This window comes from Xiphophorus couchianus, chromosome 18 (genome assembly GCF_001444195.1).
Source record: "Xiphophorus couchianus chromosome 18, X_couchianus-1.0, whole genome shotgun sequence".
NCBI lineage: Eukaryota > Metazoa > Chordata > Actinopteri > Cyprinodontiformes > Poeciliidae > Xiphophorus > Xiphophorus couchianus.
The window spans coordinates 9,284,739-9,414,932 of record NC_040245.1 but is presented as its reverse complement, the minus strand read 5'-3'; the positions used below and the strand labels follow the sequence as shown (position 1 = coordinate 9,414,932).

Below are 130,194 nucleotides of genomic sequence, written 5' to 3'. Positions count from 1 at the left end.
CCCTGTATAAACGTTTATGTACATTATTTTTTCAGTATACTAAGTTCAAATTGAATCTTATTTGAAACATTAACCGGGACCTAAATATATTTCTAATTTTATGTCAGGATTATGGAAGTATCTGCTAGCATTGTGAAGTGAATATTTTTTGTCGCAGAATTTCTCAATCCAAATATTTCTGTTCCAGCTTGAATATCTTCAAGGAGTCATTTTACAGTCTTTATTTTGGGAGAAAAGTGTCTCTGAATTGCCATTAGAAGTTTTCAATCTTAAAAGAAGTCTCAAAAGACATTTCTTCTTTTATATGGAGATAACCTACCTGTTATTCCACTCGAGCCTCTGTCATCAAAGCTGTCTTTCTTCTCCTCCCATCCCGGTCTCTCTATCCTCTTCTCCATCACTTTCTCTGGCCTGTCAATTTATTAAATAGGCTGAGGCACCGCAGCATTGATGTTGATTTCATACATGTCACGCGACACAATTACTTTAATAGTACCATGAATAGATTTCATGGAGAGATGGTTGGATTTGTTTGAGAGGCAGTTTAGAGACAAAAGGAGGCTGTCATCTCTCTTTGGCCTTCAGCTCCAGAGCTCCTATTAGCAGATGCGACATTTTGACAGTCCTGCCACGAATAAAGAGATGATGTCTTTACAACTTTTTTCTTCCAAAGTCTTTTCTTACCGCATTTTAGTTCATGTTTTATTGTATACTTTTATTTAAAAAATGTTTAGGCACCGTGTATGTGCTGTAACAAGTGAAAAATCATAAGAATGAGCATGAATGAATGAAGATGGACAGGTGTGAAACAGTTTCTTCAAATCTGCAGAAAATCCAAGTACAGACTGATTTATTGTTTGCTCAGACTGCTGTGATTTAAGGTGATCCTGGAGCTGCGGAGGTCGAGGTGTTCTTTTTCTAGCACATTATTCTGGCGCGTAGCAATTATCTATCTTGCTCTTTGCTCTGTTTTTAAATGTGGTAGCAGCGTAAACTTGCTGTGCTGCTGCCTGGCTGTCCGTCAGGATGTTGTTAACGGGGAGGATGGAGGTGTTTTCTTTTGCTTTCACTACCCGCCGTGGCAACCAGAACCGGGTTTCTGCGCTTCAGGGAGTTTCACAGTGGACTGTTTTTCTTGGACACTATAGTGCCCACTCTGGAGCTGGAGAACGTCTGTGTGAGGATAAAGAAAGAAAAAGAAACAAGCTCTGCTGTGCTGACAGGATTAGAACAGTTGACACATGTAGCCCTACGCTTCTACTGCAATCACTCGCTCATTCACCCTTTATTTCCAAAATGATAAGCAGGGGACAAGTTGTGGCGATTAGAAAATTAGGAATTTTTCTCCCTTTGTTCAACATATTACAACTACAGTATATGGCTTAAGAGAGTGTAGATCCCTACAAGAAAGGAAGAAGCATACAGTGTTTCTGTAGCATTTATTATAGTTTTGTAATATCTACTGTACTAAACCTTCAAACAACTAAATCTGTCTTTTGATTTCATTTGATGGCTTTTTCACATCTGTTCTTGAAAACAGGTTTCAAACTAATTAAAGTCATGCTGGTTCTATAACGAATGACTATGCATGTGTCTGCAGGTGACAAAGGTTAGTGTCTGTCCTCATTTTAGTTCCCCTTTAATCACTCTCTTGTCCCGGAGAGCCGTTCACCTCTAACCGTTAACTCCAGCTGGGACAGTGAGCAGAAACGGGCTGGACTGAATTCCCATGATGTATGTTCCCATGTATGTTAATCTAGGATGTGGTCGAGATATTTTTTTAAAGCAATCTGTCTGTTTTTGAAAAGAATTAGCTTTGCGTGCATTAAAGTGGTAGTTTAGCATTTCTTTTACAGGGGTTTGGTGGGGAGGTTATAGCTAATGCCTTACCTGAATGAATAACTTTTGATTTCGTCACTTTGTGTGAAAAAGTAAATAAAAATAGAACCCTCTCCCTCCCCCCCAAAAAAACAAACTAGAAAAATTAAAAAGAACCAACAACCATTCAGAATTGGAATCCTTTGGGACAGAGTTCAAATTTAAAAAATAGCTTTTAGCTGAATATACATGCTTACTTATACAAATAGTAGTAACACCTGATGTTAGTACTAACCATGTGTGGATGGACACCATGGTTTAAATGCTCCACCTATTAATTTCTACTGGAAAAAATATTTGCAGGTGTTTTAATATTTAAAACGGTAGCTAAATTAATAAACACCAGGAGTGGTAACTAGCATGTCCAGAATGAGCTGAATGTTGTTAAAATGTAGTTATATTATGAGAAAAAAACACAATACTTTGAATCCATTTAAGCCTTCAAGAAAATATAATTTGCATAATTCTTTAAGTAAATAAAATATAGTTATTAGCAATGCAGTAAAATGTCATACAAATTAAATGAGTTCACATGTTAAATGAAATCCAAGAAGGAAGAGGCAGTGCAGTCACGGAGTAGGGAGTCTTTGGCGTTGGTTGGAATATTTGTCTCTCCAGTGACCCCACTCTCATCCGTCATGGTTGGTAAACAGACCTCTGACACGCACTGACACTCCACCAGGACCCTGATCATCCCCAACGTGCTGAGATACGGGTGGGCTTCTGTGGAAAAACAGACTGTCCCCTCAAACGCTGATATTGGATGTTTATGCTCAATATTGATATCGCTTTGGTGGATTTGACTTTATGTCATGTTATGCAAAGAAAGGGAGTTAAGGTGGAGGCGTGAAAAAGAAGCCACAATTGTCAGAATAACACGCATGCATGAATGAAAAGATAAACGCACACTTCCTCCTCAGTGTGGGGTCAGTGTGGGGTGTGAGGTGACTGGCAGTTTGTTGTCACATTCATGACAACAGCAAAGGGGGTTTTCCACCACCTGGCTTAAATTAGCACAGATATATACGTCCTCAGAGGAGGGGGGAAAAAAAACACAGCCGGTGAGCAAGTCTGCATGCCACAGAGCAGTGGCAGCACAGAGGTTGCGCTCAGCAGTCGTGGAGCAGTCCGGTGCGTGACATGCATGATTAAATGAGCAAAGCATCTGCTCTCCTTCTTGGCCTCTTGCAATAACAAAAGCTGATTTGAAAATCCGTTGCCTGAGGCAGAGGTTCACGGCTCATATGTAGCTCAATGCGCCGGAGCTCCGCGCCCTGGACACTCCTCAAGTGCTCCTCAGCGAGGAATATAAGGAAAATCAGCCATCTATATGTTCTACTGTAAAAATTCGTTGTTCAGCTCCTTTTGCTGATTTCTATATTTAGAAGATTTGGGAAGCATTTTTTTTTTCCTAGTCTTCCGACTTTGTCCATTTTTTGCAATGAGGTGAAGCCTTCAAATAATGTATAGTTTGTTGCTTTATTTTGTACCTGGGTTTTGGGCTTTTGTCATTTAATGTCCTCATAGCAATCAGCTGAAAGCAGACCCGGAGGTGGGACTGTTTAGTCAGCTGCTGTTTTTACAGTAAAGTTAACCGGAGTCATATTTCTGTTCTTGCAGGGCGAAAACAATCCCAAAGACTCATTTCCTGGGATTTGGCTGTAATAACAAAGCAAAATGTAAAAAAAAAAAAAAATCTTTAAATTGAACACAAAAGCCACTCAATTATTGTGTAGCTGTCTTTTGTTGACAAACAAAGACATGATGCCATAGGAAAACATTGTTCAGGCATCGCCATGCTATGCATTCATCAGTGTAGTGTACACAATGTTATCGACACGTAAGCCAGGCAGACATGAATTTGTTGGAAATCAAACAGAATTGATGAAACTGTGACTCTGAAAATCTGTCCTAATAATAAAACGCCTGAATCTCACTATGACATATAGATGCATCATTATCTGTACACCTGGGGACACATGTAGAGAACTGAAATATTATTCCCAGATGATCAGTTTAGAAATGAATGAAAGAAATTAATAACGTAAAATAATAAAATACTAACATCACAGACAAAGTTACATACCTAGTGCTCACAAAACAGAACACTGTGAATTCCACACACTTGATCCCATTAAACACACATTCGGAGAGGGAATGCATCAAAAGCAACACACACACTTTAAAGAAGTGACAGGACTTGATATTCCCTTGAAATCTCTTTTATTATTTCTCTTACTTGGATTCATGCCGCACATTTCTAATACTCCAGCATATATAGTAACATAAGGAACAGTCTTACAGTAGCTTTAGGTTTAATCCTCTGCAGGACTTTGGACTGTGACAACTCCACATCCCCCTTCTGTTTTAGTGCGGCAAGATTTGTGCATATTTAAAGCAGCGTGTCACACACAGGCACAGACTAAACAAAGGCAGCTCATGTTTCATGCATATCTCTGCTCCATTTGCATGCGCTTTCTCATTGAGGTCAGACAGTCAAATGATGGTAGCAAAGGGACAGAGATTTATAGCCAACCACATGTTTGTATGTGCGTGTCTGTGTGTTTGTTTACATCGTCCTGCCAGCTCCCAGCTCGGCGGCCGCGCGTTGCACCAACACATTTAGTGGAATGCCCCAGTCTGGCCTGATAAACGCCTGAGTAAATAGAAAGGCAGGGGTAAAAGGAAGTGTTAGAGTGAAGATAAAACATAAAGCAAATCATTGGTTCTTCTCCCTGCTTACCCAGTCCTATTTTTACAATAAAGCTTGAGTAGATTTGTTTTTAGTCAATCCGTTGAGCTGCTTTTTTTGTCTTTACTCATTCCACACTAAAGAAAACGGTTGGTGATGAATGCAGATCTTGTAAACCAGTCAGCTGACTTCACATAAGTAAAAAAATATTTCTCATGTCTTCCTTTGAAAATTGATGAGCTGTACATTCCACCATCAAATCAGCTATTCCAAATCAGTTTAATGATACCTCAGTGGTGAACGTTACAGCGGAAAGAATACATTTAAAGTGCACATTTTTCGACACTTTAAATAGAAGTAACATTTAAATTACTGGATTAATACTTAGGTTGATTTCTTGTTTTTTCTCTGGGCTAAGTTAGACGTCAGGAGCTTTACAGCAGGAACTTTACTCCAGAGATGGCTTCTTCCCAGCAGGTTCCAAACTAGCTTAATGCCCCCCCACCTGAGCTTTCTCACCCTCTCCAGTCTTTAAATCATGGCTCGTTATCAAGCCGTTATCCTCCTAATCCTTATCCACTCTAATAAACACCCCTCTCAATGCTTAGTCTGTCTGTCCATGAAACTACAGTGGTGTTAAAAAGTATTTCTCTCTTACATATTTCTTCTATTTTTGCTTTTTTATCACTTAAAGGTTTCAGCTGATTACGCAGTTTTCACTGGTGGTTCATAGTTTCTAAAAGTAGAATGGGTGGCAGATCTTTTTGTTATCAGGCTCGTCTCCTGTGGAACTAGTTCCCAGTTTTTGTCTGTGAGGGGAGACACTCTGCCTACTTTTGAGACGAGGCTTAAAACTTTCCTTTTTGATAAAGCTTATAGTTGTAGCGGCTTAGGTTATCCTGAGCTACCTCTGTAGTCTGTTGGAGATCACATTTACCACTTCTCTCCACTCTACCATATTTTCTTCATAACTTATACATTTGGCCCCGTGGTTTTGTTTAGCTTTGTCCCTCTGGTAGAGAGCACCACTGGCTGAGCTGCTGCTGCCAGTAACTCAATATTCTGACTTGACTGTGTTTGTATGTTTCACTCCAAAATACAGTAAATCAAGGAACTATTCCTGTAATTGGTTCATTTTGGTCATGGACTGTTTTTCACTTCATAGATTTTTCTACTGGCTCAGAGCTTATCTGCTAACTGGGTTTCTTTCTTAGTTACTGAAAGAGCTGCTGCTACATAGAAGGTACTCCTGGTTCAGTGTTTCTGTGCTTTTTTTTTATCTGTATGCTCTGTTTTCTCAGTCACCCAGTTGGTGGCGGCAGATGGCTGCTCACACTGAGCCAGGTTTTGCTGGAGGGTTTGTGCTTTTAAAATTTTTCTTTCTACTTTTGCTACTTTTGTATGAGGGACTTTGAATTCATTTATATGACTAGATTTAATTGTAGATAAATTGGACATGCTTTTTTGTGAAGTGTTGCTTTTATTTGTCCTCCTGGATGAGTGATTGATGTGCTTTTAGAATAATTATGGTAGATCAGCCACTTCTGTGAAAGTTCACCACTGTTCTCTGTCAAACAATTGAGCTCACCCTCTCCTTTCCCAGTATGTTGGACAGTATGTTGAATTGAATATAAAATGAAGAAAAACAAAATTAAATACAAAATAAGGACAAAATACAGATTTTATCAAACCTGAGAAATGTCCAACAACTTGTGCTATTTCTCACATTTTGGTCATGCAGCAGAAACCAGATACATGTAAAAATTTTGCAGCTATTATATTTCTGATATTTACACTAAACCTATAAATTGAAACTGCTAAACTGATCTTGACGGTTTTAAGTTGACAAGGATATGCTTCATGCATGTCACTGTAACACTTGAATTCACTTAATAAACATCCATTTATTAAACAGAGAGGGATGCTAATGAGAGCTCAGGAAGACAATGAAAGAGCAAACATTGACTGTCTAAGATAAAAGGGTTCTCAAAGAGTGGGAACTAGGAGGATGGACCAGTAGTGTCACTCTCACCTCCAAAACCACGGTTCGAATACACTGTCCTGCCTGTCGTTATCTCCACATGAAGAGGGGATGGGTGGTCTGGGAAAAGGAGGGGAGGGCAATAAAGCACAGAGATCTTGTTGACAGGTAGTTGCGCGATGGGCCAGACTCTGTCTGACAGGGCTGCCACAGAAGTGCTGTTGACGTGTCTTGTTCTTTGAAGAGACAGCTGGACTCCCATGTTGTAGTCGTCAGTCCAGGAAGTAAGTGAGCATCTCTCGTGGTGCCACGGCACGCTACAGGAACTTCTTGACAAGAATGTATAACATTGCCTTCCTTTGGATCGACTCAGCAATGCCTGGATCACAGTTGGGGAAATAACATGCCAAGAAATGTTTCCCCAACTGTCAAAGGAGGACAAAGCTAGGATACATGTTATGAGAAAACATTACCATCTGGAGCCCAATCTTTGATCCTGCATTCATGTTCCAAACATCTGCTTTGAGACCGCTGTTTGGTAGGGGACACATTTTTTATTAGCATTAGCATACTCTATGTTCTTAAGACTACAACTCCTTCAATGCTGAACATTTTTTAATCCTAAAGCTGTTTCTGCACTGCTGCTCACAGTCTTGGTTCTTTCTGAACGTCTGTCTGCCTTGTTTCTGCGCAGGCCGACCTTGATGGCATGGCTGGCTGGCTCCTGCTGCAGTGACAAAGAGTCAGAGGTTTTCTTTGGGTCCGGGCACTGAAACCTAATCGGGGTTCCATATTAGCAGGCAATGAGTGAAACAGTCATCAGTAGCGTTTCAGGGAAGCAGTGGAGCTTTAACACTTACTGTAACGCCCAGCACTGCTTCCTGCCCTGGATTACACTGAGGCCTTGGGCATACAGTAGATGACAACACAAGTGAATGCTGAGACTTTGTTTTTCCCCACTGTTCTTTCAATTTCCCACCCACTCAAATTCACACAGAGCTTATCCAAACTAAGGTGAACTTCCTGCTCACATAGACCTACACACACAATGATACTCAAGCAATTTCGTATTCCAATTAATAGATACTTGCTATAATTTGTTTGTTAGTGTTGTTAATGGACAAGCAGCAGAAAACCTAAAGTATTAGCGCTCAGTTCAACACATGCACAAACACAAGCCTGCTGATGGAGAGCCCCTGCTATGTGCTGGCCTTGTTTTAGTCATTACTGTGAGGAAGGTGTAATGGTAGCCCACAGACACGCACACATACACAAACACACCCACACAGCCAAAACCCTCTCAGTGTATACAGACACATTTAGCCTGTCGCTGTACATGGTCATAGCGACGGTGCTTTAAATTTTCCACATATGGTCATGTTGCAACCATACACTTTATTATACTTATAGTTTTTTATGTAATAGGTCAACTCCATATGGAACAATTTTGAAACTGAAGGAAAAAGTATAGTATGTATAGTTTTTCATTAATTCTACCAATAAAAAATAAGAAAAGTGCAGCGTGCATATGAGTTCAGCCTCCACTGGTGGTGTCAGCAACATGCTGTGGGGAAGCGATGGCCTAGTGAAAATCCAAGTTAAAAAAATTATTGAGATTTTGTGGAAATACTTTGTAATTTGTGTTCACAGACACTGTTTGTCCAATCTGGCTCAGCTTGAGCTAATTTTCATACAATGGGCAAAGATTTTAGTCTCTAGAAGTGCAATTGGTGGAGATGTTCCCAAAAACTTGCAGCTGGAATTGCAGCCAAATGTGGTTCATACTAATACATGTCATACTTGCTTGGTTGCTACACAATCCTGAAAGCTCTGGAATAAAAATAATTACATTGATGATTTAAATATTTTCCAGGCCTGGATAAGTCCACAAAGAAAAAAAAAGAGAATATGGAAAAATATTAGTACTTTCAGACTTTATTTCTATGTCATCATAAAGACTGATCCACCCATTAATCAGTTGGTTCCTTCACCAGTCAATATATCAATCCGTCCGTCTGTCTATCCATTCATCCATCCATGGCCAAATAGAAAAAAAATCTTCAACTCCTTTTGAATTTATGAAAAATGGCTCCAATTCCAATTGAAAAAATTAGAAATGTGACTCTGGAAAATACTTTCTTAAATCTGGAAAATCCCTTAAAATCTTAGTAAACCGTGTGGATGTCTTTTCCAGACCCTGTTGGATTGATGCATTTGGAATTTTACTCTCTTTCTTTTTCTCTAGCCAGTGTGTCAGAAGCAAACACACACACGCACATGCACACGTAGACCACCTGTCAAACAGCTAGTCCTATCTGTTATCAGCATGTCTTGGCCTGTCATACCAGCCTGTCGTCTGCAGCCCGTGTCCCAGAATGCTGACAGATAAGCAGCGTGTGTATTTCTGTGTGCATGTGGCTGAGTGTGTGCCAGTCAAGCGTCAGTGTGCACTTTTTAAAACTCATCCACCTTTAAGGGGTTCCCACGTTCTGCTGGGTTAATCTCAGGCCCTCTCCTTCTGATCCGACCAACCGGACAGCTATCTCTGTGCAGACAACACACACATAGTTAGACATCCCCACCACTGTCAGGCACCTGCAAACACAACCGCATGCTTCCAAATCAGATCACGAAGACACACGCTAAGATGACACAGTGTAGACATAGTTGTAGCAGAGAGACAAGATGCTAAACCATGACATCAGTTTGCTGCAGTACTTGATGGCAATAACTGAGCATGAAATAAGGCTCTGCCAGTGAAACGATTACTTATCAAAGGGCATACTGGTTTTATTTCATTATTCCTTTTTTCACTGCATGCTTTTTGATGTTGCTTTAAGTTCATGAAAATACAGAGAACACTCTGCTTTACATAATCCCAAAAATGTATTCAATTCCAACTATACAGAAGTATTCTGTTCTAAAGCCTTCCATGTTAAAAAAAGAGAAGTGAATAACTGAAGAGGGAGTGGTCAAAAATGTCTTTTCATTCATTCTTAGTCCTGATAATTAAAGCAGATTATATCAAAAATTAAAATGGCCACAAGTTTTTTTCCCTTTTAAATTATTGATTTTAGATTTTTTTATTTATTTAAAAAGGTGTTTGTCAATGCCAGACAAAGGCAGAATTATCAATGTACATTCAGTCAGATTAAAAAGCTGTGACAGTACCCTAAGAAAGCTTTCTAGAATAAACTGAAGGAAAGAAGAAGTTTCTCCACAACAATGTGAGAGACTTTGTGTTATTTGTGTCATTTGTGCTATGCAATGAAACATGTACATTCCTTGAATTAAAAGAAGCTTGTGTCTCTCTCAGGCACAAAAATGATGAGGCACTCTGGCTAATTGTCAGGAAATTCAATTAACCACATGCAAAGTTGGTTAGCTACGACCTGAATATATTGTTGGATAAAAAAGAAACTTCCCTTGTTTTTAACTGGACTCAATTGTAATTTATAACAAGCTTAGCAAGAAATTAGAATAATTCTGAAGAATAAAACAATAAGCAGTTTAGTGCTGGTTGCAAAAGCAAAGTAATTATTTGAAAATCTTTAACTACAGGTAGTCAGATCCTGCTTCTCGCTTATTAGAAGCCAGGGAAACTGTTACTCAGATCCCTATTCCCTGATGTCACTGAGCAGAAGAAATCTCATTATCTACCCAATCTTTTGCCCCTTTTTCACAGGCTCTTCTGTGGCTGGCTCTAGTCAACCTTGCCCACTTTACAAGCATTTTCCCTACCATTTTTCCCAGTCGTGACTCTGTACTTGTTGCAGGGCCTGTGGAAACATGACAATTTTGGAGATGAGTGGAACAAAGCGGGGTGGGGTGGAGCAGCCAAAATAGAGCCAGTGGAATCTAAATACAACTATTACATATGAATAAAGCCTTGTTTTTCTTCAAAGCACTATTCTCCAGACAACAAATATATATTACAGTGCAGAACCTGAGGGAGGAGGCAGAGCTGCACAATTTTTCCACATTATTTATGCTGTAACGACTAGTGACAGAGGTAACAAATAAGTAAAAGAAAAACATATTTTACCTAATGCAGCTTTAGTGGAGTTGGTTTCAAAACCCTTTTGTATATTTTTATACAACATTTTGCCTCACTTTTAGCATAGCCTGCACCTCACTTTTAATTGTTACTGAGCAGTTCTAATAGCTTTCCAAGTGCACCTTGTTACCTTACGAGCAGAGCTTGTAACGGGCAGAGAGAATCAGCAACAAAAAGAATCCACCAGTAAAATAAAGAGGATATATTTAATGTGTGTATGACAGAAAAGGTTACACATCCAGAAACAAGGAGGTACTCATTACTACTTGTTATAAGTGCCATAATATTCTTGTTCATTTTATAAAATGTTATTTAATAAAGACAGGCAGTGTGTGCTACTCTTAAAGGAGATACACAAAATGGTTTTGGAATTATTTAATTAAATTATCTCAAAGCACTTTTAATGAGTTAGCTAGACCTGATTTAATTTAACATCTCTACCTACAAAGCCTGATGAAAGAGAGTGGTTTTAGATTGATGGCATGTAAAGATGCATTATGCATTTTGAAAAGACGGTCATAATCTCCTAACACAATTTTCTGTGCTTTTCAGAGTTCAATTTGTTAAATAGTTTGTACAAACTATGTATTCCACGTGACTATGGATCACAATTATGCTATAATTAGTGCTGGTCTGTCATAATTATCTTTTGAAACACACAAAGCATGAATACTTTTGCAAGGCACTGTCAAATATATTGTGTTTATATGGATTTGAGTAGAATCAGAATATGAAGAATGCATCATACTGATGATGTAATATTGATGGGTAACACAGATTTGGCAGTCCAGGGGAATCACACACTGGTGTTTCAGCACACACAGTCACACTCCAACAGGGAGCCAGCAGAAGTGGAGGAGAAGGCTTCATGGTACTCTGAGGTGGGTGGTACTCCTCAGTGACTCTCAGTAATAAAAGTCCAGCTTGATTTGAAAAGGCTCCATTGTGGCTTCATTCTGTTTCTCCATGAGGGGAGCATTCCTACCAAATTGGACAAAAGAATTTTAATGGGGCGGCTAATGGACTGTGATTAGATAGGAGAGAGAGAAATAGGTGGACCTTGCCGGGAGTGGCCAGGATGGGGGTGGGAATGCTACGACGATGGGGATGGTGAAGGGTTGGGGGGTTTTGGGTTTCATCTATTCAGAGAGGGAAGGGGCGATGGGCCAGAAGATTATCCCATTTACCTGCAACCTTTAAGGGGGAACTGGAGAGAGGGCACAGAGAGCTTCATTGCAGAGTTTAGGTTGTGAGGGGGACACAGGGGACACCACTCCAAAGGTATATTGGAACATATAGTGGTGGGATGGATGGGAGCCCACCTGCTTTTAGCTGTGAGTGGATTCAGTGTTGTTGAAGTGGCTTAATGCAACACTTACTCTTTTTGGTGCAGGTCCGTGCAGCAGGTATTACACCGGGAGATGGTAAAAACAAAATTCCTTTCAGAGTCTTATTTTCTCTGATCTGGTAAAAATGTATTTTCTGGTCAATGTTTTTTTTTTCTTTCTCTCTTTTTTTTTAAGCAAATCTCTAAACAGTTACTGTAATCTTCCTGAAGGAGATCTCTGTGCTTTAACCTTCTTCAGCTTCTCTTTTGGATTAGCATGATCGTCAGAACTGTCAACTTATGTCACTCTCCATTAAATCCTAGCTGGTGACATTTTTACATTGCGATTAATATAAAATAAGCATGATCCAAGTAGCTTTACATGATCACATAAACTAATTACACCAGCATAGACAGTGGAGTAATCAGATTTAGTCACACAACACTGTTAGCCCATTTTAAATTTCTTTGCAGAGATGGCATTGAATCATGGTATGCTGGAATTCACTGAGCTCCTGAGAGACCCATTATTTCAAAACATATTTGAAGAAGTGGTCTGCATGCCTATTTGGTGGATTATACACATCTAAGGCCGCAAAAGTAGATAGAGAACAAATCTGTTTTTGAATTAATGTGAAAGACCTAGAATAAGAGGTAAGTTCCACATCAAATATAATGGTGGCAGCAAAATACGAAGAACTCCAGCTTTAAAAAACCTAGAGCAAAGAACGAAATATTTTGTCATAAGCTGGGAAACTAACATTTTGTTATCTGTAGGTATTAGCTCTTTTAGAGATGGCCAGAAACAAAAATACACACATGAAACTGAATCTCCACTATTTGTCCTGTGCAACTAGCATAGCAAGTGTAGCACAGTTAGCTGCTAAAGGAAGTTAGAAACACAGCAGTTTGAGTTTTTGCAAATTTTTCACACAGAGAAGCCATATTTGAAGCTTGGGATAACCAGTAGTATTTTGCTGACATAAAACATCCTCTTAGTATTAACTCCCAAGCCAGAAACACACTTGGACTGCTGTGTAGGCAGTCTGAAGATCACTGATAACAAAGTCAAGTATTGTTATTATGGCCTGATTTTACCTTTGTGCTCTGACTGTTTTACTGGCTGACTTTGACCCTCTCATTAGCTCCTCTGTATTTACAAAGACAGAGCACTTCATGACATCTTCAGTTAAATTCTAAAATTGCTACAATTTGTTTCCAGTTTACTTTTTGAATAAATTAGAGTGAGGGATAAAATAATTTAGTCATTAAATATGTATAATTTCATTCCTTTACCTTAGTTCCCTTTTTTCCTTTCCCAGATGAAAAGACAATGTGAGCTGCATTGTCTGTGAATAAACTGACTTTCTTGTTTCAGAGTAACAGTTGCGTCTGCATCTGCTTTTCCCCAATTCCTCCTGAGTGAAATGACTTAAGATATCCTGCCGTCACAACAGCACACACAGCACCGCAGACAGAAAACACACACTCTGCTCTTACCGCCATGCAGATAAAGCTCAGTGCTTTACCTAAACACACACATAGATGCACTGTCATTCCTTTTCAAATTGGATAGAGACACTGCCATGCGATATTTACATAAGTAATAACAGTCGGCTGCTTCGGAGGCTGGCAGCTGCTATCTCGCAGCACAGAGTCGGTAATTGCTATTTTGGCAAAGAGGCTACTTGTGTGTGTGTGGCAAAGCATGACAGTGTATGTGCATGCAGGCATCAGCAGAATGCACAGTCAGTGTTGAATTTGTCAGGAATTTTTACTTATGTGTATGCACATGTTTGCTTTCTCACCAAATAGCTTCTTTTTCTTCTTCTTCTTGATTTGCAGCCCATGCCTGAATGACTGTTTGTGTTATTTTGTGTCCAGTGGGAGACAGCGGGATGCCTGTGTAGGCTGCGGCTCCACAGTCAGATGTTTGGCGCTGGCTTAGCGCAGCTTGTTATCAGCACATGCTATCCCATGCTGGAAGTGAGCTGCTGTGTGTTTTAGATGGATGGTGTGCTGGCTCCCTTGTTTGTTCTTTTTTATGTGCGTGTTTGAATATTCTTATTCCACACAAATAAGTGTGCAGCTGTTAGTAGCATGGGATGACTTTGTCTCTTAGTAAATACATTTATTTAAACATACTTATAGGCTTTTTTTTATCATATTGGGTGTTTTTCAGCAGGAATTCCACCTTAATTATATATATTTTTCTTTTTTTATTTCCAATCACAGAAGAACCATTTCTTTATCCAGAACACCCATTTACTGATGTCACCAACTATGCATGTACGTGTATCATGCACAACTTAAGTCACGGCACAAACTTCTATATATTTAAGTGACAGGCCAGCATAGAGTATTAGTGTGAAACAGCTTCAGAATTTTACAAGTTGTTTTGGAATTAAATAATTTGTGGCATATAATATTGTCATGTTTCAACAAACAATGGTGTGTTCAGGGTAGTGGTGTTATGCATGCACATGGTATCATCTAAATAGAGCTCCTTCTTCCATGTTTTCTTTGCCTCCTACAGATGCACTGCCTACCACAAGCTGTTACTTTGTTAGTGGAAATGGAACCCCCGCCCCCTTTTTTTGTATATGAAGAAATGTTTTTGATTGATCTAATCAAAGTTAAAAACTAGAGATGGACCAAAATGTCCCTTAAATGGAATACAAACCCCAGAAGACTTGATGATGTATTTGTGGAAAGTTGGTTTTGGTTGAATACAAACATACACCACACTTTTCAGATTAAATAGAAAGCATGTTCCTTTCCCCCTTCACAATAATTAATCATAAAATCACAATAAAATACATTACAATTTCTGGTTGAAACATTTCAGTAATTTGACAGGACACTGAATATGTGAGTAATCCTCCGTGCTCTGACAGCATCCCCTCCTTTGCACAATTCGATAAGCTCTTGTAAGTGTCACTGTGCAACGACGGAATGCCATAGCAACCAGTCCACCTTTCTGTGATTACCACGCTCAGCTCTACCTCACACTCCCCTGCTATCATTGCACATCATCTAAAAACAGCCAGCGCCTTTGTGGACCAGCAGCATGAGACTGACAGAGACATATTCAATATTAAGATCTGTGTATATCTGTGCAGGGTTAGATATACTCCTGCAGGGTGATTTTAGAGTTAATGGTGCGCAGTTGCAATGTTTTGCATTTTCTCGAAACATTCAAAGAGGATATGAGGAGAACATGAGCAGTAAAAGCAGATAAGCCACTGAGAAATCCTAGCAAGCTATAAATCCATAAACTAGTTATGATTCAACAAACTTTGTTTTTCTAACCATTGGTAGTTATCTTACAACACTCATATTGCCTTTGGACAAACCGTTCAGTAAAATTATGTACCATGCAGCTAAAAGCTAAAACCTAGATTTCTTTTTTAATAAATTGATTATAGGGCAATTTCAAAACTCTTAACTCACACCTCTTGAGGTTGTTCATATTGGCATTTTCTGTGTTTTGGATGATTCTGCTGTTGCAGAAGCCCCACAGTCAGAGCTTGCATAGACTTTGTTGCTTGCTCCGTGTATTTGTCCTTTATTTTTATCTGCACATTTTTCAGAATGTCAATTCTGAAAAATTCAACATATTCTTTTTTTTTTTTTACTGTTTCTTTGTTTTGATTGTTAGAGAACTTCAGCTGGAAGTTACATTTATGGCAATATAGCTGGGCCAATGCCCACTCCAGAACTTGTCTTTCAAACATTTTTAAGAGCAATTCTTTTGTTAACTACATCTTCATAATTACATGACAAATGGAGACAAATGGTTGTCTGAAAGTGTTTTGCTGCGTTCTTGTAGTCTAATTGTCTCACTGATGGTTGACATCAGTTCATCTACAGAAAACGAGGCAGCTGTTTGAAGGAGCTCATAGCTGCACATTTTTTCTTAAAGTTTTGAAATGTATAACACTTAGTCTTATGTAATGATACCAGTGTGGAACCTACAACAATAAAAAGCTAACAATTACGGGAAAGTGGAAGATTTAAGACCCCTTAGTGAGCTTAAACATCTGCATGAAGATTCTTTTGTTACTGCTTAATTAAATAACGTCAGTGTGATTTTCAAGTGGTACAATAGTTATTGTTGGGTTGTGTTGTTCTTGTTTTCGCCATCTTAATTACATCTTTTTAATTCTCTTTGTCCTCATTTATTGTCTTCTTAATTTGCTGAAATTCCAATAAAGCTGTTCCGATGAATATGTTTTTCTGCTTTAGTTGTCAAAAAGCAAAATTAGTCTGGAATCTTGACTGAAATCTAACTGACACAGTTTTTTTGGAACACTTAGAGATGATTGTGCCAAGAAGAATTCTCCATAAAATCAAGAAAATTATGAACAGCCCTGAACATCTTCTTCATGAGGTTGTCATCCAACAAAATAGAGTCTTCAGTTAGAGGCTTCATCAGATGCGCTCTTATACAGACTGCTACAGAAAATGGTTTCAGCTGAGCCATAATCATCATTGTTCAAAAACAACTTTTTGAAAGATAGAAAGTATTATGACATCAACTTCCCCCTGAAATAAGTTTCAAAGGATTCTAAAGTTAATGTTCCTCTTTCATAAAAATTCAAACATATCAGCTGACAAAATTGTCTCTCAGGAATACAATATCTCTTTCGTTATTTTGGTCATAGATACCTATGAGGTGAACAGAGATGATTGTTATAAGTGACAGAATGAATTTAGCCATTCCTCTGTCCCTCTGTACTGCACCTGCAAGACCATCTGGTCTTCATTCCTGCCTGCAGCAGGCTCAGCATAGTAACAACAAAACCACGGTGTAGAAATGACGTTGCACAATCTGTCGGTTTCAAATATCACCAGTTTTACCTGAAAGGTTTGGTTTGTTACAGCTTTTGTTCAATTCCAACCAAGGCGCTGTCCAATAACTCCGGAGAGAGCTGCAATCAGTTCAAGTTTGTTATGTAAAATACAAGCACTTCTCTGAAGAGGAACACTCATTTGAACGCATTAATGCGCAACACTGATTGTAATTTTCACCAAGATCTTTGAAGACTGAGTTACAATTTCAAATCCATCCCACCACAAACACACACCCACGGATGGAGAGTAATTTTTGGATTTCAATTAAAAATATATATATTTATGGTTTTCCAAAAACAAACAAACAAATGCCATTCTGAAGAATTTACTTTAACCAAACAAGTAATTCTTTAAAAATTCTCACATGGCTGTCAGTTTCAACTAATTGTGTGTACTTCCGCTTTGTGTAACAATATGCAGATTTATGAATCCAACCAATTACAGGCTGTGCTGTAAGTGTCACCATGTAGCATGAGTCAATCACCAGATTGAGCTGCTGGCCTGCTATCAATTTTACATGTTACTGGACGGAGCTAAATGATGGAGCTCAATTTGCCTGTTTTACTGCTGAAAACGGAAAAAGAGGCAATTCATTTTCTTCAAGGAATGGGTAACGTGATTTTAAATCGGTAGAAAATGTAATCTGTCTCTAATAACTGTAGTATGATCAAGGATGTTATTTACTTAAGAATATATTAAAGCATGAACCATAGTTCTTCACTGTACATCTTTATTTTATACAGCTATGTGTAGTCTGAGGCATCCAAATGTCAAGTTTCAGATCTAACTTGGCAGAAAGGTACTACTGGTCTGAATGAACAAAGATCACATGTGGAGTTTCTGATAGCTCCGTTGTTGAGCCACTTTCACTGCAAATGTTTACAGAAGTCAGATAATGATGATACTAAACTTAATAGTTTCATCACTGCATGATTACAACCCCTTACAGCCACTATGCAAGATATGAAATACTGGATTGGTCAAAATTTCCCGCAGCCAATTGCAGAAATACAGAAGTCATTGTTTTTGACTTAACTAGAACCAATGAAGCTAAAAGCCACAGCGCAGACCAGAAACCACGGTGACTCAGAGCAAAGCCTGAAGTCTTTTACCAAATCAGTCTACATCAGATAAAAACATTGTCAAAATGAAAGGTTTCCTGACAAATCATGATAAAGTAAAACTAGAACATAGTGTTATTATAAGTAGGGTATATCACTGAAACTTTGTCTTTATTGGTGTCTAATGTCAACCCTACAAATTCCCAAAAAAGGAATTATGTCACAAGTCACTGCACTAGATTCCTGTTTTTGCAATATATTACAAAGTTAACTGTGAGGTATGATGTATCTCAACTACCATCACTCCACCAGGTAATTGTGATAATTCTATTTTAATGTACTTTTTGCCTTGCATATAATCTATTTTTTGTATTTTTCTGGAAATCACCTTAAACTTCCTAGATATGTAAATGTTGCAATCCAAATAAACTTGCTTTGCCTTGTTTCCTTTGTAATACTCACTGTCTACTTTTTCTGCCCTCCAGCAGAAACAGTAGACAGTGAGCAGTTCAGCAGTTGTCTTTTCTTAACACAGGAATAGAAAGCATGCACTTTCAGCATTTTAAATATCACAGTTACATTTAGCAGGTGCACATTTAACAGGATGTTCTCTAACCCCTACGTAGGCTTCATCTTCTTGTCTTTCTCTAAATGTGATGCATAAGAGCTCCTGACCCGAAACCGTTAAATGACTCAGACACCTAAATTATCCCCCCTGCAGTGCTCATTCCCTTTTGAAGCTCCTAAATGTAATTTCGGTGCAGTTCTTCACATATAAAGTTGAAGGTGATTTGTTGCTGATGTTGGGACTTTAAGCTCTGACTGCACTGCCATGCACATCTAAACGTAAAAGCAGAATAATGTGACGGGAACTATAGTTTCTTGGATTATGATCCAGCCCCGTAAAGCCCGAAAATGTTTCAACAACAAAACAGAAAGAGGGTATTCATGGTATTATAAACAAGACACAGCAAGTTGTAAAGCGCATACCTCGGTCACACCTTGGAAGTAGGGATTTCTATGAAATGTGCTTTTCAGTTCCACCCAGCATTTATTTAAGCCTTTCTTGTGAAAGGAATGGGACTCAGACATGCTCTGATCAGAGAGGTTATATTGGAGCAGAAATGCTCTGTAGGAACACATATATCCTGCTGTCACTTCACAAACCACTGGCATTTCTCACAACAACGATTCAGGACTGGAACATGAAGGGTAGCAAATAACACAGCGGCCTCAACAGCGGTCCACTTTAAAAACCCTCAGGTAAATTTGAAATGACACAAAGGATATCCTGCTGTTCGCTTGCTTTTCCACATCCACATAGAGAGCCTCCACCTGCTGAGCTAGTCTGCCGGACCTGCCGTGTGCTATTGATTGAAACACTGCTGCCAGGGAGTAAGGACCTGGGTTGCAGGGCAACGAATAGGTCACCAAACAGTGAGCAACCTGGCATGGGACTTGAAGTGGATATTGCATGCTGGATAGAAAGATGAATTTCAGAAGAGTTCTTTATCAGATGTTGTTTGTTCATTTATTTCAACCTGAAATTTGTCAGTATGCAGAAATGTTCACTGCTCATTTTACCAAACGTTTTCAGCCAGTGACAGTCCACAATCAAGCTAAGGATATGTTCAAATGGTGATTTAATATGCAATGAGCTCTGCAAAGGATGTCTAACTATATTTAAAATGCCATCTTAAATCTCTAAAAGTAATAACTCACCATGCAAATTATCTATTCCAGATACTTACAAGTGTACGAACTCTAGACGCTCCGACAAATATTTGTGAAAGACTGGGTCACTATCACATGCTTAATGAATCCCAATAAGTTACCACATACATTATGCTACCACCTATGCAAGAAATCCGGTTGGGAATGTCCTCGCAACCAAATATTCCACAGTCAGCTGTTATTGGTATTGTAATAAAACTGAAGTAATTGGGAACGTCTCAGCCATAAAGTAGTAGGCCACATGCAATCACAAAGTGGAGTCAGCAGATGCTGAGGGGCAAAATCCACAGAGGTCACTAACTTTTTGCAAAGTCGTTGGCTGCAACCCACCAAACTTCCTGTGACCTTCAGATTATCTCAAGGACAGTGTTGAGAGCTTAATGGAATTGATATTCATTATCGAGCTGCTACATCAATCCCTTAAAGCTGCCAGGAGAATGACACTTGCGTACGTGTATTAGGTCAATTGTTCAGCTTAGTGCAGAAAAGATTATAAAGTGGGCCTGATATAGGTTAGTTCTTGTGATTAGTTCTTTATTTGGACAATATAACACAACTATTTACAACAGATCCACAAAGAAATAAACAAAATCTGCAGGTGATATGAGAAAACCCAAAGAGCTTATTATAAATCTCACCACAGGTAACTAAAAATGTCAGCTGCATAAACTCAAACTGACACATTAGAAGTGAAAATACAAGGATATAACAATCAGAAGATGATTGTTACACAAGCTAACTGAATAAAAAAAGCAAAAAAAGTATAGAAAATAATATTTGTGTTACATTTACTTCTTTCAGTAAACATTAAGTATAAAGAGACAGCTTTCATCTTAATAGGCTGAATTGCTTTGGGTTGAAGAAATATCTGCTAATTTCTGAGGAAACATGAAACATGTTATTTAAAACTCACCTGAATGGAAATTTTGAAGCTTAGTAAACTGTCCAGTTGCTTGCTTTTAGAAATGTTCAAATTAAAATGATAGTTTGCTCTTAAAAAAAGACCAAAACTAAAGCTGGAGACAAAGAAACTTAAGGATCTGATGCATAGTGGCTGCTTTTGTTCACGTTTCTTTGTTTAACTGTGAATAGGATTGCTACCAAGGTCTTACTCAAAGCTACCTGGATTAAAACACAAAGAAAATAGATACAAACATGGCATTGTCTCCGTTGGCTGTTTGGAAAATATGGTGGAGTTGTGATCCTTGTGAGTGTTGAAATTGTGAAACAGTTGGTGCTGGAGACCTAGAACAGATGTGCTTACGGAGTGTACATGATGATGTCATGTATCCATGTATCTGTGTAAGCAATAATTCCAGCTCACTGGACTTTTTTTTAATCTCACTCCTGACATTTTGGCGCAGAGCGACGCTCCTGCTACTTCTTTGATCTTTTCATCCCTTTTCACTTCTGAACTCTTGACTCCCACTCACTTGGACCTCTGGGGACTCTCAGTCCCTGATTGGAGGGCCCCAAGGAACACTGCATGAGGCTGGGGATTTGAAGGTGTTGGGAAGGGCCAGTTGCCTAGGGGGTTAGTGAACAGCAGGAGGAATCAAAGAGACCGCAGCTGGAACAAATGCCCAAACAGTAGTTAGGTGTAGAAAATAACAGGGGGTGGGGAACCCAACAACCAATGGTGCACTCCTGGATGATGAATGATAGTCAGGTTGAAGCTGATAATTCAATTTAATTTCCACTTAATGTTGGTTCAATTCCAAAGCGTAGTCAGAGGCCACAGAGGGTTCTTGTTTTGTTGCAACAAAAGCAGAACAATTAAGGGATGAGTTATGAAAATATTGATTGGAAAAAACATGATTGTTACCATTATTTTGTATCTCATCTAGTTCTTTTGTTCTTCAGCTTTATGTCATCCTTTATGTTTTAGGTTTAGACATAATTTATGTTTTTCAGTTTTTCTGACCTTGTGTACAGTAAATGTACTCTCCAGGGTCCCCAAGGTCTGTATTCAGACAAACACGTGCACCCAGATTTTTGTGACCGTGCTGACAGTGTCCAACTAGAGCAACAGTAAGACCCCTTAGTGAGCTTAAACATCCCTTAAAGGTGGCGCCATATAGGCAAGGAAAAAGGAAATAAAAGTGTATCAAACATTGAGGAAAGGAAGTGAAACAACAATGATGCTTGTTTTAAAATAACACGGTGTCTAAGCAGACTTTTACTGTCTTAAACAAGTCCAATCCTAAAAAAAAAAAACATTGGGATTTTTATCAAGGCCATTTTGTGGTTATTCACAAAGAACCCGATGACTAATAACATAAACAGAGGTTCGCCATCAGTGGGTTTCTTGGAAAAAAAAAAGCATACTTGGAACTGAATAAAGCATTCGAGTAATTACATGACATAAAGGTAGAGTGATTTAAAAATCCAAGCTAATATAGTAATTCAAGTGAACAGTACGTTATTATTCTTACATTGTTTTACTTTTCTATCTGGTGGTCACTCTGAGCAAACAATTTATGTGTTCCATTCTCATTACTGGTTTCAAACAGAAAGATCATTGGTTACCACTGTTTCTGTTTTATGTAATTTCCAGCTTCAGTATAAGTGAGAATAATAGTAATATCTAATATCACATGAAGACAGCTTAAAGGGTCGCTGGCGTTGTTTTAAGACAGTGGGTGACTTAGAAGAGCTTGATTGCTCTCCGACTAGCTGCTAACTACAGACCATCTGGATATGTACTGGATAAATGAAGATGACAAAGAGCAGCTAAAATAACAGCTCCTACAACCTTCTACCTGAACCTTACATCAAAACCCAGAAAGTATCCCTTTAGATCCAAGATCTAAATCTTCACAAACAAAGCTGATAAATTCCAAGCATATGATTTGCAGATCAGACTGGCAAATGACTGCCCCTTTGCGTGTGAGTGTGTGTGTATGAGATTCAAGCTAAAGCTTTGGAGTCGGTGCAGATGATTGGCACACAATGCAGATGTGTGGGCAGCAGATGCCATCTGGAGAAAGAGGAGTGGGTTTGCAATAGGAGGGAGACGGGGGGAGGCAGATGCCCCTCCAGAAAGAAAGAAAAAGCCGATGGTTTGACAGAGGAATAAAGGAAACGATGGGAGTGTAATCAATCAAAAAGACTCTGACTCAAATAACGGGAGACAAGAGACACCACCCTCCCACTGCCGCCCTGTTCCGACCACCATCGCCGGCTGTCATCACCAGTTGAGGGTTTGCTACCATTGATTGAACCAGATCAAAAGCCTCCCTTCGGTTGCCTCCTCTGGTTGTTTAGGTTGCCAGGCTCGCCTTCATGGCGAAATGCGAGTGGAAATTCTTACTATCTGCACGTGGTTGTTAACAGCTGAGGTTTTGGGTGAGTTTTGACTGATTCCATTGAAGCACCAGATGTTTTGCTTGCCTCATTAAAAAGTGGGCAGTCTCCGAAGAACCTTTCACCCAACAAAGACATGACATCACCGCCCCAGAAGACACACACCTCTATTGATTAATCCTCATACTTAGATTAAACACTGTATATAAGGTGTGTCTGTGAAAAGCAAACAGAGCCACATTTTAATACATTTCAGTTAAGGTTACTTTATTTGGATGGCTTGAATTCCCTCTGTATGGACTTGAGCTTGGTATAAAAGTAACAAAAGAGATGAGCAATAGAGAGCTTGTGATCTGACAAGTATGCAACTGTCTTGTAGAAGTAGGTGAATTTTGAAGAAATTTTACCACATAGCTGTACAGTGGAAGGAAAATGCATAGTTTTCCAAATGTTTCACTTAAAAACAGTTTTGTATTAAAGTACATTCAACTTCATTTCATCTGACATCCTGAAAAAAATTCATTGGTTAGAATTTCTATATAAAAAAGTCACTTAATTATTTTAATTTAATCTTGATATGAGTCCATCTGTTCGGTGAAGGCGTCTGTGGTTTCTTAGAGAATGATAGTGAACAAAGCATCATGAAGACCAAGGAAAACAGCAGATAAGTCAGGGTGAACTTGTAGAAAAGTTTAAAGCATGTTGTAAAACAATATCCAAACTTTGAACACCTCACACACAACTACAAACCTACAAAGACATGGATATCAACCAAAGTTGACATCTGGGCAAGCATAAAATGAATGGCAACAGCAATCAAGATGATCGCTGTAGCTCTGGAGGAGCTGCAGACACACTGTTGAAGGGGACGAATCTGTTTACAGGACAACTGTAAAGTGATCAGTCGACAAATCTGCCCCTGAAGGAAAAGTGGTAAGAAAATGTCAAGAAAACTTCCATTCTCAAGCTTAATGTTCTCTGTATTGGAAATCTAACACTACACATGTCCATGCACTCACCATTCCCAAGCAGAAACAAGGTGTTGGCAGCATCATGGTGTGGGGATGCGTTTCCTCTGCAGAGACTGGGAAGACAGTCAGAGTTTTTGGGAAGATGGATTCAGATATGTACAGCATAATCCTGAAAGAAAATTTGTGTGCAGAATACTTTAAGATTTTTAAAAATGTGCCGACTTTCACAATGGCTGGAATATGTCAAAAGGAGAAGAAAAAATCCAGATGACTGAATATTTGTGCATGGTGCAGTAAATGCTTCTGTCTACAGATACAATTTTCCAACTCAGACACATTCAAAGTTTTATATGACTATAATCACAGGAAGAGAGATTAAATTTTGTTTTGACTGTCCATCTTCACAGGAAATAAGCAGCCAAGCAACTGATATGGATACAATAATTTGCCCAAGGATAGTCAGGTGTGGCGCATGTTTCCCTGCTGAATCACCATGTCTGTAATCTATAAAAGGCCACATTCCAATTTAGCCGAGACACAATATTCAGGAGGTGCCAGTTGTGGTTTGCAGATCCTTCCTGTGCTCACCGGCAGCTGTGTGTGCTGATGCGGAACGCCCTGACCTGCCCACACAGAGGCAATCTCCTCTGCAGATCATTGAGAGGTTGCCTGCCAACGACAGCAACGTGCCCTTCTCATGGGAGCGACGGCCGACCTGTGTAGGAGGACATAAAAGTGAGAGAGCACCCTGCACTAACCTCAGCCCTGGACACAGCTGGCTTCTCCGCAAACATGAACAAAGTGGTCTTTGTTAGACGGAAAAGGCAGCGGTACCATCATTGCCTGCACACTATAACACCAGGTTGGCTTTAAAACTGTAATGGCGAGGGGAATTAAGGAATTAGGTCATTGATAGACAGAGATCAAAAAGTCAAAGGCTCAAAGAAAATGTACTTACTGCCACACTAATTTAATAAAATAAAAAATGTGCTATGAAAAACTGCTTTGTGATTTATGTAAATTTAACCAATAAATATTAGCAGCTAAAAACTTCTCTTTTTTTGCCAAATCCCAACAAATTATTTTAATTTAAAAGTCTTGAACTGAAACAAATAAAATAAATTTGCTAAAATAAATTTTTGTGAATTGTTAAGAATATTTTGCTCCTATTATGAAAAGAAAGATAAAATATAAGAGTTAGTTTGTGAAGAACAAAGCATAAAACTGAAAATATAGAAGCCGGGTGTGGCGTTAATGAGCTGTGACTTCCTCAGGGTGAAGCAGCTCAGGTTGCTAGCAACTTTAATGTTAGCATGACGGCTAAACTAGCCAAAGCTGAATAAAGATGGAAATTTTACTCCAGAAGCAGAAACTTTCTTAACCAAAAATGTTTTAGTAGTCTTTAACTTTTACTAAGTTGTTGTAGATTTTTTGGCTATAACATTATGACCACCTGCCGAATAGCGTATTGGTCTCCATTTTGCTGCCATCATGGTTGAGAATAGATTTCATTTGACCGCTAAAGGCTTGCTATGGTATCCATAAACAAGATACTAGCATCAAATCTTTTAAGTCCTGTTTGTTGTAAGTTTGGGCCTCCATGCATAGGCCAGATCCCACAGATGCCTGATTGGATGCCTCATTATCCTGCTAAAGGAGGCCACAAACATCAAGATATACTATTACTACTAAAGGGTTCACATGATGAAGAGCAGATAGCAACACCTCTAACATCACTACTTTGTTGTGTGCCATCATAAAAACATTAAATGAAATCACGCAAAATGTCAGGAAGAGGATTGTGGACCTCCATCTTTGTGTACAGTTTCTGGATGCTTGAAGGCGTCATCTCATCAAACAGTTATGCCCATGAAGGTGCATGGTGCCAGTCAAGAAGGGGGTCGGATTCTGTATCTCAGCAATGAAATTTTGGTTCCTAGGTTTTTCACTTTCTTCAGAATTAGTACTTTAGCATTTGGTCTTATTTTTGATATTTTAGCAGAACTGCTAAAAGACAATGTTTATCTGATAATCAAAAGTAGATCAAACTCGTGTAAGAAAGAAAGAAAGTTTTACAAGATGAAATTCTGGGATTATTTATGTCACTCAAATTACACTTAATCTTGTGAAAAGCTGTGGCCCAAAATCACAAAAAATGCTGGATTTTAGCTTTATAAAGAAATATAACAGTTGTCTACTTGAAAACAAAGATTGATGTTTAAAAGAAATCATACTCATCTCCAGGTTAACCAGACACAGTCCTGCCAGACCACAATTCAGCAGTAAGCCCTGGCTATGTTAACAACAATGGAAAAAAATTGACATGTGATATTCTGGGTATGCTTACATAGCATTAGCCTTGGAAATTCTTGAAATTGTGCCCCACATTATTTAATAAAATCTTGTTTATGGGGGTTTGTTGCATGTGGAAAACAACAGAAAACTGACTAACAATAAAGTTTCAAGTGTTGCCTTTAAATTGTATGACTTGATCTTCTCATTTATTTTTGCTATTTACCAAATAAAATAATTATTTTAATTATTATTTAATTATTTTATTAACATCCTAAAACAGGAAAAATATTTTCACAATTTAATGGCATAGTGTAAGAAAGAAATATGTTTCTTTATGTAAGGAAATGTTACCTAGATTTTATATACCGTCCACTATTAGACACCAGGATAACACAATCAACTATCAGAGGTTGTGTTGTTATATCAATACATTCACTCGTTGCACTACCAGTTTAAACATATCTCTATACTGTTTTCTGTTGACATACTGGAACATCTAATCCAAATGTTTAGGTAGAATTTGTTACCAAAACTAAACAGCTTATGTTTCTAATTTTCTATTAAGGTTTTTATTTACCACTTTACAACGTGACATTAAGAAATTCATATTTTTTAAAAATTTTTATTTAGATATGTTGCAGAATATTTGACGTCTTCTGCAATGTACTTTTCTTTATAGTGTACAAAAAGACAAAAGGACAATAATCCATACAAGTTTGCCACCGATCTCAGAGCAGCTCGTGTCAATTTTTACAAAGTGCATTACCATGTAATGCAAGGGAAGGTCACGCTCCTGCTTGTTCTTTAATCCAATTCCGGAGCCAGAACAGGTGTCGATGTGTCCGCTAGGTGGCGACCTCGGGCTGATGAAGCTCACCTCGGACTGCAGACATGCAGGATCAGCACAGTCTGACTGTTGATAAGCGCAGAGGACAAGAAGAGACGCACTCCTCCTCACCCATGAACCGACTGCTTTATTTGTAGCTTTGATTGCTCATGTAAAGTAAGAGATGAGCTGGTGTTCCCAAGCAGAATAAAACTAATTAAACTGCTTACAGTTTATTATTTGATTCCAATTGGCAACTCACAAATCACGTTTTACAAGAAAATACCCTGCAGCACCCCTCTGTGAGGGGGTTGATGACACTTGAATAGGGGGGCAGTTAATGATTATTTGCACCCCGCTTCCTTGTCCCTGAAGTTTCCTCCTTGAATTGTCGGAGTGCGCGTCCGAGCGCACAGACACGCCTCCAGCCTGTGGATCGCTCGGTGCGTCTCTTTCCTGCTGTCCGCTTCAAACCCATATTCCGCTGGGGAAAGTCAGAGGACGAGAGAGGTAGAGTGGGAGAGTGTGTGTGTGCGTATGAGAGAGAAAGAGAGAGAGAGGGAGCGAGAGAGCGGGACCAGAGAGAAGAGAAACGCGAGAAAAAGAAGAGAGGAAAAAAGCCGAGCCGCGTTGCAAATGGCACTCATGGCAGGGATTTTGTTCACGGTCACCGTTCTTATTTCTGGGATTTCTACTCTCGGTTCATCGGCACGGATATACCCACCAAATGAAGGTAAGAAGACTACAGCAGACTTTAGACTTCATCCACCCTCCCTGCTCCGCACCGTCCCTGTGCTTGTGTTTGCGCAGCGGAGACCTCTCACTCCGTGGCCCCTCGTTGCGTTTGCACGGGGGCCCCTCAAAGAGTTTAACAAAGGAAAACACAGCGACGATCACTTTTTTTCCCTTCAAGATTCGGCGCGTAAGGGATGTCCAAATGCGCATTGCTCGTTTTCGTCTCGGCTGCATGGAGACCCTGTGTGCATGAACAAATCTCGCTTGTGGTCCCGACGCATGCTGTTTAGTCAAGAAGACGAACAAAAACTGAGCCGAGCTCTAGACAACATGCGCTCAAATGTAAGCGTAAGCGTGTAAATAAAAATTTGATTAAATAAAAATTCAGGACAAAAACTCCGGAATGAGACTAGCAACGCAGCTCCGGACCCAGCAGTGTGAAAGCTCATCGCTCTCTCTGTCACTTTGTGTTTTGATGGAAGACGGCGACAAATTCAAAAAGTTGATTTGCTCGACTCTGCGCGTGTAAGATATGTACCGAAATTTAGGGGGAGAAAGAAAATAAATAAATAAATAAATAAATAAATAAATAAATAAATATATATAAATCAAGAGGTTAAATAAAACGATGGAATAATGCAAAAATGTTTACACCAAAAGAGCAGAGGGTTTGGGGGTTAACTTTCTACTGATCGGCCTGGACAGCATTCTCTTCGCGCAGCGTCTTTTCTTTGCAGAATATTTTTCTAATTGTGTACAGAGAGCGGGATTTGAAATAAAGTAATCTGGTAGCAACACCCTGTGTGTTCCCATCGGAGGAGCAAATCTGCATTGGACTCACACAGACGCACTCATTTACACTTATTTTAGTTTCGTACATGAGAAATATTTAACATTTTGACATAAACTTTTGTTTCCATAGATTTAATTTCTGTTACTACATGAAATTTGTATATTATATTGAATGAAATTAGCTTTTCAGTGCAGGAGATAAGACATTTTACGCACACTACTTGCTGCCGTTCTGTCTAGAAAACTCATTGCCATTAACGCTCTGTTGAGCTATTATGTTATGTTTTATCTCAGTTTTAATTTTAGACTCTTCATGTCTGCATTTGGAACATCTCCAAGCTTAAATGAAACGCGTTAAAAACAATAAAAAAAAAAAACAATTTGAGACCCATACACCAAACGCTATAAATCATTCTCAACGAAAATCAATCAGCGGCCATCACAGCAGGGGAATTACGCAGAACACGACATACCCACGGACAACAAATTTAATTTTAATTCCCTGCCCGCAATGATATTTCTCATGTGCGGATATTTTTCAGTTTGACTGTTATTTGGTTAAAAATTAGGAAGCCATTTTTCTTGCTATGCTGATGTTGTGTGGACAGTCTGAGACTTACATGCTTGAACGTCTCCTATTCTTGTTTTCCAGTCACGTTATTGGACTCCAGGGCCGTACAGGGGGAGCTGGGATGGGTCGCCAACCCGACAGAAGGAGGGGTATGTAGCAAAAAAACTGCTCCACCGAGAGAAGATATCCATTATTTGCAGGAGGTTTGGGAGAGGCGGGTGTGATAAATAAACAGTCCTCCCTGATAAGAGTTTTTTTTTTTCCTGGTGAAACCATTCCAGGAATATCTGGGTTGGATATTTAGTTTGTCATTTGTCTAACCTGTCAAGGTATTTATTCTTGGGGTGAGGAGGCACAGGGCTTTTGAGATTTTCATATATGATAACCTTGAGTAAAAATGCCACAATATTAAAACTAAAAAAATTATTGAAAACAAATAAGACTCAAAAATATAGCAGGATCTTTTAGCAGAAAAGTGTCAGTTATCCAAGCTACTGCATAAATAATCAAATATTAATGTCAGTTAAAGCAAATATATATTTGGTTTTTTTTTTACATAAACTTGAGGAAAACTTTGGAAATCATGTCCCATAACCAGGGACTACATTTAGAAGTAATCAGGTTTTATCTAGTCATTCTGTCTATCAGAGTAACACAAGTCTAACAATCTGATATTTAGTGATAATTTAGTCAGGCTATCTGCACTGGTAGCCAGCCTACAGTATGATTTTAGTTATTTACTTATAGTAACTTTACCTTATTAAGAGTTCTGGATGGGGTTTCTTTATCGTCCACTACATGAGGATATTCATGTTTCTTGTAGGTGAGGGAAAATATAGGTGCCATATTTCAGCTAGCTGACTGGCTGTGCACAGCAACAGGTGGAAGTGGGGCAATTCTGTGTTACCCAATGCTCCAGGCAGCCATAATAAAACTCCCTCTGGCACTTTTTCTGGCATCTCATTAAACAGACTTCAGTGACGGTAAATTTGAGTGGATTTGAAAATGTAACTTTTAAACCTTGGCATACTTTGAGATGGTAACTAGGCCATGCTTTGCAGTGAGATCATTTCATTCAAGGTAAACCAAAAATTTTGATCAAATAAAATGTGATACTTTATTTTACATGTGGAGACACTTCAGAACACCTGGAGGGTCCCATGAGTTTCCAGAGTCTGTTTCAAGAACCCACACAAACCCCCCACCTCCAATGCCAGAAACCCCTGTTTCCCTTTCTGCTTGCTCCCCTTGCCTCTAACCACTCCGTAATGGTCAGATGCAGGGGCTGATACTGCAGCGGGCGTCAGGTTTCCTGAATAGACGTTGGATTGAATCGGTCTTTGTGGAGAAACTTTATATCCCTGTCCACCATTCAGTTGAGGAGGGAGGGAAAGAGGAAGAGAGAAAGAGAGGGGGGAACTTGGCAGCTTAGAGAGGGTCCTCTGGAACTGATGAATAAGGCGGAAAGTGCCGTGGGCTTCAGCCCCAACAAACCAGAGAGGAAAAGGGTCGACTAAATGTGTGATACCACACTCTACCTGCCTCTAATATTAGATATCAGAGCACAAATAAAATTTGGACACCTCCTGCAGCTCTACAATGGGTACATTTTGATAATGTGTTTAATATCCTCAAGAACCTGAATGAATAGTGGCTTTCATTAGACAAGAATGTTTCGCTACTGAATTTTAGTTGAATTGCACAAATAAAAAGAGAAACACAAGTGAACCTTTTAAAGTTTTTTTTTTTTTTAAACTATACCATTTACAACAATTTGGTCGGTTATTGAATCTAAAATCATTGACACAGATGTTAGATGCTATGCTTTTGACCCTGCACAAACAATTCTGTGCTGCGCTCGGGTCCTGCTATCGGCCATTTTATCACAAACCATTGATTGACAGGGTCCTGGCAGCTCCTGCGAACCTGCATTCACTCTCTCATTATGACCAATTGATCTCATTCTGCCTTTTTCCTGCTATCAGGGAAAGGGGCAGCCTTATCTCAGCGGCGCTAGATTTTCACTACAAAAGGGGAAGGGTGGGAGGGTGTGGGATGCAAAGGGAGGGAACAGAGTGGAATAGAACAGCAGGGAATGATAGACATTTTCTCAAATCATACAGCTGCAGCTGTATTTAGTATTATCCCTTCCACCTCCTGGGAAATAAGGTTTTAATCCGGAGTGTTTACGATTAGCCATTGAGTCATATCTGCCAGCATCGCCCATATCTCCCATCATCCCGGTTCTATTCGTTTTTGTATGGTTTTCCAAATAGCTAGATTTACGCCAGCCAAAGGCTCGTCTGCTTCTGTTTACAGTCCGGCTCAGTCAAAGACTCTTTTTAAACTCACAGTTAAAAAACTTGAGGGAAGCATAGTGCTTTGAGCCTCTCAAGATGAGGTCCATATTTGCTCAACAGTGCTCTGTTGAGAGGGGGAACTATATCGTAAGTAAAACAAACACTACCCTTTGGCAAAAATAAGCCAAATCGCACAGGGTAAAATAATCCATGCACCTCACATCAGTACCTCCCTTCTCTTTATGAGTTCATGCTAACCTCAGTGAACATATGCGTCTCGGTCTACAGGTCTCTCTTGATTATAGAGACACAAAGCAGGCCAGGGCCCATTAGATCGTTAGCACTTGTTCAAAGACTTTCTGGATCTGTGCAATGCGGTGATGGCATTCTTTCCTTTATAACTACTCTAATGTTCTTAAACATCCACACAATGTTTGTGTGTGAGCTGGAAATGGATTTCTTTCTATATCACTCCCTAAGTAATTGTACTGAAGATCATTGAGGCATAAACCTCCTTACACACTCTTTCTTTCTGATACTTCAGTAAAGGCAGTGAATAAAAGTGGATTTGTGATTCCATATTAAGGTCTAACAAGTCTATTAAATGTAATTCATAAAACATGCATTAAGTTAAGCAGTCAGCTCAAATATTGACTAAAACAGTCAAATGCTCCTTTGAGGTTACATTACCTCAGTCATGTTAAGCATTGCACAGCCCGTTATGATTATGAGATGTTTTTCAGATGTCCTTAAACCTTAACAGGTTTTTTTGTACTACTTTTTTCATTATTGTTTGTGGCATACAACTTAAGCTGTAAGATCCATCAAGTCTAATTTCATTCTTGTTACATTTTTTTTCTCTCGGCCTTTCCCCAGTGGGAGGAAGTAAGCATTATGGACGAAAAGAACATCCCCATCCGTACATACCAGGTGTGCAATGTCATGGAGCCAAATCAGAACAACTGGCTCCGTACTGACTGGATCCCCCGTGGAGGTGCCCAGCGTGTCTACATCGAGATCAAGTTCACCCTGCGGGACTGCAACAGCTTGCCGGGGGTCATGGGAACCTGCAAGGAAACCTTCAATCTTTACTACTACGAGTCCAACAATGACAAGGAGCGCTACATCCGGGAGAACCAGTTCACCAAGATAGACACCATTGCTGCAGATGAGAGCTTCACTCAGGTGGATATTGGGGATCGCATCATGAAGCTGAACACGGAGGTCCGGGATGTGGGTGCCCTGACACGGAAGGGTTTCTATTTGGCATTCCAGGATGTTGGAGCGTGCATTGCCCTTGTTTCTGTTAGGGTTTTCTACAAGAAATGCCCATTATCCGTGCGAAACCTAGCCCAGTTTCCTGATACTATCACTGGTGCCGATACGTCATCGCTGGTGGAAGTTCGTGGCTCATGTGTGGATAATTCAGAAGAAAAGGAAGTTCCTAAGATGTACTGCGGAGCTGATGGAGAGTGGTTGGTGCCCATAGGGAACTGCCTGTGCAACCCTGGATATGAGGAACGCAATTCAGAATGCCAAGGTAAAAAGCTGCCATTTATTTTTTTCTTTCTTACTGTTTTCTTTTGCCTAATTCTAAATGTTTACATCAAACTAACCCCTCAAATCCTGACCACACTCATCCTTTAGTAATGCTCCCTTCCCCCCACCTGTAATTCTTTGTTTTTATCCCCTTTGTTTTCTCTCTTTGTCCTGTGCTTTCCTTTCTCAATTTACCCACCTAGCACTCTGCTGGAAATTTTTATCTCCTCGCTCACTTGCTTTCTCCAGGCTTTTCATGGTGTTCTTGTGTGATAGAAGTAATGATGACTGTAAGTGGAGTAATTAGCAGGCCCACTGGGAGGTGTTGTGCAAAGGGATGTATCCCAGGAGAATTGGTGAAACTGGGAGTGTAGCTTAGAGCTCCAACTGGTTCACACTACTGCTGTGTCTTTCACCCCACCTGTTCTTTCTCTTGCTCCCAATGGAGCCCAAAGCTTGAAAAGGAAATAGACAGCTTTGGGAAGAGTGGGAAAGAGTGAAATAGGCTTTACGATTCCAAGCATGTTTGGGAGGAGTGAAAATGCTGCGGTGAGACTGGGCTGAGATGCCAGTGTTTGTTTTGAAGGACTATCCTTTTTGGACAATTATTCTAAAATCAGATTGTTGTGATTCTAAACCTGGCCCTTGAGCAAAGATTAAAACGTAATTTTAGAGTTCCCTCTTCTAGTTTCTTTTTCATTTCTGTAATTTCTTAATAGACAGTCTGCTGTCTGTTTTATTATGCCCAGTGTAAAGTGAAGCACATGTGGCACAGCACCATTTTTGTGGATCATGTTGAGTGTTTTACCAATCTGACCCAGGGTTGTAAGTCGTCCTGTAGGGCGTATGCCAGTTTTGCTTCACTGCTTTATTGGTAGACACCTCCAACAAGCCCATCACCATCACATACAAAAAGCAGTGAGCTGCAGCAGCGAGGGGTCAGAGGCTGGGCACGGGTGATTAACAGGAGGGACGGACCACTACACCTCTCCTAATTTACGAGGGAGCCTTTATCTTGGAGAACTAATTGCATGACAAACAGGTCTGGTGATTTAGGGATGCCAGTGGCTACTTGGGGGTAGGGACGGGTAAAAGGGTTCAAGTAGTCACAGATGGGGCGTGTGGGTTCTTTTTGTATATATGACCAAAAAAGGTTTCCCTGTTACTGGTTTCAGACGATTCCCACCAGGTTTTCTTTCCTGAAGTAACGAGATCAAAACATGGTTAGTTGCATAGCTGACATAATGCTTTTTTGGCACACTGTAATGCAGTTTATGATCATACCACCTAAATATTTGGAAAAAGAAATGTCTTTGATCATATTCACTTAATTCTATCTTATACTGGCTTTAGAAATTGAAGTATTGTCCTTATCAGAGTAATTCCTGTTGAGAAAAGTAGCTGCTACAGAAAGCTGTATGTATACGCAACCATAGATTTTATGGGACTAATGCAGTCTTGTTATATTTTGACAGCTCTATTCTGACACTGCTTGTTTTTAAGCCAATGTATCCATTTAGGTCACATATCACTGCAGCTCCTTGATTGTGTTTAAGTTAACAATGCCAGCCAATCCATTACCTTTTAGCTTCAGTTACAATGTTTATATTTTAACATTTCACTTGCAGTCGTACTCTGGGTGACATGTCTCGAGTACAGACTGAGCAAATGAACTCTACTGACTCCAGGGTTAAAAGGTGCTACTCACTATTGGTTCTCAAGTGCACTGATGAGCTGGTTAATATTCCCACAAGTGACAGTCTCTATGGGAGAATGGCTCCACATCTTGAAGGACATGTTGACCAAGAAACTCTGACAGAAGCTAGTTTTGGGGGCAGGGTGGTTTTCAAAGACAACCTGAGGGTTTTATTTTTCTCTGTGTGTTTTGTGATTTGAAACAATTTTAACTAAACAGTGTGTCAGTCTGTACTTAGACTAGATAGTTGTGCACCCTCATACTCAAAGGTGTTTTGTGCTTCACATGGTATCGTTGTTAGAAGGTGTGCATTTGTAGGCTTGTGTGTCTTTTCTCTTCCTGTGTATGCGTGAGGTTACAAGGGCACCTTGGCCCCTGGTTCCCAGCCTAAGATGAATGGAATCTCCTCCATCATTGTTTGGGTGACAGGAGAGCCGACTGAGGAGGGTGATGTTTGGGGAGAAAAGGGAGCCGAGGGGGAGCTTATGGGGCACAGAAGACTTGCATTCTCCTCCCCTGGTTGAGGTCAGAGGTTGCCCCCTTCTGCATCCATCTTACTGCTCTGTCTGACAGGGTTGTGGATCCAGGATTGATTAAGACATCAGGATTTTGACAGCTGTGTCGGTAGAGTTTGTATGTGAGTCTATACTCAACATAGACCTGGGTGAGTATGGTGTACCCCCAGGGCCAAGGCAAGAGGGACAACCAAGAGAAATTGAGGGCCAAGGGCCCCCCTGATCTAAGGAGAGGGCTCTGTCTGTTTGTGTTCGAGATCCATTTCTCTGTTAACTATGCCCCTCACCCTCACTACCCTCATCCCACCCCATATGTTCTGTAGGGATGATGAAGGTCATGGAAGACTCTCGCTCCTCATCTGGTGAGGAGCGTCTTTACTGTTGAAGGTGCCGCAGTGTAGATGAGGTATTTGGAGGACGACATTAGTAAGGATTCTGTAGGCCATTATACAAACATAATTATTGCCTCTACAGCATTATTGACACTGAAAGAAAAACTTTCTTCCAATAGCCACACACAGCAGGCATGTGTGCTTTCATTAAAATCAGTGGATTTGAAGTTATGATTTATTTGCCTTCATGTTGTATAGGTTTGTGTATGTTGAGGATGCAGCCTTGTTGAGGCGTCAGCAGTTTCATGTGACACTGCAGATTGCTTGCTCGCTGAGCTGTGAACAGGTTTCCTGCATCTCAGTCAACACACAGCATGTCTTTTGTTTCCTTTGTGAGATTCTTGTTGACAATTGCATTCCCTTCCCCTTCAGTATGTGTACTTGATTTTTTTTTGTAGGATTTTGCAACATGTTTGGGAAAATTAGTCCCATGGACAACACTGTCATGTTTGTATGACTAATTGCGCTCACAAGACGTCACCATACATAATTCTCATTTTCATGAGAACAAGACCAAGATATTTTACTGCTGTTTTTGTGGAAACAAAATATTAAAGGTTTTTCATTTTCACAAAAAGAGCAAAGATGATATAAATCGCAAACTGTCTTTTAAAATTTTTCTTTGATCAGTTTACAATTCTTCAGTCCAGGTCGGACCAGTTTATTTATTGTGGTTTCATGTTAGTCTTTATCTATGGTTATGCTTAGAAGAGAAAAAAAACAAACGTAAATGCAATTTTTTAAAACAAATGAAATCAATGTTTTATGTATTTCATATTCTATTTCATTCAGGTATTTTAGATTGGAACTGTAGATGAACAAATGTCCTCCCAACTGTTTAAAAACTGTAAAATTAAAACAAATTTTTGGGACCAGTTGGAAGCTTTAAGATTAACACTAACTTTAGCATAGTTAGAGGCTAATGATTACCCAGTCATGGTATTCTTACACTGTCCACTATGGTGACCATATTTTGATTTCCAAAAATAGAGGACACTTTGACCAGTCATGACACACTTCTATTACACTTGGTCTACTTTCTTGTTGACATGCTACACATCTTCTCTAATTTGGGCATATTTCTGTAGAGCACCTTTGAAATCACGAGAAAATATAACAAACTATTTGAAAACCCACCAAGTAGAAGCTCAAGAAGTATTTGGAGAGCAAAGTTGATTAGTTTTACAGAACTGCTTAAAAGCCTGCATGCCTGAGTCAGACCTTTTAACGTACATTTTTGATTGATTTAATGCAGTAAAAAAAAATATATGGTGGGGAATATTGCTTCAATTGATCCTGGAGGCTGGACATGGCTTTTACCTATAGTCAATTTACTGAAGAATAATCCAAACCTAAACTTTAGCCAAGCATTGCTCTAGATGTCAGATTCAAGTTTAAAATATTATTTGTGCTTTTTCTTTTACACTTAGAGTGTTGATCACTCAAACATAATTAATGCAATTCTTTTACATTAAAGATTGCTGTAGCTTTTTTCTGACTAGAGGTACCTTGATGTTAATTAATGCAAATCTTACATGAATACCACACTTCACTTTCTAGATCCATTATGTCACCATTCAATATTTTACTTGTATTACCTGCATGAGTGGATCAAAGCTTAAACAGACTGGGAAGTCAGTTTGGGTTGGGATTTTTTCTTCACCTGATGTTCCCCTGCTCCCTTCCCTTTAATCCTGCATTATTCCCAGCTGTCTCTGTTGAGCTGGAAGCCCTCAGTGGTCCTGGATTAAGAGGTTTTAGGGATGAAATTTCTCTGCTCATTGTGAGTGTGTATCTGGGTCTCCCATTCTCTCTCTCCCTCTGTTGACAGTTTTAAATATGCGCTTGGGAGCATCATTCTAAATTCACCACGTAATTCTATTTAGCCAGCCGGTCCCCGATGGCTTTAAATACACAGACTCACTCTCCCTCTCCCATTTCATCCCATGTCCCCCCCCCCTCTTCCTCTGCATATGCACAAATTAGGTATTTGCATCTTCTTTTACGCCGGCTTAGTCGCTTGCTTGTTCTCTTTCTCTTCCATGTCATCCGTCTCCTTAAATTTCCCTTTGCTTCAGTGATCCGTTATCTGCATTTATCTTTCTTTTACATCTCTTCCTCTTTTTATACTCCTTTATTTTTTTCTCCCGAGCCCCTGTTAGTAATTTTCACCCATTGACACTGTCTTTATTCTCGCGCCTTCCCTTTTTTTCCCCTCCCTCTGCGCCGGCCGTCGAGGTGGTTAGAGTTTGTCAGCCTGTCTGTGGTGGCGGCAGCAGGAAGTGGGCTGAATAATGAGATTATACCTTCAGCGGTAGGGGGGGGGAGCAGCACACTGAACATCATCACCCGTCATTCTTCTCTCAGACGTGCATTCACAAGTGACACTTGTGAGTGCTCACTCTAACTCCAATTATAAATGCTCAGTCTCATGAGGAGAAAGAGGGAAATCAATGTGCCTGCTCACACTCATGCACGGCCTTATGCTTGAATATCCTGCCATGCACATGTGCAAAATGACATGGTAAGCAGTAAACTCAAGAGTACACAAACACATATGTACAGCAGATGCATGCACAGTCAGAGGCAAGCTGAGTGCAGGAGGATAGAGGTGAATGTACTCATCACTCTCTCTGCCACCAGAGACGCTCATTTTGTTCTGCTGAATAGAGGCAAGGAATCTATTACCAACTGAAAGCAGGATAGAACAACAGGTACAGACAGAGAGGACAGAATATCCCATGAGGTTTTCCCCCCACTCCCCCTGAAATAATTATTTAAGCCATTTTTAATACTTTGTTCTCCTAAATGTTGAAGCTAAAATCCCCTGAATGCACAAATCTTCTCTTTAGTAGCTGGAGGAGGGGCTGCTGGTGGTAATTCAGACATCATTAGCTGAGGTGCTGAAAAGTTTTTCCTGCTCGGCCGGCCGTCCCGCCTCAGTATTTGTTCCCTTTGCAGTTCTCGGCACTCAACACCCTTCTCTAGCCCCAAATCACCTCCCCACCCTCCCCAGTCGTGCCCCTCTTCAGGGCAGGAAGCCATCAGTGATAGAACGTGTTCCGCGCTGATAGTGCCGAGCATACCGCAGCACGTGTGTATTACCGCAGTGCTGCAAAAGAAACAAAAAAACTGCTTCTACTTATGTATTCCCTAATGACTTTTTAACCTCTCATTTATTAGAACCAAAAAAACTCAAAACCTTGCTTTGGATTCTTTTTTATTTTTTATTTAACCACCCGTCCTCTGCTGCGGGAAAGTGCAAATATATGTAATATGTCAAACTTATGTTTTAAATAAAGAACACTGGCCTGAGCTGCAGTTTAGAAATGATCCTTGGATATTAATATAGATGGCATCATTTTCAGCAAAGTGCTTTACTGGCAGATTCTAAATAAATCTTACACAGTGAATTGAAAGGAAGCGGTTCAACATTAAATATAACTGACTAATAAAAGAGAGCCCATCGTTTAGAACCACTCAGTCAGATCAGAAAGTCTGTTTACAGAGGTGTTTTCTGACGTTTTTAGAATAGATTGAAATCATATATGGAGTGAGTTTGCACAGTGTTTTTCTTGTCATATTTGTTTCTCCAAACACCTTTTATGCCGGAGCCACATCCACCGACAGAACTTCACAAACACTCATTTATACGCACAATTTGCACAATTTGACAGGCAACATGGGTTTTAGTGCCTTGCCTGAGGGCATGTTGTCATGTAGCAGGGGAAAAAGCGGTACTCAAACTCATAACTTTCTTTTTGCTAAACAGCTACTCAACGCTAAAACAATAAGGTGCATACAGATGCCTTTGTGCTTTGCATTTAGCTTCATGGTACAATTAATTAATTTATTTATTTATTATTTATTTAAACAACCACATAGTTTAAATTTCTAAATCAGGCAATTTTACACTGCAAAATTGGAAAAATAGACTCAAAATAATTACTTGTTTATCAAATTTACGTGCATCGCCCAAACTTGCACAACCACCCAAACAAACTCACCAAAATAAAATATATTTTCTAGTTTTATTATGCTTTTGTTTAGTCAAAGCACCTTATGCACAATGGAGATAAATAATATAAAGCAAAATATTTATTTATTCATTATTTTTAAAAGAAGCATGTCATAATTTTATATTACCTATCATCTGAGAGTGATATTTCAAAAAAAAAGTTTTAAATTTATTTCATTTCAAAAATTAAATAAATAAATAATAGCACAGTAAAACATTTATTAATCTGGATAGATAATCAGAAAGTATTCAGCAGGTACTTGTCATTTAGCCCTTCAATCCTTCATTGTTCCTCTTTTAATTTCTTATGCCTACCTCTTCAGTGTACTCTGACATCTGAAGCGACTTTTATTTTTTTAGATATAATTTGAAAGGCATGGCTCAGCAGAAAGCATCCAAATCTTTTGTTCATTTTGTATGTTGGGTGCTTAACAGTGCATAGATTCATAAAGTCACAACTTAAATACTTATTATAGTGTCACAAACCTGCTGATAAAATGTCAATGTGGTGTCTGTACACAATTTAGATCACCTTTGAAGTTGTGCAAACTTAAACGTACTTATAGAACAATAAGTAAACAATTTCCCTGCCAGCGTCCTCTCTGTTTGTACGGAGGAGCTAGCACGGCTGTCAGATGGCATCAGCGCCATATGTGGCATAGAAGTGAAAAAAATTGACAAACATTTCTGCTCTCCTCTCCTCCTCTCTCCTCTGCACTCATCCTTCTGAAAAGCATCCTCTCTTTGAAGCCTGCGTTGGGAAGAGGGAGCGATTAAAGCAGTCAGCAAGCAAATTAGCATGTCAAAAGGCCCTGAATCAATACCCCAGCTCTCTACCAACACGACCCCCTCCGTCTCCCTCTAACCATCCCTACTATTCTCCCCATTCCTCTGACTGCTTCCCCTGCTTCCCCCTCCATTTTCTCCCGCACTCCTGCGTGCTCTCGCTCTTGTTCCTTTGCCCCTTCTCTTTTCTGCTGATCTCAATTGAAAATCTTCCTCCCCGCTCTCTCAGCTGGCAGACGGCTGAGCGAGAGGAGGCCGAGTTTGTAAAGGGAGATGGACGGATGTATAGGCAGAGAAAGACGGGTAGGGAGGGAGAAGTGGACAGGCATCGAGTGGGCATGGGTTGGACGGCTCTGGAGAGAGGGAGCCTGTGAAAGCGGGGAAAAAAAAGGGCCCCTGCCACCCTCTTTATGCCGACAGACAGGCAGAACGGACCTCTCTCGCCAAGAGGAGTAGAGGAGATGGAGATGAGGAGGCAGGGAGAGAGAGAAAAATGGAGACAAAAAACATGGGGGGAAGTGAAGTGGAAAGAGATTTAGTTCCAGTCTGGCAACTGTGCTTTTTCTGCACTTCATCCATCGGTTCACCATTGCACAGAAATCCTTTTGATCCGGGGCAATGTGCTGCTGTAGGTGTGTGAGCCATTATCTGTCCCGTATTTGTTCTTTGCATCTGTCTCAACAGGCATATCACATGCTGTATCAAAAACCTCTATTAATGTCCTGATCTGGTTGCACGATCTGAACCTGGAGACAAAGCGGCCCACCGGCTCCTCAGGTGGACGAACCGCTCTCTGCTCGCTTTCTGACAATGGGAAGCTGATTGCAAACACCTTGAAAATGTTTTATCTCTCCCTGCCTCTTTCTCCCACTGATTTCTATCTTAAGCTCCCTCAGTCCCGCCGGGCCAATAGTAGGTGGTCTTTTCTTCTATTTCCCCCGTCATCCTGTTCTCTCGGGGCACAGGGTTCAGTGGCCAAATCAAAGAGCTTCTCTGCAGCAATCAGTTAAGGGTTATGACTAAAAAGGCTTGCAATAAAGAGCCGCTGTGCAATCTGATGGGCCCTGAGACTGGACACAGTGCCCATGTAAATGAGCTGAGATCCCCTCTTTCTAATCATGGTGGTGGAGGAAACCGAACACCGCTTTATGCTCTCCAGAATCACACGCACTCGCATCAAAATATGTCAAAATAAATCTCAGTACACATACAGAGGTAGATGCAAGCAAAACAGTTGCTTATGCAATTCTGAGTTTTTTAATCAGCTATACTAGGAAAGATGCACCACTTCTGTCAATACAGATATTAAATGATTCTGACCATATAAGAACACTATTCAGCATATTCCAAATACTTGTTTCTAGTGACTGGTCCTTAATATGTGTATATTATAAGAGCAGAGGTGAAGTCACATCATGTGTAAGCGAGACACTGTAAAACAGGGTTTACAAATATTTGAAAATAAATACATAATTTCAGAGCTACCATGTCTTTAGCTCATTCTAGCATGGCTAGCATTACTAAAACTGAGGTTTTAGTTCTATAACCTTACTCAGATTACCAAGAAATTCCCAACATTTCCAAATGCAGCATACTCCAAGACAGGCAGAAGTTTAATTATCCTTCCTAGTAATTGCTGAAAGACTTTTTCTCTCTCGCACTCTCACAGCCTGAATGAGCTGCACAGATGTTAAGATGTGTAAAAACAATCTAATTTAGCTCCGTGACCCATAACTCCTTAATGCACTGTCATCTCCAGGATAGCAAGATGCATTGAGCATGGTGTGAAGGTCAGAGGTGATGCTCTGACGGGAATTTATATATATATATATATATAGACATATATATATATATATATATATATATTGAGAGAGAGAGAGAGTATAGAGAGAGAGATTAAGTTGCCTCTGTGATGTACTCTCAGAATTTTTGACCCACCTATTTTGTTTTTATAAATACCCACCCTCTCCCTAAACAACATAAATCAAACGTTTCTTCAAGGAAATAAGCCAGTATTTTTCTTTTCTTGTGTTCATATAAAAATCTTTGGTCTCAGCCCAGAACTCTGAGATCAGCTGGCTGCCCTCCTGTGAATTGTCTGCACCTCAAAATACAATCTTGTTTGTGTATCAAGCACACTGTGGGGTTTCTTGTGAGGTGCAACCTCCCTGTGGGAGAGCCAAAATGTAATTTGAGGATGTGGAGGTCTTGCAGCGCTGGGAGACCTGAAGCTGCAGCGCTCCAGCCAGAGGCAGAGGTGCATCCATGCCAGGGCATGTCTCTGGGATTAAAAAATCTTGATCCGTTTTGATCCCAAGCCTGTTGCAGAATACTGCTGGAAGGGCGGGGAGAAGAAAATGAGACATGTTTCTCTTGAAGCTTCACTCCAAGGTGGTATATCAGAGGAAGAAAGAAACATGAGTGGATAGAAAACCGAAGGAAGAATATGATAGAGATTGAGAGAAGTTTATTTGATGACCTAGTGTGTATACGTGACAGAAACAGTGTGTGTACAATAGAGAAGAAAGGATGATGAATCAATTGCTGCCTTCTGGCTCTGATAAATGGCTGGAGATATAAAAGGTGAAGTGGGGGGTTATGGGTACAGAGTGATGCGGCTCTTTGAACAAGCACGGTGTGGTCAAAGCTCGACCTCCAGCAGCTGCGGTTGATATCAGAGCCAATATTGCTGGTGTTTGTAGTTGAGCTGTTTCACCTGACACTGAAATGATTTCAGTAGGAATGGGGGCACCTTTGAAAAGACCTTTTTTTATTGAACCACAGCCTGATACCCAACAACTCTTCTGTTTAACAGAAGAAAATACCTCCAGCAAACAACTTTGATTTTGTGAGGTGTAAGACCTGTTTTTGTGGTCATACATTATTGAAAAGAGTTAGGCAATACTATACAGTTATGAGCAAATTTCTGACAAGCCTGGAGGCTTAAGTTGGCTTCAGTTGCTGGTGAAGATCCCAAAATATTGAGCATCACCCTACAGAGCCTTACAAAACTATTCATACCTACTAAACCTTTCCACTCTGTGGTTTTAACCTTGCCCAGGTTAAAACCTCAAACTTCATTGGGGTTTTAATCTACTTTAACCAACACCAAGTAGTGCGTAACTGTTCAAGGAAAATGATGCACAATTTCAACACAAATAAATGAACATTTCAAGACATCTATAAAGGGAGGTATGCACTTGTATTCAGACCCATTTACTATAACATCCATGAATAAAATAAAATCCATTGCAACCTTTAGAAGAAGAAGTTTGTTGTAACTCGGGAGGAGCTGCAGAGCTCAGGTGAGAAATCAGTTGATAGCTATATTCTGCTTTTCAAAAACTCGGGCCTTTTGGAAAAGTGGCAAAAAAATGTTATGGAAACAAAACTACACAAAAACTCGTTTGAAGTTTTTACAAACCAAATAGGAATCATTTATAGTGACCCGTTTACATAACAAAAGATAAGAAGGATTAGTTTTTCATGACCTTGGAGGGAAGAAATATTCCAACATAACACAGCATTCAGCTTCAGTTCTATCCAAACACATGATGTTCATTTTACACTCACACTGATTGGTCTCTCCTCTAATCACTCTGCCTATGCATCTTTCGTCACATCAAAGCTACGTCCTAAAACATATTAGCATAGCAATCCTGTCTATGCAGCCATTAACCCGAGACATGCTGTAACCCCCCGCCCCCCACCCTCACCCCACTGCAAGGCCGGGTTCAAGCTGCCTGTGGTTAGAGAAGGCTACGCATTCAAACTATGAAACATTTATACATGCTGATTTGTCCGATTGGCCTAGGAATGCACACATTTATAGTGCCTAAGCATGCCATGCTAACATGAGGCCAAATCACTTTTAGTCACAGGTCCCCTTTAAAGCCATTGCACTTCCATATAGCAATGACCTCAGTCTTGTTTGGAACAAGAAAAAAATTAGGGAAAGTAACTTGAAGGGGGCAACACCAGGATAAAGTAAAGGCCAATGCTTTGACACCTACATTGGAGACCATCGCTGACCTGACATGAAGAGCTACTGACCCGAGAAAGTTTTATGTGCCTGTGTGTACACGCACACACACAGCAGTCACAGCACTAGTGCTAGTCTCAGACTCTCACACACACATGCACGCACAATAGAAGGTGTTTTGAGGCCCCAGACAGGCTGTCGTCTGGGAGCTGCCTGTAGATTACCTAAACAAACAAACTAAAAATAATCTTTTCAGCCGTGAATCGACCCTTTCCGAGCCCTCCTCACGTACATCCAGAAAAACCGCAAGAGGCTAATGGCAAACTTGCCCTTGAGACTACTGACAACTAGGCAATTAAAGTTTTGCATGTGCTTCTATATGCTTAAGCACTGACAGATGTGTGTATCACATAGTGTAGGTCACATGTGACTGTGAGGTGTGTTTATAATCTGACTCACTACAGGGGATTGGATAGGATTACGTCTGAGCTTAATGTAAATTTACTGTTGTGGGAAAGTTTTCATAATGGAAAATTCTGATCATTTGAAAAACAGACAGATTTGCACAGGTTTACATATAGATTTAGAATGTGGTAATGACATCAGACAGAAGTAATTTTCCATGGTATAAAAGCCACCTGAAGGAAAACAGGTAAGACATTTAGTTGAATTACTGGTAGCACATATTTACCCTAAATGACCAGATTATGATGTTAAGAGAGTCCCATCTTAGAACCGTTATTCCCCAAAAAATTAACAAAAATGCCATCTGTCATCCAGTTCACTTTGCATAAAAAAAATCTTTGGTAATAAAAACTTGCACAGTTCTTTGAAAAGCTGATCTTTGAACATTTGTACATGTTGTCATGGTACAACTTCAAGGTTTTTTATAGGAAATATCTATAATAATAAAACAAGAGTGACATTTTAACTCCCAAGAGCCAGCTTCTGTTGCCAAGAATCAAACTGCCAATATTCCTCCCTCGAGCCACCGCCTACTTTATATAGCACCTGACCTCTTTGAGGGATGCATCAGGAGTTCACTAGTGTACACCACCTCACTGAACACACCATCCATGTGGAAAAATGTTATGGTGGCAGCATTATGCTGTCAGAATGGTCTTCTTCAACAGGCAGCTAAGCCCAAGTTAGGAAGGTGAATGAGGCTAAATACAGGGTAATCCTGGAAGAAAATCTGTTAGAGGCTGCAAAATCTTCCAGTACCTTTAAAGATACAGACAGATCTGCAATGGAATGACTGAGATCAAAATATATTTGTGTGTTAGTATGACCCAGTAAAAGATCAGACTCTAACTCAACTATTAATCTATGCCAAGATCTAAACTTTGCTGTCGACAGTTTTTCTCCATCTAATCTGACTCAATTTAGTCAATGGAGAACAGCCAAAATAATCACCTTCTAAAGGTGTAAAAGACTTAAGCAGCCAATTGCAGTGAGTGGTGGTTCTACAAAGTAAGGACTCAGATAAAAATCATGTATTCTCTTCATGTTACAGTTTTGTGTTACATCACAGAACATTCCAAATAAAGCACTCAGTTTGTGGCTGTAGACAGAGAAAAGACTCAAAGGGTATGAATATTTTTATAAGACATTTAATATGCTATTAATATATGATTCTGCTTTCTAAATTATTACTTCTAGTAGTGATCACAAAGAACAATTTAATCAATGTAGATCAATTGTAAAGTTGCAAAAATAATAGGACGCTGGGCGTGGCGTAGGGGATAGCACGACCCATGTTTGGAGGCCTTGAGTCCTCGACGCGGCCGTCGCGGGTCCGACTCCCAAACCCGATGATATTTGCCGCATGTCTTCCCCCTTTCCTGTCAGCCTACTTTCATATAAGGGACACTAGAGCCCACAAAAGACCCCCTGGAGGGGTAAAAATAAATGAATAAATAAGAGGAGGCTTACAGATGCAATTGCGGTAAAATAAATGAATAACACTGTTTAGCCAGCATGTTCTGCACTGATTTGTTATCGATTTGCATTAAAGAAAGACACGTGTTTCATACTTGTTTACAGAATTGGATGTGAGGCCCCTTTCAATCTGTTTCCTTATCGCTTCCTCTTCCTTTTCACCTATTCTTAATGTGTGCTTGTTGTATTCTCCTCACACATCCTCCATTTTCCTTTCCCATTCTCAACGGCTCTCCAAGAGCAGAATGGTTTAACTCTCCCGATTGTTTGCCAGTGTGTGCCGGCACAGGAACATTAGCATTCTCCCTTCCCCTCTCATGCTCCTGCCTATTTTTCTGTTATCATTTTGGTAATAGAATCTAAATGAAGCTCTTTTCATTCTAAATAATGTCAGGAAAAGATGCTAAAAACACACATATGCAAATGTGCACTGTCCAACATGACACTCCATCCTTTGGAGACCTTGACAAAATTGGTTTGACACAAAACATGACTGTTTGTTTATTGAGCATTGTCCCCTCTGTGCTGCTGTCCCCTTCATCAACCTGCTCTCAGAAAAACACGCCTGTTTAGTGGATGTGCGTGTGTCTGTTTATTTGCATGCATGGGTGGTGCTGCGGAGTGCCTCCGAAGCGCAGAGGGCTTTTGAAGGGCTTTTTGTTCAGACCTGACTGTGTGCAGGTGTGTAGAGGTTTGTACGCCTCTGTTTGTGGATGAGGTATAATTTCTGGTCTTGTTTGCCTTGAATCATGGTCAATTATCCACCTTCTGTGTGGATCTTAGGTCACAAAAGGCCCTCAATCTTTTGGCGTCGTGCCCAGCTTTTGGTGGTGCCACCTCTGGCACAAAGGCTGCGTCTGAGCTGCACAAACCCAACATGTCCAAGTCCAGCAGGATTTCATCAAGGAAAGATATTATTTTCCCCTGCTCTCATTTTAAGCTGTTTGTCTTCTTTGCTCACTTTACCCTCTGTGATTATGCTTTCCTTCGTGGGCCTTTCTTTAGTGTTTGATCCATTTCCTCACATTCACCTTCAGAAGCTTGTCCCTTATTTTTTAAGGAGTGGCGGTGTACGTTCTGAAGAGGCTGGGTGGAATACATTAGATTTTCATGATATAACCATTGTGCTGATATTCCTTTTTAAAGCCAGGCTGGAGAAATTAAAGAGGAAGTTAAGGCCTACGTGTCAATATGAACAAGGTGACCTTGCTGAACAGGAAGTCTGGAGAACAATATTTAATTTTTTTCCACTTATGCAACACAAGGATTAACAATAAAGTGGTCCTACGTTGCAATTTTAGTGAACAGGACAATATTGAAGAAGAAATGGCATATGGAACCTTAAAATATTAATTTAGTGTACCCTTGCTCATATTTTTAATAAAAAAGTCTCATATTCCCATTGCTTTCAACCTTTAGAACTTCTGGTGGAAAATAAAATGGATGTTCTCAAGATTTGATTATAGCATGGGATTAATATAATAGCAATAATTGTTCTGTATGTCTTCCATTCAAATACCAACATGTTAACTAGCAAACGTTGTTAGGGATTGTGAATGGTACATACCAACTGAAGCACAAATAAAAAGCTGAGTTCTCTGTCTTATGATGACCATTTTGGATTATTCATTTCAAATAGGTGAAAAGCATCCAAATTTGATTTACTGTAATTTTTTTTTTTTTTTGCTACTTAGAACTTAAAAAGTTGGACATTTGGTTACCATTGCCAAGCATAACGAAACCAAAACGTTTCAATCAATCACCCACCACCACTAAATAGTTATCAGTTTGTTGTCATGGCATACCAATCACCTTGAGACAATTAGATAATTTTGGTAGTTGGAAAACTTGTGTACAATCTAAGTTTTATTATGTTATACACATTATTTAAACTTTGTGAACCCCTACCTGTATGGAGTTTAGCTCTTGTACCTAATTTTTAGATCTGGGTAAAAAGCCAAGCGATCAGCACAAGATTGTCATTAGGTATACCCTGTTTTGTTCTCAGGGCTTAGCTTGGTGATAATTTTGATTGTCACAATGTGTTTTACTCATCTGGGGCCTTGGCTGATGCTCCTGTCTGCTGGATACATATATTTTAATGAGGGCTACATTTCTGGTAGCACTCAGTTGATGGATTGGTGCTGCTAATATACAGTTATAAATCATCCAACATTTGACAGACAAACTGCTGCCAAGTCTCGTTCCCCCGGTATTAGCGACCACTACCAAAGCCGCAGTGATTGTCAGCAATGTTGGCTCTTGTCTTCTTAATGTTGTTAGCCCTGTTGGCTTTTGTTTAAATCCTTCATTACCACTAGTAAGGATGTCAACCTAGATGTGACCATCCGACTTTACTATTTGCATGTTAAAGGATGATACAGCTAGTGTAGGACCTTATCCCCCAATCCAGGTCAAGGTCAAGATGTGTGTCGAGTATTCGTCATCAATCATGGTGATCAGTTTCGCTGGCCGTGTGTCCCTCATCCATCATGCTGATGTGTTTTGCTTGCCGCGTGGCTCTGCGTTGCTGTCGGGGCCGGAGGTAATTAATAACGTAGAGTGACAGAATTAATGAGTTAACCTGCTCCACTCTCCTGCTGTTCCAGTGACAGATGCTAACGGTCAGTTCCTAGTGATCCTGTGCTTATATACCAGCCGCTCAGGTGACTTGATGTCTAAGCTTTTTCATTGTCTGCATTCAGCACAGTCGGAACATGCAGCTTGTGACTGAAATGGGCAAGAAGATAAAGCACTGAAAAAATACAAATGGTTTCTAACAGGAGCCTCACAATTATCATCAATCTACAGGAAAAACAAAGAAGCCATACTGCATAGAGATGGTTGACTCTTCAAGGTCCAGAGACGCATTGAGATTGAAGCAGAGACTCTCCTTTGCCTCAAGGCCTGAAAGTTGATCGCTTGGTTTTTCAAAGAGCTGCTTTGTGGGGATGCCTCTGACTGCTCTTCTAAAGAGTGCTTACTGTCTGTTTTGACTAAAAAAAGGGTCTGACTTTTCATCACTTAAGGAAGATAAAGTGAAACCATGAAAGCAGTGAAAATGCCATCGATTGAACTTAATTCTCTTCTTCTGATTGAAAGAGCAGCTGTCTGTCTGGAAAGGCCTAACTATTGTGTTCTATGTGCTGGGTGTTACATTCCAATAGCTTTGAACCACTATTGTGGTCTGCTCTCATAGTTTCACTCCCCAGTGCATCGGATACTTTGTTGTGTAGGCTGCAGTATAGCTTGCCTATCGGGCTTTATATGTGGGTCGCACAAGGTGGGCTGCAGCGTGTGGGTAGATGTGGTCTTATTTGGCTGCAATATCGGGAACATGTATGCCTGTTCAAAGCCTGTTGTGTGGGTTGTTGCCACTCTGAAGAAAACTTCAGTTGGCATACATGTGGGTTGCGATCGTAGCATCAGTAGCTTTTTTAAACACTCTTATTTTTGTCGATGGTTGTGTTGATTGCTTTGTTGTGAACAGATTTTCCTGCCCCCATACATACACTGCAACCAATTCAGCCAGAGGAATCCCCACCACACTTGCAAAACTACTCATTAGCTCCCTCCCCTCCCCTCCCTTGTCATCCCTCTCCTCTAAACGGGCTTTAGCTTGGAGACAACAGGAATGAGGATTGGGCAGGAGAAAGACTGACAAAAGAGGGGGAAAGACTAAAGCCAGAGAAGAGGACTGAATGAGAGAATGATCTGCAGGGAGAGAATAGAGGAAGAATACGATGCCCCTGTCTATGAGGGATTCCATTTTTTTCCAGCGTTTCCAGAATAGAACAGTAAGTCACCAGTGTCTTTGTCTGCCTTTGATCTCTGAGCTCGAGGATTTGGCACCTGACAAACCCCTTTCTGTCTGAAAGGAGGCCTGCCGAGAGAATGCCAAGGAGAGCGGGAGAAAGAGATAGAAGGCGGAGGGAGAGTCAGAAAAAAATACTAAAGAAGAGCTAGAGAGTGACAGGGGCAAAAAGGGAAACAGTATCGAAGACGGTGTGGAAAAATTGGTTTCGACTTTTGCAAGCTTTACAAAAAGGATACGATGAGGGATCTTATCCCATCTCCCTTAAAAACTAAACACACGTGTTCAAGTGTGTCTGTATTTGCGGCTGAGTGAGGGTTTGCCATGGCTGGCCCGGACAGTGATAAATCCAGAGAGTCTTAAGGGGGAATCTCAGACCACCCACTGCTGTGGTTTCTCCCCTTAGACACACTCTCATGCTCCTAATAAGAAGCAAATTCCCCAGCTTTACTTGGATATCGACCTCTTTTTTTCCTCTGTCATTCCTTTCTTTAGGGCAGTTGGTGCTATAAACAAGTCCTCATGTTTTTCAGACATATGCTCTAAAACTCCAATGTTTGAGAGTGCAGATGAAGATGCCAGCACATCTCTGTGGGTCTGGATTTTCACAGAAAATTTTGGGATGGCCTGTGGGCACTCTGAAGACAACCTGGGATGGCTTAATAATTGACATGCAAGTGTCTTATGAATTGTGCATAGTTGGAGGTACCCCAATCTTAGGTGGTTTCTTAGGCTTTAAAGATACTCTGCAATAAAGACCATGAAGTTTGGGACTCAATTAACTCTCCCTCCAGCTTTTAGCATCAAACACAACCAGTTGACCCCACTCTAAACTCCAGACACTTTCCTGGTCAGCGAACAAGTGCCTATCCCTAATGCAACTTTGCATTTTGTCACTTGAGGTGGTCAAAACCGCTTAAAACAACACCCAAAATCCTGCTGTTCTTCTGTCTCCAGAGGTTTGAGAGATTCCCTCAAAGATACAGAGATAACTGAACGCACCTCCTGACTAATCTGTACTCTCTTTGTTTGTGAAACTGTGAAGAAAAGAAGAGGCTTCACTCACCCCTGCAGGCTGCAGTCAATGAGGCCGTAGCTTAGCGTTAGTGAGTGAAGCGGCAGGGATTTAGCCCTGATTGAGTGAATGGAAACCGACAAAGAATGACTCAGCAGGTATCAGCTAGCCCCACTCGGTTGACGTTCTGGTACGCTAATCCAGCTGCTCCAGAGCAGAGTCTGCGAGGCAAAGAGTTTATTACGTTTACAATAGAGGGATTTTCCGGTATTTTAGTGGGCTTATGGAGGGTTTCCTCAGCTGTTTGTATATGTGAATGTGTTGGCTGCTTGGTGGAATGAGAGTTTTTCTTGGACTTTCTCATTGCTGTGGTGCACGTTTGCTGATTTAATTTCTAGTGTGGTTAACACATGGGGGAGTTACTTGAATTTATGTAGAAACCTCTGATGTATTTATGGCTGCGGTGTGGAAACCATCAGAAACATACTTTGAGATCTGGATTGGTTGTGAGCCATTTCAACTAAAGGGGTACAGACAAACACTGTTATGGCATAACATTATGACCAGTAAAAGGTGAATTGAATACCTCAGAGTATGTAACCTTTTGGTAGGTTTACTTAAATTAGGCAACTAGAAAACATTTTGTCCTCAATTTGCTCTTAAAGCAGGAAGAATAAGTGTAAGGATTTATATGAGCATCACAAATGCTACATGGTGATGGCAAGACTTCTGAGTCCAAGTAGCTCCAAAACTACCATTAGTATCTAACAAAAGTTGTTCAAGGAAGAAACAGTGGTGAACCAGCAGCAAGATGCAGACTAGTTAGGATGACCATTTAAAAGCTCAAACAATGGGCATGTGAGCATCAGAACTGGGCAGTGTAACAGTTAAGGAAGGCTCAAGAATGGTTTTAGAAGCACACCAATGATGCTTAAGTATTTATTTCCCCTCCACATTCCCCAGATCATAATCAAATCAAGTATTTGTGCAACAGGCCACCAAGGAAGGCGAATGCACAAAAGTCATGTCACTTTACTTTTGTGCAGAGGATCTGGACACTGGGCTATTGTGAAATGATTGCTTGCTGGAGGTGTTGGCACTGTTGAAGTTTTAAGCAATTGGTTCTGTTTTTATCCAACTGCTAATGTTTGGCTATGATGTATGTAGTGCACCATCTCAATGAAGCTCACCAGAAGGATAGTTTGCTGGGAACAACTATCCTCAAAATGCAAAGACAGAAGTGCGGAGCCAAACAGGATGGCTTAATGCTGATAAAATTTTTCAAAGCTGCCAAACTACAACCATGAACAGACTACAATTCTAAAACAATACAGAAAATAGGCATCATTATTCATAACAACTCCTCTTGTTTGTTGATTGGCCTGGTTGAAATTCAATGAGAGAAATCCAATTCATTGGGAGAAATCCCAGACGGAACAGGGAGATGAAAATCAAGTGGAATTGCATAGAAAGTCAATGGCCAGGTTGGGTCAGGGCTAAACAGTGACCAACTCAATATCAGTCAGGTGATTATAAAGTTATTCTGGATCATTGTAAGTGTATAAGTTAATAACCGAAATGTAACATGAATTCATTGGTTCTTTATGCTCCATGATAAGATGGGTACTAACACACACATCGCACCAGTTTTAACATAACACTACCAACACCCCAGCTACCATACCATTACTCTCCAATTGACAAGAACATGCCAACCTCCCTGAATGACAGCTTATTTGGTCCAATCAGTGTTGCCACTGTCTGCGAAGCGCCTCTTCCAGAATTGCTCCTTTGTCCTCCTCTTCTGGTTCAGCGCTCAGGGGGTGAAATATAACCCTGCCAGGTTTCCCCCGGCCATTACAGAAACAGATAGACAAAGGAGAAACTCCTTGAAAGACGAGACCTCCAATCAAACTGTCGCTCAAAAGAAAGCCAAGCACTGTCACCAAAAGTAGGAAAAGTGTCACTTTGGTTACCGTTTTAGATTGAGGTGTATGTAGGTGTGTATTTGGACTCCAGCTGAATAAAAGCAGCCCTGTGAGAGTGACAGAACCCCTACTGTGCCAAGTGTGGTGGCATTTGCTTGTTAAGTTGTCTGAAATGCCACAGTCTTGTGTTCCATTGCAGTGCCAAGTCTTGCTGTAGCTTCGTTTAGGGTTGTGCAAGAGCGTCAAAAGATGGTTATTTGAGCTTCTATTTTCTGTCAGAGAATATTGCAACCAATACCGCAGTTCTCTTGTTTTCTGATACCAGAATAGAGATTAATGAGAAAGGTGAAACGAGAGAGAGGAAAAAAATTGTTAAATTGACAGAAAATGGCAAAGATCAGTATGTTCCCTACATGTCCTTCATTGGAAAACAGCTTCTGTCAGCCTCTCAGATTACATAGAGCAAAAACAATTATGTCCTCTTTTACGGTGAAATGTCAAATGCAGCAACTGACAGATGGCTTCATTAAAGGATTTATTGCATTCTAGGTGATTTTTCTTACCCATTTGTGCTTCTTGCTTTGGGTATTCATATCCCCAATATTCTTTTTGTATTTATCTTTTATATAAAGAAAACTCAAATGTTCGCTGAACATTTTGCATGCTGATGCAGATCACATTTAACCCAAGCTTCCTTTCCTCCTTGTTATCTTCCAGCCTGTAAAATCGGTTACTACCGTGCTCTGGCCACTGATGGCTCCTGCTCCAAGTGTCCGCTCCACAGTTACTCCGTGAGGGAGGGCTCCACCTCTTGTGCCTGTGACAAGGGATTCTTCCGCTCGGAAACAGACCCAGCATCAATGCCCTGCACCCGTAAGTACACCTGTATTCCATAATTTTACATTTCTTTATTACAGCTTAGAACATCTTTCTAGCATGCACTGCTAAGCTGTATTATCAACCTTACCCTTTCATAGAAAAGCAGCCCGTTGCACACACACACTAATCATCCTGCACAAACATTAAACCAGCTGCTGATGCTTTAATAGGTGTCTACTGGATACAGGTGGCACATAATGATCAGTCATGGTGACATGAAGAACTAATTATGGCATAAACTGTTACACCTCACTGTTAAAGAGCAGTGGACAGTGAAAACACTAGAGGTTGAATGTTTCCAGGAGGTGGTAAAAATAAAGTTGGTGAAACAGTCAGATGGGGCAGTAAATGTGCTAAAAACGAAATACACGAGGAAAGAAATATGCTCAGTGTGACATTTCTTATTATGTGTTCATTTTTCTCTTGGTTTTTAAAAGTTTGTAACTGTAACAGAACAAATTGTGAAAATCTTCTTAATAAACAAGTCCCTAGTTTTTTTGGGGGAAAAATGCAAGCTATATGCTTTTAAAATCCGGGGCATTTTATTATTTATTAATTATGAGCAAAAGGTGAATAAAATACCACAATTTCATGGTATCCAGGGATGTACACAAAATGTAAGAAACTGTATAGCATTGCTTTTACATTTAGATTTTTATTTTCATTTTGATACTTAAGCAACATAATCAGAAATGTAGTTTAAACACTCTTAAGTGAGCAGTACTAACTTATCTGCTTTTGCTGTTCTTTTCTTTATTGATTAACACATTTATAACAAGACTATTAACTCGTTAATTAGTGAGGCTATCAATTGGGAAAGAGCCTTAAAAGCAATGTTTCCTGGATTAAACCGTAACGTGGTGTTCCTCTAATAATGTCTTTTGAAGTGAAAGGATATCTAAGCAGCAGGATTAGTGTTTCTTGTAAAGTAGGGAAAAGTGCAGTAGTCATCTTTTGGCCACTTGACTGGAAATGTGCAGCAGCAGGAGGGGGAGGGGCAGAGCTATGCCACTCTGTGTTCCCAGTTGTGAGAGAAAACTCTTTTGCATTTTTTCTGGTTTCTCATTAAAAGGCCTTTCAACCACAGAAACTCTATGTTGAAAAACATATTTGGACTGAAGAAGAAAAGCATAAAGAAGTCTTAGGCATAGTGAAATAACACTGATGTTTGTTTTTTATTGTTTAATCACACATATGATGAGCCAGCTACACTAATAAACATAGGTGATTCTCAGAATGATAACCTCTAAATAACTTCAGACTGTAATGAGAATGTAAAGTTCTATGCTATTCCTGATATATTAAATTGCACTGTTATTCAAGCAATATACCCAATTTGGTTAGCAGACGAATGATTTATGGTTGGTATTTGTCTCTAAACCTATTAAAGCTGTTTCTTGTTTCCTGTTGAAATAGGCCACTTTACAGCAGGCAATATTGTTTTCAACAGCTAAAGCTCCTTCTGGACATTCAGCTTCCTGTAATAGAAATAAGGACGTGCTGTTTATAAATTCCCTAAAGAAAACCTGAGTTGTTCTCATTTTAAGTATCTGCTCTGAAAATGATGTTTTTACTTACAGATGTTAACCTGAGATTCTGTTTAGTTCTTTGATGTATTAGACATAGACTATTTTATTCTCCACCCTGGTAAAGATGTGTTGTTGCAGCAGCATAATATCACACACTAAAATGTTTAGGAAAATCCTAACTTTGATTTGAGTAGATTTATTCAGTGGTTAATATTACATATTATGAAAAAAATCATATTGGCATTCCTTTTAATCCCATTTTGCAACATGCCCATTAGTTAGAACATAGAGAGAGAGCATCTGTTTTGGTTTGGCTATATGTTTTGGATACTTACCCTTATGAAACATCAAATGATGGCCCACTTTTCAGAATGCTCTTTAAAATGTCCTGTTTTTTACTTTTTAAAAAGCTGTTTTTATTAAACTTAAGAAAAATTTAAGAAAAATCGTCAACACAGATCCTCCTCTATACTTAGCAGTGGACATAAAGGTGCTTTTTCTCACATTTATACATTCCACTTGGAGTGTTATTTCTCTAATCTGACTAAAGTACACAGTTCCAGTTAAAGTCCTATTGGAGTTCAGAAAACGAGTGACAGTTTTTTTTTTTTAAATCAGGTTATCACATTCAGCAGATAGGGTCTGATGTTTGTTGGGTGAGTTCTTACCTCCCTGTACTTGCCATCACCGCTTCAGGTGGTGGCAAGATAAATAAGGGTCCTCATTGAGCCGAGTGACCAGCAGCTGCATTTTGTAATACAATAATAACACCTCAGTGTAACAGAAAATCATGTATTACTATTTTAAGGTTCCTAAAAGCTCTGATTAACCTAAAACAAATCAACCACTAGTTTAAAAGGATTGTTAAAAGGGATTAAATGTTGAATTTCTTTATAACTCAGTTGGAGATTATTCTATCAGAAGCATTTAATGCATTTTATAATTTTTTTTATCATGGGCTGTCTGTGTGCACTGAATAGACAGTGCAATATATAAATTCTAAATTTTCTCACTATTTTTACTACAATACTGGCTTCGTTTAAATGGACGAGCTGGGAGGTCATCCTCATTGTCTTGTTAGTCAGGGTGCAATCTCGCGGTGACTGCTGCAAGCAACAGCTGTCGAAGCTTATTACTTGGCTGATTTCATAAGACCCAGCATCATCACCTCCGCGACATTCCTAACTCGGCGAATAGGAACTGAACATTAGCCCGGCTCCCAGAGCGACCTTTGCCGCTCCCCGTCGGCCGGTCAACATTTGATCTCTGAACTTTCACCCTGTCTGTCGACTGCTATTTTTTTTTCTTTCCTCTGCGTTTTTTTTTTTCCTCTAACTTTTAACCCACATGATGGAGCTCTGTAATTACGACTGTCACTCACGCAGCATCCATCGGGATCTTGTTTTCATTCGGTTTCTCTTTCTCTCAAAATCTACTCAGAGTCACGAACAGAGCAGAAAAAAAAATCTATTGAAATGATCTCCCAGTTTGGTTTGCTGAAGGTCAGCCTGGAACATGAACCAGCATCTCTGGTAAATGGGAAACACATATTTGTATGTGTGTGTGTGGGAGGGGTGCGTGTGTGTGAGGGAGGTTTGGGGGGCAGACTGAAAATGCTTTTCACAGGTCTTGGTTCTCAGTTTATCACTGGAAGACGACTGTTAAAGTTGGATGTCGTGTAATTCTCTTATAGTGAGATTGTTTGTGTTACCTCAGCTGTACTCTAGCTGTTAACACCCGTGTTGCTCCTCTTCGTGTCGGCTGTGACTGTTGTTTTGATAGGCCGGTAATGGCCGCTGTATGTGATCACAATTGTCTTCCAGATCACATATGAATCTTCCTCCAGTTCTTTAAATCCCACTCTTTAGCCTGACCTGCGAAATGGCTGGCATGATGAAAAAAATTACATGACCAAATAGAACAGTGGAGCCTTTCTGTGGCAATTACGTTGACTTGCTCTGGTGTTCTTGTTTTATTTTTGTTCTTTTGGTTCATCGTGACTCAGCATTTTAGATAATTGTTTTGCTTCTTGTTTTATTTTAGCTAAAACACATCAGGGTTTAAAAGAATCTGGTGAAAGTTCAATTGCTCTTTGAACCCTTAAACCTGTCCGTAATTGTCATGTTCCAGCCACCTTCTACATGTTTTATTGGTAATTTATGTGATAGATATAAACAGGAACGCTACATGTCCGGTGTAGATTTGCTTTAAGCTTTCCTGAGCCAGCATTTTCTATATTAACCTTTTGCTGCAGTCTCTGCATTTTCAAGAAGCTAAAATCTGTGGAGTACATGTCCAGTAGTTTCTACGTTGACAAATTCTCCACACCTGAGCAAGATTTGATTGTTTTACTGATACTCTTGCACTGCCTGTTCATTTTGGTGGATGGCATTGTTTCTCATGGACGAAAAAATGCGAAAAACATTTTAAATGCATGTCAATCTATCCATTTCAGATAGCAACATTAAAGTCATTAAAATAGTGGGAAAATGGTCATTCCTGGTGATCAACTGCAGCTGAGTGAGCAAACATGTGCTACACAATAGTAATAATGACCAGAGAAGGACGTCCCCAAGAGCTAGCTGCTCGACCGTGTTCAGGTTAAATGGAGGGATTTTTTTTCTGTTTCGGGATTCTTTGAAACCCTGATGTGTTTCTCGGATTTTTCCTAAGTTTTCTTAGTCGCTGCTTTGTAGAGTAAGAGGGAGGAGTGGAGAGGGGAATGAACATAAACTGGAAGGACTCAAGGGAGGCGGGAGGAGTGGGCGCTGAATGAACCCCAGCCGGATTGTAATAGCGGGGTCGATGCTCCGGCCAATTTAGCCGACTCTCTAACTCAGCCCTGCTCAACACTCAACACATGCAATACTAACAATTACTGATAAAGAGAAACAGAAAGACAGAGAGCTGCAAGAAGGCGATGCTGTTGAGAGGATAGGCGTTTGTAGAAAGGATTTTAGATTGGAAGGGCAATTGAAAAAACATGACAAAGAAAAATCAAACACGTTAACCAGCCCATAAACGAGAAGGAAAATGCGTTTTTGGGATAAAACTTTCCGAACATTTAGAGAAGGTTTTGGAAGCACAGTGGCCCAGTTCTCTCTCCCAGGATTAATTACCGGGTGTCAGTCACAGCCGACGGCTCTCCCACGCTCCCACTGGTGCATTCACAGAGAGCGACAGGTACTGCCAAAGGTGCTGTGTCTGTGGGCATGTGTGTGCGTGCGTATAGGTGTGTATAAAATAAAATTAGAAATTCTGACATGGTGTTTAAGACTTTATAGAGTCATGAAAGTTACACAACAGTGTTGTCATGTTTGCCATGGCAACAAACAATCTCTGTGATATGAATAAACACATCCCTACCAGTTTGTTCCCTGATTATAAGTTCTAAGCTTCTTTAGTGATACGTTTCCACAGTGAGTATTAGTTAAACACAGAGCTCTGAAAAACACATTAGGGCAGTGGGACAGTTTCTGTTGGAAACATCGTATGGACGCCTCATGTTTAACTTGTTCTCATTGTCTGAGGCGCTTATGGGGGAAATGAGGTGAAAGAGTAACAGAGGGAAGGAGAGTCAGGAGCAGCAGACAAAAAGGGGTCGCTTTGTCACAGTTTTTAATGGGAATTTATTAATAGATTTTCATTGTAGGCTGCAGTTGTGAGAGGGGAAATTGAATGTTGCTAATATTAACGGTCTACATCCTTCCAGCTTGTGCACCCAGACAGGCCGCTCTTCTCGGTCTATTTCCTGTTCCTCATTGCTGTAATCCTTCCATTCAGAGCTGCTCCTTTCAAGTTGTTAAGGCTCATTTCTTCTTTTTAGATGAACAGACAGTGTTTGTCTTCTCCTTCTGTGCGTTTTCATCTCATTCTTCTCAGCTTTTCGCTCCATATTGCACGTTTACCAGAAACACATTCACAAAATGTTGACATGATAGACGACTAACATCCGTACATCTAGAGAATATTCTCTAAAAGTACATTTCTCAGATGTTGCTTCATGGATGAAGGCTTTCTCCTTTCATGCAGCAAAACTTCATCATTAACGTCATCGATGGTTATTCTTCTTTGATCAAGTTCACTTCTTTTTCCAGTCATGCTTTTGTGAAGAGTTAAAGCGTCTTTTGTAATTTCATGAGACAGTTCAAATGTACAGTTTTTACTTTTAGACGGTGTCTTTACGTGCTCATCTAAACTTTGTGTCATTTGTTCTTTGTGAAATAGCTCAAGTTCAGTCAGATTGCATTTACAATTCCAGGATGTGAAGACCTTTACGAGATCTGTGGCCATAGGCCTATAAAGGCTAATTGAATATCTGCAACACTTAAATCAATAACTGTAGAAACCACCTAAGGGTTCCGTAATTTAAAAGTAATTGATAAATGTTATTTATTTTTGTCTAAGAAAAAGATTCAACTTGGGTAACTAATGCAGCCTACAGAGTGAATACAGGAACTGAACTGTAAACCCATACCAGCTGGGGTTCCTCCTAAATTTCAGTGTTCCTCCCTGGAGGTTTGGAACCAAGTAGATGGTGGCAAATTATATCAAAATCTAGAAGGAACTCACCTTCTTTTACACCTTAACCTGCCTAATTTCTGCACACTTTGCATTTTGTCTCATTTCCAGTTTTCTTTATATATAGCAGGGTTAAATAGATTTACTACTTAATGCTTATCCCAGGTTTCTACCTCTGCTGAACGAGAATGTTGTTTTTCTAAAAATAAAACAAGCCACTGTTTTCAGTGACTGAATGCGAGTGTGAACTCTTCTCCTTACAAAGGAGCTCCTCTTCCTGCACTTCCTGTCCTCTCCTCCGCTGCCGGTGTCTCTGTGAAATCACTCATCGCCGCTCTGCTCCTCCAAAAATAACACTGATAATTAATTTCCGCTGTGAAACGATTCATCAGCGTACTGACTAGCTTTCATATTTCACCCCGCATCGATCTCGAGCTCACTCGCGTGCGCTTCATTGGTTAAAGGGAGCGCGAGTCAGCCAGGGAAAACAGAGGCAGAGGCAGACGGAGAAAGGCAGAGTTAAGTCAATTACTGCTGTTTGATAGTGTTATGAACAAAACAAAAAAACAAAAAACAAACGCATTACTCACAACAGAGCTGACATGTAAAGTGGAAGTGATGAGCTGGAGAGTTTGCATCACTTAGAAACACTAGCTGTTTTTACGAGGCTCAAACCGCACATAGACATTCATTATAGTAGCAACTTTGACTTTGTCTAAGGTCATGGAGCAGGAGCAAAACCAAATAAATCCCAGGCACTCGCCACCTTCAGCTTTTGGATCTGAACGGGGCTCTGCTGCCCTATTGGATTTCAGTTAACATTCTAAACTAACTGAGGGGAAATTGGATCTTCTCCAGCTGTAATGGACAGGACATTAAAAGGGAATTCAAGAAGCCTGAGCTCCCATTAAAGGGACAACCCTGTCAATTATGCATTTACATCTCGGCCATATGTATATGTGTGGAGAGAATTGACTGACAAACCCAGAGGGGAATGAGATCTCTGAAGTCTTTACTGAAAGATATAACTGTTTTAATCTTCTAATCTCATCCACTGTTGATTCACAAGTTATTATTCTCTCCCGCTGTTGCCAATGTGATTTCTATCCCTCCCCAGGCCCTCCGACCGCACCCCTCCACCTCATCTCAAATGTGAACGAGACCTCCGTAAACCTGGAATGGAGCCCTCCTCGGAGCTCTGGGGGCCGCCAGGACCTGACGTACAACGTTGTGTGTAAGCGCTGCGGGCCCGACGGCCGCCGCTGCCAGCCCTGCGGCAACGGCGTTCACTTCAGCCCTCAGCAGCTGAGCCTGAAGGGGACCAGGGTGTCCATCAACGAGCTGCAGGCGCACACCAACTACACCTTCGAGGTGTGGGCAGTGAACGGCGTCTCCCCTCAGAGCCCAGGGCCGGAGCAGGCGGTGTCTGTGACCGTCACCACCAACCAGGCTGGTAAGAGGAGCAATGATTGGCTGATTGTGGGTGACACAACACATAAAGTGTGCCTGGTTTCTGTTAAACCAGAAACCAGTTTGCAAAAAGGTGATTGTGATTGCTAGGGTTTATTAAAAGTATGGTTTTCCTATGGAAAAAATTATGTCTTATTTAGCAATATTAAAAAATATTCCTTTGTAAAGATAGAAATGAGTAATCAGGGATTTAACTCTTCATTCATGTATAACACCTTTCAAATTAGTACCTCTGGTAAAAATGTGCAAAACCTTCTATTAAAAACTAGTATTGTTTTTATTTCAACACAAAGAATATTTGTAATAATAAATAATTTTTTATTATTTATCAATTAATTAATTTTTTTTACAAAGTGAGTGATAAATTAAGAGTAACTAAAACATTTTTATTTTTTAATTTTAAGTTGATCAGTGTTGAGGAGCTTTTATTTGTAATCCAAAACTTCCTGCTTCCCTGAAGAATAAATAGAATGTTATTTAGTGGGTAATGGTTCAGCGGCACTCTGCAAAATGGGAAAGACAAGAGAACAAACCAATTTAAGTAAGGCAGCCGACTGCTGGTCTTCAGATGCTATGAATTGACTACAAGATAATAGTGCGCCTTTCCAAAAGTATTCATATCTCTTGATGTTTATTCACATTTTGTGATGTTGCAACTGCAAACTTCACTGAATTATATGTGAAAGTCTGACATGAAGCACCATGTAATTGTTAGGTGGAAATATAATGATTGAGTTGGTTTTCACCAATTTTACAAAAAATTAAATAAAAAAAGTTTGGAATACATTTGTTCTCAGCCCAACCTGAAGCATTGCTATGTGGAATGTCCTCCAACTTTTCCTGCCATCACTCAAGCAAATGTTTTGGAGTGCAGTGGACCCTCGCCTGTTCAAGGATTTTAGTAAGGAAGGTAGCTCCTAGTAATTTGTGGGAAACCCATTTTTTGTTTGTTTGTATTTTTATATTCACGAAAAAGCTCTGTTAATATTCAAAAGTAAAATGCAAGCTGAAATAACCAGGCACAACGCTGCATTGCACGCAATTGGGTGGCGTGTGCAAAGCAGCCAATCCAGGACCGCCATTTATTTTTCTTGCACACAGCCTAACTTTTGGTTGTCTGTTGAAAAGGAAGGAACGTATGATACATGGCCTTTCCTGGTTATCATAAAAAAAACACATGTTGCTTATTGATGGTTCCTTATTTTAAACAAGGCCATTAGTTCAGCTTTGTTCCTAGCAGGGACGCAGCGTTGGCTCGCTCTGCAGCCATCCCTGCCAAGTCATTGGTTGTTTCCATGGGCCACGGTGGCCACCGCTGAGCGAGCAATGTTGCCTGCCTGGCCACACCTATGAAAATTTTCTGGCTTTGCCACAAGTTCCTACGCAAAAAAAAAACCCAGCAGTTTTATTACCAACATGATGTTCTCTCACTTGACAACGTTTTGTAATTTATGTAGGTCTGCTTCATGCAAACCTCAAAATCCACAGAGCTTTTTTTGGCTTTTCTGTGTGCGAGTGTGTTATAGAATTGAGAAGCTGTCAGAGTCTTACTTATTTTTACTTTTGCTTTCATGGTGACGATCTACATGTGAAAATGTGTTTACTAAAGTGGTGAGTAGCTTCGGCAGCACCCGGTTTATTACTGTGGGCTGATAGACTAAGCAGTTGGAAATTATTTTCTGCAGTATTTGACTGGAGTTTTGCATAATTAGGCTTCAGAAACCTAGGCTGAAGATAGGGGCACTGGGCTACCTTTAGCTGTGGTGTTAATGAATTAGATGACTTCTATTGATCTGTAGGATTCATTACAAATGTTGGTGTATTTGTGTAAATGTTTCTAATTATTCCTGTAGAATAAAGCTATGAATACAGAGCTAGAGGAGTCCTTCAGCCTGAGGATGCATTCAGAGCCTTCTGTTGTTTTGTCATTTAGTCATTCTGTTACCTGTTGTTGTGCAAATGGATTTTTACAGCCTTTGATCTTTCCTCTTTGTCTCCATTGCCAACCATTACCTTGGCTTGCTTTACTACTCTGCTCTTGGGTGGCAAACACAGGGCCTTTTTGTGTCTTTTTTATTTCTAATTTCCCTCCATGGGAAAAGTGAACGCCTCCAATAGAGCCTGGTTCAACAATTTAAGGACACAGTGGCTTGATTTATCAGATGGGATCCAGAAGACAGCATTGAATGGATGTGCAGCTTGTGGGAAGAGCAGCGATTCCTGCCAGACAAGCATATGTGGGAGCCGTAATGGAGCGTACCCTAGAGTCCAGGGTCGAATGCACTTACTAGCATGTCAGTTTGGTCACACGGATTCTCCGTTGTGCCAAAGCTCCTAAATGAGCTCTTTCAGACATGAATTCATACAAAGACACAGCAACACACAAAAACACACACCGAGCAGAGTCCCCCTGAGGTTGCTGGAGGCTAATCTCCTGACTCGAAGCTGTAAGATATGGATGATGTTGCCTTTGGCTCCTCGCTTGTGCATATTTCACAAGAGTTCGAAGCTGCAGCTGGAAGCTCTGTCTGTGTGTTTGGTGTGTATTTGTTGAAAGGTGGACGTGCAACATCGAAATTTAGAGCCAACCCAACTTACAGAAGAAACATGCGACTGGGCCTAGGGGCCCCATAAGCTCTTAAATTTATGTAGAACAAGTCTGCAAACGCAGCAGTTGTATAAAACCTTGAAGGTTGTTTAAAACAGAGGTTATAACAATTAAACACCTTCATAGTTGTTGATACTTGTTGGCAAAGTGAGATCTGTTTTCAAAATGCTTTTAGCATGTGTGTTCCTAGGCTAACTCGCTATAGCTATGTTTGAGACTCTTATTTTGAAGTAAAAAGGGAAGTCATTCTTGAGTTGTCCTGTTCAGCTGACAAAGTTGGCTAATGGAGATATTCCCTAACAACATTCAGTGATAAAAGAGTGAAAGACAGAATATAAAAATCCTTTGTTAGAGGACAGTATCGCCAAAGGATCGTTTCATAGTTTGAAAATATTTCATCATTTCGAGTTCAAACTCTAAAGTAATTCTTTATAACACAGTTTGAGATTCACCCAAAAAAAATTCTTTAGAAAATATGCAAATTGAGTTTTTACAAAGCAGAAAATCCATAGAATTAAAGATGCATGTACCAGTATCTATAGAGTAGTCAAACCTAAGTTAGAATGTTTTGCACAAACTACATTCCTTTAAAAACACATTGTGATTTAAATTCTAATTCAAAAATACTTTATTGATCTGAAAGCAAAATTAAATCATTTCTGTAACTGTTATTTTGCATTTGCATATTCATGTGGGTAGTGAAAACACCTTTAACATAACAGCTAATTCTTTTGGTCTGTATAACATCATCCCAACAATGTTATTAATGATACTTCAGTTTTTGTATTTTTTTAATTGATTTATTTATTTTTGTACATACTGTAGCCACATGCAGATCAACAAAACAAAATATTAAACTTTGTCTGCGTTCGTTCCGATGGGCTTAGCTGGAAGTGTGCCCCTGAAAGAATTTCAGCCTAGGGCCTCATGCTGCCTTGGCTCAGTCGTGTCTCTATTGCTAACGATGAACAATGTCTCCATCCATGTGCATCTTGTAATTTATGTGCACATAAAAGTGAAGGGCTCAAGACTGATTGGATTTCTTCCTCCTACTGCTCAGTAGGGGCTTTGGTAGTTCTGGTTTCAGCCTCTGTAATCCACCCAGTGATCTGCTGCCCCTCTCACCCAATTGGCTTTGCCTCATCCAGACATTGTGGATCACAGTTATTATGATAGATTTATTGGGATTTATATGTGCTGTGAAGACACCCACGCCACCGCCTTCCTATAAAGGTTTAGGTTTCAGCTGGAAAAGAAAAAGCTTGGAAAGAGTGGGCTCTCCTGTGGGTTTGCAGAACGGTGGACTGGAAGAAGGTGCAGCCAATCTAGTCAAATGGAGTCGTAGATCTGTGATCAAGCTTGGATTTGTGTTGGAGGAGGTCAGATTCCGTGTGTCGCCATGAACAATTCCACTGTTGTAAATCAAACAGGACGTAACCCTTTGACTCAGACTGCATGGAGAACGGGAGGGGCCAAGGGGTTGTCTGCGCTTTGAACTGACCCCTGGCTGTAAATGAACGTTTTCTCCTGCTTTATGGGATGAAGCACTCTATGTGTGAGAAAAAAAGGAAAAGAAAGAGTGAGAGAGAGACATGTTTATGTCTTAATGCAAAATACTTGGCAGGCTGAGGTGCCTAAAAGTGAATTAGTACATGTGTGTGTGGGCAAGTCTTTCGGCCCACATGGACGAGAGTTTCCATCTCCACAAATGCACCGGACAGACGTACATGTGGAAATGTGTTTTGGGAGGTGAAAGCAGACTCTATTTGTGCAGGATCGGAGCAAAGGGGAGGGGAAACGCTGTAAGCAGGAGCAGGCTTCTTTGCTTGCTAAAAAACGGCTCCCTGCGTGACTATTTCTCTTCGTTGGCAGTGAAATTGAGCGACTCGAATCTGGCGACCGGGCTCCAATCTGGCGGCCACATGTACAGCTTTGGCTGTGTGTGTCTTTTCATGTTGAACTGCTGTTATTGCAAATGCTCGGGTTCACCGCAGTTGCTCCGAGCAGGGCAAATACTTTGCATCAAACACAACTGCAAAGACAAACTCGTTCACGTAACAAGCCAAGACAAAACCTCAAAACCATAAAAAAAAGGACAGCTTTTCCTTCAGATTCCTTTGGGAAGGTGTTCACACAAATCACACCCTGACTCAATGCACCTCTGTCAGGATTTTAGTCATTATTTTACGTACATGGGTGGTCTGTATGAGTAATGATGCCCTTCTTTTTGTTGCAGGTGTGTGTGTGTGTGGGTGTTTGTCTGTAGTGCTAGTGTTCCATCCTGAAATGAGATGTGAATATTCATTACGTCTAAGACTTATTATTAAACTGCCTCAGTTTGCCCACGCTTCCAGGAGGCAGTAACAAATTGCAGCTTTGGCCCACATATGTAAATTCACCTACTGGGTGCTTTAAAGTCTTATGCGGTCCTTCCGAGACACAGTCACAGGTAAAATATTTATTTAAATTCACAGTCCTTGTCAGATGTTTACAAACATTGGGTTTTTTAAGGTTTGATAATGTGTTGGAAGGATATAACTTCAATGAATAAAAAACAAGAATTTGGTTTTATTGTGAGATTTCTAAAATCTACACAGGTTAGAAGTTTAACATAGATATATGAATCCTCAATAATATTTGGCTCAACGTCTCTTAAAACGATGCAGAGAAACCATACAGACACATTTTGTAGCTATTAATAAGGTTCTGGCATTGATGTGGCTCGCAATTTCAGCTATTGCTTTAACAGAAAGAGCACAGTCCAACCTAAGTTGCTAGTTTACTGACAGGGAGTCTACTTTTAGTCACAGTCCATAAATACTCAATAAAATAAATGTCACGGACATTACTGAAGCTTAATGTTTCCCTGCTTTATTTATTCCACAGCCAGTTCATGTTTAAACTGTGGGGTAATTTTCATGTGTGAATACTCAACTGTGTCCCGGTCTCAGGTTTCTAGCTGATGAATTGATCTGAAGTTGAAAAATGAAGATGTTGTTTTCATTATTCCATCCATTTTGTGGACATCACCAGTACCACTGGCAGAAAAAACCCCACAACATGACATTGCCACTACCATTCCTGACAGGTGGTAGAGCGTCCCCAGATTTGGATGCCTCACCTCGACTAATCCAAAGATACTTCTTGTCGCTGGGGTCAGAAAGTTCAGTCTTTGTCTCCTGTGATCATGAAACCTTATTCTGGAAAGGATTTGCCTCGTCAATATGAGCAGCTGCAAATTTATGGCGAGCATAAAGGTGCTGAATTTGGATCTGGATCTAGCATCTCAGTCCATGCTGATGGTAAAAAAAGCTTTGCTGTTGACAGTGATGATTGCGTTCTTACAATTTCCAGTTCATGGCTCCCTTGCCTTAATAATTCTTTAGGTGATCCTGAACTTCCTGTCATCTAAGAGTAACATTTTGGGTTAGATGAGACTTAGACACAAATGAGTGTTTCAGGAGGACCATGATCTCAGGCAGATGTTGGAAGACTTGCATTATGATTCCCCAAGTCTTCTCAAAGCCCCGACCTTAACCCTGTTAAATATTTGTAGAGTAATTGTTTGAAAAGTTGGGGTTGTGCCAGAAGAACAGTCTGTTTCAATGAACCCCAATTGTGCTATGCAGCGTGGACAAATATCCAGTTAGATTTAGGCCAGAAGCATAGCTACGAAAAGTGTGTGGAAGTATGTTTGTAGGAATCAATATTTAAGTAGGTTTCTGTATATTTGAGCATAATTTTGATCCTGTCTGAATTTTAGAACATTTTAAATATGTTAAAACTTGTGCAACCAATTCTAGTTTGGAACATTTCTAAGGTTGTATAATCTATTAAAAGGCCAAAACTAATGTGACATTTATATCCGTTTTGACCATAATTGTGTCTATGTCGATGTTTTGTACAAGACTTCACAATAATTCAAATCTGACTTTATGTCACTTTCCTTTTCTGACATCTATTTGTCTAATTTATCTCAACATGCTATAAAACTTAACCTTGATAGATTATTTTGTTTGCATCTGATCTGCAAAGTCAGATGAGGAGCCTGGAAGGGAAACCACTCAGGAAATCACTCATCTTTATCTTCACATTGGTCAGGGGAAAAATAAAAAGTGCAACAAGAGCAGCGGAACACGATTACGTCGCCATATCTGTCATCTTTGGAGGAAAGATTGATGCTGGGATGATCTTTGGGGAATTAAGCCCCCCGACCTCTCAGGTGTTTCCTTTCTGATTCAGTGGATTCTCGGTCAGCCCCATGAGGGCCTTTAAATTGCCTCTCGCTGCCGGGTAAGATTGATTGGGAGGGATACAAATGGCCGCCATCTAATTGTTTAACAGAGACGCCACACATTAGGCCAACAGGATGACAGAACCTTGGGTTAATCCTTTTACCAAGTGATGTCTGCAATTCCATCCCTCTCCATCTCCATCAAGACACCCACCCACCTCAAACCGTCTGCCCGACCCCGTCCCTCCTCCTGCTGCTGCTTCTTCAGCTCAATGAAACCCAATCCATGGCTGGTGCTTGATTTCCAGGCCCGTTTGAACTCAATCCCTGACTAAAAGCAGGGGGTTTGTTAGGCTTAGCTTGAAGGTTCTCCTCCCTGGAGTCCCCAGTCAAAGTGATGAGAATGTATATAGTGTCATAGATAATCCAATCATAATCGGTGGATCGGGGTCTCCTCATTAATCATCCCACTGTAATTTCTTAAAAGGCAGATGGTCTGGAATGAGTAAGGTTACAGTAATCGCAAAGGGGCAGAGGTCGAAGATTCCCCCTGTTTGGACCCTGAAGAACAGATGTCCGACATGAGGTTACCTGGGAGTTTGTGGACATGTTTTTGTTTTAGCTGCTGTGGAAAATAAATTAGCTTTCCTCGAAAGTGCTGGAGACGTTTTCTTCTTTTTCTCACTGCAGATCATCTATCATTCCTTCTTGTCTGATTCCAACTGAGTCCTTAAGAGTTTCTCTTGCTTTCAAGACCATCTCTCCCATAGCCCTAAATCCCCCTTTGTATCAATGAGAGTGTGCATAACCCAATTTTGGCCCTGTCACACTTCCTGAAGATAAAGGTTTGATTTGTGTGCCGATGATGCGCCGAGGGGAGGGAACAAGTGTAGGCCGTAATCTGTGCTTTAACCTTCACGTGTTAAAGGCATCTATGCGCAGACAGTGCTGCTGTTTGAAATATGGCCTCATTATCAGCTGCAGCAGAAAGAGCTTAAGATAAGATCACACACTGGAGCTTTAATGAAAACCAATTGATTTTCTCTGTTTAAAGCCAAGAAAAAAACATGAAGGTGTTGAGCTCATTTAACTTTATTCAATCTCTTTGTAGCTGTGCAGGTTTTCTCAGGGTGACCTGGCAATCTGCAATGAATGAAGTTAGGAAAAGTGTCTTAGGCAGTTTCATTGAATCACACCATTAGATCAGAAATACACTCCATCTTTGGCATTTCATGTGTTGCACATCCAATTTTAAATGTAAGTCAAGTTCAGAGACGCATTAAAACAATTGCATCATTGTCTGGCCCTGAACTTTGACTTTCTCAGCAGGAGAAATGGTAAGATTAAAAAGTGTTGTGCAAACTAGACTTAAAGGGATAGATAAGACTTTTTTGAATGTGTTTCTGTCAATTTATCATCTGTAATAAATTCCTTATCTGTAGTAAGAACATGTCACGGAGAGATTGTTGAAAAGTTAAGAAATCCGTTGCTGATTTTAGAAATTTAAAACTCAAGTGAAAATTTTTATATCCATAGGACACACCACAATATTAACCGATGGTAAATGTTTACACTTTCTTAGGAAACTGTTGTCAAGGCTGTTGCAGTTTTATCAGTCAAAAACCAACCATGCTAATGTGGTAAAGCTAATTTGATGGACGCTAAAGGCTGTATCAAACTGCCTGATCATCTGTGACTCATCAATCTACTCTAAATCTGCCATCTACTCTAAACAGTGGGGCAAATTGATTTCTCGTCAGGCTGTCATTTGTGCGGCGGTGTCAATGATAGAACATTTCTGTGTTTCTGTTGTTCTCATTCTGTAGCCAGGGGAGACATTTTCATGAGCTCTCAAACAGGTGATGCAATTTACGTCCTACACTGATGTGTGCAAACGCAAAGACCGCTAAGCAGAAATAGCAACAAACTTAACTATAATTTCTTGCGAAAGCTGTAATGGCCACTATAGAATATTTTCACGTTGACTTGTTTTAAATTGCTGATTATACAAATCTCTCTGATTATTGGTGTCGTGGGATAATTCCAAAACAACTTAAAGAGACTTAGAGTCTTTTCAGACTTAGAGTGGCCTGACAAGTAGCAGCTTATGAGGTAGCTCAACACAGCTGGCTGCCTCAGCCAACATTACCTTTTTTTGTAGGAACTTGGACTCTCGTTGGTCAAGAAAACACTGACATATTAAGCATGTTTTCACATATGAGGTGTTTAGTTTATATAAAATAAACTCTGGTTCCCATATCCTCTTATTTCAGTTTGTTTATGTATTAGGGGGCAGACCGAAATAGCCGTGCTGAGACCGTTTGCAGCAGGTGGTCTTGGTACGTTTCCAGACAGACTCTAGAGCCCTTTGTTTATGTTTGATTCAGCACAGCTACCAGGCGTACACGGTCAGGAAAATCCAAATGCTTTCCCAAAGCCAAGTATGTGTTGTATTTTGTCGTACAGTAAACAAACTAATAAACAAAGCATATTTTTTGTAAGGAATAAAAATCCATTAGGTTTACTTGTCCAACCATTTTTTCATTAAATAGTGAGAGAACCAAACTAATGACACAATGAAGTTCCTTGTGTTTTCTATGAACTCAGAGCACATGTGTCCTGCCACCACAGACACATCTTACCAGTAAACAGGTTGCATATTCTATATATTTTGTTTTTTTCACATATAGAATGTGTAAAAAAAAACTAAATATTTTTTTTTACATATTCTACATATGTAAAATAATATACATATGTACTTTTATTTATTTATTTTTTTACATATTTAACAGGTTATTATTTACTATTTAAACATTAACAACCTCATCAACTGACTAGAACAAAAGTAAATAAACTACAGACCATGGCAAACGCACAAAACAACGTTTGTGTTTTAGTGTAAAAATCTAGTAATAGAGTTGTATCCCTCAAAAATTTACATTTCATATGAGATGTTTTAAATTGCTAAAATCATCCAGCTGTAATCTGGCAAACTGTTAGCATGATAAACACCGATTTAGATTGCTTTTGAACTGTAATAAATGGAACATTGACCAACATACTGGATGTGTTTTGATTACTTTTAACACTGGCACTTGACAAAATCCAATACTTGTTACGGGTTTTCACAATATTTGACTATGTGATGTGTTTGTACTGTTTTTATATTTTCATGATGTAAAGCACTTTGAATTGCCTTGTTGCTGAATTGTGCTACACAAATAAACTTGATTGATATATTTTCTACTACTTCTGTCTTTGCTAAACTAGTCAAAAGCAGCAAACTATACTTTCTTTTTCTCTTTCTTTAATCAGCCCCTTCTCCAGTAACTTCCATCCAAGCAAAGGATATCACCAGACACACCATCTCACTGGCCTGGCAGCCACCAGAGAGGTCCAATGGTGTCATCCTGGAGTATGAGGTCAAGTATTACGAAAAGGTAAGTGGTGCTATGAGAGAATTTTCACACATCGAAGTTTCAAAAAAGCAACTTTTGAGTAACTGACTGTCTCTTTGTCATCCTCAGGACCAGAACGAAAGAAGCTATCGCATCATAAAAACATCATCCAGAAGCACAGACATCAAGGGCCTCACCCCCCTCACCTCTTATGTGTTTCATGTGCGTGCTCGGACTGCCGCCGGCTACGGTGAATTTAGCGGACCCTTTGAGTTCATGACTAACTCCGGTGAGTCTCATAACAGCGCAGCCTCTCCTCAACTTGTCTTGATGACATCACTGTCATAGAGCAGAACAGGCAGGGCACCATGCCAGTTGCCACATAATTTTATGAACAATCTCACATTGATAGCATCTTTTATGAGGTTTTCTCCTCATCATTTCAGTGATTAATCATAATCTGTTGTCTATTAAACATAAATTATGTTGCTCCCCAGAACCTGACTGGCAACTTATGTCTCAGCGTCTGAGCCAGCCACGGTTCAGACTGGAGGTTTTAAGATAGAAGAACCTAGTAACCTTTTTGCCTGCTACAGTTCAGAACTTGGCATCTGCTTCTCAAATTGCACCGAGCTGGCTTCTGTCACCCATTACAGTGTCCCACAGTACAGCCACATAACTGGTTAGTCACAGAAAGTTATTTAGAATTTTTAAGATTCCAGTCTGTAGATTATCACTTAACGGAGAGCATTAGATGTTGATGCTCTGAATATAACTTAAGCTCTTTAGCATTTTGTATCTATTTATACAATGTTTTCTCAGTCTAGCTGCTATGAAACTATTACAGAAAATGCATGGGTGTTGAAAACATAGCCATCATTCTGTTGGAGATTTTCTGCTGGGCTAAACTGAACTTAGGTTAGACTCTGCAATACTTTTGTAAACTGAGGAGTCTGTTGGACTCCTGGAGGATTTGCCTCTTTGTCAGTTATTACCCAAATTTCATTCCCACACGTTGCCATATTGTCACTTCCACATCACTTAAACAGCCAATCTCTGATGTTTAGGCAAATTTCTGCCTAAACATCAGAGATTGGCCCTGATGTTTAGGCAGGGCAAATCTCTGTCTTGGAGTAAGTCATTTTTTATTGATGTATCTGTTGATTTTATTATGCTCTAAATCAGCACTTGAAGTGGTTACATTTGCTTGCACTTCTCTGTACAACTATAAAATCAGTTTGACTTTGCTGCTGTTTTATCAAAGTGAGCCTTTTATTTCAGTAACTCTGCATACTCAATCCAACCAAATAACTGTCTATTTCCTAACATTCACCGTCACCTTGTAAAATTCATTGCATGTACATTAAATTAAAGTGACAGAGGTGCACTAAAGACCCAGGTGTCCTCTTTGTGATGCAGAGGCACAGCGGCACATGATAATGACACGGTCAAGCACACATCCTAATGGGCCATCATTGTCTCCCAATGAAGCATGCGGAGCGGCCAATTTTGTGGGGAGGACTGTAAAATGGATGCATGGGGAACAAACACTGTGCTGGATAGGGGAGCGACAGGGGAGGATGTAGGAGGAGATCAGTTACTTTGACAAACACACAATGCACAGCAGCTCTTTGATGCATTGCAGCTCGGCCAAGCATAATGATGTTGACTTTTCTCTTTGTCTCCCTCTAACATTCCTCACTTTCTACTTCTCTTTTCTTTCCCTTCTTCCACTCCCTTCAAATCCTTTTTGCCACAGTCCCAGCTCCCATTATAGGCGACGGGGCAAACTCCACCGTGTTACTGGTGTCTGTGGTGGGCAGCGTGGTCCTTCTGATTATCCTCATCAGCGCTTTCATCATCAGCCGAAGGTGAGCGTCTTCCCTTCTTCCCCTCCACTATCCCTTCTGCTTTCTGTCTCTTCCTCATTCCCTGCAGCTGAGGGATGTCTTCCTCAGGGGTCGGAAAAAGCAGCTGTCAGGAAAGTCATTCACAAATATGCGCACATCCACACCGCCAGGCAGCTTGTACAACTGGCTCACATCAGATGAGTGATGACTTGCCACACCGGAGTCGTGATTGACAGCTCCGACAGCTGAAGAGATGCAATCAGCGACCCCTCACTCCCTGTCTCCTGCATCCATCCCCCACTTCTCTCCTTCCTTGTTGTTCTCCCCTCCCCTCCCTCTATCTCCCTTCTAGCTGTGGTAATCACGGCTGCTGGTTATTTTCCCCTGCTGCGGTTTTCTTTCCGCCAGGCAAAAAAAAAATAAGAATGAGAGAGAGACATATAGAAGTAAGAAAGAAAAAGAAAGAGCAACAGGAGGGACAATGAGATAAGCGGGCAATGAAAAGTAGAAGCTAGAATACAGAGAGAGTTAGATGGAGAGGCATCAGGTGGATTTGCAGTGACCCAATCTCAGAGTGTTAACCAGGCAGCAGGACAAAGCGCCATCACACAGATGGGATTACATGCAGATGGGCTGTCTCACCTCAGGGTGTTAACCACACTCCCATCGTGTGTGTGTTTGCGTATTGAAGGTGTAAATGTGTGTATTCTTATGCAGGAATAAAAAAAAAAAAAAGTTTTGCATGTGTGACTATAGAGAGGAAATATAAATGTCGTGTGTTGATCCCTGCCTTTGTGTGGCCTAATATGGACACTAGATCATTGCTTGCATGAGTGTGTTGGTGTTGAGAATGATGATGAGTGAAAGGGGCAGTTGGTTGTGCATGCGTGTGTGTGTCCTCTTTTTTTCCATGCGATTGCCTCTCTCTCTCCAGCCGAGCAGGTGGTTGTCTCGGCCCTTTTTTATATGCATGCGATGGCCGCTGTCATTGTGCTGCTGCGGCCAGCCTGTGATTGTAGGGAGGGACTGCAATCACGTTGCCGTTTACCATCATTGCACAACCATTGCTCTAGGACAAAACACATGTGGTCATTTCCACCACTGACCTGTACATCAATATGAACACAGATGTCAGGCTTCCTGAGGGAATTTTAGAGCATTTTTGTGTAAGGATTAATTCATAGTTTTTCTCTTTGTCCTCCCTTTTTCAAGTCCATCAAGCGGTTCCATCTTTAATGTTCTTCAAGATCAGTTCCAGCTGAATATCACTATCAATCCTGTTAAAAAAAAAAAAGTACACCTTTTAATAACGATGCTCTGTCTGGTAACCCGAACAGGACAACTGACTGGTTGCTAAAAATCCAACTTTCACTTATTGGTAAATGCAAGAAGGTAACCTCAGTACTGTTTAGTGAGGTACTGAATACAGAAGACTGAAAGATAGGTATTTTCATTATCAGTATGGTGTTCAAAAGTACCGTCATAGGAAGCAAAAAGATTTAAGCTAGGTTTATAGTTGGCACATTGAACAGGGCACAAGGGGTGCCTGCCAAATGGGCCGTCCCCTCCCCTGGCCTCGCTTGCTGTTGCGGCACCGGGTTGGGCACCTCTGAACTTAAAAGCACGACTATAACTCAGCCTTTAAAAGCCATATCTTGACTTCATTCAGACTGCAAGAGAGTCAGACTTTGACAGATAATAGGATGGTTAAGCAGAGCATAGCAAATAGCTCTGTTTTCTCCTTTCAAACTTTGAACCTCTGTTATTTATGAAACATGCAGGACTGGAAAAGTCTGTAGCCTGTAGTCTGAATGTTATGGCAAACATCTAAGTTATTCAGGGTGCATCACAAAATGCTCCCTTCTTTGCTCTTAATATAAACACACTGGAAAAGCTAAAAAAAAAAAACCCATCTATTTTAATGCTAGTTTTATACCTACATACATTATTATTTAGGTCAAAGATTTACAAAAATGGTGATTGAAAATCTGTTACATATTCTAATTGCTACATCTCTAACAATAATAGAAAATTTTTATATGTTACCAATATGCATTTACTTTGTCACTTCTGTGTGTTTTTCAAGTTGTCAACACATATTTTAACCACTGCATAAATTAATTTGATCTAACAAAAAAATTTTAAAATAATAATAACAATATTGACTTTCTTTGCTAATAAAAAAACCCTGCAAGGTTTATGTTAAATAATAAAGAGATTCATGTAAGGCTTAAACCTACAGTCATATTCAATACATTTCAAAATATGTTACGGTGAGGCTTGTCTGTCAGATTAAAAATGCCTTTTGAAAATAACCTTTAAGCAGATGTTAAATTTAGTTTACATTGAGCTCAAAATCCTGTATTAAAACGTTTTATTGGTCTGATGTAATATTATAATTTATTGTTTTGATTTGCCAGAAAATCATCAGAAATAGCAGAAAGAAAGGCTTCAAAACATCCGTCTTTATATAATTTATTTATATATTGTGCTTCGCTTAATGAATGGATTTATTGAAATACATTCTATTTCTTTGAATATAGATCTGTATTGTTTATGGTATTCTCAACCTAGGGTAAAAATGCTATGGTTTACAATATTTAGGCAAAGGTTTAAAACAAATAATCTTTTGTTTCCAATAATCAAATTAAGGGCAACATTTGGCCTAAATTTTTTTAAATTGGAAAATAAAATAAATAAAATTAGATTTACCTCATGCTCACTTGAGTGTTTATGTTGTGTAGCAAACGTCAGAAATACTGCTAGGCATTCTACCTTGCTTTACAGTTTTTTCCAGGCTAACTGAGACACACATTGACTTTTAGTCTGACTGTAACTCTGAATATGAGATATTTTGTGACATATTTGGAAAAGCTAACATGACTGATTGTCCTGTTTTTTGTCCCCAGAAGGAGTAAATACAGCAAGGCCAAGCAGGACTCTGACGAAGAGAAGCACTTACACCAAGGTAACTCATAGTTTGCCGTCCACCTACGCACTCCGTAATTGAAAACCATTAGTGCTGTCAGGTGTGCCCATGTGCATGCACTCTAAACCACAAACGAGTCCCATAAAATGGGGAGAAAAACAAACTATTTGGAAGTTAATGTACTTGCTTGCTAACATGTTTCAAACACCTCATTATCAAGTCATCAGCGTTGTTATTTGCATGCCAGAAGAATTTCAAGTTAATGAGCTCCATCTTCATCAGAGTCCGCCACTATGACATGAAAAGCAATAGAGTCACAGTGTGAAGTGAGGTATGGAGGGAAGTGAGGAGGAGGAGAGGATCCAGAGAGGAAGGCAGTGTAGCCTGCAGCGTGATGGAAATAAAGAACAGATGGAGGGCGGAGAGCAGAGTTGCCTAAATGAATGAACCTCACCCTTTCTTTTTCTGTTTTTGCTTCTTTCCCTTCCATCCTTTCTTTTCTCAGAAGTCAGGATATATGTTGACCCCTTTACCTATGAGGACCCAAATCAAGCCGTCCGCGAGTTTGCCAAAGAGATTGACGCTTCCTGTATCAAGATCGAGAAAGTTATTGGTATCGGTAAGTAAAAAAGCTTTGTTTGGACTCTTTAAATGCTTTCAGACTTCACTTTATTTTTAGAGCAATATTAAAACAATGCTAGAAGACATTTGTTATACCTTAAGAGAAGTCACGAGGCAGAAAAAAAATCAACACAAGCTAAATATTCTCTGTGCTATTCCTGTGGCCAGAGAAAAGTCATCCAATGACAAAATAATAAAGCGAAAGAATCAATATCCATTTCCTCTTCTTTTTCTGCTCCAATGGATAAGAGAAGGAGGAGGCCAAAAGGGGATTAAAAAGACCCTGATCAATGTTAAAAGTGGAACCCTTCAAACCTGCAGACACACACACGTACACATAGACACAAACACTTTTTGATTTGATTCATAGTATCTGAATCAGAATGTTCATTTATCATTGCGCCACATCTTGAATGCAGCCTGTGTGTTCTCAGGAGAATTTGGTGAAGTCTGCAGCGGTCGCTTGAAAATGCCTGGCAAGAGGGAGATCTGCGTGGCCATAAAGACGCTGAAAGCCGGCTACACTGACAAGCAGAGAAGAGACTTCCTTTCTGAGGCCAGCATCATGGGCCAGTTTGACCACCCCAACATCATTCACCTGGAGGGTGTGGTCACCAAATGTACGTTCAGTATGTGGCTGTTTCGTTCTTTTAGCATTAAAATAGGACTCAGATGGGTGGGAGGGATTGTAATGAAACTCAGCTCCCACACTCCCAACATTTGCACACACAGTTACTGTTATATCATTATTAGAGGCATAGAAAGGTCATAACAACAATAACAATAAATCATAATAAATTACATATTTCAGAGAAGGTGATCATGGGGACATTTGATATTTGATATTTGACAGTATGTATATTATGTATAATAATACATATAATTGAGTATATGCAAGTCTTAGTAGCCTTTTAAATTCTTCACATTTAGTTTTTTACAAGCTCAAATGTAAAAGCTAACTGAGCACGGTGATGTCGTCCATCAAATCCAACAGGCTGGGCAAGAATAACATTAATTAGAGAGGCAGCCATTGTTGAGATGAAGCAGAAGAAGCCCTGATAGGAGTTTGCTAAAAACCCATGTAGAAAACGCAGCAAACATGGAAGAAAGTCCTCTGATCAGATTAGACCAAAATTAAACGTTTTGGCCTACATGCAAAATGCTATGTGTGGCAGAACACCAACGCTACACCTCACTTTGAAAACTGGATCCTCACCATGACACTTGATGTTGGCAGAATCATGGATTTCTTTAGTAGGGACACAGAAGCTAGTCAGAAGTGATGCTAAGATGGATGGCGCAAAGTACAGGACAATCCTGGCAGAAAACCAGTTAGTAGTCCCAGAAGACTTTCAGCACAACAAGCAGCCAGAGATATAGAGGGATTGTTTAGATCCAATTTGGTTTAGATCAAAATTCAACTAAGAATCTGTGACAACTCTTGAAAATGTCCCCAAATGTTTTCTGTCCAATCTTTCTAAGATTGAGCTACTTAGCACAAAAGAAAAAAATCCTCTAGCAGCAGAGCTGGTACATACCCTCAAAGCAGGCGTAATTGCAAGAAAAGGTGGTTCTACAAATTGTTGGCATAGGGGGTTAAACACAATTCATCTCTTCAAACTATGCATCATTTTCCTTCCACTGTTTTGGCAGCATTTTATGTTGTTGTTTTGTACTGATTTATGTTGGTTTATCAAATGAAGGCCCACTAAAATACATTGTTGTTTGTGGTTTAACATGATAAATGTGAGGGGAAAAAATACAGAGGTGTGAACACTTTCGGAAGACACAATATATGTGTGCTGTATGGTAGAGGTAGGTTTTGTCCAGATGGATTGGGTCCTGCCTTGGGGTGGGGGAGGCAGTGTTAGAGGTAGCTGGGCATTAGGATGGGGGTGTGTTGGGGGGCTAATGGGTCCAGGAACAGGCCCTTCAGCACAGCTCCAGACTCATTAATCATGGTGTCAGCTGTAAATGTGTTTGGGGTTAGGGAGTGATACCCTATCCCTTCTCTATCTGCTTCTGCATGGTCACAGAACACCGGCCAAATTTCTCTCCCTCTGCCCTTGGCACTCTCCTCCTCTCTCTACTTCCCCATCAACCCCCCATCCCCTTTCACACCTTCGCTTCATGGTATTTGTGAAGCAATAGGTGAGTGCATGTGCAAGCATGTAGGAAAGTCTTTTTGGCGGTTACCATAGCTGATGGCTGGCCTGGCGTAGATGGATGAAGTGTCTGAATGCTTTGCGACACAACAGCCCAGCCATATCTTAGCTAGATAACACTGTCTCTACTCCTGTCATACTCGCTCGCCTTCACACACGCACAGCAATAGTGACATGCACGAACACAAGCACACCCTTTGTCCTGCTGGAGCTAAAAGTGCACAGTGGCACAGGCTGAATTGCTTATCACCTATCACACCGCTCACCACGCAGAATGACCTCTCAGACCCAGACAAAGGGAGAAAGACAAAGTAAAGAGGAATAAGAGGAAGGAGAAGAAACTGCAGAGGAGTGGTGGCTAAGAAAGTTGCAAACAGTTGCAGAGAGGAATAGGCAGGGAAGTAGTTAGGAGCTGAGAAAAGAGAGAATGCAGGAGTGGACAGTGGTCGAACTACTGAACCGGCTGAGAGATGAAGAAGAAACAGATGATTTGCATGGCAGTGACAAAGGCCGACACAAACACCAAGGCAAATAGAACATCCGATAACTCCCACTCTCTCCACCCATACTTTTGAGAGCTTGATACAAGGTTTGGGCAAATGAGTCCTTCACACTTGAGAGTGTCAGTGGAATCTATTAAAAATCCATTATTTGAATTGCATTCCACTCTCCATTACAATCAAGTTAAAAGGAATTCTCAATTTGGCCTCAGTTTGCTGGCATGTCCAACTGAGCCAATTAAGGCTTATTAATAATGGAAGAACTCCAAATAGGCACTAACCTCCATAAATGTGCAAAGATCTGTCACTGAAGACTGCTGGCTGCAGTCCACCATCCTGAAGCATGTGTATACTTAGTGTTTCTATCATGTCAGTGTGTAATTAAAATCTAGCCTCCATTAGAGCTTGAAATCAGATGTGATATGTTTCAAGGCTAATTTACATAAAGTTGGAGAATGCTAATTTCCAACCGATCTGCTCTTAAAAGCAGATTGTGGTGAGGTGCAGGCGTTACAGAGCCAGCAACTCCCCCAGCACTGCACCCCCTGTTGCGTTTTCACCAAACTCCACGGTTTTGTTGGCAGGTGATAATCGGCCCTCTGATGCAGCCCCTCGCCCAGAGTTCATTGCCAAAGGCGGCAGGGCGTACTCAGTAAACAAGGAATTAGCATGCAAATGGGCTGGAGGGAAGAGGGCGGGGCTGGGAAGGCGAGAGTTTAAGGTCGCAGGTCAGACGCTCCTCAGAGTTTATTGCACAGCTGTCAATCACCGGCAGCCCCAGGCCAGGGGCTTGCAATAAAGAGAACAAAGATGGCCGACAAAGAGGGCCCCCACTTCTCCTCCAACTTTAGTTCCACTTCCTCTTTTTGGACATCACTGGAGTCCCCCATAATTAACAGAGTGCCAATCATGCAGCATGTAAGGGGCTGACTGACGGCCTCTTGGTGTGGCTGGAAGCCTGCTTTGGAGCCGAAGAACTTCACCTTGAAGACCCTAGTTTTCAGTTGCTCAGGTGGCTTTCTGCTCCTTTTCTCATTCTGTTGGGTCACAAAACTTGTCCAAGCAGCAAGATTTTGTCAGGGTTTTTCTTCAAATAAATAAGCTTTATAATGCGTTGATAGCTCCTCAACCTTTTTACATTTTGTCACTTTACAATGACAAACCTCAATCATCTTAGTGGGATTTTATGCGCTAGACCAACACAAATGTGTTTTTATGTTCTTTTTTTTTTAGAAACTGGCTTTCCTCTTGCCATTTTTCCGTATTGGGAACATTTGTGAGCAGTTGTCATTTTAAATGAGTCTACTACCTGAGTTATTGATCTCTGAAGTTCATCCGGAGGTACAATTGGCCTTTGGCACACATCTTCCTTATTAATAATACCATTGGAACTCTAGATGTATGTTTAGTGTCATTGACCTGCTGGAAGTTGAATCTTCACAGTCTTTTGCAGCTGCTTGCAGGTCATCCATCAGTTTTTCCCCCATATTTAATGTCTTACACTTGGTTCTATCGCTGCTGAAGAAAAACATCTGAACAACATGATGCTGCCACCACCACAATGTTCCAACTGGGAGGTGGTGGACAGTATTCAGGGGTAAGCATAAAACATCATAGCAGGGTTCACCAGAGTTCATTAATTATCCTCAGCTCACAGAACACTTGTGTTTTTTACAGAGATTAAATGAATGTTTCCCAGTTATTGGTATTATGAAGACAACTGGTGGCATTTGTTTTTATTTGGGGATTTTAGAGTAAAGGAGGCTGGAGGAAGATGGTGAATACACTGGTGCGGGTCGAGTTGAAATGGGTTACTAAAAACAGAATACAAAGGGTGTGGAGTAGTAATTTCCAGCTTGCTGCCCCTTTGCTGATGGACACAACCCCCTCCAAACACACACACACAATCATGTTTAACTCCCCCTCCCTCCCAACCTCCCTCATTTGTAGAGACCAACGTTAAGCAGGGACCCACCGGGAAACGTCCTCCTGTTCTGCCGTCTGCCTCAGCTCAGATAAAGAAGCAGCTCCCCGCCCCCTACAGAAAAGAAAAGGTGAAAAGAGGAGTGGCAGGGTTCAAAGGACGCTTTTGCGTCTGAGCGAAAAATGCGGAAGAAATAGGGGAGCTACCCGAGAGTGACAGATGCGTTGAAATTTGACAGAGAAGAGAGAGGGCAAGGGGGCAGCGAGTGACATAAGTATGGAGTCTGGGGGGATTCTGGGTGTTTGACTGCAGTCAGACTTTGCAGTGTCCAATGTCACTTCATATTTGCATGAACACAAGACGGTGTGAGTTTTAATGTGTGTGTGTGTGGCGGGGTTTTGTTTTATTGGGGACATTTTTGAATGTGCAGGGAGACATGATGGTCGGGGCGAGCTAATTAAGTCACCATGGGACCAAGATGGACGGCCTGACTGTCAAAAATCCTCTCACACTCACATGCTTTCCCTCAACATCCCGCCTGCTGTGTGGAGCTGTGATGTACATCGTTTTCCACCATAATCATCTGCCGTTGCTTCTCCCTTCTCTCTCTCTCTTTCTTTCTCCAGGTAAGCCGGTGATGATTATCACGGAGTACATGGAGAACGGATCGCTGGATGCATTCCTGAGGGTCAGTCATGCGTTTCTGTCCGCGCACACTTGTGCACGGGTGTCGATGTGTGACACGACTGTAGCGATGCCATCTTATCTCTGTAATGTCATCCGCTGAAATAACAAGTGTTGGTTCACAAACACCGACCCTAATCCTTATCCGCTTTGATCAACTCATGCTTTTCCTGACAAGGAGGTTTCACCTCTGTTTTTCAGGTTCACTACACGCAAGGTGCTCACTGATCCTAGGCAATACACAGAACATGCTGGGAAAGTCGGCTGACATTTAAAAGAGGAATTGCTGCTGCAAATACCTTAATGCATTAGACATTTTAAACAAAAATACATAACATAATCTAAAAGTAGCTCCTTTTTCTTCAACATATTGAGTATTAAAGTTGTAACATTGTCGTTTATGGTTGTCAGTTTTTGGTACTTTTTATTTCTTTATGGAATAATTCATTCAGAAACACAAGTGTACTAATATGGCAAAGTCAGGGTTTAGCAAGACTTTGCAAAGTTAGGGTTACCAAAATCCTTCAACTTCTCATCAAAACTTGAGATGCAACAGAAACTAACTAGAATTTTCTTCAGTTGTATGGAGCGTACAGTAAAACGGCAATGCTGTTGCTATTTACTAAGACAAGGGTATCACAGTTTTCTCATTCATACAAAAACAAAAAAAGACACACAAGCAATTTACTTGTTGGGAATGTTTCCAGTTCCTAAAACATGTCAGTTTGGAGAATGTGGCTTAAATTTTTATTTAAAACCAAATGCTGGAAGATTTCACACCACTTATACTGTACACTTTGGACAATGGACCAAACTCCTGATCGTTTTCATTATGTCATCGTCATGTCCGATACAGTAGATGGTCTTGTGTTGTGCCATCACAAAAACCTACCCAGTAGACCTACCCAGCAGGTTGTTCTGTATATGTATGAGATAAAGCAGAAAAAAATCATATATGCGAGTACAAAATGTTGCTGTTGTTACAAAGATTACACAATTCTCAGATTTTCACATTTCAAAAACACACAAACAATCCATCTCCTCAGGTGGTTTTTATTTTCTTTTTCTAGTGATTCGAAGTCCTGATATTTACAACAGTGGAAATTTCCTTTTTTTGCAGAAGAATGATGGTCGCTTCACAGTCATCCAGCTGGTTGGCATCCTGCGTGGCATTGCGTCAGGCATGAAGTACCTGTCAGACATGAGCTACGTTCACCGCGACTTAGCCGCTCGCAACATCCTGGTGAACAGCAACCTGGTGTGCAAGGTGTCTGACTTTGGCATGTCACGAGTGCTGGAAGACGACCCGGAGGCTGCATACACCACCAGGGTGAGTGTGTGAGAGTGTGTCTTTTGCATCCGTGTGCCCAACTGTGTATGCGCCGGTCACCTTATTTGTCAGCTTTAATTAATCAGCCCAGCATCCAATTACAGGGAGGCAAGATCCCCATTCGCTGGACGGCCCCAGAGGCCATCGCTTACAGGAAGTTCACCTCAGCCAGTGATGTGTGGAGTTACGGCATCGTCATGTGGGAGGTGATGTCATATGGCGAGCGACCATACTGGGACATGAGTAATCAAGACGTAAGTCTGAGGATACATGATTATGTGTAACAGCTCGTAAATAACAGACAGTCTGTATTAGTTTTACCATTTCACCGTAAACATTAATTTAGATAAGAATGTACAACATGCAGCATGACCTGGTTTCTGTGACATTTATATTCCATTTATGATAAAACAGAGTTGAATTTCTCATAAACCAAAAGTTTTTTCAAGGAAACGTAGATTACAAGTAATTACATTTCCTTTAAAAAAAAAAAAAACTACCAGAATCCTGGGAATTAACATCAACATCCATCTACTGTTTTGCTAGGTGATCAAGGCTATTGATGAGGGCTATCGGCTGCCTCCACCCATGGACTGCCCTGTGGCTCTCCACCAGCTCATGCTGGACTGCTGGCAACGAGAGAGAGCTGACCGGCCAAAGTTCGGACAGATTGTCAACATGCTGGATAAGCTGATCCGCAACCCCAACACCCTGAAGAGGACTGGGGGAGAGACCGCAGTCAGGTGACGGAGCGAGACCACAAAAAATGTGATGGTGGGATGACGATTTTTACAGATGTTAAGATTGTGCACACTTAAGTTTTAGCTTTACAAACAAATTATCAAAAGAGAACCCGATTTAAAGCTGCAGGGTATTGACAAGATGGGAGTCCCATTTTTAATTTGCACCAACCCATGCAAGGGACACAATAGGAACAAAGTGATGTGGTAGAACTGGGCCAAATTTGAGATTTCTGTCCAACAAATAAAACACACTGCACACCACCCAGTCTGACTGAGCTTGAGCTTTGTCACAAAGAAGACTGATGAAAAGCCTTTATTTTATGGACAGCACATCAACCACACAATGGGGAAACACAGTTGTTTGAGTTTAAAATATGTAATTAATTATGTACTAACCACTAAACTCACATAATGCACTCACAATATATTATGTAGTTAGTATCTGGCCACACACACCGACACACGCTCACATCTACGCTTTTTATTCACATCACCATTAAACATTATCCAGCAGCATTTTGCGGCTGTTTTCTGCACAGATACCCTCCCTAATGGATTTCTCTGCATACTCGCGTTAATGGCGCTGTACATTCAGGAATGCAGTCGCTCTAACAGGGGGGGAGAATTACGATGTAACAGCGAGTTAGAAACAAACACGACCCTGCAGCTCCGCCACCATTACTCTCTGGCAGCTAAAAGCGTTAAGAATGACCTGTGTGTGTTTACAGACTCGGCGCGGAGCAGCGGGAGTCTGTTTGACTTTAACGAGTGTGTGAGCACACACGAGCGGGTTGCGCAGACTCACAGTCACCTAATGGGACGAGGGGAGAGCTAGGAGGGAGTCCTCGTGGAATAATTAGCGGGGCTGGATCCTATAAATGAGGCCTTTTGCAGTTACGGACCAAGAAGCGTGTGTGGGTTTAAAGGGATCTCCGGACTCATTCTGTTCCCACCTAATGAGTGGAGGTGACTTAAAGGGTCCAACATTACCTTACTTCACCTCGGCATACGTTTTTTCATGGAAGAGAAGATCATAAAAAGGCTTAGAGAATATGGAACAGTGAGAAAGTTACCAGAGCGGGACGACAGTGAATAAGTCATTGCCTCCGTGTAGATTTTTCATGGTTGAGAGGACTGTTTCAACAGAAAGGAGAGAAGCAGCAAAAAAACAGAAAGGGTGTGCGATTCGATGATGAATATGGGAAGGTGGCCGGGGACTCAGCTGTGCTGTAAAATGCACCTTCGTGAAGGGGTTACATGTTTTGTGTAAAATAAGGATTAACTAACAGTGTCGGTCACATCAGGGAGGAACGGTGTTGAACTTGGCCTGCGTTCTGGTAGCACCCACAAGGCAGGGACGCAAACCAGAGACGACCCTGACAGATGTGCGCTTTCCCTCAAAGCAGAACAGCTAAAGAGAAATGTAGCGTGGTGATTTTCACAGCCTGTGGGTAGTTCTCCATCATCATACAGGATGTAATATTCATCATACAGCAGAATGAGAGATATTTTTTCATGTAGCACTGATGTTGTACAGAGCTGTGGAGTATTTCCCCCTTACACACTTCTTCTCTCTTTGGTTTCTTGCACACTAAAATGTTTCAGATAGGCAACACAATCTTAGTGTCAGAAAAAAACCTGAGTAAATAAAAATTTCTGTTTTCAAATGATCATTTTCTTTATTAAGGGGGTAAAAGCTACTCAAACCAAACTGGGTCTGTGTGAGACTCTAATTAAACCTAATAACTGGCCACGACGATCGCCATCAAGTGTTTGGCATAACTGGCAATGAGCCTTTTACATTGATTTGGAGAATGTTTTGGAGTATGAAGTTGCTACAATAAAATTTTAGTTCAAACTAAGTTAATTTTCTGGAAAGAACATCATGCCTGCGGACTGTCTCGTCAGTCAATTGAATATTTTACTCTGAGGGATCATCAAAATTTTTCCTGGTAAATGTGAGACTCGTGTTTGTGATGTCTTTGTTTGTCACTGGTTTTCATCTCTGGAATATGTGTACGTTTATATTTCAAGTCAAAGTTTCAAGTCAGTTTGCAAACTCCTTTAGAAGTTATAGTTTGGATTTATGACTTAGGCAGAAACTTCAACACAGATAATAAGAACAGAGCTCGAGTGGAAGATGGTGGTATTTACTAAAATAAAAAAGGACAAAAATAAATAGTCTTTTTTTCTGTCTTCCACCCACTTCAGGCCCAACACCACCCTGTTGGAGCCAGGGAGCCCTGAGGCATCCTCCGCAGTGGGCACAGTGGAGGACTGGCTGCAGGCCATTGGCATGGAGAGATACAGTGACAACTTCACTGCAGCCGGCTACACCACTCCGGAAGCTGTGGTCCACATGACACAGGAGTGAGTACAAACGGGTGGTAACAGAGAAAAAAGGAAGAAAAAACTGGAAAAAAAGAAGTAAAATTGATTCATAATAATAATTTGCAATTTCTTTTTAAGTTTCTGTGACTTTAAATAGCTAGCAAAATCCTTAAATCTATCCCTTAGCAATGATCACACTTGTTGATGAAAAAATAATCCACACCTCTAAGACATGAAAGAACATGATGTTCCCCATAATGCACTTCATGTCTACACCTGTGTGTTTTTTATACATGAAGACATGACAACAATGTCACGAGCTGGAGACGTTAAATTCTGCATCTTTATTTGCTTCCTACATAGCCTGCTAATTGGTGGCTATTTAAAACATTTATTTCTGCTGTGTATTTAAAATATGTTAGTGTTTTTTAATAACTGAAGCATCAAGAGTTCCAACATATAGCTTTATATTCATCTATTTGAACACATTCTTGTCTTTAATCTTTTTCTTTTTTTCTACCACTAAGATCACAGAACAAGTTTTGCTTGCTTGTAAGACAAAATACTTATACAGGGAAACTGTTTAGCCAATCCCCATGATGTAAAATTCATCGTCTAGATTTTTTTTATTTTTATTTTCCTCTAGAGTTCTAAACATTTTTTCCTTATGGTTTTTCAGGGACATGGCACGCATAGGCATCTCCTCTGCTGCGCATCAGAACAAGATCCTAACCAGCGTCCAGAGTATGCTGTCCCAAATGCAACAGATCCAAGGCAGAATGGTTCCTGTCTGAGAGGAGGAAGCAAAGGAATCAAAATGACATTTTTTTCTTAAAAAAGAAAGAAAACATAATAAAAAAAGTTAAATATAAAAAAGGAGACAAATAAACTATGAAGAAATAGTTTACCTCATCAACGCACTTTAAATTGGATCTAAAAGAAAACAAGACCTTGATGAAGAAAAAAAAGGTGTCTAAACTGGCACTTTTTCATAAATCTGACCTTTACCTTCCCCTTTTTGTTGTTTTGGAGAATGGAACACTTCTATCTGCAGCATTTTTGGATTCACGGGGCGGGCGGCTGAAAAAGTGCTTCCAAGAGGCCAATCTGGAGTGCCTTTAAAGGTCTGGAAGGAAGGAGGGCAGTATTGGGATCTGACATTTCTTCCTCCTCTTGGGCAAACAGCTATCTCTTGGAACTTTCCCTCTGGAATACTCCAAGGAACAGACTTTTTGAATTTCCTGTGACTGTGTTTATAGTACATGACTTGTTTCTGCGGGACTCAAAGGCTGCCCCGGCCACCATTGTTCTCTTTCTCTCCGTCAGCTGGATCTGTTTGATATCTCTTGGAAAGTGGAGGATGCTACCTGTGAATATCTCAGAGGTTGAGGGCTGCAGTCTTTGGGGAAATGCTGGTGCAGTGAAAGCTTATTTCAAGGATTTTTTTTGTGGTCTTGCCTCTCTTCTGACCTTGTTTTTCTCCCAGAATGCCAGATTTTGCTGCCCGCTGGGCATTACTGAGAATGTCTTTGATCTTCCGAAGGAGACTTCCCACACCCGTCTTCCCAAAAACAATCCCTCCTACACCTTCGATAAACACACACTTTGGATTCTTCCATTTGTCTCCCATCGGAATCAAAGCCCTCACCTCACCGTTACTGCAGGAGCTACAGACTATTCGTAACCACTCTGAATGGACGCTTGTTTGGAACGCCTGTATTGGTTGCATAAACCGGAGGCAAGATGATGGATTTTACTTTCTCTCAAAAGGACAATGTGGATATAAATGGAAACGCAATCATCAGCTACAAAAAAAGAAAAGAAAAAAAGAAAAACAAGAAAATATTGAAGGATTATTGAAGCTGTCTTTAAGGTGAGTACTTTTCCATTCTGCTGCCCAAACCAACAAACAGATAAAGAAACTGAATTAGGCTTTCCTTTCTTGTGGTGTTGAGTTTCTAATGTCATGCATGTGTTGCTACAAAGTGAGAATCACCAGCTCTCCCCCAGACCTCCCCAACACTGGCCCCTGTGCTCCAGAAGCCGTGTTAATTAACACGCAGGTTGCACCACCTCAGTCAACCGGAGCAGATCAATAGGCACTGTTCTGTGATCAGTCTGCAGGCCTGTTGCCTCTGGCATCTTAATGAGAAGAATTAATCAGCAGCTGACACCCAGTCAGCCAAACAGAGCTTTGGAAAAGGGTTTGGAAAATTTAAAGATCCGACCACGAGGTGCAGCTTCGGTCTCGGTGTATTTTGGTGAATATCAGTGATGTCACAGTTTCTCCTCTTGCCTGTACTCTCTTGAGAAATGTGCATTTTTTTAATGAGTTCAGTTAATTAGGATGGTGAAATACAGATTTAGCTTACACAGCCAGTTAATTCTCTACTGAGCACCATAAGCACTTTCTCAAGTCGGAGCTCCAGTGTTATTGGATGTGTATAAAAACTCAATATGAGATTTTTTTACATTTTTTTTTAATGAAAACACCACTGTTACCCCAAAATGACACTCTTTGCTTCAATTCTCTATGGTGAGCATTTGAAATTGACTTGATGCAGATGTGCATTTTTGCCCTATTAGAGTGAGATTTTGTTATACTTTTTAAAAATGGAAATTAATTACAACGTAAAGTCTTTGTTTATTTATTAGCTATTTATACTGCCATTTTATTACTAATGGAATCACAAACATCTGGTGACTTTTACCAGATAACAAACTTGGCCGATTTGCAAGCCTTTTGACAAAATGAGGGACTCCTATTGAGTTTTTGTTAAAAGAACTGACTGAACACATTAAGAATAGAAAAGAAATCAACCCATTAAAATAAAATCTTAAGGAACAGCATGCTTTTGCTTTAAAGATGCACATGTTTGACATTTGTTCGATTTTTTTATTTTTTATTTACAAAAATTTACAGATCCCTCTTCAATAAACATTTGAATCCATTGATTTTTCATTAAAATATTGTATATTTATGCTGGGCAAGTAAGTGATTTTTTTTAATTAAGGAAAAAGCCTTACTCAGAAGGGCTTTAAAATTGAAATGTTTGATTCCAAATAGGCTGGCCATCACTAACACATTACATTCCTGTTCCGATTGTTTTATTTATTCCTGTAACTGTAGACATTAACATTCTTGTTTTACTGACATGCAGAACAGTGATCAGTGCACATCTGCCAAAAGTATCCAATCTTTGCAATTTTATTGACTGGCTAATATTTAAAGATGCTTTGACCTGGGCCAAATTCAAGAAAAGTGAAGTAGAAATCAAATAACATTGCAAAATGGAAAAAATTGCAAAATAGAAATTGTTAGAGAAACATTTATTATGTTTAATAATTATTATGTAGCACCATATGTTATAGGTGCTACTAATTTCACCACATTCACTTTCGTAAGAAAAGAAAATTCTCAGCCTGCCACTCAGCAAGCCGTGCTGAAAAGTTTCATTAAAAAAAATAAAACCCGGGATCTGGATTTTTTTAAATGTTAGATGCTGTGAATTGTAGCAGCCATATTGGGTCTAACTGGATATGGGCATTTATCATATCGTTTATAAATTTAGTGAAAAGATTGTTTTCTTGTTATTTTGAAAATACCAATGATGAAGTTGTTGTTGCAATTGTTACTTTTACTATTTGTGGTTTCATGAGAGTCTCAATAAATATCAAGTAGTCTGAAAATGGGCTTAAATGCAGCTACTGTTTGTACTTTAGTGAAACAAATTCCACTTCTTTAAGTAAATGGTAAATCCTGTAGAAACCTTTTTAAAAACTGGGAGTGGCAGTCACAGACATACAGTTGCCAAAAATAAGACTGCAGAGAAGTCACAAATAGCCCTTTGTCGTCACTTTTATCATTTTCACAATAAATAAAACAAGACATTTTTAATCAAAGTCCTTATTGCCCATCCATAGCCTCAATATATTAGAGCAGAGTTGTGAAGAAATCCTGAAAGCAATAGTTGGATAAGCAGCTGTTTGTTTTAGCTTATTTTAGAACAATATAAACTTTAAATATTATGAATATGGTCTGCGGTTTAGTATCTCACTATTTTCTGGACCATACAAGTTTGTACGTTAGTTGTCACGTCACATCGTTTCATCTGCTCAGCGGATTGTGAGTTCACCAGGAAAATTCTCAAATGACGACGAGACACAGAAAAGCACAGGAACGCACCAATTTCGTTGTCTTTGTGACAATGACAATAAAGATTTATCTTATCTTATCTTATCTTATCTTCAGTGTTGTTCCACAGCTTTTTTTAATACCAGTGGCCTTTATTTGAACGTAATCTGACAGGAAGGGAGCAGAGAGAGCAAAGGCATAGAGGACGGGGCACTCGCTCTAACATCCGCGTCACGCAGCTCCATGTTGTTGATGGATAAAATCCTGACAGATAAAATCTAAAAGCTTACCAGTAACTTTTGGTGAACTTGGACTGATCTGTAGAGTAGCAGCTTAGCGAACCAACAGCACCTTAGTGCAGCAACATGCTCCTCATTTGGCTGAGAAAACAGCTGCAAATTTAACAACGATTTGAATCTTCTTAATTTGCTAGCATTGCATCACAGATATAAAGTTTTTCAATTTGATTCTTGTTTCAAGGATCATTACAAAAGCTTGTGTCTTAAACAGCTATTAGCTAACTAAGTTATTTCTTCACTTTTCTCTATGCATATTTCTTCAAATTTCTTCATGAGAAACTGTTAACGGCTGAACAAAAGAGTTATTACAGCTTGCCAATATATCCTGCTCCAACAGCACCGGCTCAGAGTTATCAAACACAGATGCTGTAAAGCTGCCTATTTGTGTGCTTTTGATTTGTGCCAATAAATCAAGGACGCATATTGAATATCACACACATACACTTTGCATTATCTCTGCCTGGCACTCTGACACTGGACTTTCTGGCCAGGGAGTCCAATGTGCCGTCGAGCTGCAGAACAGCATGGTTGGTTGGAATTAGATGCAGAGTAGAAACAGTTTACATTGAAAACCGCCGTGACTGATGCAGCTTCTCAGAACTTTCCTCTCTCTCTTTCTCCCCAGATGCTGCCGTCCATCAATAACGGGAATCTTGGCCTCGTTTGCCACGAGTGGATTTTTTTTGCCGCTCTTCCTCCTTCTTCCTCGTCGTCCTGCTTCCTTCTCAGCCTCTCCTTTCGGGGCGTCTCCTCCACCAATGAGAAGACAAATCAGTTCACACACGCCTGGGATATTCACCGTAGCAGCATCTCGGCTTGACAGTGTTGCCATCCCTGGGGTTGTGGCCATCCGGCGATGAGTTGGAGTTGCTATGAATGAATTTAACAGCTTAAAAAAAACAACAACAACAAGAAGAATGTAATATAACAGAGAAAACCTGCTTTGGTGGATAAAATACTTTTTAAATTCACTTCAATTGTGATTTTTTTTATTTGTTCTCTTTGCATGTAGAGTAAATAGGGTTTAATTTGACTGTGAGAATGAGATGTGTGTGGGCGTGTTTGTGTGTGTTCTCTGATGGACATTTGTAATTGTGTCTGTTTTCATGCCACTGTTGAGAAGGGAGGAGATAACAGAGCTGTATAGTTTTTGATATTAAAAAAATGAAAAAGCCTGGACTATATTTTTTTCTTTTTGTGTCATCTGTAAAAAAAAAAAAGAGAGAACATAAGGTGTGTTGCTCATGTCATGTATGCTTTCCTCAGCAACAGCATTTAGTGAACAGCTTTTCTGGAGTGAAACCCATTTGGAGCTGCACGCAGTTGGACGCGTAGAGACACAACCGAGACACTAAACGTCTCCAGTGCATACAAAAGCATATTGGAGTTTGGACTCTCCGTGCTCGTTATGAATCATGGAGGAAACACTTTCTGGATGTGAAAATGGGCGCGGTCAAAAATTACGCACCTGGACAGAACAAAGGATCAGAGGGCGAGGGAGGGGGGTATGTCTAAAGAGGATTTTTTGTTTAATTTTCCGGAGTACATCATAAAGCTACAGGTTGACCACAATGGGCTATATTCATTTTTTTTCCTTTTCTCTACAAACTATATGCTCATGTGAATGTTTCTGAACTCTTGAGAGACAATTCATATACAGTAATAGAACACCTCCATCCTTAATAGAGCTCTGCAATCCTTTCTAATTGTTTTCCTTTTTGGGCGGGTTGGGGAGTTATTTCTTGAAAATGGACCTGCTTGGATATATGCAAGATATGCTTGGAAGGAGAAGGAAACCAGAATGTACTGTAAAATACTTTTTTCCTTTACTTAAATGTCAGATAAGTTTTAAAAAAAAGAAAAAGAAAAAAAAATGAACATAACGCAAGGGTTAATGTTTGTCATTGTATGCCTTCCGATGCCATAATGATCTAGACATGTAGATCTAACATCCTCTTGATCCTTTTTGTATTTTTTTTTCTTTTTTGGACATCATTTCTTTGTTTTGTTTTTGTTTTTTGGTTAAGGAGCTATAGGTACATGTAACTTATGTCATTTATTTATGTCCTTTTATATCTAGTTTGTAAAATAATAGCCTAAAGTGAAGTAAATAAAAGGGGTGCCAAGGTGCATTCCTATTAAAGTAGAAACTATGTGACTGACTCTGTGCCTTTTCTCTGCACACGTCCTACGGTTCCTCACGCATTTTCATCTAAACACTAGAGAGACTAGTACTCTAGAGACACAATTTTAGTTTTTAGAAAGTTATGTTACAATGTAGCAGTTAGCATGGAGGGCATTTCTAATTGGGATTTTTTGAACTTCACTTTTAAGTCAGGTAGTTTTAAGGTATTATCACTAATTGTTTCATTACCTATAGTAGACAGGTGTATCTGGAATTTATACACTCCATTTCAGGCAATACCAACTATTCAAAGTACTTTAGAGCTACTTTTTCACACTGAATGTGGTATGAAATACACCTTTCATACTCATACATATAGCATTACGTACTGTATATATTGGTTGGCAGTCGGGGATTAGTATAAGTCAAGTTGGCATTGTGGACTGCTGAAAAGCAAGTCCACCTGCGATCGATATTCATATTAGTAGGATTCTTAATTTATACAAATTTTGCCTCAGACATAATGACATTGTTACGCTTCCAGCCATATAACATCTGCAAATGTTTTAATTTTTGGGATACTGAGGTTAAGTTGGCTGATCATTTGGTTAGATCAGGTGGGACTCACTAGATAACCCAAATTTGAGTCGTCTTTTCTCTGTATTGTCCACATTGAAGACTGTCCAAATGACCAGTTCTGCTCAAGTAGGATAAACATTCAGCCAGTCACCAGCCTGTCTCCGTATTTCACTGAGTCACATTAATCCATTTAGTAAGAGGGAAAAGGATTAAAATAGCACATCAAGCAATCTATTTTGTTTTAGATTTCTCACTTACTTGACTTAACTGAAAAGGGAAACATTGATTCTCAGAATGATAGAAATGGCCACTTTGTGGGTAACTTGAGGCTCAGTACAGCACATGATCAGAGATAACATAACTCTGGAAGTCTCAAAGATTGGCCCTCGACTCCTGTCAGGCCTTTAGGCTGTTGCTTGTGCCATTTGCCGCTTGACAAAGAACACGTGTGCTTGTGTGTAATCAGGACAACATATTCTTCTTGCTCTCATTTCCAGCAGCTATAAAACTCTCATTGTCTTGACTCTTTAATTAAGTTTGGAGGACCGATAGTTTGAGGTGAGGACAGGATGGTTTTAGACAGGGCTCATGTAAACCTTGAGCCAAATTGTTTGTGTTTTGTTTTTTTTACATTCTGACATCAGCAGTGAAAAGGCTTTAACAAGCATTAAACCCCTGAAGGTTGCAGAGGAAGACGGCTATCTGCCTCAGAAGAAAAGTATGCCTCTGCTGCAGACTGTTGGCAAGCTTATCGTGGAAGTAAAACAGACGATTGGCCGGGCTGAGATTGATTAATTTCCTCTGTCTGAGAACACCCTTTTTTATTTCGATAAATTGCGAATGATTAAATTTATAGCTGAAAAGTTACTTAATGTTATTCTAAAGAGTGTCTCATGTGTCCATATCAAGTTTCCGCACAATTAAAAAAAACTTTCTTTTTTATTCAAAAGTATGTATGCTTAATATTTTCAAATAGAATGACAGAAATAATGGAGGTTTTTTGTCAAAAGGTTGCAAACTGTGATTTATTTCTCTTAATTTTCCACAGAAATTGAATGTTCCACACAGGAAAATGTATTAAACCTAAAAACTAAAATAAAACAGCTTGCTACAATTTAAAAGACTTAAAATATTTCTCATAGTGTGTATTGCAGCTATAAATTATTTTGTTTTAAAGATTCAGGTTGGTTTTGTGGCTGTAAGTAGATTTTTATCTGAACCAAACGTTAAAATGACTCAGAGGATTGTAAAGGTTTCTGATCCCTGTGTTAGACCAACACAAAAAATACACAACTCTTAAGTGGAAGGGAAATGTCATATGGGTGTCAAAGGTGACTTAAAATAAAAATCTCTAAAAGGTTTTCAGCCCCCTTTACTCTAAAATCCCCAAAGAAAATCCAGATTGTCCAATTGCCTTCTGAAGAAACTGACTCTACAAGACTCCACAAGGCCCTGAACACAACATCCCAGCAGTGTAACATGTTGATGGCAGCTATGGGGAGGCTTTTCTTCAGCAGGGACATGTAATCTGTAAGGATATTATCGAAATAAATAAAGATAATCCTGGAAGAAAACCCATTAGAGACTAAAAAAGACTTAACACTGGGATAGGGTTTTGCCTTCCAACAGGACAACAACCCAAATAATACAGCCAAAGTGGCTATAAACTGATTTAAGTCCAATCATCTTCATATGTTGGAATAGACCAAAGTCCTGAATCAAATCAAAAATGTGTTGTGAAAGTTGAGATTTACACATTTTTTGATTGAGCTTATGCTATTTTGAAGAGACGAATGTCTTTAAAGAAAAATCAGTCTCTGAATGAAAAAGCCTGTTGAAACATACAGTACATTGAAAGACCTATATGTATAAAGTTAAAGGGATAAACAAACATAGTTCAGAACTAGAAAATGTGTTAAATGTGTTAAGAGAACAATATAAGGATAAGTTACACAAAGAAAAATGATAAGTGCATTTTTAAATGCCAGAACAGGGAGAGAGCAAGAAAACACAATCCAGACCCCATGATTTTAGAAGTGCAGGACAACCTGGCTAGCTGCAGTACTTGGAAAAAATCTAACATCAACTAAGTGAAAGAAAAGTTCAGGTGGCTGTGAGTCAGCTGGCATGTTGCTTATTTCCTCACACAAACAGTATCATCCAAAACCTCATTCAGACAATGTGGCTTGGTTAAGTATAAAACACAGATGGTGAGGAAAACAAACCCATCATTGTGTTTTACAATAGACTTATTACAGAGGCTTTGAATTTATGATGAAAACTCTGACATACCATTTAATTTTTAACTAGATCTCTCTTTTTATTAGGTTTGTTTGTCACTACTAAAACTCACTCAGTCCAAACACAGGGAGGCTCTGAATGAAATGCTGACTGATTAGAAATGCAGTCCAGAGGCAGGCAGTATAAGAAGTTTTTGCCAGCAGTTCCACTGATTACAGCATCTGATCATCTTAAACCCACAGCGTCTGTCATTTCTACGCCATGCCAGAATTATGTTACAAATTCTGTTTGAAGGAGGCCTGCAGCCTGGAGTTACTTTCATTTTCACATCCTCATAGGGACACTCCAGGGACATAATTCACTGGCTGGTAACTTATCTTTACACTAATATTGAGCCACAATTTTTTTTTTTTTTGCCTTACCTCTGAGGCCAGTTGTTACTCTTTGCATGTTTTATCATTTATGCAGCTTTCTTGGTCAATCTAGTTCTTCAAATTCTGAATTTTCTGAAGAATTGTGGTAAATAATAAAGCAATTATAGAAAATAACTCACAAAGGACTTTGCAATTGTATTTTACGCCTACCTTAGCCATCCACTGTGGATCACCATGACTCTCACAGTATGTCCCTGTGCAGCCCAAAGCTCATTGTCCACACTAATGCTGATAATAACACTCATTCACTGGGGTGCTGCAGAACACACAGCAGGTTATAAAAATTTGCAAACCAGCTCATGAGCAGTAGTAGAAAACAACAAGACTTGATCTAAGAAAACCAGTATTTATAAATGATCTGTTTTCTCCATTTGATAACGTTTCTCAAGGAATCACAACAATGCAAATCTGAACTATATCCTTTCTTTCAGGTTTTTCTTTTTCCTGTCCTCTCAGTCGACAGTGGACATTGGGTGTACACACCTTTGTATAGTGAAATTTGTCACTTATAAAGAAAGAAAATAAGATTTTTTCCAAACTTTTTGATTTGTAATGTGACCTGCTAGCTGTTAAGCCTAACTGGGAATAATATTGACATATTTGTGCAGCAAAAATAAAAAGTAACAAACTAAAATACTATGGATGCATAGGTGTGGAATCTGGCTACAAACCTGTGTTTAATACCAGGCAGTACACACTTTTCATCACTCCAAGTAGAGAAAGTTTTGTTTCACCATTTGCTTTTCTTCACATTTTCCTACTTGTATCTCAAATTACCGACCACAGAGAGTTTCCAAATTATCAGAGAGCTCTCATTGTTAAAACTTTAGTGCAAGAGTACAAAAGAATATCCATGACTTTCCATGACATTATCAAGAACTTATCCTACCTCCAAAATTGAGGAAAAGGCAAAAGACAAAATCATTTGAGACTTCCAAAAGGCAATTAAAGTTTCCTAAAATCAAGTAGGACAATCTGCATGCTCTGATTAAACCAAAGTGAAACCTTTTGGCTATTACTCTACAGTGTGGTTAGCACAAAAATTACACTGCAGTTCATAAAATGACCACACCATACCAACAATGTGATGGAAGGAACTCTAAAATCATGTTTAGCCTTAAAGACACCTTTGTCTTGAGCACTAAAATTTAATGCAAAGAGTTATCACAGGTCCCCCTAAATTAGTTTCTTTTTAGGGGTCCGACTCCATCGTCAAGTGAAAGCAAACAATCAAACCCGATTACACCCACACTGCTTGGAAGCTCAATGGTTTTGTCAGACAATTTAATTAAGAAACCGTAAGGTGAAGTGCTTGTCCTGAAAACAGGCTTAACTCCTGCCTCTCAGGACTGTCACTTCAATCTTTTTGACTAGGTCACTTTGTTTCATAATTAAATTTCCTGATTTCAGATAAAACCCTCTCTGTTGGACCTCTAAGCCACTCAATGGGGCGTAACCCTTCACACTTATTTTGTCTTTTGTGTTGTCATTATTGAGTGCATCCTTAAATCCATCCAGTATTAAAATCTCTAATCCAGCCCCCCAGTGTTAATCACAAAAAGTGTCTTTTCTTAAAGAAAGCGGTAATATGGGGTGGGTTTTTTTTTTGAGGAGAAAAAAAAAGTTGATGTGATGTTCATTTGAAAAATAAAAGGGTGAAAGAAAATTGCAAACAACCAAAAAAATAACCTGACCTGTAAAATGCCTCAGAATATTGATTTGGGGGCCTCCATTAGAAATGGCCTAGTACGTGACCTCGGAGGACCTTTGATTGACAATGTGTAGCACCTGAGAGGATAGGCCCAAAGCAAAGGAATAAGGAAGTGAAGCATGCTTGAAATAAAAAACAAGAGTAAAACCTGACAGAACAGTAGGTCTAACTTGAAACCTCTCTTAGATACTCACCATGTACCCACCAAACACTCTGACATAATTAAAATGAAATTAATGGAAAGTATGCAAAGTGAAATAGAGAACTAAGAGAAAGAGAAAAACAAATAGTATTGGTCAATTCAATAAAAATTCAGAACACTGTGTTTGGATCTCCCCAGATATTATCCACCATAAAGTAGCTTTGTCTTAGTGGTTGCTAGTTTAGCTCTATAACTACCTGAACTGTCTGGATTCAGCGTATATCAGATTTGATTTCTTCAACTACTATACAATAAAAGCATCCCAAAAAAGTGATGCAAAAGTAGTTAATTTTAGCACTTTACAGTTTTAATGGAACGGTTAAACCTAGTTAGTCTGCTGGGACAAATTATTCAAGTAGTTATTCCAATTTCTGAAATCTCATTCTCATAAACATAACATTGTTTTGTGTCATTTCGTATGCTGGATGTGATGATCCAGATCTTAAAATGTTTTGATTATTTTTTTTAAATGTTTTGATTATTTTTTCTGATTAAAAAATGTTTTTAAAAAAAGTGTTCATTTTCAGTATAAACAGTGAAGCTAAACTATTTTTAGATTGATAATATGCATCAGTGTCATCAGTGTTTACAGAAAATATTTTATTATTTTCAAATTAACAGCTGCAGCAAACCTGGACAACCAAGGAGTTAGAGTTGATTTAAGTCAATAGACACCAAATCAATAGCAAGAAGAGCCTCGGGGTGAGTGGATTTTGTAACTTTCACCACCTGATTTGTGTAGGAGACCTTCTGTCTCTCCAGAATCAGGACACTGTCTGATTGTTGGTCTCCTGGGAGAACGTGGAGCTTTATCAACCTAACCACACTAATCTCTCCTCTAGACCAACGGGAGCTGCTAGGTGGTCTGTTCTCAAATGAACCCAACCGAAGGACGCCTACTTGACCACTCGATCTTCTTATCCTGAACAACTGGCCACACTGCTGGTCCCACCTGATAGACTAACCTTTGACTTTTCTCAAAGCGCATACGCACGCTGAACAGAACCAAATCAGCACAAGCAAACATGCTAATCTCAAAAGCAAAACACGTTTTCCTTCCACCAGATCTCAGAGTGTTAGGGGTTATGAGGATTTTGCCTCTATTCTTGCAAGAAAGGAGAAGGTTAATCAAAACAGCCCTTCCTCCCCTCTTTCTCCTGACCCCCTCCACAGGGTCTGGATGGGAGCCTGATGAAGGTTCAGCAGGCTATCAGCTCCAGCAGAAACCTAGTTATCAGAGTGAGAACTATCTGAAAGACTGAAATGGACAGACAGCTATGTATATATGGAAAGACAAAGGCAGAAAATTGAAAAATAGAAGTAAAAAAAAACTATTGGAGAACTTTTGAGATAGTCGGGTTATTCTGTTCAAATCTTTTGCCTCCAAAGACTTTTTTTTTTTCTTTATTTAATTTAGAAAGTTGACACTGAAAAGTAATATGAGAAAATGATTGGGTGAACGACATTGAGGGGGGGGAAAAAAAGACACATTGTGACATAACAGCTATCCATCATCCGCTGGTTTGATCTCTGGTGAGAAAAAGGAGAGTAGATAAAAGGAGACAAAAAGCTGGGTAATGCCATCGAGAGTCAGGCTCAGGGGTTTTCTCTGTCCGCCACGGCTTTGGCCTTTGGACTGATGACATCAATCAGATTTACATCAGAGCTCACAGGTGTGCACCCAATGCATGCGCGCACACACACACACACACACACATTAAAGTATGTCTCTCTATCTTCACAAGGACTTCCATAAATTTTTGCCTAACTAATGCACAGCACGTCTTCTAACAGGGTCCGGGGTTTGGCCCTACAAGATGCAGTGGGTCCTCATAAAGTAGTATTTGTTGGGAAAATGGTCCTTACAGTCTATCAAATACACCCCCCCACACACACACACACTCACCCCCACGCGCATACACTGCTAAGGGTTCATTCCTTACAGTTTTAATCCCCATTTTTCAGCAAGTTGGAGAAAGGAATTAAAATAGCGGCCATAAAGGGGGGGATTGTAGTACAACATTGTGAGATAAGATCAAAACTGGAAAAGTGCAGTATGTCAAAGCTTAGCGCCTTTCAACAAAAGTATTCCTCCATGTCTCAGAGTTGTTTGCTAAAATGAGATATGAGGGTTTATAAAGAAAGATAATGTGGTTTTACATTTCACGTTGCGAATGGATTACAACTTCAACTCGTTGGCCAAAACAAATACCATCCAGACTCAAGATTTGCTTTGGTTTTATTGGGTCATAAAACACTGAACATATTACAGACTTTTTATGACCACTGTATATAGCAGGATCATAGTGATTCCATGAAGCTATCCAAAAACATAGTGCAAAATCCTTCAGTTAAAACTTGCAAGTCATAACAATTTGACGGACTAAAGAAATATTGTTTGAGTACTGGTCATTTTGGACCTTCAACAAATTGAGCTTAAGTTGTTTTATGAGGTTTTTGAGTAGGACATGGAAACAGTTACAGGGGGAGATTTTAATCACATAATACTATACTAATCCTGGGGAATTTCATACCTGCTTTGGCAACTAATAATGTAAAGTCATTTTCTTATAATCTACTTTAAGTAAACTGTTACAGTAAATATGTGCCAGCAGCAAGTTGCTTAGACTTACTTTGTTTTGATCAGTGGTTGTTTTTGAGGTAATATCAGTTATACTTCTTAAGAGTTGGCTGAGCAACACTAGGATCAGAACCAAAATTATGGAATATGGTTTATTAAATCAACTGTAATAAAAATCCTCTAAAAACAATATGCCATAAAATTTGAATTATTTTAAGTTGTAAAGAACATTGGTTCTGGATGGTTTGCTTATAGAACGGATGAACAAAATGCCAATGCTTTGATACAAATGGGGGTACAAATTATTGCAGGGGTAAACAGCTATGCAAAAGTTTGGGAGACTGGAATACTGGTGTTCAAGCAATAACATAAAAGATTGAGCCGTTTAAGATACAAGATTAAACAAAGCAAATCAACAAAGACCAATGAAAATGAACAAAGGTCTCCAAGTTAATTTGCCCGTTCCCCATTATATATTTCCATTTTGTACCTACCCATTATTTAAACCATTGAATATCAGTTGATTTTTCCTAATAATATATAAATAAAAACACGTAACTTTCACAGAATTGTTTCTAAAAACTTTGTATGACGCTTCTGCTGTTAGAAAAATATGAACAAATATGATCAAACCAAAAAAACTTTAACCATCCCACAGCTGGTATACATTATTCTATGGAGTCATACAACCACAAGTTCTTAAGTCATTCTTTTAGTTCATGCATACATCAAGGTTTTAGCCAGAAAGGAAAAACACTTTGGGAATTATCTTCCTAAAGAAAAAGTAGCATAATGGCCTCTTTAAAGCAGAGAGAAATAAAAGGTGGTTCAGTATTTTTATGCAGCTTGCGTTTTAGTTCTCAACACTCAAACTGCTTTCCCAGTGCAGAACAAGTTGTAATGCATTAATTCCCATATCGCCCTCAAGTACAGTATGGAGAACCAAAGGTTACTTGTATGCTGGGAATGGCTGAAGTCCCTCAGTGATCCCAAAAAAAGTCAAAAGCAGGTAGAACATTAAAGCCTTGCTAAATTAAGACAAATCAGCCAAACCAGAGATCGAATATGGGGATGTGAGGAAGGCATATGGTTTTCAGACATTACAAATAACAGCTTGTGTTCTTCACACAGTTAAAATGAGTTGTGAATAATGAGCATCCAGTGAGAACTTCTAGTAAGCGAGGCTGTTATTTGCTTGCATATGTTTTTTAAACATTTTCTCTCCTCTGGTCTCAGTGACCTAGCGTCGTATTTAAGACATCATCCGCTCTCTGAACTTGGGCCCCCACAGTCCTGGCTCCCGAAGCCCCCCTTGGTGTGAGGAATGGTGGAGCTGGGCTGAGTTCCTCACCCACAGACGACCCCATCGACTGAGCAGCTCTCCACTAGCTAAATGATTGATGCTAGCTTTAGCTAACTAGACTCCTGAGTCCTAAAACAACTAAGGCTGGCTGGCCAGTTGGCTGCGGCCTGTCTGTGTTGGTATGTGTGCGTGTGTTTGGGTGTGTGTGTTATCAGCCCAGGAGACTTCGTACAAATAAATGTGCTGGAAAGAGGCGCAGTGTTTGTGTACGTTTGTGAGAAAATGTGCTTGTGGCTATAAAAGTTTAAAATAGCAAGACCTTTTAAGTAGTTTGGAAAAGAGAAGAGAAGGTGAGAGTTGTTGCATTTCTGTGAGCGCAGTGAAAATCCGAAGTTTGCATATACTTTTTTTTTAATTGATTTAGGTGTTATTTTTGATGGGTGGAATGATGATACAGGAAACATATTCTGTGAGTCTTACAAACAATTACAACATTGCAGTTCAGATTGTGGATTTTCTATAATCCCCACAGGATAAAAATAATATGTACATACAGGTAGAAATACAGATGCACACTAGATATTATTTGGTTAATTGGACCTTAGTGTTCCAAATTAATTATTACCCTGCTTTATGCTTTCCAAAAATTGGAACGCATAAAGCAGTAATAATTAACGTTCTAAATTAACATCACTAGCTTTGTCAGAAAGAGTTGACAAAAACCCTTTCTGACAAAGAGTTTGGTTGAGCTGCAATCTAGGGGCGAAGCATTAGGGGGCTAGGGGTGCCAGATGGGAGGCAAAAACTTCAAGGATCCAACCCCTTATCACATCTGATGAGAGCTGGAGAAGACGGGCCCGCTCCTGCAGTGATGTCAGTAACGTGTTACGTTACGTCACGCAACTGAGGGAAAAGGGAGATGAGCATTTTGTTGGTAGAAAAACAGGAACTACTTTGAGTTTCTGTCGCCAAGTCCGATTATTATAAGCGGCTGTGGGCTTTTTTAAAAATTATTATTTTAAAGTTGCTAGCAAATTTAATGAGTCGCGGGTTGCGCTTTTTGGGCTCGTTTTTGAACGTGAAGTTGCTCATTTGCTCAAAATCCTTCTTAGAGTTTTCCAGACAATAGTGGACCACACAAAAACATGCACAAATTACTAACGTTTTTTTTTTTGTACTGTAACCATTAAAAAAATCTCCCCTTCAGTTCAACCTTATAAGTGGATGTTGTTGATGTTACCATTATAAAATAGCTTACAATTAAGTATTGGCAAAGATCAATGTAATTTTCACAGCGTTGTTGTTAGCAGCTGCTGAAAGTAACTAAAAAAGTTACTTTTAATGTAACTTAGATACTTTCCAAATCAAGTAGTCAGTAATCAAACTGAGTTACGTTTTCAAGGAGCAATCAGTAAACTGATGCCCCAGTAGATTATATAGTAGGTTGTCCCAGTCATTGTTGACTCATGGTTACAAGATCGACTGATTTTAGTGACATAGTGGGTGTAAAATATTAAATAAAACATTGTGCTACATGACCCATGACCCACTTGCAATGACACACAAAATTACAAGTGAATCGTCCATATTGTCTCCAAGTGTATTCTGGGTAAAGCTTATCACCAGCCGTCCACCAACATCATCATCAGTCACTTGGCAACAGATTTCAAACTAGATAGAACAGTTTTACAAGTGGTGGTGAAACTTGTAAAATCCACTGTTGCAGGCACATCTATGTTGTAAAGTTAAATTATCGTGAGCTTTATTATTTGGGTATAGAGCCCGGTCTTTAGCCCCGCCCCCCTGCCCGATGCTGACTTGTTCCGCTAGTGTTGCAATCAAAATCAATTCTAGGGTCTTGTTTACATTTTTATTATGTCTGGATAACAGAAATTAAATATGACTTATTAAAACCTCAGGCATCAAATTAAAAATTATTGAAGTTATTTGTTGTACAGTCCACCCTGGGATTTGAAATGCTTTAATTAATAAAGCCCCAAATCAAAATGAGATTCATGCCCTTATCCAGTGATTATAAACATCTGACCTGCAATATATAAGCTCGACTTTTGAGATTCTTCTTCAGTTCTCTTTGGCCTACAAACACAACATGTACTATTACCGTACATGTTGGAGAAATTGTTACATTTAGGACTTTTTTTTATTTCAATGTAAGACAACTGAGCAGGTCCTGATGGAGACAGACTTGTATCATAATAAGATTACTGGAAGGCTAACTGGATGAAATAGATCATGCTTTGGTTCACTGGTTAGGCTGCTAGCTCTTTTTGAACCCCTGACACTAATCGAACTGTCCATTTAGTAGCTATAAACAAGAATTAGTTAAAACAAGAAGAAGAGTCAAAAGGAAACAAGCTTTAATGTACCTGCACATTTAAAGTCACTTATCATTCCAAGTGACAGTAATGCAGCATGAAATCCACTGAAATGCACTATTCTCCAGAGATTTAAATTTTGGATCAGGTCGCTAACCTTTATTTTCCACTCAGCTCTGTATCCTGTACCCATTTATAACTATAATTGGTATATTTTTACTATCATTAGTGCAGGTCAATGGATCCATCTAGGGAACTTAAGGTTAGACATTCACCATGGAAACCAGTCTTTCCTCTCATTAAACGGCAATTAAATTTGGTCAGGAAACCTTTCCTAACAAACCACATAGGTCCACTAACTTAAATTTCCTTGTCGTCCAACAGCCACGCTCTGTCTCGTGAGGATTTGTGATATTACCATAATGAAGGAAGCAGCTCAGCAGTGAAATATGAAGGCTAAGTTTGCCCTTAAAGCCCTTGTAGAAACTAGATATTGGGTTAAAGAAGTGTGTACTGTGTGCAGGAGAGACAAAGTGATGGAAAAACCTAATGTCCTCAGACTTAAAAACAATGTCTCAGTTGCTGTTTTACTTTCGCCGGATGTGGACAAAGACATGTCCAAACCCAACTGGATAAAGACACTTACTCAACTTTTTGGATCATTCCTTGCACAATTTGTTCCTGCAGCACATGTCAGTGACAACACAAAGATAAGACACGCTTAGAAAGGATAGAGTCTCTCAGTATTGTGAAATATTTTTAATTTTTCCACTCCGCTCTGTTTCAAGTCAGGACTCCTGTGTAGCTGAGAGACAGATCCAACCCGGTGACAGACGTTCTGTTGGTTTTCAGGTTTGCACCTCATTCGAACGATGACATGCTTCTTCACCAAGCACTTCAATTTTCCAGCCTCAAAGATTTGTCTGAAAACGTTTGACTGGAATTAAGCAAGAATTTTCTCAAGCAAGATACACGTTGTAAACCCATATGGACGTGAGAGATCGGATGTCTTTTTTTAAAACAGCATCAGTTTTTCTCACAGACATCCCTGGGTTCTCTCACCGCCGCCCCTGCTTCTCCTTACTCGATCTCTAGCCTAAATGAAGTGTCTGCGGGGGTTGTTTGAGAGGAGATTAACGTATCCACGGGGGAAAAAAAGAGACTAAAGGGAGAAAGACTGAAGGAAACTTGAAGAATCCAGTTCATTTTAAAATAGATGTATTACTTTTTTTCCAGGTCTTGTTGAGGGGCACAAAAGCCTTCTGGTTCAACAGATAATACAAGATTTTACCCCTGAAAAAGGTCTGTGTCAGTTTGAAAATAGCACTGAAAGACAATCATATGTTATCAAACTGTTAAAATGAAACTAATTATAAAGAACTTACACACAATTAACATGTACATTTCAGTGTATGTTATTTGCATTTACGTGACAGATCAGTAATACTTCATTGTAACGTGTCAGGAAAAAAATACACAGGTCACCAAATTTGGTCCAAATAAAATTTGAAGTCAGCTCCCTTCACTCTGTTACCCTTAAATAAATGAAAAACTGCTTTAATGATTATCTTAAAAGAACATAGTAAGTAAATAAAATCCCAATAAATAAATACATTACACCTCCGTCTAATTTAATGTCAGTACAAAAACAACTGTTTGTACAAAACAGACTAGAGAAAATCCTGGATAGGTCCGACACTAAGGTAGATGGAGGTAAATACAGAGCAAGCCTAATAGATAAATCTCGTTGTAGAAGCTTTCAGACACAACCAGAGCTACAATCAAACTTAAAAAATAACGTGGTCAGCTGAAGAATGTTTAAAACAGAGGATAGTTTTTAGAGATTTACCCCCAAATGCTTAGAAGTGCAACAGAAGGGGTGGACCTACGAAGTATCGACTCATAATGAATGAATTTGAACTTACAGATTTGTGAAAAGAATCGCTTTTATCCCATTCCAGGTTGAAGTTTTTTTGTTGTAATGTGACAAAAGAGGTACTAATACTTTTGGGAGTACAGTCAGTGCAGAACTTACAAAGTTGAGAAAAAAAAACCATTTCAAGTAAAAGTAGGAGTTCCTTCAGCATACACACTTACTGAAGCCATCAGAGTAAATCAAGCAGGAGGTGTGACAGACAATCCTTCAATTCACTCAGGTCGCAGTATGCTACCAGAACCGGCCAACGCTAAAATGGAAAGTCAGCAACTGACCTTTAATGTGATACGGCACCGGCGACTCACCGAAGAAAGGTTGGAGAAGAACGGGCGCTGTGTGATGGCGTGAGTGTGTGTGTGTGATGAATTATGGCCAGCTCTTGTGGCGACATTTGGGAAGTTGAGAGCCAAGGCCTGGTGGATTAAAACAACTTGCCTCTGTGAGCACTCTCGAAGAAGGCTTTAAAAAGTTTCAATGTCTGCAAAAGAGCAAAAAATACCCGGCAACAACTTTAAAATCATTCAAGGAAAGACAAATAAAGAACACGAACCACAAGAACAATAAAATGTGAAAAATAAAATATGACTTTGGAAGTCTAACCCTGAGAAAGCAAACTGTGGCTTTGTGGGCTGACGGCTGGTTTGAAGCTCTGAACCTTCAGAAACACTCTTCCTCTGGCGTTTTCTAGCAGGTCGCAACCTCTTTGACCTCTAACCAAGGTGCCTGCTAGATTTGAATACCTGCATCTGACAACCAGGGAAACTGACCCAGTCATGGTGAATGGGAAGGAAGTTTCTATTTGTCTAGGCAGTACCAAAAGAAATCTGACGGCATTCCAACTGGAGTCGAGAAATCCCAGGGATGACTTTCAGAGTAAAAGGACATTTATGTTTGTTTAAATGTACTTTATGAAATCCATACAACTTAAATGAAGATACCGTGGAAGAAAGTGTGAAGTACAAACATTTATACGTTTATTGTAAATTTGTGTTACTTTGAGAAACAAAATTTGAGTAACGTTCTTGAAATCTACTTCCTAAAACAATTGGTTCTCAAGGCCTAATATAATTATGCACAACCAAACTCCAGCAAGAAAATAATGAAGAATGCTATGTTCATCTAATAGTACAAATTTACAGTCTGCTCACATAATACAGTCCTAACAAGCAAAATAAATTGTGGAGATAGTTTTTCTCCATGCACATGACCAAACGTATTGTTTAAGAGTCCATTTTGCACAGACATCCAGTATTTTTAAACAGCATGGGGAAGCAGGACTTGATGTTTTCAACTTTCCAAAAAAACATCTCGGTATGGCCTGAAATGCACACGATACACTACACCACTGCACTGCAAAAGCTTTGAAATTTACAAAAAAAAATCCCTTTTTTTGTTACATTTTACAATTAAAAGGAGGTAGCAGAAAAAAGGACAAGATTTACATTTTTCCATTTTCATAGTTTCAACAAGAAAACATTATCTCCTGTTAATGCTTGGTCCACTCTTTTTATGTCAGGTAATGGGAAGATTGACCTTCTTCATTTGTTTATCCCGTTCATGAACAGATTCATCAAAACTAACCATATCCTGTGTTTTGCTTATGTATTTTTCTGAGTGCGAGAAAAGATGTCAGTAAACAGGATTATTCTGGGTCTAGGTGGTAAACATTGAGCTTCATTCAGAGACAGTGAATGGAGGAGCTGCTTATCAGAGGTATCATTTGTGTCGGTTGAAGTGAACGTCTATCGATTTACATCCAGCACCGTTGTGGGCCGCAGCAAGACCTCATGCATAATTCATAAAGAAACTCTGAAAGAGCCATAAATACAGTTGCTGGGCTCGTCAGCAGAGCACATTCTCAGCACTTCTGGTCGCTCAGCACCTCTAGTTAGCCGAGGAAGTGCTTAGATGAAGGGATGAAGAAAAAGAGGAGATGGAATTAAGATAAAACGGTGTTCTCATTTTTCCACTGACTGGTAATTTATTTCCCCCCCCCCATTTAATTTGGATTTGTAAGCTGCCTTTGAGGAATAATGCTCCTGTGGGCCTCCTTGATAACTTTTTTAAGAGGGCTGAAATCTAATCTTATTTGAAGTTGGACGAAATAGTTGTTGAGGCCATCAGTTCAGCCGGTGCTGCTTTGATGACCTGGTGGATTTACGTGCGCCGTAAACCGGCCACTCGCCTTTTATTCTTTTCACCTCGCCTTTACGATGTTGAAGGGATCGGGAGACTGAGTTATGGGCTTTGTTTGGGACAGAAGGAAAATAAAAACGGAATACACCTGAACTGTTTCAGAGTCGTCAAGAAGGATTGTATGCTTTCCATGTCTTGTGAATTTATGGGGGGCCAGTGAGGAACAGAGGCGGCCCAGGGTTGTATGAGGCCTTAAGCAGAATTTGATTGGAAGCCCCATTTCTAGTTAGATTCATCACCCTCCAGCTGCAGCAGCAATAATTACATCTCTGGAGATGCACTGATCAGAATTCTGTGGAGGATTTCCATTTCTGGGTAAAGCGTGGGGCTGCTTCTCGTTTCTCTTTAAGGCATTACCAGACAAAGGTAACGGTAGTTAAAAAGTTTTTTATAGCCTCCCAGCTTTGACAAAAAACTGAAACATATCACACAATTTAGCATCCTCTTTTAACAATTAGAATGGGAAGCATCACTTAAACAGAAGTTTTAATATGAATTCTCAGGAGAATGTTTTTCTTTATTTTAACTGCATTCAAAATGATAAATAGATCAGAATTTTTAGTGTGATCCCAGCTGATTATGAGTTACTGCCAATCAAGCTGAAAATCGGTGAATTGCAGTCATTAACAACATTTGAATTGTGAGTTTTCTGCGTGCTTTTTACAACATTTCTCTTTTTACTTTTTATTTTCATATTGTGAGTTTGCATGTACACTATTTCTTTCCTATGCATTACTTCCATTCTGTAAATAGAAATAAGCCATGTCATGCTTATGTACAGTACATTATGTGTATCAGCTTATCGTCAGTTGTAGTAAAGTATTTTCCGGCATTATGTTGATAAATGGTCAAAAAATGCTCAACTCTCACACATAATTGGATATTATTACCTGAAATATTTTGCAAATATTTCTGTTTGGTTTTTATCCACATCTGGAACAGCTTGCTCATGAAATATAACTTAACGTCAGCCAAGATCAAACCTAAATTACCACAAGCAACCTTCTGATGGTAGATATTTATGAGATTCAAAAACCAACATTTCTTTGCAGAAGGCTGCATAGCTTAGAGACAGTTCCTCTTAAATTATCAGTCTTATGAAATATGCCCCTGGAACAATTCTGGACTAATTTGTGTTTCTTTGTATAAAAACCTTGTACAGAATAAAGTAAGTAGTGCATAAATAGCTCTCCCATAAAACAGAGAAAAATAACAATTGCATTTTATATATTCCATATGTATTGCACATGGCCCTCATCAAGAAAGTGACGCATTTATCAGAGTTATTACACAGCTGTAAAAACTGTCTGAATCTGTCCGTAGTGCGACCTTTGGTCTGTGACCCAAAAGTAGCACCTTAAAACAGCCGCTGTCCTGGGGGAAATCTTCATGCCTTCCTAGAACAGTGAGTTCTGCAGAGGAAAGAGGAAAATCTGGTTTCTTCTGAGTGAAAGCAATATTAACAGTTTGAAATGACCTAGCCAAAGTCCCAAATTGAATTTGATGAAAGAACAGCTGAGGGAACTAAAGACGGACCTCATTTCTATAGATAAAGCATCAAAGCACAAGTGGTACCATGCAAAAAGCTGGTCAGCAGTTTTAAGAAAAGGTTTGTTTGTTTGGAATGGAATAAAGATTAAATCTGTCATACTCCAGGGAAGATCTGAAGAAATTCTTGGATTTTTGGTGGCTGGATGCATGATGGCTACATGACTGATTCTGAGAAATTGGAAAAGTCCCCACAAGCCTCAGACTGTAGAATGGAATAAGCTCATGACACAGTATGCTTCATTTGAACTATTCACTGCTAAGATAGACAACATCTAGGTAAAAATAAATCAAATATGGCATCAGTTCATTACATTATTTTCCATCATAAGACAGAGAGCTCACTATACATCTGTATATTTGGGATCTGCTTTCGTATGTCTGATATAATAAAAAAAATTCAATAACATTTCCACAAAACGATAGAATGTACTCTCAATACGTAGAAGGCTCCTTATAATTACTTATTAACTAGCTAATTGATGATTAAACAGTGCTGTGTAATCTCAAGGCCCTCTCATTCGCTCCATTTCTCTGCGCGCCTCATAAACATCCTGCTGCTGTATAATGATGACTATCTATAAAAATCTTCTAACAGCTTTCTCTGTGTTTATTTGCGTACAGCAGAGTTTGTGAGATCTGGATCCGTGTTTCCACTCAGGATACTCGAAATCCAACCACTCAATACTGGTGTTAATGCCAGGGCTGAATAGGACCGCAGTAGAACCTGCCCTTGTTATATTTTATTTTTTGTATTGTATTGGTGGCTGGTTTAATTGTAATGTCATTAATTTGGATTAAATCGGTACAGTCCTTCTGAGGTACCAAATGCTTGATCCACCACTGGTATTCTGTGTGAGAAGTCAAATTCCCATGAAACATAAATCGAAGTGAGGAAAAAGGTTTAGGCTCATTTTACCTGTTTTAGATCTAGTAATCTTTTTTTTTTCTCCTCTGAAGAGTTTTTGCGGCGCTAGTGGCTCGTATTTTTTTTTTGACAGTAGGCAGACAGGAAGGAGGGTGAGGAGAGGGGGGAAGACATGCGGCAAGGGGAGTCGGGACCGGGAGTCGAACCCGCGACGTCCGCGTCGAGGACTAGGGCCTCCAAACGTGGGGCGTGCTAACCCCCTGCGCCACCACAGCACGCCCCCTAGTTATCTTTTTAAAGAGCTTCTATACAGAACATTTTGACAGAAAAACAAACTTAACAATACTTTTGTGGGTTTAATTTTCACATCCTCAATGAGAGATTTGATGTTATGATAAAATAAGATAATAAGCACATGCCTTTGGCTGTCTTTGATTGTTTTTTGTTGTTTTGTTTTTTTTTACAAATTACCTTTAAAGAGCAAAATGAATCAAGTGAAATGCTTCCAAACATTACAAGACAGAAACAGAGGAATGAATTTGCTGGTTCTCGAGAAAGATTTGTCTTTCGAGAACAGGTATGGACAGAGGACTCTCCTCTTCTGCACAATACACACTCTGTTTGCCTCTGTAGTGGAACAAGCGCTGCCTAATCACTTGAAATACACACCGCTCCATTTCTCCAAGCAGCGTGTTTCCTTTAGACACTAAATCTCTCCACCACTCAGGTTATCACCTCACAATGACTCTTTCTCATCATCTTTCTCTACAAGCTCGCCACCCCACCTCCACAGCCCAAGAGCGCATATATTCCTGCACAAAAAAAAAAGAACAAACCTTCATTTCAGCCCCGCTCCTCTCCACCATTAAGCAGTAAACGGCTGTTCTGTCCTTGAACATGAAAGCATGAGCGAGCCGGAGACGTGGAGGAGGAGAGAGACAGCTGGAGAAGGAAAGCAAGGTATAAGAAAGAGCTTTTTCATAATGACAGTCAGCTTAATGAAAAAGGAGTTTGGGCTCGTATATCTGCTGTTCCCCGAGGTGCAGCCTCCCCATTGTCTCCAAGCCAAGGAGAGTCAGTGCCTGGTCAGGCCACACCGAGGAACGTCAGATTAGGATGGGAAAGGCCAAAGCAGGTTGGGGGAGAGGTGGGAGGAAAGTAGGGGAAAGGTGGGGGGCACAGTTTGAGCTATAGCGAGGGAGGGTCAGGAAGGGATTGGCCTTGAGTGCGGTACACTCTAGGACATCAATCCTCCAAGGCGGTGCAGGAAGGACATCAGTCAGTGGAGCTGCAAACCGCAGAATGAAACGCATCAAATGCACAGTTACACACAAACTGGGCTCCGTCCTCTAACACAAATCTTCCCTCTTTTTTTCCTCTTTCCCTGTAGCAGCGTCAGATCCCTGCCTAACTCTCGGCTTTTTCCATCAACTGGTTCCGAGAACAAACACATAATGCCTAATTAACGGCAAACAAATACATCAAAGAAGTCGGTACCAGTGGAGTGCATGCACAAGTCCTAAGCTCATTTCTTTCGACATCACTGCAGTGTGACTGCACAACTCTGATGCACGAGGCTTTTTGTCCTGCTGCAGAGTGAATGATGCGGTCAATAAAGTTCACAGAAAGAGCCTATGTGGCTGCCACTCTGACGTGCTCATGTGATGAGCTACTCGGATGAACTGGGCCAAGGGTATCTGCTTCAGTCGCATTTACACAAGGGAGCCTCTATCCACAGAAGAGCAAAAGTAGTTCTAGGCCAAGAAAGTTGGCTGTGTGCGCAAGAAACAAGAGACAAAGAAAGCATAAGTCCACATACATGATATCTGGGAAGTTATAGAAGCATTTCCATCAATAAAATGTGCATTTGTGAGAGAGTGGAAATGTCAATGTGGAAATGTCTCACATTTAGTGTAAATAAAACCAAAAACAATGACGAACATGTGGTGGTGGAATCAGAGCCGTAACCACAAATTCAGTGGCCATGTTTAAATCATCTTGGGGAAGTCACCATCACTTGACCAGCATCTCCAGTGCGTATTTTTCCTTTTATTAGTGGAAGTTAATAAGTAATGTTAACTTGTATATTGAGAAATGAGCGGACTTCCTTGAACTTCATTTCTAATTGTGGAAGAACATCATCAGTTATTGTTGGAAATGGGTCACAAACTTCATGTTAATACTGACAACAGCAGGAAAACTCTGTTTTTGTCTTCCTTACGGCCTTTCTTCACTTTTATATTCAATATTTAATATCTAATATGTAATATTGAATTGATGGTGGATCACTTGCTATTAACACGACTGCTTTTGTGGTCTGATTTCCAAATAGTAACAGTTGCTATTATTAGCTGAAACTGTGTGTGTTGGTTAAGTTTTCAGCTCAGTGAGAAAAGGCTGTGGCTTTTTCACACTTTCCCTCACCTTCTTTTATACCCTTGTTTATTTTCCTGATGTCCCTTTTTTGTAGAAAAGGTGTTACTTTTTCCTCCCCACTGGCCCTTTGGTTGTTGGATCACTCTGTATGTAACTTAGTCAAATTGAACTGTAACTGTGTACCCTTCATTTTCCAGGTGTGTTGCCACAGGACAGTATACTTCCCTTCAACTTTCAAGCTCCAAGGACTATCATCGAGTCAGCTCAGGGCAAAAAAAATACAGTTGTGCTAAACCAAGATTTCAGGCAGTTCGACCATTTAATTATTTAACGTTAATGTCTAAACGAGGAGGGGAGGATTGATTGTTTATCTGTTACTGCATAGGCTTGAATATGTTATCTGCAGCACACTGTTTGTGGGCCAGCAGTGCAGAGAGGTAAAGTGAGACGCAGCAGACAGGTACGTCTGGAATGCTGGAATGGAAATCAAATCTGCCCTCCTTTCTTCTCAATATCTCACTCCTCCACGCTTTTTGACTTCTCAAAAGTGTGATTGTGCATGGATTACCAAACCACCTTACACCCACTTAAATGGCAATCCACTGATGAATACATTTTGATAGATTTTTTTTGTTGTTTTATTTTTATTTTTGCCCTTCATTGAAAAGGCTACATGTCATGTAAAGAGCAGTTCCAAATAAACAATTATCAAATCATCTAATGCTTTCTTGTATAAATCTTATTTGATTCATATATTTTTAAGCTGTAGAGAAACCAAAACCAAATAGGGCATAAGTATGAAGTAAAAAGACACATTCATTTTCAAACTCAAGAGTGCTTCAAGCATTACTATACTGTGACAAACAACAACAAAAAAATATTCATAAATTAGAATTTGCAAAACATTACAACACAAAGCAACAATAAAAGAACTCTAATTTCTTCTGCTTTTCCCCCTTTGTCTTTATAGATACAATCTGCCGTTGACACTGCAAGGAAACCAGACCCACTGTTGCTGACGTCCTAAGCTGCCAGAGCAGGACACACACAAGTTTAATCCCGCCTTCCTACTCTGAGGTCCAAAATATTTTTGCATGATTTGGAGTGGAAGTTAGATGGATATATATTGGCTGACTGGAAAATTGGACTCCAACTCAGGAGTTTTGAGCTGTATGAAATAAATCTAGATATAGGCGCTCCAAAAAGGTGCTTTTTAGAACATTTTTCACAAAAGCAGTGATTTTACAAAGTCAATATGCACAGGGGAGGTTTTTTTTTTTTACGTAATATTTCCGCTTTAAAGTGGAACTGGGAAAAAAAAACATAATGTAGAGCAGGTGTCGTCTACTTCTTTTAACCATAACAATAATTTTTCCACAGTATAAAGAAAGCCGCTATTGTAACCTTAAACCCCAGCAGGTTATGGAGACCTGCTTAGTTTGAATTCAGGTGCAGAATTCCAAATCCCTGTTCCACCTCAGAGAATTCCCTGCAAACACAGGTGGAATGGAATGGGAACAGACCTCTTGGAGACATCTGACATGAATGTGGCCAAACTGTGGCCCTTACTAAATCACGTTTGTCAATGCTGTACCAATATTCAGTGATAAATATGACCTACAGCTTAATTCTGAGTTTTAATATTTACTTTACGTTGAAAATGTTGAAGATAAGATTCAGAACCAGCCTTGTCCTATCCATCAGTAGAACCATGATAGAATTAAATAAGGCTCAGATGGTTTCCTATCCCCATCTCTCTGAGCTGGAAGAGAAGCTGGTTTCTGCTAGAAACCATGATAGAATTAAATAAGGCTCAGATGGTTTCCTATCCCCATCTCTCTGAGCTGGAAGAGAAGCTGGTTTCTGCTCCAGCAGCCATTAAGCCGGCCAAAAATTGCAATAATAAGCTGAAAGATTTGCTAAAGGTTTTGGATGTTTGCAATTTCCCTACTTTGAATTATTTAAGGAACCAGGTCAGATGCAAAGTGAGATTTATCAAAAATCTCAAAAAGGTTGATCAGTCCTCTCTGACCTACAAAACCTGCTTGATTGATCCAAAACTTCTCTTTGTTTCTCCATCACTGGCTGCTTATATTTCATGATTTTCTCACTGAGATAAAGCTCCTTTTCCAACTTTGCTCTAACTACATTTAAACATGCTAAGCTAACATATTTTAAAAACGATTTTAAAACTACTTTTGGATGAGGAGTCATCATAAGGGTCTGGTCAGCCAATGATAAAAGGACTTGGAGTAATGTAAGAATTACACAATCAGTGAATATCTCTTTAGGATATTTTATTTAAACAACAAACAGACTTTTTAGTTTCATTAAGGTCAATAATCTTTTACTGTTACCAAAATATGAACTATCTGGTTCAATTATGATTTTTAGTCAAAGTTTCAGACATGTAATTACTTTATTGAACATAACAGAGTCCCATTTCTAAATGAGCAAGGCACTATTTTTAATGAAAGAAGAACTTCCAGCCACCTGTGAGAATAAGCAGCTGGTTGTTTTAACCAAACCTCTGGATCTGCAAGGACACTTTGAACAAACTTGAAGAATCGCTGCTCTTGAAGGTTCCCATCTGTAGAAGGGAGGCCTTGCAACATAAGATTCTCCTTTTATTTCATCTCACTCTTTTTTATCTCTTTATGAATGTCAGCAATAACTTTTTCATGCACATAGGAGCCCATTTAATAATAGCACTGAATTTCAGCCTGGGCCTTTGCCCCTGAAGTGAGTTCTGAAAACGTAGGAGTGCAGTAATATGCAAGTGCACAATAATAAACAGGGAATGTGTCTGCGGGTTGGCGTGGCACTGCTGACCCCGAAACCTAAATGTGTGATAAGATGTAATGAATTTCTGTGGCCTGACATAAAACATACAACATTGACTTAGTGTTTACACTGCAGTGGAATGCCAGATACCCACCTCCACCCCCCTCCGCCTGCATTTCATGTGGGATGACCACCGTCTCACACTGACACCCTCGCCCCAATAGAAGTTTTAAATTCGCCACATTTTATTTCGAATTTTTACAGGGCTATTAAGCTGAGGACAAGGTGTCTGGGTATGCGCGTGCATATCGGAGACCGTTTTGTGCTGCGCATACAGCAAATAGCTGTGATTCTTTCCTTCGTCCTTTCATCTGGTCGTTCGTTATCTTTATTGTCTCTGAATTTATTCATCTGTGAGTCGACCTTCAGGACTAACTTTATGTAATTGTTCCCTTGTGCCAGGATTGATAACTGGATTATGGGCTCAGCACTGAGTACACAAAGGCTTCTTTGATAAACGCAACACAGACAGAAAAAGGAGGCCTGGAGTGGAAACTGGGCCTCGCTGAAACCGCTGTGGATTACTAAATAAAAGAGCTATAAAACTCAGCCCTTTGGCTCTCACAGGGGAAAGCTTACACTAACACACAGCGGTAATGATTTTAATACCTATGTTCAGAGCAAAGGACCACACGCTGTAAATTACCAACCCTCCTCATGCTGAGATACTCCCACAACTAGCATTTCATCCATTTTTCTACTCTCTCAAGAAAAATATCCACAATTATCTCCTCTTTTTATGAAAAAAACCCCAAAACAATCCCTTTTGCATTTTTTTTCCTTTCAAATTGTTGGAACAGCATAAGAATTCCTTACTTTAACCATCTAACATCTTCAATGAAGTCATCTGAATGATCTACACCTGGACTTTGCTTTACTTACTGAATTATTGTCAACAGGGATCCTTTTGTCTCTGCTGATCAGTCGCAGGCCTGCAAAAATTAAATGTCCGAGCCACGCTGGCATGCAGCGAGTCACGTCAAGCACATTTCAGACGCTTCCAAGTTGTGTTCTACTGGTTGGCAATTTTGCCAAAATATGATAAGAAACAAAAGCAAAAGAGCAGAAAATATGTCTCGGCATCTGTTCACTGTTAGCAGGAGAAGAATATCAGGACCCCTCCTCTGCATTGGACATGATTTCTAAGCTAGTTTTGCTCCATTGGAAATGTTTAGGAAGGATTTTTTAGTGTTTTCATTGGCTAACTTTCCTAAGATCCATGCAGTGCCTGCCACGTTTCCTGGCACCACTGGTAAAGAAGTGTTAAAAGCGTTAAAATAAGTTCAAATCAATGGATAATTCACAAAAATCTACATGTCAAACAATTTTTTGGTACGTCTGCTACCAACTCTTCGACCAACCTCATTTTCTTGACATGAGAGCAAAATTTCTCAAGGTTGAAGACTACAGAGGGATCTTTGACGCATCCCACCAGATCTTCCAGTCTGTCTAATGAACTCTTCTCTTTTCTGCAGGATTCCAGTCTGGTAATGAAATGCAGGCAGAGAAGGTTTGGCTCTATGTTTGGTGAACTATTTCTTGTTTGACTTGATGTCAAGTTAGGAATCATTATCCTATCTTCGGTTTAATGTATTTATTGAAGGGTTTTCATTACAAATATACAAAAATACCAAAATTACCAATGAGAAAAACAATGTACAGTATGTTGCTATAAAATACCAGCTCAACCAATACGGTGCAGTGGAATCTAACTGAAACTTTGGGAAATCCCTTCACTGGATCTGACAACAAGTCAAACCGGATATTCTAAAGCAGGAAAAAAATAAGGACAAATAGACATTAACAGACACAAACCAGATGGTTTCTGCATTTCCAATTTTTCTGCTGTGGATTGTGGGTGCCATATGTGTCTGTTGTGTGTGAAGCAGACTCTGCTTTTATTGGAGGACAATGTAATCTGTCCTACATCTGTCAGGGTTCTTTACTGCAGATATGAAGTGCTGACAGCCTCAGTTATTTTTTAACGTTCTCTAACTTGTGACTCTAAGACTGAGAAAACCAGAAATGAACAGGAATCAAAAATGGCAACTGCTCAAAGATTCAACAGTGAAGGAACAGCTGTGGATCACTGTGCTGAAAGATGATGGCAAAAACCTCCAAAACTAATATTAAGCACTTCTCATTCAGCCTCAAAACACAACAAGGCAGAAAGAAACCAGTCTGTTGTTTAGGTCAGTTAATAAACCTTTTACTATTGAAGAGTCCAGGATATTTTTTAAAACACACATTGTTTATGCACATTTTATTTTTTGTGTACAGTTTTGAGGACAAAGTTTTTACCACACTACTTCATTTGAGGTTTTCAGAAATTCATTCTGCACAGCATCACATTTTGATCTCCTGTTGAAGATCTTCTGCTATGCTTGGTATCATTGTCCTGTTGGTGACCCATCTGCCTTATACAATATGTTCTGAAATGCTTTATTTTAGAGAAGTTTATATTCAATTCATTGACTAAAAAGGAACCTGCGCAATCCATCACTCCCCCATCTCCATGCTCTAGAGAAGAAATTAGGCATTTGTGAAGTTGGTGTGCTTGCTTTTCAACAGTTTGCATCACTACTGTCATCTGCCCAAAGGACATTGTTCCATTAGTCTTTATGCAGAGATAGATCCAACTTTGTAAACCTAGACTGTGCTACCATTTTCCTTTAAAAGGAAATATGCTGTCTCTTGGCAATTGCATCAAGCAAGCCGTCTTTTCATTGCGTTCAAAGGTGCAACAGGTCCAGTCAGAATTATTCTCCAGCTCATTCTGAAGGGTCCCAAAGTGTGCTTACACTTAAGGACTGCATTATACTACCCACCGAATTCTGGGTCTGCCCCAGGATCACCTCACAATAACTCTGAGCAGACACATTTCTATGTGTTCCAGACAAGATGCTAATAATTACTGATAAATTAATCCTGACCCTGCTGGGTGGCTTTTAGTCGTAAGTTTTCCCATGGCTTTCAATAGGAGCATCATCAAAAGTGAAAGTAAAAGTTCATAAAACAGTTTTAAGATCCCATGGGTTCTTTTGGTTTGGGTTCTGCTCTCATCAGCAGTTAAGATACCAACTGTTCGTCTCCACGAGGCCTTACTTTCACAAATGCCAGCTATCCCTTTAACAATGTACAACTTAGCCATTGCCCTTAACGGAAAGCCTGATTTTTCTAACACACAAATTCACCCAGCAACTCATATAATCCAACAACGCTCACTGTGCAGCTGTCCTCTGGCTATATCTGTCCACAGTGGTTTATAGCAGGCGCATGGCACCTCATTAGTGGACAGCGGTTGCTGCACCTCCTTCCATACTTCACATCTTCCATCGCTCCCCACTTTGCCTTGCCCTCACCCTGAACCTGTCCTGAGGGAAGAGATGGGGGATGAGTGAGGAGGAGGAAAATGGTCAGATAATTTTTCCTGCCTCAAAAAAATTAGCAATGTGTACCTTTTCAATCTGGGTGGGTGATGTTCTTTGAATGAAGGGTGATGAAGTGTTTGCTGAGAGTGCCTCTCAGCAGAAAATCCCACAGTGAGTCCTGTCAGAAACTTGTTAATCCCCTGTGATGGTCGCTGTGACGACTGTGTTTGTGTTGGTCTCGGTCGGGGGTTTGCTTTAGACATGCACACGTATCCACGTCTCCAAAATGATTCACAGGCTGCTGAAGAATATACGCCCCACAGAGAATGGAGAGAAAAGAAATGGTGAACTCTAGGCCGTGAAATACTAGATCAGCTGAGTTTTCTGTTTTCAGCCACATCCATCTGACAAAACACTTATCTGTCCCATCTCGCGTACCTTTTTTTCCGGCGGAATAAATCCAAGCTGTTCTGCTCAGGTAGCCGTTCAACAAAAATCCTCCCCTGAAGGGCTCCGCTTTTTAAAATGCCTGATGTCCTTTAACATGGTCGGCCCTGATAGGCTGGGTTCTACAAGCGTCAATTTCTGATTGGCTGGAGGGCAGAGCGTGTGCAAGTGGCACAGGTGCAAAACATTACTCCTGCTAATCAGAACCAATTAGAAACAGGTGTGATCACAGTCCAAGCAGGGAAGGTGACTTTTGAGACAGGAGCAGATCCTGAGGTTAGGGACTGTTCACTCTTTGCAGATGATGGAGCTATTTGGAAAAGAGGGAAGAATATAGAGTTTATAGTTAAAAAAATACAAAAGGTTATTATAGATATAGAGTTGTGGGCATTGAAATGGGGGTTTAAATTCTCAGTGGACAAAACGAAGGTAATTATATTTTCAAAAAAAACCAAAAAAACAAATAAGGTTATAGAATTAAAATTATATAATCAGAAAATTGAACAGGTAAAGAGTATAAAATTTTTAGGTTTGTGGTTTGATGAGAAATTAAAGTGGAATATTCACATCCAAAAGATTGTTGATAAATGTAAGAGAAAATTGAATATATTAAGATGTTTGGTGGGTAGTGATTGGGGAGCAGGGAGAAAAACCTTAAAGCAGATTTATACGGGGATAATTAGAGCTGATCTTGATTATGGGTGCTTAGTGTATGGTTCAGCAGCTAAAACTCACTTAGATAGATTAGACAGGATTCAACATCAAGCCCTGAGAGTATGTACCGGAGCATTCAAAACAACACCAACAGCAACATTAGAAGTAGAAATGGGAGAAATGCCACTAGATCTAAGGAGAACTTCATTAGGAATAAATTATTGGCTAAATTTGATGGGCAATAAATGTGGACATCCAACTCGGGAAATTTTAAAATCATGTTGGGAAAAGGAAAAGAAAGAGATGAAGAGTTATGGATGGAAAATTGAAAAGGAAGTGAAGGAACTTAAAGTGGACACTCTGGAAATTAGTCAAACAGATCCAATATCAGTTATACCACCGTGGATTTTACCAGAAGCTATAGTTGATTTAACAATATTGGTAAAAAAAACATGATAAGTCAAATGTTGTAGAAAGGTATGCAGTGCAATCACATTTAAATAATTACTATAGACATGTCCAAATTTATACAGATGCATCAAAAATCGACGGAAAAATAGGAATAGCATGTACAATTCCAGATTTCAAAGTGTATATAGGGAAGAGAATCACAGACGGGTTATCAATTTATACAGGAGAAATGTTAGCAATACTTTTGGCTTTACAATGGATTGAGGAAGTAAAGCCTTTACAAGCAATAATTTGTTCAGATTCAAGCTCAGCTTTGCTAAGCATAAAATATAATAATACGGACAGTAGGATGGACATTTTATTAGAAATATATCATAATCTATTTAGAATACAACATTTGGGATTAGTAGTTGCATTTGTGTGGGTTCCAGCACATATAGGGATAGTAGGAAACGAGAAGGCTGATATAACGGCAAAGAAGGCAATACATAAGTACATTAGTTTTACAGTTAGGATGAGTAAATCGGAAGGGAAAAGTAAGGTCAAAGAAGAGATGATGAAAATATGGCAGAGAAGGTGGGATAAAGGGTTAACAGGAAGGTGGTTTTATAAAATTCAGGTGGCTGTAGGAAAGAAAAGAATAGGAAGAAGGAATAGGAAGGAGGAAAGAATAATAACAAGGTTAAGGTTCGGTCATACAGGGCTTAATTATTCACTTTTTAAAATACAAAAGCATGAAACTGGAAAGTGTGATTATTGTGAGAAGTCTGAAACAATAGAGCATGTTATTTTAGAGTGTTGTAAGTATGAAGAAGAGAGAAGATGCATGCTGAGAGAGTGTGTAGGTATTAAAGAAAGGTTTAATTTAATAGAATTTTTGAGGAGAGATCTCGGGAGTAGACATATTCAAATAATTATTCGGTATCTTAAAAAAACAAAGCTATTTCATAGGATATGAGTAGAGCAAGTTGGGTGTGAATGTGTAAAGAATATCAAAGAGGGGTATATAAAGCTATAAGCAAGTTGGATAATATAAGCAGGTGTGTATGTGTGGGGGTATGTTTAATCAGGAGTTAATGGAGGGAAAAGGTAGAAAGTGAAAGTTTATAGACCATCTCGAACCACACTCCATACCGGTAAGTGGCGGTAATGCTACTGTAAGTTTGTTGCCAACCGCCAATAAAAACCAAGAAGAAGAAGAGGTTAGGGACCCTGCAAGAGACTAGGTACTTTATGTAGTGAAGCAGCATATTTTAATAAGAGGGGGAGCCAACTTCAGGTACAACTGTAAGTCTTTAGTCTGCATTCAGTCAAAGGCAGATTTCTGGCTGCTGAGGTTTGTTGCTCTGCCTTATATATGAGCAGCTAGAGGCTAGTAATTATGGCGATTAGCTGCTAAAACAAAAAGAATATATGTCTTTTTCATCATCTATCTTCGCAAGTTTTAACTGTGGGGTACTGCATGCTTTCTTTTTCTCTTGTGGCTTTTTTTAGCTTCTACTTGTGTTTTGTGATTGGAGCATTTTAGATTTTGTTTCAGCTACCGAAACATCAGAACTCGGGCTGCCTTCCGGGGAGCCTGTTCAGCAGCTGTTGGCCTTCATATTTAAGTCTTTCAAAACAACAACAAAAGAACAAATTTATGTCTTTACTATTATGCTAGCTGCACTACTCCATCATATTTTTCTTTCCTATGTAAAACAATCTGCATCTTCCTGGTGTGTAGGATTTGGTTGTAAGTAAGACTCTTTCTGCTCATCACCTCATCTGAAAACCCTAATTTAAGACATTAAAGTATCTCTATAAAGTGCTTGAAGAAATGGTTACAAAAGACCGAACAAGGCTGGCAGGCATTGTTTATTTACAGTGGTGTTTACTGCAGCTAAGAACAATAAGGGTTTTCTTAATTTGTATACATATAAACCCACACTTTTATATGTGAATTGTGTTTTGAGCTGTTTCTACAGATTGTGTGCACTTCACGTAAGTTTTAATTGCTTTGAAATAACTGTACTATGAAGTGACACCGAAGCCAATTGCTGTTAGCCACTTGCTAGTCTGGATAAGGATAAGATGGCATATTTAACTTGCCACATTGGCAAGATAAATATGGGAAGGGAGGTGACATTTAAGTAAAAGGATAAGTTTGCTAAACTGTTCTGGAACTTTAACTGGAATCTGAGATTTATCCTTTTTTCCTGTATACCGGACGACTAGCTACATAAAAGGAAGTTCAAGATACTGGATACAAAGTCAGGTTTCTTCTTTGACAATATGGAAACATCTCCATAAGGGAGCATATAAAAACAACTTGGATGTTATAGTTTCAACAAATGAACAGGAGGTCAGATTAGAACTATGTTGAAAGGCTCTCATAAAGAAAATATGATCCTTCACAGTGATATAAAGCTGCAATAACTGAATCTGGAGCTGGCATAACATCATAGTATTTCTTTTTGCAACTAAATAAGTTTTGTATCTTTGAAGACTGCGTCCTGCTCAATTCTTACTCTGGCTGCATACAATTCGAAATTATGCCAAACTTACAAGGAAGTCAGGCTGGCGCCGTGACTTCACGTCTCAGATGAGATTACTTCAACCAGCCTTTGTCACTGCAGATATTTTGACTGGTTACAGCGGAAAGAATCAGGTTGAACTAATGATGTTAACAATGGCTCTGGTAAAGCAACGAATGTACGGCAACTCTAGGAGGTAATGCTGTTAGTTCCGCCTGTGTTTGACATATCAGGACGACCACAGAACCAAATTCTGTCTCTGTTATGATTTTTCATGTTGAAGATGTAGATAAACTGCAGTATGTTTCCTCTTAGCAGTGACAGAGTACAAGCACTGAGGACTTGCATGTTCAGAGAACACACATGACAACGGAGTTATGATGTTACTGTGTTTCTATGGATTGTGGGCCGGGTCAATTATAGATGATGTTTTACAATCTGTTGTGAAAGCTCCATTAACTCGAATATTTATTCAGTTCTTTGTGTGTTTAATTTGTAGGTGGACTCCGAATGTTTGGAAAGACTTACAAAGTACATAGACTAAAGAGTTGATATGGACTGTTAAAGACGGGCCGAAAGTCGAAAGATTTTATGCCACCCACCCATAATAAATATATTGTCATGGTTGTGCTTAGCTGAGTGCATTTGTGTGATCATTACACTTAAGCAATATTTATACCCTAATCAGTCCTGTGCCAGAATGTCCATTTGCTTTGCAGCTGAGTTACAGCATGGCTAATGGTTTTCCGCAATTAAAAAACATTAAAAAAAAACTTAAATACATATCTTTGCACCAGAAAAAATCAGATTCAAGATAAAGCCAGTTGTTGGGCCTCATGCTTCCTTCTCACAATGTGTCGTTAGAACCCTGTCTGGTACAACCTTCACTAATCCTTTTTATATTATTGCATATCTGCAATACATTACAATGGTGTACAAAGACAAATAGCTTAATAAAAACGATGTTTCAGATAATTTGATGTCCAGATAAACCAGACTATGCTCAGTCTAATTCTAGGCTATTCAGATACTAAGTCTGTAGTGATGAAGATTCACTCACCTCTGCATGCTGAGTGCATGAAGCAGTAGAAAGACAGCATTCTGATTCACTTTTTTATTAACTCAGCTAATATTTTTCCAACCTATTGGAGGCACTCACATGCTGTGTGTTGAGAATTGAACTTACATCCTGAGATAGTCACCGACTCATTAAGGATAACAAAAAAAAACAAAGTGATGTATAACAAATCAGCACACGTTCCAGCACAAACATGTCATATTTTTACAATGGAGAAAATACTTTGATTTCTTGGTTCCTTTTCAGGTACAGTTCTGGCCTATTTATCTCCAAAGATGAACTTGAAAGTATGAGGCCTATTGAGCCATAACCCTTCAACCTCTTCTTACACCATAAAAACCTTTGAAATCCCCTTCAGTGAAAATCCATCTGAAACCGTTGGTTTTATAGAGCCTATATATTCCTGCTTAGTTTTGTAATTCAAATAAATGTATTACTCCACTGATGGCAATGTAAAGCTCTTTTTGCGATTTGTCTTGGAATATATTTGCGAGGCTGTATTTTCACTTTATTTGTTTTGTATATATTAGAGCTTGACAGATTGTCCTATATGAAATGTCAGATCCAGTTGGCTGCTTGTGTTTAGTGGGAGGGTTCACAGAACCTGTGGAGGCTCATTATTTATAATCAACTTTTCTGCAGACTTCATGGTGGATCACAAAGATATTTTTTAGTGTTTTGGATAAATTAATCATTGGCCACAGAAGCAGGTCGACCAGTTTACCTAAAATACCCTGAATAGATGAGATGGAAATTATTGTTGTTTTTTTTATATAACCAGTAAAAGTAGTAAAAGTTTGTCAATTTCTCTTCCATCTACATGATTCTTGCATTTGTTTTCCAATATTTGCAAACAATAAACACTACTTCCTTCACTGTAACCTTGGTAATTATGTCTTCCTCTTTACATTAAGCCTAATATAAACTGAAGCTATATGCTTCAACCATTTAAACTGCACATAGTTAAAGTTGGTACTGATGAAGCGGGGGTGGAGGGACAGAGACACAAAGAGGAATGAAGTTGCAGCTTAATCCTTTCTGTCACATCTAACTGCTTGCTGAGTGATGTTGAGTTATGTTTAGCCATATAAACAAGGACAGGAAGTCAAACACAGCACATATGTAATTAATAAATTATTTGAGTAAAATTTATATCAGCTGAGGCTTAACCATATAAAAGAGTTTTATATGAATCAGGATCCAAACTAGGCCCTCCTTGCTGCAAGGCAACAGTGCAAGTAGCTGTTCCACTGTGCAGACCCAGTTCCTCAGTAAATCTTAGAAAACTTTACTTCCATTTTAGTACCCTTTTATATTTTTTCCCCAAGACTTTATTTCTAGTCACCTCATGGTAAAATTGGACTTGTCATCACTTATGAACGGTATCCTGTCCAAAGAGTTAGCTTCTGCAACCTGGCAGGATCGATATGGTGTGTGTTCAGGCGTGAACATTGGCCACCTCCAGTCACCGCCTCATTTTTTGGTGTGTATTTGAAAGAAAACAAAAGTGTGACTGTGTGCAAAGCATGCACAACTACTGTGCATGCTTTGCACAACAACTGAATCAGAGACTTGAATAAACAGAACTGCTGCCACAACTACTCCCACTGCCAAACACTGGGTTTCACATCAACCTCAGTCCACCACATGTAAGCATCGGTGGGCAAACATATAAACAAGGACAGGGAGTCAAAGAGAGAGAAAAATGCAGGAACATAAATGTATGAAATGTATGAAAACATAGGTTTCAAGTCTTTAAGAAAAAATTGAGAGCCAGAAATGTGCTGGTTGGAAAGAGGGCAAAGCACAGACAGAGTGGGTAACAACGTGACCTTGTGGCTCACATCTCATTTTATTACAGCAATGTGAGATATAGCAGAAGCTGAACAAATCACTGTCAGACTAGATCCAAACTAAACATGAAACCACATATCCGTCTGACCTTCTGGTAGAACCAATAGAGGAAAACGCACTCACACACACAAATATGTTCTGATCCAAAAAAGAAATGATGTAGCACCAATTTAAAACACCCCGATTTGCTTCACAGAAACAGCCCATCTAACTGGAGACAAATACAGATTAGTTTGGAGTGAAAGATGGAGGGTTTTCCCACACTAGAAAAGAGAGACGCAGATGGGAGATAATGGGAGAGTAAGGAGGAAGGAGTTGCCTTTGTGATGACATCCGTTTAGATAGTTCTTGAGAAAGGAGTGAGGAACAGGGACTTGGCCTAGCTCTGTCTGTGTAGCTGCATTCTGATACAAAAATCAGACAGAAAAGTAACGCTGAAGGCCCAAAAGCAAGGACACTCTTCCAGTTTCCTGAGGGAGTTTGGTTCACTGTGGACAGCTACGAACAATGGGAGTGAGGTGACGATAGTTTATGGATGGTTAATTTCCCATCCTGTCAGCTTTCTGCTACACTGTAGAGGGAGTAGTGGCTTTTTACATGTGCAGGCTGTCAGGTTCTAATGGGGGCTAAAACTGCCCAGTTTAGACCATAATTCCTCTGTTGTAATAACATTATTACTAACAAAAGAAACAGCTGTCATGACTATTCTGGGGAATGAGCTCAAACATCTGAGTTTAAAACCATTCTCCCAAAGCTGGCTTTCTTCTGCTTTTTTTTTTTAGATATAAAATAAATAAATAAGAATGATAATCATGAATAGAGCCTGTTCAGTCTCTAGTCTCTTTCTTGCAATTCAGCATGCATGCATATCCTGAACAGAAACTTTGCTCTGCAGAACAATATGCAGGATGTGCATGGCAGGAGTAAAGGCTTTTTCCAGCAATTTGTATTCCTTTTCCAGTAGGTACAACACTGCCAATGATTCTAAAGACAGCAACATGAAGGGCACCGGTGGTGCTGAAACTTATTGATGATGTTTTGAGTACTTAATCCCAAACACCCCAGAATTCTTAGCATCCTATGCTGACTTCTCTAAAGTCATCATGGAAGGTTCTTCATTTTAAAAAGATAACCTCCTAAACTTCCTCCACCTCTCAGTCATGTCCACAGTGTAAGCCAAAACTCATCAAACAGGTGTCTCACAGTTTTGCTGTGGGGCGGCAGTGGCTCAGGTCAGGCAGGGGGTCCGTCCTGTAACTTGGTTGCCGGTTGCCAGCGCCATCTGTCTCAGTCAATTTGTTGCTGTGTCCTTGGGTAAGATGCTTTCTCTGCTGGTGGCGGTCAGACGGCCTCCATACTGAATGGCAGCTTCATTTATGTCAGTCTGTCAGCAGTGGCAACAATGTCACTGACCACCATCAACGTATGAATGGATGAAGGATTGTAATGCCATCCTATGCAATTCCGCTAGATTCAAATCTCACTTCACAGCACAGTCTGGGCTTTCTCCCATTTAGTTGGATTCCTCCAGTAGAAATGTTAATTAATTAATTAGCGACCAGAAGGAAAAGTTGTGAGCGATGACTTTGTTTTTCTGCGCTGTTTTAGAATAGTAGTCTGCCTGTAGTTTTGGCAGTGACAATGGAGGAAGTGAACAAAGCCATTCAGTCCTCATTGGTCACACTTCCAAATATTGCATTAACATTAACAGCAGCCTCGTTTGACTCGGCATTGAACTGGCACATTACATGTATCACAGGTAAACATTACCGATTGGGTAAAGTTTCAAACTTCAGCAGGGTCCACGCCTCCAGGAAGCAGTCGTTTCTCAAAAACTAAGAGTCCAGAACCTTTCTATGAAGCAAATAGCACAGAACTGGATTTTTACCAGACTGGTCATTTACCATTTAGTACAGTTTATTCTACCGTTTATTATTCTAATAATTATGTAGGTATAACACATCTATAATACTTAAAGCAACTGTGAATTTAAGTTTGTGCACGTTTCAGAGGGTGTAGTTCCTCTTTTTTATGGGGAATGTTTTCCCCCATCCAACTGTATTTAGAGCTGATGAAATATTCTCTTTTTTTCTTGTACATTTCTACCTGTTAGGATAATTACTTTAGCACAAGCAATGGAACCAATTCCCTTTGGTGGCAATGGTCAACCCAGATTATTTGCTTCAGCTGATTTATTGGAAAAGTGGTGAATTTGCATTTAGTTTATTCCATCTTTAAGAAACTGAGACATTCTGTAATAAACATAGACATTAATGTTTCTAACATAGCAGGACTTAAGGCATGTGAGTTTGAGCAAACGCTACATAGCTAAGTATAGCTACAGTACAATACCATTCAAAAAGTCATTTGAATCTTTTCTTGGAACCGTCTGACCAAAAATTAGCATGTCTGCTTGGCTAACAAGTTTGCATTCCTGCCAAATGGAGTTGGAGCTGAGAAAACCCCCAGATGACAGATTTTAAATGCTTGACAGAATTAATGTTCCATTTTTCACTGCAGACAAAAACCAGGCGTTAAAAGGTGTCAGAGTTTTTATGTGAGGTTTTTTTTTGTTTATTTTAGTAGGAAAAGAGGCTCCAGTGAATAATTATGCTGTGGCATTAAAGGAGAGCACTCTTCATACATTGCTGTGTGTTTTGTTTGTTTACTTTGTTGTCACACACACTTAAATGCTTTAAATGATCACATTTTTTATATCAGAAACTGTGAATTTTTTTTCCAGATCTGTTTCGCTTTCCACACCAAGACCTTTTACCACCAGTGTTTTCAAGATGAGACAATTGCTTTAATATCACCTCTATACCAACATGAAGTCAGCTACAAGTTGTCAAAAGCGACCCATCACCAAAAGAAATTCAAGAACATAGGAAGAACAAAGTCACTGACATCTATCAGTCTGGAAATGGTTGCAAACAAACAAACAAGGCTTTGAGACTCCAGCAAACCACAGCGAGCACAGAGAAAAGATGAAACAGGTTCAAGAGATAATCAAACAAAACTCTAGGAACACATCAAGGTCTCATCCAAAACAAACTCAGAGCAACATTTACTGCAGGCCTCATTTCACTTAATTTATGTCAGCTTTCATGATTTAAGGATAAGAATATGATTGTGGAAAACTGGCATCCATAGAAGTTACAAGGCCAAAAACATTGCTGACCAACAGCTACCCAAACGGCATCTCCAATTTGATAAAAAAAATAGACACCACATTTAAAAATAACATCTCCCCAACAGTCAAAAACTTTGAAAGCAGTGTGATGGTCTGGTCTAGACACTTCAGGCAGGACCTGGATGGTTTGTTGTAATTGATGGAGCCATGTATTCTGCTCTCCACCAGAAAATCTTGAAGGAGAATGCTCAACTTTGAAGCACTCTGGGATTATGCAGAAGCACAGGGATC

The 130,194-nt window shown here is 39.7% G+C and overlaps 1 protein-coding gene and 2 long non-coding RNA genes across 8 annotated transcripts; 1 reads left to right on the top strand and 2 right to left on the bottom strand.

The window, feature by feature from the left end:
• Positions 1-23,178: 23,178 nt before the first annotated feature.
• Positions 23,179-24,866, bottom strand: LOC114133317 (uncharacterized). Its single transcript, XR_003593159.1, has 3 exons — positions 24,453-24,866; positions 23,913-23,977; positions 23,179-23,812 (listed from the first exon to the last, which is right to left on the bottom strand). It is a non-coding gene; the product is annotated as an uncharacterized LOC114133317 (long non-coding RNA).
• A 2,237-nt stretch (positions 24,867-27,103) lies between these two features.
• On the top strand, positions 27,104-93,314 carry epha4l (eph receptor A4, like). 5 transcript variants are annotated; one of them, XM_028045047.1, is made up of 18 exons: positions 27,104-27,718; positions 29,165-29,232; positions 32,260-32,923; positions 53,727-53,882; positions 61,056-61,391; positions 71,566-71,690; positions 71,778-71,937; positions 73,408-73,519; positions 76,411-76,466; positions 76,933-77,046; positions 77,468-77,677; positions 82,264-82,325; positions 83,442-83,651; positions 83,756-83,905; positions 84,198-84,394; positions 86,606-86,764; positions 87,405-88,598; positions 91,785-93,314. In XM_028045047.1, exons 1-17 carry the CDS (start codon positions 27,523-27,525, stop codon positions 87,517-87,519), a joined length of 3,090 nt encoding a protein of 1,029 aa, XP_027900848.1. In that variant the 5' UTR covers positions 27,104-27,522; the 3' UTR covers positions 87,520-88,598; positions 91,785-93,314. The 5 variants fall into 5 exon arrangements, with proteins under 5 accessions (XP_027900848.1, XP_027900847.1, XP_027900849.1 ...); XM_028045046.1 differs by having other exon boundaries at positions 27,108-27,718; positions 76,408-76,466; XM_028045048.1 differs by having other exon boundaries at positions 27,115-27,718; positions 76,408-76,466; positions 77,468-77,668.
• Positions 93,315-118,094: 24,780 nt separating this feature from the next.
• Positions 118,095-120,338, bottom strand: LOC114133285 (uncharacterized). Of its 2 annotated transcripts, none has more exons than XR_003593146.1 (3): positions 120,249-120,338; positions 119,898-120,108; positions 118,095-119,813 (listed from the first exon to the last, which is right to left on the bottom strand). It is a non-coding gene; the product is annotated as an uncharacterized LOC114133285 (long non-coding RNA). The 2 variants fall into 2 exon arrangements; XR_003593145.1 differs by having other exon boundaries at positions 119,898-120,111; positions 120,249-120,289.
• Between the last annotated feature and the right edge of the window lie 9,856 nt (positions 120,339-130,194).

Excerpts from the sequence above, each read along its gene's own strand:
- epha4l (XM_028045046.1), top strand. The coding sequence starts at position 27,523 with ATGAGAGAGAAAGAGAGAGAGAGGGAGCGAGAGAGCGGGACCAGAGAG. Across the intron at positions 83,652-83,755 it reads AGGCTGCATACACCACCAGG|GGAGGCAAGATCCCCATTCG; the intron begins GTGAGTGTGTGA and ends ATCCAATTACAG. Across the intron at positions 84,395-86,605 it reads GGGGGAGAGACCGCAGTCAG|GCCCAACACCACCCTGTTGG; the intron begins GTGACGGAGCGA and ends CACCCACTTCAG.